This window comes from Podarcis pityusensis (genome assembly GCF_964106645.2).
Source record: "Podarcis pityusensis genome assembly, chromosome: 1".
NCBI classification, from domain to species: domain Eukaryota; kingdom Metazoa; phylum Chordata; class Lepidosauria; order Squamata; family Lacertidae; genus Podarcis; species Podarcis pityusensis.
Window position 1 is genome coordinate 75614796 of NC_138028.1, and position 135132 is coordinate 75749927.

General features: G+C 44.5%; 1 protein-coding gene across 6 annotated transcripts; it reads left to right on the forward strand.

Annotated features, from left to right (window-relative positions):
- Positions 1-18274: 18274 nt before the first annotated feature.
- Positions 18275-106417, forward strand: DUSP8 (dual specificity phosphatase 8). 6 transcript variants are annotated; one of them, XM_080998870.1, is made up of 7 exons: positions 18275-18613; positions 37851-38256; positions 52398-52536; positions 92526-92692; positions 94318-94477; positions 95478-95601; positions 96436-106417. In XM_080998870.1, exons 2-7 carry the CDS (start codon positions 38026-38028, stop codon positions 97547-97549), a joined length of 1935 nt encoding a protein of 644 aa, XP_080854996.1. In that variant the 5' UTR covers positions 18275-18613; positions 37851-38025; the 3' UTR covers positions 97550-106417. The 6 variants fall into 6 exon arrangements, with proteins under 6 accessions (XP_080854996.1, XP_080854999.1, XP_080854998.1 ...); XM_080998873.1 differs by lacking the exon at positions 18275-18613 and adding an exon at positions 19412-19428; XM_080998872.1 differs by lacking the exon at positions 18275-18613 and adding an exon at positions 34855-36133.
- Positions 106418-135132: the final 28715 nt, after the last annotated feature.

Sequence of the window (135132 nt, forward strand, 5' to 3'; positions counted from 1 at the left end):
GTAAGCCTACAAATAATTTGTATTGTTCACTTGATAAATACTTTCATTCCACAGGGGCCGGGGGCTGGAGTACTCTAATGGGCAACAGAATTCGCCTCTTTCCCCATAGTGGAATTGTGTCCTTCCACCAAACTAGCTTCAACAGGGCACTTAAAGAGAAATACAAAAATTGCAGCTGCTCCACTATTGTTAGTATAGCCCAAACTATTTGGCTGTACTTTGGAGAAGTCAGCGGTTCCGCATCCTGAGCCCAGCCTCGCCCTCTTCTTTATAACTATGGCTTTCCTAAGGTCCTTTTGCTTCAGTTTAAAAGTACCTTTGATTCATGGGTAGTTCATTTGTTTGCCTCTATGGAAGCTTTCACAGGCACTTAGCAACTGCCAGAAAATGGTCTATTCCAGCGGTGGTCTGGCAAGGGGGCACAGTCTAGGAGCTCAGCATGATGCAGGCTGCTGCTGTGCCCCCACACCATGCTGAGCTCCCTGCTGCCTTGCCCCCTGCCTATTCCAGTAACCAGCAGCAATGCCTGATGTTAGAAAGCCAGCTTGGCAACACAGACCCCCCCCCATACCACCAGCTGCTACTGTCTCTTTTCCAAGGGTCTGGAATTAGTCAGGGTCATGCTCTGCGGACATATGCATAGCCAGTTGTTGGCTCCTCCCCCTTCTGTTTGTTTTCACCATTTCATGGAGCAGCATGGCAGGCAGCCTTGGAGAAAGAACATAGCCATCTGCCTTACCATTGATCTGAGCATTGATCTATCTATTAGTGTTGTCTGCACACTGACTTGTGCTCTTTGAGAGAATTTTCCCATTAGGACTTAGGATCATTTGCATGGAAACTACCAGTGAGCACCATCCCTTTCCCAATGTATGTGCAATGTATAATTCAAGCCTAGGCAACAGCCGGCTATAGGTCAGAACACAGCCATTGACAAGTATGGGGCTTAAATAATGAACACACAGGTCCAGCTCTGAGGACTCTCTGGTGGTTCCCTCCCTGCGAGAAGTGAGGTTACAGGGAAGCAGGCAGAGGGCCTTCTCGGTAGTGGCTCCCTCCCTGTGGAACCCCCTCCCATCAGATGTCAAGGAAATAAACAACTATCTGACTCTTAGAAGACATCTGAAGGCAACCCTGTATTGGGAAATTTTTTATGTCTAATGTTTTACCATTTTTAATGTGCTGTGAGCCGCCCAGAGTGGCTGGGGAAACGCAGCCAGATGGGTGAGGTATAAATAATAAAATTAGTAGTGGTGGTAGAAGTGAGACCAGGTGCCACATCAGCAACACCAGAAGCCACTGAGGACTATTCAATTTGGTGTGAATCCCTCTTGCACAATCTGTCCCTATAGTGAAATTTCACCATTTACCACGACTTTATATAAAATGGGTGGCAGAAGGTATTATTCATGCTGGTGTTATCCCTTTGTATTTTTAACATACTTTCTCCCCCTTTTACGCACCTTAAGTAAGAGGCAGCCGTGCTTGTACAAATGGAAGGAAATCAAATATATAACAGACAGGCAGCAGCGCCACAGGCACAGGCGAGTCAGCAGAATGAAGAAATGGATACGCGACCAGCATACACAGTTGCATGATGAGAGGGGAAGGACAGGTTACAGATAATAGCTCTGCGAAGACAAGGATGTCCAAATTCCATGTTGGCAAAATGCAAGGACAGCATGAGAGGCTGTGTGTGTCCGCATGCAACTAGTCATAGTCACGTGCGCATTCATATTCAGGGAGCTGGAGAGCAGAGCAAGTGAGAGTATATTCCAATCTCATTAGGCAAATATGGCATATTCACAAAGACCCTGGTTAGCTTATACTAAAATATGAATAGCTGGAACAGAATACAGATTGGTTTGCACCAAAACAGTAATGCCTACTATCCAGTACTGTACAGTGGTACCTCGGGTTAAATACTTAATTTGTTCCGGAGGTCCGTTCTTAACCTGAAACGGTTCTTAACCTGAAGCACGACTTTAGCTAATAGGGCCTCCCGCGCCGCTGGAGCACGATTTCTGTTCTTATCCTGAAGCAAAGTTCTTAACCTGAAGCACTATTTCTGGGTTAGCAGAGTCTGTAACCTGAAGCGTATGTAACCCAAGGTACCACTGTATAGTCAATAGCAGTTGTAAGATCTTAATAACACACAGGCTTTTCGATACAGTACAACAGCTTCCCCATTCATTGCAATGGAAGGGGTGGGTCTGCACATTTCTTTCCATGCATAGAGCTTCCTATGCTGCTGGAGCTAGCTGCAGCATACAGAATCCACCTGCATCCCGCCATACACAGGTTTCTGAACCAGACAGAACTAGCTCATAAAACCTAACGCCTTTTGTATTAGGGTGTGCTACATGAGGCAAATAGGCTAAACAATTATACAAACTGGTCTCCCCCTGCCGGGTTGCAGACTTTCTCCAGGGAGAAATGTTCTAGCTTGATAGGTCTGAGAAATGATGTACTGTAGCTGCTGCAGTTGCTGTTGCTGTTGCATTTTTCTCATCCCATTGACGTGCATATTTTTGTTTTACTTATTGCTCCAGTGATCTGAGAGTCTTTCATGTCTGACTGCTTGCTCCATTTGTCAGAAGGTTAGCATTTCGGAACCCGAGAAGCAGCAAGATGCAGGCTTTGATTTGTGATTTCGTTGGAATATTGCTACACACTTCCCTCTCTAGTCCTTGCCTTTTGCTCTGCAGTGAGGAGTGTCTTTGCAGCAGAAGCTGATTGTTGCTTTCAGGTTATTGATTAGCAGGGGAAACGGGCCCACCTCTCCTCTGTTCCTGTTGCTGCTGTTGGCACTCCTGTGTAAACAGAAGGGGAACAAACCACTTTTTCCGGTATTGAAGGCAATTACAGAAATATATTAGAAGCAGGAAGCAGAGGGGCGCAACCAATGTCAATTTTTCATTTGCATGTAATAAATATTTGCACAGTGAAGGAAAATCCCAGTCCAAGGTCAGCAGAGACTGCTTTCGTTTCTCATTACAGTCTATATATTTTACAGCCTATATATAGGACTTTGATACAGTTTATCTACTATATATTATAGTACAGTAAGCCCGCAACTTACGCACGTTTAATTTGTGTGCATTCAGCTTTATATACTTGGCAAGATAGATAGATAGATAGATAGATAGATAGATAGATAGATAGATGATAGATAGGGGGCAGAAGGAAGTGAGCGTGTGGGGAAAAAAGACTTTGGCAATCCCACCCGCCATTGACCCTAATGTGTTTTGATCATACACAATTTTGGCTTTAGGTGCCATCTCTAAAATGTAACCCCTGCATAAGTTTTGTACTTTCTGATGCTGAATGATCTTTTCCCCAGCTGCTTCTTCTGTGGTTTATGTTGTTGCCAGGGCTCAGCATTAGTAAATTCAGGAATATGTGAAGACATAATGAAACAAACAGTCCCTAAGCATATGCAGAGTGCCTTTCCTTGATCACAAAGAAATTGCACCCTGCCGCCACACCTTTGGGTTTAAGGCAGAGGGTTTTCAAGGCTTCAAAGGAGGTCTTGCCCAAACATCTTTTCAGGGAGAAATTCAAGACTAAACTGCAAAACATGAAACTATCATAACAGAATTTGTTGTGATCATTTTTACTTCTGTTTCATACCTCACAAAAGCTACAGTGATGTTAGCAATGATAATGACATGGGCCAAATATAGTCATCCTATTTTAAATAAAGAATACTGCACATATGGCATGTACACCTATCCCATAAACTCTAGATAATTGTTTAGAATAATAAATATTCAGCAGGCACTCACAATCCAACACAGAGTTAGGCACATTTAAGTCTGGTGGATTAATATGTGAATAGCTCTGTGTTGGACTACATCCTATGTTGTTGTTTATTAGTTGCTAATTTGTTATTAAATTTGGGGTTATTTTATTACTCCCTAATCCAGATATATGTATTCCAAGGCCCTGTGCAAAATATAATAAAAGCAGCTTAAAAAGAACATGAAACAGTGCAGAAATTGGAAACATTGCATTTGACTTGGAAAACAATAGGAGGCACAAAATGGAACATTCTGATCGGAATTTGGCCTGTCACGGTTCCTGTGGTCCCTGCAAAACCTTGATGGTCAGTCCAGAGGAAGGAGGAAAGGTCAAGAACCAGTGGGACTGACTAGGCTAAATTTCACATTTCCACATTTATTTACTTTTTGGCTGCTGGCTCTTAGTAATAGACAAACCCTCTGCATCCCCTTCTTACAGAGCACTTGAGAGGAGTACCCATGTGTGTATCATGAGTAATGATGTTAATGCCAGCAACACACACACACACACACACACACACACACACACACACTTTCAGAAGTACACAGCAACAATGGAAGAGGGGCAGGATCAGGGCTGTAAGTAAACTTCCTTTGTAGGTTCTTTGAAAAAGAACAATAGCTAAGGATTAGCAAGACAAGCCATTCTTCTTTTGTTTCAAAGGATAACACCTGAATGATCATTCCAGCCAGAAAGTTTTTGATTATACAGTGCAGCACAGAAGTCATACAAGATTCTGCCTTCCTTTTTTAAACACTTTCTAGAAGGTGCTGTGATTTGTTTTTGCAATTTCTTGAAGAGATTCATGGGGTGAGTGTGGAATTGGTGAAGACTGGGAGACGGCTGGGGCACTTTGCAGGATTCCTTGCTCACAAGTAGACCTTTTGTTCCTTGACACCTTCCCAGGATCACCAAAAATGTCTGTGTATCACATCAGCTATGGATGTGATAGGCATCATCAGAGCGACAGGCATTCCTGAGGCATCATCACTTATGATCTAAACTTAGTAAAGGGATGCATGCAACAGTTCTTGTCCAAGAAATGGTGATTCTGGCTCTGAACAAACATGGTGCTCATCTACACTTACCTCTTGCCCTGCACTTGCTAGGCACAGGTCTGTGCTTTAAAGTGCTATGCCAGAGTTATTTCTTTTTGCCCAGGGCTTTCCCTGCAAAAACTCGCTCTTTAATGCTGAACTGGAATAAACAACAATTCAGGTTTCCCACATATTGTGGTTTGCTCCAATTCAGCGGTAAAGGACTGGGCCAAAAATAAAAAGCGCTCACTTTAAGACCTGTGCCTAGAAATACCCACAGCCAGGGCAGTACCAGGAAAAGAGTGCTGGAGTGGCATAGAATGGGAGAGAGAGAAACAGGCAAACTGAGGCACAGGATTGTGTGTAGGCAACAGCACAGAGAGGGTAGTGGTTGTGTATAGTGGGACAAAAGAGTATATATTAAGCAGAGATACCAATTCTGCCTCTCTCTCTGAGACCTGAGGAGAGTGCAAGGCTTTACCAGTGTCTCAACACTAGAAGAAAATCCACCATCTTTACATGTGCTGTGGGCAGAGCTGTACATTATAAGGCAGGTGTGTCCATTGTCCATTTTGGGGGCTGGTCGGTTTAATCCGGCCCCTGTGGCAGTTTATTTCCTGGGGTAAAAAAAACTTCAGCAACTTCAACCCTAAAAAAAGATCGGCCCTTTGGTCAGCCCTCATGGCCCTTCACTTCATCAAATCTGCCCCTCTTTGAAAAAAGTTTGGACACCACTGGGGAAACACAGAGTTGCCAACCCTGCATTTTCCTTGAACTGGGCATGGGGGACACTTGCAAAGGAGTATTGTCAAGTGGGAGGGTGCTGACCCCTTATGAAAAGGCACATGTCCCCGCCTACCTTGTGAGGTAGGACAGGTTGGGAAGCTCCTTGTGTGTGATTGACTGCCAGCACCTCCTAGGTTCCCCTGACTTTGAAGGCGGTGGGGTTTCAGAGCTAAGGGGTTTCCTGAGACGAGGGAAGTAAATGCTTATCAGGTCCACTGGTTGCCACCACCCCAGACCCCACCCTGCTACTCCTGTTTATCCCTCCATACAAATGAGTAGCATATAACCCACAATAGCTTGGCACTTGAGTAAGGCCAAACCTGTGAGGTAGCACAACACTGTACTTCTTCAATTCCTGGCCTATAATTCCAGTTGCTTATTAAATGATTCAAGATAAAAGAGGAAGAGGAAGAGGAGGCTGCAGAAAAAGAAAAGAAATGGCAATTTGTTTTCTAGCTAACTTTTACACAGTTTCTAAGTCAGTTTATCATTTACATAAAACTCTGCATCCTTTACAGCAGAGATGCACTGGACTCCTTTGGAGGCCCCGACAAGGAATAAGCCATATTCAGGGTGAACAGAGACAAAGACATACTCAAGCCACCTTACTTTTATGCTGTTTTCCAGAAGGGGGCTATGGGAGAGGGATGCAATCGGTAAGAGAGGATCTTTGCGTTCACCAGTTCCAGCATGTAGCAGAATAACAATACATAACACCTTGGTAGCTCAGGGAAATAGTTTTAGGAAACCGCAAACCCAAGGCAGTCTCTCCCAGCTAGACACTGTATGGATAGGGAATTTCTTAAAATGAGAAGACATTTCTTAAAGTGATAGGAAGGTGGCGCCATTGCTTTCATCACACAGTCTTCTCCCAGGTGCCAGCTCTTCCCCTAGATTCTCACAGGCTGTTTCTCATTAGCCACACACACTCCTGACTCAAAGTATGAAGTAACCCGTGTGTGTGTGTGTGTGTGTGTGTGTGTGTGTACAGTCATGGGAAGTGCATTTTCATAACAGCAGACCTAGGAGAAGTTAAGTTCCTCTACCTCCTGCCTGTTTTTGCAAGTGTCGTCTCAACCCCTGCATGTTCGCAACCCTGAGTCTGCCAGCATCAGGAAATTTGAGCAGTTACATCGTCTGCAATAATGCCTTCCCAGCACTCACAAGTTTGAAGCAGTACAACACAATGTGTGTGTGTGGGGATATCTTCCAAATGTCACCCTGCTCAACCACCTTCAGCACGAGTGCTTTGTTATTAATTATGGCTCTGGAAGAATTTCCTGTACATTCTGCCTGAGAAGACATAGTGAAACCACATCAGAAACTAACTGCTTTTACCTTCCAAGATATGCCATACATCCCTCCTAGAAGATGGACTTCTTCTTCTTCTTCTTGAAGTTATACAAATACAAAATTTAAACATGAACAGTGCAGCTTATCAAAATCCAAGGCAACAAAATGTTAACATTTCAAAAAGTATTAAAAACCAAATGTATTCATATTCCTGCCAAAAAAAAAAAAAAAAAAAAAGGCAAAAGGATGTCAGTGAGAGCAAAGGGAAAAAGCAATTTCTTCTAAGGATCCCCGGCAGGTAAAAAGCTTTACCCCTTGACTGTTCCAGCAGTCTCTCCCCTGTAGCAAGTATCAGTGAACACAGTCTGACCTAGCATAAGGCAGCTACCTCCCTGTTGACCCATCTATTCCAGTGTTGCCTGCCTGGCAGTGTTGCCTGCCTGGCAGACCCTCATCACCTGCTATCTGATTCTTCCATCCTGAGGAATCCAAGACCCTTGGCATGCAAATTGTGGCTGCTTTACTGCTGAGCTAGGCCTAGCAGGTGCCAACTCCATTCCTCATCTCTCCCACACTGGCCTATGCATTCTTAAGTGACTTTGCCCATGGTTGCTCTGTGAGGGACTCTGAAAGCCACAGCCACTCTTGGATAGAAGATGGCATGGAGGGACAAGCAAAGGAAATAACCCTATTTCCGGAATACCTGTGCATTTCACAGGGAAACCAAAATGCTTGCTTACAAAGCTATTGTACTACCAACCTTACTATATGCTTGTGAAACATGGACCACTTATAAACGCCATTTCCAACTCCTTGAAAGATTCCATCAACGGTGTCTTCAAAAATTTTTACACATCACTTGGGAAGACAGGCGAACTAATATCAGTGTACTGGAAGAAGCAAAGATAATCAGTGTTGAAGCAATGATTCTTCAACATCAACTTCGTTGGATTGATCATGTTGTGCGGATGCCTGATGATCGTCTTCCAAAGCAACTACTCTATTCCGAACTTAAAAATATAAAGCATAATGCTGGTGGTCAACAAAAGAGGTTTAAAGACTGTCTCAAGGCAAATCTTTAAAAAAGTAGTATAAACACCGACAACTGGGAAACACTGGCCTGCAAGCGCTCCAGTTGGAGAACAGCCTTTACCAAAGGTGTCATGGGCTTTGAAGACACTCAAACTGAGGACGCAAGGGAGAAACGTGCTAAGAGGAAGGCACACTTGGCAAATCCACACCGTGATCAACTACCGTACAGAAATCAATATCCCCACTGTGGAAGGATGTGTGGATCCAGAATTGGCCTCCACAGTCACTTATGGACTCATTGTTAAAACTGTTTATGGAAGACAATCTTACTTGGCTACGAGTGATCGCCAAAGAAGAAGAAGCATTCAGACAGTTGCCTTCCGAACCGAAAGAGCGATGGCAAGGCTGTCCATTTCTAGTGCCAAAGATAAAAAACAAAACAAAACAAACAAATGACATCCCTTGTGCTAAATGAAATAAACAGGAAGTCCGTAAGAACACATTGGTGACCTATATCAAAATCAATTTGTGTATAAATGTTTTTGCCCTCACTGAAGAACAAAAAACTCCCACTTGATTGTGGACCTGACTTTAAGGTCTGCCACCTCCTTCAGGGCTGCGCTTGTAGTCATATCCATTTGTGCTAACCGACACAACCATTGCCTTGCACAGTGTGGGGCTTCCATAGATCCTGCCTGAGGGAACAAAGCATTTATTGGAGAGCGTTATTGATGTGGCAGGCAGAGGGCCCCCTCAGACTGTGCAATCTTTATGTAGTCAGGGAAGAAGAACCTGAAGTGGATTTGTTTACTTTTTTTGCTCCCCAAACAGGGCTTTGGAACACAAGCCCTCTGAATGTGTCATTTCTCTTACATCATTTTTCATGGCCCTGGGACTAGGCTGACTCTTCATGTACTATTCACAGGAGATTTGTCTTCTTCCCTGTCATTTGTGGATGCCGCAGATGGAGAACTTGTTAGGTGAGCGAAGAGCTTGCGTAACTGGTAGTCACTAAAATCCTGTGTCTTTTTTTTTTTTTTTTTTTGGTAATGCTAATATAAATATGTTTTGCCACTTTCCAAAAGACATCAAACTCTTCGGCTCCTTCTGCGACCTTTGCACTGAATGACCTCTCGTTGTACATGCCTCAGTGCCTGCAGGTTTGACAACACACACACACACACACACACACACACACACACACCAAGATCTTCAATTACACAAACAATGTACTGTAGATGATTTTGTTGAAATATAACATCCTTTTATGAAATACTTTACTGATAACCCTGAAGAATGGCAACCACCGAAATCACAGACTGAACTTTGGCAAACTTAAATAGACTGATCAGTCCTGGAGTGGGGGGGGGGGGGGCGTAAATTGGGGTTTTGATTTTGCATTTTCTCTCTCTTTTAAATTTTATTTTATTTTATTTTATTGCTGCTATATATTGGAAATCAATAAAACCTTTTTTAAAAAGAACTTCAATGCACTGTTGGCAATGTGATTAGTATTGTCATGAAATTGAAGTTGAACTAAATGGGTTTTGGGGGTTCTCCCCTCCCACTGCTTGTGGAAAAAAGACTGCTAAAAGAGACACTAGGTGGACAAACTTAGCCTGGCAGATTTTCTTTTGCTGGGAGAAAGTGTCTTTGAATGACTCCACTGTTCTTATGCAAAGACCACCAAGCTTACCACTGGTTCTTTCTCTATCTCTTTCTCCAGGAGATCACAATGTGAGATTATGTCTTTCTGCTGGAAAAGCTGGCAACTGACACCTAAACAAATAAATCTGTTACTACCTCCAGTGGCAATGAAAGCCCTATCGGTTACTGGGTTCACCAATTCCCCCTCCACCGCCAATTCCCAGAAGGAATGGTAAAGAACCCCAAAAGTTATGAAGGACCATCTGTGCTTCAGGCTCCTGCTGGAAAAGTGAATAAGGAACCAAATGCTGAGTTGTCTTAGGCTTGGAACCTACATTTCAATGCCGTTCACATAAGGAACAACCACCAGTTCCCTCCTCCATCAGCAGCTCCTGCACAATCTATTCCAACCCCTCTCAAGCAGGGAGAGTTGCAAAAGGAAAGGAGGTGGGAAAGTCCAATTTCATGAATGTGAGCTCCGATCCATTCACAAAAAGTATAGTTCGGATCCGGTCCATAATCTTAAGTGTATTTGTAAATGCACCATCTGTTAAATGTGCGTTGTCATGGATACATTTGTGGGTGGCACTCCAGGGTGAATGATGGAAGCTATGTAATACCACCATTTGCTTGTGACTGTCACTGTGTGGAGAAAGTAGGGAAGGGCTGCAGGAGAAAGGAGGTCGGAACCCTTTTTCTGTGATCTGAAACCACTCACCCACCAGTGCTGCCATTAGCTCCACCACAGGAAAACACAGGCACATGCATCATACGTCTGCCTTTTTTTTTAACCCTTGCAGAGCAAACGGCAACCCTACAATGTAGATTAGTGAACTGATGGAGAACAGGGTTAAGACCTAGTATTCAAAGCACCTGTGAGGGGCTGCTGATCAGCATTGCAAATGCAAGTAACCCTGCTCCCCGCAGCACATTTAGTTTGACCTTCAATTGATTTTAGACATTTTCTCAGCCCAACAGTAAGGCCTATAGTTGTACTTAACAAATGTAGAATTCTTTAATGTTGTGGTGAGATAAATTCAGGGTGTTCTCCCCCAAATAGGAAGATGGATGCCTGGTCCAAGACTCTCCTGATCTTGATAAGGATCTTGTATAGAGCAAGTAGTCTCGTAGTAGTTACGATATCAAGGAAAGCTTCAAGAGAGCAGTTTAAACCGTCTAAGCTGACTTTATGCTTTCAGGTTACCCTGTCCCAGGCTCATCCCCTTCCTTAAAGAATGGAAGATCTTCAAGGGACTTGCCCACTCATGAGGCAAGGCAAGATGACTGCCTTGGGCAGCAGGATCCACAGAATCCAGCCTCCAAGGAATGCACCACCACCCCCTGCTGCTGCTGCTGTCACAGTGTCAGCAACAGCTGTTGCATGCTTCTTGGAGGGACGATCTTCTGCCTCCTCGGCAGTTGCCTCCACAACGGCCTCTCAGGGAATAGGAGGCACTGCTGGTCTCCTCTTCCACCTAGAGCTGCTCTTTGGGGTCTCCTGGGCTCTGCAGCTGCCCAGCATGATTCAGAACAGGCCCCCTTTCCCCCTGTAATGTCCTTTGATTCCCACTTCAGCCATTGGGGAAGGCTGATTTTATTCCCCACCCTTTGTTCCTGATGTAGATGTAGATTCCCCCTTTGCTCCTGGGTGTAGGTCTTCACAGCCCTTCTTTCATAGCTGGGAGGGAGGTGCCATATTGTGGTTTGCCTCAGGTGCCAAATTGTATTGGGCTGGCCCTGGCCAGCTTACAGTCTACTCCTCCTTCCCCTTTCTGACTCCAGTTGAGTCATCTCCATAAATGGGGCAGCATGGAGATGCAGGTGCCTGACATAGAGGGAGACAGTTCTGGTGTGGGGCAAGGCTTGAAGGGTATGGTGTGTGGCTCTGGTCTGGGCATGATGTTGCTTCCTGGGTAGCCTTCTAGCACCTCTGGCTCCCACACTACTGGCCTGAAGGGCCTGCTCTTCTGAGTCAGCAGCTGGAGTGAGGACTGCTCCTCAAGACTGGGGTTCTGACAAAAACTGCTATCTAATCTAGCACCGCAAAGCTGATCCACAAATAGGCTGAGGGAGGCTCAAAGCAGTTCAAGGTCAGTTTAAACCTGCATGGGTTTTCCACTCCCTGTCTCCATTGACATGCCTTTCCCTGTTGTTGTTGTTGTTTATGAATCTTGGCTACACCCACCATTTTTCCCCAGGGGAAAGGCTGATTCCTGATAAAAGCAAGACCCTTGCTGTTTTGCTTCAGCACAGCTTAAACGGTTAAGTTGTCTTGTGGATTCTATATGTATTCTCCTTGCTGAATGTACACACGCACACTGAGCATCAGAATTTGTAGAAGGGTGGTCTGATGAAAGCCAGCATATTGTCTCATTTCAGAACAATCCACAATATGCTTAAAAACATAGTGGAACCTTGGGTTGTGGACGTAATCCATGATGGAGGCACGTCTGCAACCCGCAGCATTTGTAACCTGCAGCGCCACATCTGCGCACGCGCGTGACGCGATTTGGCGCTTCTGCACATGCACAAGTGACGAAACCTGGAAGTAACCCTTTCCAGTACTTCCGGGTTTCCCACAGTCCACAACCCAAAAACACGTAACCCGAAGCGTTTGTAACCCAAGGTACCACTGTACAGTACACGACTTGCATTTCTGGATCAGAGCAAGGTCCATTTCCCAATAACTTTATATTAAATGGATTTCCACAGTAGTGACCAGCCAGATTGCACAGAGCACTCATGGCGGATCTGGGCATAAATGTGGCAGCATCCACAGTTGTTTGCCTAGTTATGGCTAATTAGAGGAATTCTGCATTTTCATTTAGGCCGTGGGTCTAAGAGCCCTGGTGGAACTATCCTATGTACCAGTTATCCCAGATGGGAGAAAGCAGTTCTTCTGTGATAGGGCATGTCATATGCATGCTCAGTTTGGGAGGTGAAGGAGTAAATCCACAGCCAGAGTTAAACACACCCTCTGGGTGGATCTACACACGGGGGGGGGGGGGGGGGGGGAAACGCTATGGAAAATCACAAAGACTTTTTTTTGCTCTCCAGCGCCATCTGGTGCTGCATGTTTATAACACATTCAAAACACAGTTTTTTGACTAATGTATCCGAGTCCTCTGTGTCCCTTGAAATACTACCAGGTCTCACTAGTCAGGGATTGTGCTAGCAACAACACTCCCATACTTCCCACACATGGAGGGAGCTAGTGAACCCATGACAATGAGGAGTCTCCCCATCACAAACCCCTATATCAAATCCATGCCCATCACATGCAAAGTAACACCACAAGAACCCTCCTTCCTGATCAGCTCCAATGGCACAACCTTGGTCCTTCCAAGTCCCCAGGCATCCTTCAGGCAAGGATCTCAAGTCTACTTACACTGCTCATGTGTTGTGTTTTAGAGCACGATACCCACACAATGGGGAGGAAGGACACAGAGCCTAGCACCCACACAGCTTCCTGGACAAGAGTTCTGGGCAAAAGTTAAAGACTCACCCAGAGAGAGAAAAAGAAAGCCAGGGGAGAGCCAAGACACTCAACAGGGGGAACCACAGGCACACCCTGATGACAGCAAACACAGCCACCCCTTCCAGTGACTCACTCAGCGTCACTCTGTAGGAAAGAGGAACGGGGAAGCAGGAGAGGCGTGTCTGAGCCCCACCAGGCAGAATCTGAAAGAAAAGGCGCTCCCACTCACCTTTTGAAAGGCCTGGCGCAGGGGAACCAGTCATGTCAAGGCAAATGGGAGCTTCTGGAACTGAAACCCCTTCTGCAAGCTCTGCAGAGAAGTTCCCTACCCTTTTACCCACAGTAACAGACAGGAATCAGACAAATAATGGGGAACTAGTCTCTCTCACATCCCATAGGTTGTGCACACACTCCTGTTTTCTCTGCATCCAGTGTACTCCCACTACTGGTTCTGTAAGGAGTGTTCACAAGATGTTAGCCACAATCCATATCTATCTGTTGTTTCTTAGAAAATGCAGTACTTATGAAATACGTTTCTTATGAAATGATGCATTTCCTCTCAGCTTGAATTGAAGTAAAGAATAACCTGGCCACAAGGGAAGCTGTTTCCTGGGCTGCCGTTCCTCCCACTTCTGAGGGCGGTGGAACTACCAAGAGGACCCCCTCTGCCAATATTAGAGGGTCTGAACAGAAGGAGGCAGTCCTTCATATATTGACAACAGTAGAGGAGAACAACCCATTATCTAGCTCAGTCTCTCAACACCTTGGATTTGCTAAACTTGAGTGAATCATTGTCTTCTTGCCACTCCCAAACTGTGTTTTTCTGATTTTGTTTTTTTTTAAAAAAAAATATTTATTCCAATTTTAAAATTACAGAGAAAGAAAGAAAGTAAAAAAAAAGAAAAAAGAAAAAAACAGATCACATACATCTTATAAAAGACAAACAGTAAAAAGAGAAATACAAAAGACAAAAAATCACAATAAAGAATAACAAAAATCAAATTAAACCATTACAACCGTCTTCCCATTTACTTGTTTCCATGACTTCCTCTCACCTCCCTGCTTTGTATTCTAATTTGAATCGTATCTCCAGCAAATCCTTCTAACCCTCTTTTCATTTACTTATTTTAACATTCGAAAGTAGTTAATTCTCCTCTATCTTTATTTTACACTTCATATTTACTTATTCCATTATACCCTGTCTGCCAATACGATCTAATATTCTTCTCCAACCTTTTCTAACATTCTTTTATATTACAGTGTTTCTGAAGATATATTTTAAATTTTTTCCAGTCTTCTTCCATCGACCCTTCTTCCTGATCTCGAATTCTGCCGGTCATCTCAGCCAGTTCCATATAGTCTATCACTTTCCTCTGCCATTCTTCTCGGGTAGGCAATTCTTGTGTCTTCCAGTATTTCCCAATAAGTATTCTTGCTGCTGCTGTCGCATACATAAAAAAATTCCTGTCTTCCCTTCGCACCAATTGGCTGACCATGCCCAAGAGGAAGGCCTCTGGTTTCTTCAAGAAAGTATATTTCAATACCTTTTTTAGTTCATTATAAATCATTTCCCAGAAGGCCTTGATCTTTGGGCACATCCACCAAAGGTGAAAAAAAGTACCTTCATTTTCTTTACATTTCCAGATTTTGATGCCTGATTAAGGAGAAGTGAGTGGTAAAGATCAAAGGCTTTCCCCCTACACCTCTGTCCAAACTCATATTGACAGCCTCTTGCATGCTTTGTGTGTTTTACTCACTCCAAGTTAGTCCAGTGGCCTGTTTTTCTGAACTTGTGGTATTAATTTCTTCTGGGCTTTTCTGAGTCTGGTATCTAGCTAGGTGTTTGAAGGCTAGGCATTTGACCCGATCCTGCGGAGCAGTTTATGTGTTTATATTGCACAAGCTTGAAAAATAATTTCGTTTGAAAAGATATGGCACAGATACAGAAATATTTATTATATATAGGGTGTGCCTGATTTGTTTTTCACGTTAATAAAGCAAATGTCCCTTACTCTTTTGGAACCTACCACACAAGGATTTTCCACTTTCAGGGCCACCATTTCAGATTTCAGCTGTGGTGAAGGCAAACAGATGTTAGTGGGAAAGGATTAAGGGTCTCTGTCTAGTTTAAATATATTTCAAGATTAAATTATGGCAAGAAGACTGTATTTTAAAGTGTAGCGACGTTTTTATACCTCATAGTAACTTTAACAGTGTCTTCAACATGAGTCAAAAGATTCATTCCTTTGACGTGTGAGTCAAGAAAATAGGCCCACTTATGGTTTATCACAGTAGTCAACCAGTATGTAGTGAGTAATCCAGAAAGATAGGTGTTCCTGAGAAATCATTGTTTTTGACCTTATTCTGAAACAGAGGTGGGTGGATGATGTTCCCTGACTTCCCTAAATGGAGTCCCTGCCCGTTATCCCGCTTCCTGAGATCAACCCACAGCATCCTCAGCTTTCAAGGGGAGAACAGCCTTTCATCTTTGAAAACACAATTATGCAGGGAAAACTGATGAGCTCAGAAAAGACTTTTGTCTTTGGCCAGATGGACAGAGATTGTTGATGCCACACTGGACTCTAGGGGCTATATATGAGAACCAAAGAGGATCTCATACATTACATGTTGTATTGCCCCATCTATTCGGCCTTCAGGGATGCGATGTTACAAACTATTCCCAAATCAATAGTCAACTCTGAGGACCAAGTAAAGTTTTTACTGGTGGACGCTGATCCACGGATTTCTCACGTGGTAGCGGTCTTTGTGGTGAAGGCTATGAAAACTAGGGTATGGTTCCTGGATGAAACGGTGAGGTCCCTCCCATTGCTCTCCTAACCTGTTGTTGTATCTTCTTCCCTGAATGGTGGGGTTTATTGGGTAGTTTCCTTGCTGGGACAGCATAGCATGAATTTTAGCTTACTTTTATAATCTTTTTGTTTATCTTTTAATAATGTTTTATGGTATTTTGTGTAAAGGCATGGACCTCACAAATTTAATAAATTTGTTGTTTGTTTGTATTGTTAAAGGGAGGAAACCTTAAGGGAATTGGAAGGGGTGGGGAAAGGGCACTTTGGGCCTGAGGGTTAGAAAACCCAGCTTCTGTTGAAGCTGTGAGCCACGGTCTATACTAGGCCTCTGCTTCAACAGGACCTGGCCAGCTGCATTCACTGGGAGAAATGAAGAAAAACCAAGGAACCAGGAAGCAAAGGGACGTCTGGAAGTGAGGTTGGGTTGTCCCTCATGTTCTTACAATAAAAGGATATTACTGAGATGGGTAACTCTGGGAGCCATATTTCGGTGTTGGGAGTCTATAACATCCCTCAACTTGCAGAAAATCCTCGATTAATCAAAGGTGTTGTGCCATTGCACATTTAGGAGGCACACCCTCAAACAAAGGCTCTTCCTGAAACATTTGTGAAGAATTTGGGTTGGGTTGTTTTTAATTTTCCCACGTAAAGTACCCAAGCTTAATAAAATTTAGATGATCTAGCTATTAAATGTACCCTTGCTTGGGGAAAAAAAATCCCTACTGGGATTTGTTAGAAACGTTGACAAATTAATTAAATGTTGCACATGTAGGCTACTGGGTATGCCCAAGCCATTCAGTTGACAATAAAACCCTGCACTGGCAGGGGAGAGGGAACTGGGAAAATTCAGCTGGACCTCTTCAGAGCAGCCACAAGGGAAATTAGGGAAATGTCAAAACACTCTCTCTCACTCTTTTTAAGCTCTTGGTTTGGAAGAATATCACAGTTCAAAAGCCTACCAATTTACAGAGAGAAAAGTCAGGCATGCATTAAAATTTTAGTCTGAACAAGGGAGGAATTAAGGAAGACACTCCCCCACACTTCCCTTTTCCTTATCTTGCATTCCTTATGGTTTTGGATTAATAGACTTAAAGGATTATGTGTGGAAATCTCAGGTAAAATGTTACTAACTGGAGTATCTGTGACAGAAGGGACTCTCCCTAAAGTATGTCACACCTCATCAAGGAAAAGCAGGAGGAGCAAAATTGTGACAAATGGGGGGGGGTTGGGTTTTGTTTAAAATTGGAGGAGGGAGTACAAGACTGGTGGTGACTAAAAAGGCCCTAAAAGGGTGACAGAATTTATGAAAGCTTGCTATTCAGAAGTCAGTCCTGGATATGTTTTGCCCATATGTTGAATTTGATTACAGCTTATGCAGAAATACATATATACCACATTGGACGGTTATGACTCTCCATCCTTGGAGGTTTTTAAGCAGTGGTTGGATGACCATATGCCATGGATGCTTTAGCTGAGATTCCTGCATTGCAGGGGGTTGGACTAGATGACCCTTGGGTCCCTTCCAACTCTAAAACTCTATGATTCTATGAGAATAACTGTGTTATTACTATTAACACTGTTTACTTTGTCACACAAAATGTAAAGGCATTTTCATATGTGTTGGCACGCATGAAAAATTCCAAAATCCACACTCGGGCAATATTTCTGTTATTATGCCAACCAAAATGTTACAGTAGCTTAGATACTATTTTGCGATATTTTGGTTGGCCTAATAAGGTTGTTGCCCTAATATGGATTTTGGAACTGTTTCATCTTCTAAATCTACCCTTCTCTGGGTCATCAGGACCAGCATTTGTGCTTCTTTGCCATATAGAAAAAGCACCACTAAGGTTTCGATACAAGAATGCATTTGTACTGGAGGTCATTTGGTACATCACTCCATCTGATGTGAAAATCTTAAGCCTGCTTCATTCAGCAGCCAACCAATTAAACTTTGTCTTGACTTTGGCACAAGGGAAAAAATATTTCCCAGTTCCTCCTTCTGAGCAGCAGGGATTATCTGTGCGCCGCTGAAATGAGCCAGCCCTCCCTTTCCCTCCTGCAACAATAAATGCCACATTGATTTAGAATGAGCGGCTTGTTTTACAGTGCTGCATCTCTGCACCAGCTTTCTCCACCGAGGCTGGGGCATTTCCCTTTTAAGAGCTTGCAAAACTGGAAGGGAACGAGGCAAAGAAGGAAAATCTAGGCCATTGCCCCTTTTAAGCTGCAATTCTGCCTGCCTGTCTCCCTTTAATCTGCACCCAAAGCCCCAGGATCAGAGGCTGACGTCATCCTGCCCCTGAGCCTCCCTCTCTGATTGGCTGAGGGTGACGTCAGGTGCTTTTTTTCAAGGCATGACCTCATCCTCAGTTCATTTTTAGTTCTAAAGTGCAACCTTCTGTCTTCCTGGATCCCTTCAGCCCTGTTAATGCTTATCTGTGCTACCTCCCCCCCTCACACTACCCTCGCCCCTTCTGCAGATACATGCCTGCCCCTTAGTTACAGGGCTGGCATTATGAGCGCATTTCAGTGTGGCTGCGCGCGTGTATTTGCAGAGGGTTAGATCTTGCATCATCAGCACTTGCCCCAGCGTTTCCAGAGCGTTTCCCACCCGACCTTCTCGTAATTGTGGTTAAATCATCCTGACGAATGTGCAGAAATCTGCAATCAGCTGGAGGGTTTAAAGGGCTTTGATCCTAGGCTGCAGAGGAAGTGCCAGGAAGGTAAGTGTTTTTAAATGTTATTAAGGATCCGCGCGAGAGTCGGGGGTGGCGGCGGGGACTGGACTTCCACATATCGCTTAATGACCCTGCAGAATACTGCAGTACGGGAGATCCCATGCGGGTTTGTATGGGGGGCGGGTGGGCAGCGGGGTGGGTACTACAACCTGCACAGGCTTTTAATACGCTTGTTGGACCTTCCGCATCAAGACGCGAATGCTGCATGTTGCTGCATTCAGCATGCGTTCCTATGGAATCCTATGTGTAATGCCGGCTTCTACTAGATCTGTGACTGTGCATAAATTTAGTGCATGCATCGTAATCTTATCTGGGAGGGGATGGGGGAGTGGGGTGGTGCTAATTTTGGAAGGTAGAGTAGGTGCCGAAGGTTTTTGCAAAAAAATAAATAAAGGCAATGCTGCATACAGAAAAATGCGCAGTAGAGTCAGCCGCGCTGCAGGGAAGGGAGAGCTGCGTTCAGCGAATCGCATATTTATGACGTGTGTTTAGGTAGCAGGAGGGTTTTAAGAATCGGATTATACTAGGCTGAAATAAAACCGCAGGCTCCTGCGAAGTGAAGGGAAAGTCTCTGTGTGCGCGCAGTTGTGACCGGGGCGGGGTGGGGGGACGTGTTTGTGTGCGTTTCTGCTAAGAGGTGGTTGTTATGCCTCGAGACTTTTCCAGGAAGGATCAGACGAGGAGAAATGTTCAAGGCTCGCTTTGGATGCGGAGCGTGGAGTGTCCTCATTCTTTTTAGGATTGCGGGGGGAGAGAGAGACAGAGACGGTCCATAAAGCTTTCCCCCTGTGGTTTGTGAGGTTGGTGTTAACAGCCCTGTGGTTTCCTAATGCCGAAAGAGTTTGGTTTGCCGCCCGGTTCCTTGGCGCTTCGGAAGCACCCGAGGAAACAAGAGTCTGCTGCGTTTCACCTTGGCTAGCGCCTTGACTAGGAGCAGCAGTGCGTGTGTGTGTGCTGTGATTCAGCATTTGACGGTTTGAAAACAACAACCACCTCATCCAATAGTATGGTCAGGAAGGTTTGCCCACATTTCATGTCTTCAGTTCAATCAGGAGCAGAGCAGGAAGGGCCTTTTCCCCCCTTGGTGGTGGAGATGGGGGACTTTTTTATTTTATTTTTTGCACGATACAGAATTAAGATTTGATACAGCTGTGGCCAAGAAATACTGCATGCAGACGTTCTTCTGGGGCCTTTCCGTAGGAGAGGGATTGCCGACTTGTCATAATGCATGGATTTTTTGGGTGGGTGGGTGTGAAATCACTATGCTGTCAGTTGCAAAGGTTCTAATCCAAGCTTCATCGCTTTAGGCATCACACACACACACACACACACACACACAAAATTAACAACCTGCATCTCAGTATGATTAAAAATATAAGACTTCTCTATACATCTCTCATAATGAATGTAAAGAGTTGTTTCAGCCTAGCTCCTGCAAGCATCAGCTTAATAGTATGGCCATCTATAGAAATGCTTGTACTCCCTTGTTTTGAAGCCTTGCAACAAATGACTCCCAAGATCTTGCTGCAGTTTGGCTTAATTCTGGCACAACACAGTTGAATTACGCTAGTCAAAATGCAAAAACTGCAGGGTGGAGGGACAGAATCCCCATGTAAATTAGCCGATGCAAGCCAGAACTTACCTTTTCGTACCTTTTTTTGGTAAGGCCAGTGCAACTTATATTTAAGGCTTGCATGACTACCTAGAAGCTTGGCATCACAACAACCCTGTGAGATAAATTAGGCTGAGAATACGTAAAGCTGAGCAGACATTGATTTGCTTTATCCAGACATTCTAGCCATTGCATCAGGCTTACCCTCTGGGTACTATTTTATAAAAGTATGGCTATTTTCACTGATGACACAAAGCAGTCAGTCTAGTCTTTCGTGCCGCTTGTATACAGGTGTGAACAATGGGAAAGTAAGGGAAACGAAGCTGTTTTTAAACCGAATGTGCATTCTACTTTGTGTGGGTTTTGCAATCGTATTTTGCATGCAGGGAATGCAAAAAAGAAAAAGGAAATACTTTCAGTGTCATGGATGAAAATGCCCTTTGTCTGTAATGAAGTCTAAGGAGGCTATGTGTGAATGGTCATTGCATCCAAGCCAGGGAAGTGTGCTGAGCAGACAGCATTACACATTTTGATAGGTCAGCTGATTTGTTTTGCATGTGAACAATAGCTGAGCTCAAGTCTGAATGAAACGGTGTGAGCAATAAAGAGAGAAGGGTTGCTAGCTTCACTGCACTGGGTGCTAGATGTCTTCTGTTCACCTCAAACCTTGCATGGGATGATCTCTCTCTTTCTCAGTCTCTCTCTCTCTCTCTCGCACACACACACACACACACACACAGTTTGATTCCCTCTCCAGTTCTTTTCTTGTCACAGAAAGGGCCCAGATACCTCATCATAGGGACGATGGACCAGGCATCCTCCAGTCCCCCAGACAAGGCTACCAGATTTCAACTTGGATATGTTTAACCATTCTAGAGCTGCAAAGGGATTCATCCACAGCATCCTGATCCTCTCTTTCTTCTTTGGCCCCTTTGTCCATCTTCTCTTTCCAACTGCTGAGTGGTTAAAAAAAAAAAAATCCCTGGTGGAAATGGTTGGTCAAGAAGCTGTGGATTCGGAAAATTCAAAACCGCCCCTTCCTTCATGGCTGTGTGGTTGTTCAGAAACAGCATGATCTCTGGGCAGCAATTTAGCAGCTTGACTAGCAGGCCGGTGTAGACTGCGGTGTGTCACATGAAGAGAGCCTGCGCTTCAAAGGGGAATCCCACAAAGAAAAATGAAAAGCATCCCCAAAGCCCAGGGTCATTGGCCAAATAAGATTGTGTACGAGGAAACACTCTCCCACTCTCAATTAGATGGAACGACCAGTCAGATTCAGAGTACGGCCATCTGCACCTGTGCACTGATTCAGTTCTTATGAGCTGTGCTGAGCGCCACTCATTAAAATGTCGAGCAGCAGTCAGTGCAGGTGAGAGCAGTGACTGGTGGGAGTTAGGAAGAGGATTGCAAAGCAAGCCTCCCGGTTGCTGGCCTGGCACTGCAGTGAAAAGCACTGTCCAGAAGCACCTTAAATAGCATATGTTTAACTCCAGTACTGAGCTGTAGGCTTTGCAGAAAACAGAAGGGTCACAGCACCTTCCCCGCCCTGAGCACATGTGTCTCTTGTGGCTTGACAGAAATGAAGGTGAGAAGCATAGCTTGGTACTGGAAGTATCAAATATGGACAGAAAATGAATGAACCTTACAACATTTCATTTCCTCATGCTGGAAAGGGGTTGTTTGTAGATGGGCTATTTCTCCACAGGGGCTTGGGGAAAACACTTCTTTGTTTGTTCACAGGTCCAGCTAGTGTGTTTCTGTAATGAGCAGGATTTTTAAAACCCACACAATTGGCTGTGCAGGATGAAAACGCCTACTCTAAAGATCAAGCTATCCAGGCAAGAATTCTCCAACTGTTTAACCCTGAATATTCTCCAGTATGGCACAGTGAAGTTGTTAAGTGTGTGGATATGTTTGTACCACAGATACAGGAGAAGGTGATCTTCAGGTAATGTGGTCACAAGTCATAAAGGTTTAAGACCAGCACATTAAATTGGACCTGGAAATAGACTAGCAGCCGGTGCAGCTGACAAACCACGGGCAGAATTCAGTCAGAACCATGGGCTAGGAGTATGTGTGTGTGTGCACACGTGCACATTCATATAATATTGTATGGTATATGAAGTTAAACATGGTAGTAAGATGGTCTTCAGTGAAACGTGGAAAAAGGCAACTACAGATTCACTCTTTATTCATTATTCCATAGGAATAGCTAAAGGGGGAAAGTGGGGTGATGGTTTGGAAAGTGCTCTAAATAGGTAATGGTATGCATTGACAAGAGCAGGGTGGAATGAACGGAATATGGCTTGTTGAAACTTTGTATATCCCTTCATCCTGGGCTTTTAATTTCACACGGTGAAATTTGCGCAGCCTTAGTGGATTCCACATCTGTGTTTGTGTGTTGTAGCAAAGAAGACAAGAGAGTCTGGCGACTTAAAGGCTGTTATTTCAGCATGAGATTTCACATCCTTGTTTAAAAAGATGGAGAAAGTATGCAGCATGTAAACAAGAGAAACACAGCCCTGAGTATTTATAAAGTATGGCCCTGTCACTGAATTATCTGCAAGAAAGCTGCAATTTTTATTTATTTTACTTTTGTACAGGGGTCATATGAAATCCTTGCAAACTGCAGCAGCCTTTCACTTTAGCAACAGGACAGAGCCATTTCAATACTTTCTATCCAAATGAATAATAAGTTAAAACTAGTCCTTCAAGCTCTGCATTTTTCCCACCCCATTTTGCAAAATTATTTCATCAAATATTCGTTTGGAGTAAGTTAGTCAGGGCAAGATAACATAGTGGAACAGAAGTGAACCTGTTATTGGGTTTTTCTAAGGCTTGTCCTTATGAATATGACTGCACTCTAGCAATGGGACCATAATGCCTACTTCATCATAAATTTGGGTTTAACTGCATTATATAGAAGGGCAAGCAGTTACTACATTTGTTTATTCATTTATTTAAAAATAGTGGGGTTTTTCCTGTTTGCAATTCATTGATTTATATGTTTCAGTGTAGACTATCAGTAGAATTAGTCAGAGTTATTTTATATGAAATCAATTATGGGATATATTAATATGGGCTTGATTTCTACTCATGGCTGACAGTTCAATCTTTGCTGCTGATTTAATAGAGACTTAGACCACATTGTGCAGTCAAATTTATACTGGCATGGTTTTTTTCTTTAAATGTGGAGAAGCTGGGTGGGCCGACATAGTTTATTTTGTAGTGAGCTAATTGAGTTTTTTTTTGTGTAGCATTTATGCTGGTTTAACTGCTGTAAGTTTATTTTCTGGCATATTAGTGAAAACTGAAAGCAAGTGCACTTGAAAAAATGCAAGTGCTTCTGAAAAGTAGGCGGCTTTTGGCAATTTTCCTGTAGACACAAAGTGGTTTCTTACGGTAGACTTAATGGACTGTTGATGGAATAAAGTACTAGAGTCTTACATCACTTGCAATCAAGCTGAAATGGGAAGCGGAGGAGAAAATACAGTGAATTCAACTCTGCAAAATTAAACACACACATGTTTCTGAGGCGTTAAAATAGCATAAATGGTAAAGATACCTAAAGAGTTAATCAACAGTGCAAATATTTCTTACACTGCTATCTAAGTCATGACTGCCAATAAATCATCTTTCCTACTTTTTATGCCAACATGGCAACAATGTTGTAAAACGCTATTGAAGAGCTTCTTAACTGTTTCAATTAATTAAAACTACAGAGAGCCAGTGTGGTGTAATGGATAGATGTGAGATTAGAATTGACGGTAGGGGTGCACTGCATGGGAATAGTAGAAATTGTGGAAGCAAGATAATTGACATTGGAAATTATTTTCTTGATGTCATTTTGATGCCTCGTGCTCATTATCTTTTTTGGTGGTGTTGTCTATTCCAGATACCTTTTCCAGTACCTGGGGTCCTGGTCACCCCATTTTTCTTCAGATATTTCTTGTTGTTCTTTAAGCCACAAGTGAGGTGGGTTTATACATTTCCTTACTGGTTCCAGATTATGTGAAAGACACAGAAGCAAGAAAGATAAAATATTTTAGTAGATCAACTTTGCAGGGGGAAAGGCTGACCTTTCAGTTGGACTGTTACAGTTTGTAAAACTTTCAGGACTCAGAGCCCATCTTTTGCAAAGTGCTACTCTTCCAGAAATAGTTAGCAAATGAAAAGTCACTCTACCATATGCTGGGCTGGTGTAGATCCGGAAGTTTTGTTTAATGTCTCTCCCATCACTTGGACCACAGTTGCTCTGTGTGTGTCAGAGACAGAGGCTGCTGCTATGAGCTTTAAACTATTGATCTGCATTATAGTAATTTTCCTTTCGGAGCATTGGCTTCTGTGAAGATACAGGACTTGGATCTTCATCTGTCTCACTGTCAGTCTGGCTTTGAATTGGGTTAGCTCCAAGGTGCACTAATTTGTTACATTATGCTGTTCAGTAGGTATGGTTCATAGACTGTGCCAATATGAGGAACTCCTGCCCAGCACCGAAAAATGAAAAAAGGCAATACAAGATGGATTTCTTTAGGTTCTCAGCTGATGGTCTGAAACATGCAGGCTCCCTTTGTACATAGGCAGGAAGTGCATAAATAATTTTATTTACCATTAATGTTAAAACTTCCATTAACATCAGTAAGGTCCAAATTCAGTAGTTTCACACATCCTGGCCAGTTTAAGTTGATGTGTATAGCAATATGTGCAGAATAAACAGGGGAGAAAACTACTCTGGAGTGAGTGTTTACACATTTATTTAGCTCTTTCTTCTTTTTTTATCAGTCATATACCAGTTCTAGTGAAATTCTAAAGCTAAACTGAGATCAGCAGCAAAATGGCGTGGGGGAAAGGATTAAGGCTGCGCATCACTGGATTGCCTCTGATTCAACCATGATTAAACTATGTCATGGAAAATAAGTAGGCATTGTATCTGTAGTTTTAATTCATTACTGAAACAGGGATGAATAAAACCCTTTATATGAGCATGTCTGTCCGCTTCAGAGCAACGCTTACAGGATGAATTCATGTAATGGTTAATGCATGACAAGTTTGCTGCGGGCCTCCTTTCCTTTCCATTGACAAATACTATGCTAAGAGACTTGGAGTGTGTTGATGGTGTGTATTTATTGATTACATTTGTATCTTGCTGTCCCTGCTATGAGCTCAGCACTGTGTGTGCTGCTCCCTCCTCCTCCTCCCAGTCTTCCTATGCTGTGTTGAAAGGTAGCCCAAAGTGCTTCCAAATGAATTGTGCATTTGAACATGGGCACCTTTGAACCTAGTACAACAAGAACTGGCAACACAGGCAGGCAACCAGTCAGGTCTCGAAAATCCCAAATGCACTCTCTGTGTGTGTGTGTGTGTGTGAGAGAGAGAGAGAGAGTTGGGCGGTGATGTTCCTCAAATTTCTGTTTCTTTTGTCAAGGAAATTTGCATGGCTGTGCGCAAGATAGTGCTTAAAAATCTGGTGACAAAGAAATGACTCGATGGATGCAAGAAGCAGTTTTGTTAAGCATGGCACATTCTTTGTCCAGGGAAATATATATACCTTTTTAAATATATACAGTATGCTTTCCTTTTTTATTGCTCCTAAAGGGAGGCACTGATAAGGAAAAGCTTGCCTTCTACAATGCATTTTGGAGCAAGTAAAAAAAAGGAACATTAGAATATATATTTCTGTGACAAAGAGCTAAACCGGAACTGGGAAACCTGTGAGCTTCCAGATGTCAAGGATGATGGAAGTTATATTCCAACAGCATATGGAGGGCCACAGGTTTCCACCCAAGAGCTAAACTGAAGAAGGGCTGTTTTTTAGAATAAAAAACTGCTTGCTTCAGCATTTGAATCATTCCCTTTGCCTCTGGATATCCAGTGCCAGTGGCCCCAGAATTTGAGGCTGGTGCCTTGACATTTTGAATTACTTGGCCTATAAGCAATCAAGTGATGGCTTCTGTTATCATGTGAGAATTATGGTCATTTGAGTTCTTTGAATGTCTTCCCCTTTTGTTTGCTAAAATCTGAGTTATCATTTTCACGAGGCCGTTCTTTTTTAAGCCTTCCTCCCGCCCCGCCCCCCACTTGTTCCTAGCTTTGACACCAGCATATGGTTTGATCAACTAGTAACTGGCCCCAAAGATGGAGATATGGTGCCAAATTGGAAAGGGATTCAAAAGGAAGAAAATTATCCACTTGGTTCTTTCCCATGACCAGTGGGCTTTGTTGCACCTAAAAGACCAGCTGCCCTAACTGCTTTTCATTTCCCCTTCTAAAGAACTGCTGAAACATGTGATCGGGTTGCCAGCATCCTGGCTTGACCTGCTCCTGTGTCGTTAACAGCAGGCTGGTCTAAAGAAATTGGTAGCTTTTCATTGCATGGGCATGGCACGGAGCATATTGCCATCTGCTAATGATCTGTATCAGCCTTCCCTAGTCCAGCTGTGCTGCCTGGAGATAATGGAGGGCACCAGGTGGAGAAGGATGATATAGACCAACCTTAAAGGCGAAGGTGCAATGGCTGATCAAATGTTTACATTCCTAACTGGTAGTAGACCAGGTTATTTACAATCCACATTATTCAGGACTGTGCACTTAAGCAGGAGCTGGAGCCAGTCTCACCTTGGAGTATACCTTCATGTTGGATGTTTCTGCAAATGTTTCTTGCATAAACACTTTACACTTGTAGGTGCATAATGCTAAAAACTTTATTGTGCCCCTTAAAACGTAATTGTGAAGTGGCCTCCTTGGATAGGGCATGCCATCAGACAAAGGACAGGCTTTTGATAACAAGAATGCCCTAAAAAGTATACAACTTTGGAATCCATTTTTGAGAACAAATACTGGAATGTTCTGCCTCCCTTTTCCAGCCAAAGTGGCTAATGAGCTGACCCATTTTGCCAGCTGTTACATCAATGATCCCACTGGAGATTATCTGTGCTGGAATGCTTTTTCCCTATTCTGTAAATTGGTGCAGTGAGGAATGAGAGATTTTGTGATGCAAGAAGAAAACCATTAAGTTCCAGCAGTGCGCATTTGCTACTCTGGGTAGCTGGGCTGGATGAGGGAGGAAGAAGAACATGCATTTGGTTGATCTCTTACCCTCCTCCCAAAACACTGCATCAGCAAGCACAGCAATCCTGTTTGTAAATCGCAATTTTCAACCTAAAATTCAGGAATCACATATCCCATAGTGTTGGCCCATCATCTGCATGCCAGATGTTCTTCCTCTTGGCATAAAGGTAGAGTATGTAAGTAGGACCTCTCCAAGCTCCCCGATAGTGCCAGCCTATGAATCTCTTTGAGAAACTATTGTGCTTACAAGTACTGGTGAATGCAGGAAGTTGGACAGGTCTTGAACTGGATTGAACAGCTAAGGAACGGTCACACCTAGGCCAGTGTTTTGCATTACTTTTTATTATACTGGAGGACTTCTCTTAAATCATTCCCAGAGATTTGCAGCATTGTTGGAAACGATAATATGTAAAAAGTTTCCACAGTGACATTTTTAAGCATAGGAGTGATTATAACTTGGACAGTAGCTCCTGCTAACTTGTGTTCAGTATGAAGTTAAATCACTCTGAGTGCTCTTCCATTACTCCAAAGGTGACTTCATAGAGTAGAAACTCAATGCCTGTGTGAGTGTTTACATGAGGGGTGGGATTCTGTGGCCTTCCAGATGTTGCTAGACTCTAAATCCCATCTTCCATGACAGTTCCCCACCCCACCCCACCCCGGTTTTCAAATTAATTTATCTTGAGACCATCATTGCAAGGTCACTGGACATCAGAGACGGGAGTATATTACATGCAAGGAAGGGATGTCCTTGATTAGTCTTCTTTTTCCTCCCTTCTGTTTCACTTCAGAATAATTGCACCCCCAACCCATCATGGGATGGGTTATTGAAGTATACTCAAGCATGTACGCCTGTCAGGAACTGTTAGGAAGCATGTTAGAAGGCTGTGGAAAACGGGACTCAGATGGTGGAGTTGTTGATATTCGCTAATTGTTCCACTGAACTCTTACTCCTAGATAAGTGTGCACAATTGTAGGTTCAATAACTGTATATTTGGGGCTTCTTGGTATTGCTGAAAACCCCTTTTCAGATTTCTCAATATAAATGGTTGTGTGGGAGCTTAGGAATGCAGAAGTCTTTCTGGAATTCCACTTTTACAGTCAGTCATTGGAGTTCATGGGAAGGGTACATTGTTGTCTTCTTATGTGAGTCACTCCTATGATTTGAACCATATCCTTGGGTAGGTTTATACATGTGCTTATTTGTTGAAATGTCATGGCTCTGCTGAGAATGCAGGAGTCCAGTGGACCATTTTGAGTTGGGAGACTATGGACAAGCTCCCACAAATATTAGACTTGCTTCTTCTCTCTGCCTCTTCAGAGTTCAGGTAAGGCTGGCCTAATTGAATATGCTCCAGAAATCTTTCCCAAATACAGAAAACTGGATGTTCAGGGGGAAAGGTTTTAGTCTAGTGTACTCCCAAGCGTGCTAGTTTGTATATACAGAAAAGTATTTTGATTCATGTTCTTATTAACAGATTTTGGCTTTTCACTTGTACTTGTCACAGTGCTAAAGAGTCTTACAAATGCCTATCAATTTCCATATGGGCAGCAAGAATGAGGGCTACAAGATCTTATGAAGGAAACGTATAATCTTTTCTGGGAAGATGCCCAGGACAGATGGTCTAGGAGTGGTTTGACCCATTCTTTTTTTGTTAATTTATTGGTATAGAATTGAGAAACTGCCTTCCAGGTCCACAATGTGTGTTATTTGCAGTTCCATGAGCATATTAGGAAATGCAACTTAAACTCCACTATAAGAAGACTGAAATGTCAACAATGAATCAACTTTGTTCAGTGATTAAACAGTCTTTAATTATTTTTGTGTGTCAAATAGAGGTCCAGAACTCAGGTTATATAGCATGCCCAGTGTCTGCTTCACATGCTTCTTGTAAACTATCCATGTTTCCACAGAACAGACTAAGAAAGCTGTTGTAAATACTGGAAACCAAGGCAATTCATGTGAAGTGTGTGGCGTTAATTTCCAAAATATTTTCGACCATTTCATTCTTGTAAGTTGCCTTGAGGTCTTTTTTTAGATAGGTGGGCTATCCTTTCTTTTTTCTTTTTTGAATAAATAAGTAATATAAAATAACACTTGATTGGCATGAGCAGTGAAAATCTGCACTCATGAAAGTAACTTCTGTGCTGAATGTCTTTTAATGAGCGATGTTACGAAAATGCTAATTACGCATATGTTGCCCTATTTTTCTAATTGCACCTGTTTTCAACATTGGTTTGCTCTTCAAAAGTTAGCCAGAGGGAGTGCAGAGATTAGTACAGAAAAGGGGGGGGGGCTGGGAGTGGAATCCCACCCGATTTGAGTGGATAATGGCCATCTCTTGAAAAAGACTTTCAAAGATGCTTTTGGGCCCAAAAGCAGACAAGGTATCTCCACCCACCCACAATGGGCAACACCTTAACAGGGCAGTCTGTGGAGATGTTGTCCCCCGTTCCAAACTGATGTTCTGGCTGTAGGAAATTGCCTGGGCAGCAGAGAGAACCAGGCTATGCCTGAAATAGTAAGAAACCTGGTCAGTGTCTGCCGGGGCTCTAAGGTATAGCTGTTGCCTGGCATCTGTGCGGTTGCTGTGGAAACACAAGGCACTAACTTGTTAATAGGACTCGTATCCTTGCTTGCCACTACGGCAAAAATATGAATAATGATTTGGTAATAGTCATGTGATGTAGGGATTCCTTGTGTGGCATGGGGGTGGGTGCTAGAGTGAGGCTTGCTAAGCACTTAAGCACTTGAAAGAAGAAGGGGTGGGTGGGAGGGAGGGAGAGATTTTAGCTACAGTGCCAGAATTTACATCTTAATAAGACTGTAGGTAGCTGCCCAGCTTAAGCCATCCTGCCAGCATTTCAGGTTCTAAGCTGACAGTTACTTGCCTTAGTAATCCTTCCGGCAGATAATAAACTGCCATGCCTGAAGACTGAACCAAGAATTACTTTCTGTCAACCCCTTGCCCTGCACATATTTTATTCTGAAGGCTTGCACACACTGTTACCCTTTACCCTTTAATTGCTGTACCAGGAAGCAAGTGCTACATGTAGCTCTCTACATAATGGCAGCCCTGTCTCCAAGCGGTGGCTACAGAAGATTCACTAAACAGCAGCTGGAAGCCCCAGGGCTATATCTGGCCTCTTACTTGCCAGACTAGAAGCAAATGGGGTATGGAGAAAATAGCTGGGGATTTACTCAGACCATCTCACTATGTGTTTAGTGGCTGTGTGGACAGGCTTTACATGCAAATAGATGTAGATCATGGGTAGGCAAACCAAGGCCCGGGGGCCGGATCCGGCCCAATCGCCTTCTCAGTCCGGCCCGTGGATGGTCCAGGAATCAGCATGTTTTTACATGAGTAGAATGTGTCCTTTTATTTAAAATGCATCTCTGGGTTATTTGTGGGGCATAGGAATTTGTTCATTCCCCCCCCCAAAAAAATATTGTCTGGCCCCCACAAGGTCTGAGGGACAGTGGACTGGCCCCCTGCTGAAAAAGTTTGCTGACCCCTGATGTAGATCCTGAATGGCCCACGATACCGCCCCCTCCACATGCTCCACCACGGAGGAGCACATATTCTACATTGCAATGTGCCTGCAATTGTGCTGCAGCATTCTGTGCTAACCAGTTTCAGCTACAAAAAGAGCCTCATGTCCAGTACTGTACATGCAGTAATTTATTTGTGTAGTTAGCAACACTTGAACGAAAAGCTAATCCTGGTCCAGCAATGGTCATAGCTCTTATATTGGCCAAAACTGGTGAAGGGGCTGCAGAGGCTATCTGGGCCTCCAGTAATGTAGCTGGTTGCAGGAGCACCTCCAGATTTTGTGTCTTCTCTTTCAGAGAGGCTGTAACTTCATTAAAGGCTGACAGTTGGCCAGCTTCTCAGACACAGAAACCACTCGCCCACAGAGCCTGTCTTGCCAAGATTCTAGCTCGTTTCCCCTCATTCATTCCACCACTCCATCCAGGTATGCATCCAGGACCTGCATGGCATCTTGCTTCAGAGAAATAGAGCTGAGGGTCACCAGCATACTTTTGGTAGCTTGTGTTAAGTCTCCTAATGGCCACAAATAGCACTGGGCATAAAGTAGGGCTCCATAGCTTAATTGCTTGGGGACCAGAAAGCGCTGTCCCAATGCTACTGACTGTGCTTGGCCCAGCGGATAGGACTGGAACCACTGTAACACGGTGCCCCTGATGCCCATCCCACAGAGCTAATACCGGAGGATACCATGGTCAATAGTATCAAAAGCCACCGAGTGATTGAGAAGAAGGAGCAAGTTCACACTCCCCTTGTCCCATTCTTGATAATGGTCATCCATCGGGGCAACCAAGAGCAATTGGGTCCCATGGCTAGGCCTGAAACCAGATTGGAATGGGTCTAGATCAGGGTTAGGGAACAGGATCTGGCCAGCTGGCAGGCTAGTCGCTCAGGTCCCTCAGCCCCTTGGTGCTGATTGCAAACTCTGCTTTGGAAGGCGTTGGCTGCATTTGGGCATGGCTTGCATCTGCTGTCCAATTTAAAAGGTGCTGAATGCAAGCCCTGCTTGTCAAGGAATTATTAGAAGTACACTTTAAGGTTTCTGATTTGTTCTTTCTCAGCCATGGTTTTACTAGCACCGCATCTGATGCCTTGTACGGTGTTGGGTGTGGACAGGTTCGCATGGCTTAGGGAAAAATAAGGGCACATAGGCTGGAAGTTTTGGCACATAGGCCGGAAGTTTGCCATGCCTGCTTTAGATTAGGCAGGCATGTCCAACGTCCTAATGTGGCCCATCGGTCGATTCAGTCCAGACCCTGTGGCAGTATATGTCCTGGGGTAAAATCCTAAAAAAAAGCCCAGCAACTTCAATCCTAAAAAAATATCAACCATAAACTTCAATCCTAAAAAAAGCTCAATGACTTTGGTCAGCCCTCACGCATGTTTACTTCATCAGATCTGACCCTCTTTGAAAAAAGTTTGGGCACCCCTGCTCTAAGGATTCCTGAAGTTTCATTCAAGGAGCTTAGTGCTCTCTTGGCATGACTCCACTGTATCTTCTCCTCCCTTCACTACAGGAACTGCATGTTGTCCTCAGGCAGCCTGTAGGTACCCTAATACCAATGTTAAGCTGCCTGTCTTGTCCCAAAGCTGCAGCTTGGCACTGCACCTCCTCCTTTAATATTTTCATTCAGGTTAACCCTGTGCCCATCTCCTCACTAAAGTCATTCAAGAGAGATGTGGGATTAAAGGATTATGATAATGGTCTTCAGGAGCACTCAAGAAGATTACAGTGGCTTTGATAAACTGATAAAAGAGGGGCATCATATTAACCTTCCCCCACCTTTAAGAATTAGTAGCCTGTGGTCATTGTATTGAGGTAATAAGGTATACCTAATTCCTTAATTTTACCTCATCTTCATAAAATGCCTAGATTTGCACCTTGCTCACATGAATCCCCTCTGAAGTTTGTAAGATTGTTGCTGGGTTAATGAGGAAGGTCTATTTGTGTTAACTGGTATCTTAAGAACATAAAAACCCTACTGGGTCAAGCCAAAGGCCCATCTTGTCCACTATCCTGTTCTCACAGTGGCCAAACCGATGCCCATGGGAAAGCAGCAAGCAGGACCTGAGTAAAACAGCACATTCCCCACTTGTGATTCCCACTAACTGGTGTTCAGAGACACATTGCCTCTGACAGTGGAGGCAGGACATTGCCAAGAAGATTGTTTTCTTGTTGGTAGCTTATGCATTTGGTTTAACAGTTTTTGTGATGTAAGGCCTTTGGTCCTTAACTTGAAGAGTTTTAGGTATTTGTGGCCTCCAGTGGGATAAGATGTTTTAGACCTGCCCCTTATATGAATGGATGTGATTTTAGTTTTCTCTTCTCTTTTGGGGGTTTTAAATATTTGGTTTTAATGTTTATACTATTCTGTAAGTCACTTTTAGCCACTTTTTGTGAGAATAAATACAATAAAAAAGAGTATTGTGGTTGTATCATTTAATATAAATAGTGCCTCCATGTGAGCCCATTAGCAGACTCTGCACACACTTGAACCAATGCCTATCTGAACTGGACCTCAGAAGACATCCTTTTTCCAAGGCCAGGTAGTGCTTCCTGGTAATATTCTTTTTAAAAAGCTGTGAGAGAGAGACAATGAATAACACAGAGCTTGAAAAATTGTAAATTCTGCTAGCTTATTAAATTGGGGGTGGGTTCAGACTAAATTATATTTTTAAATTCAGCTGTGCCAGAGTCAAGTCAAATATTTCCCCCCTCCCTGCTGGTTCCCAAGAAGATATTGTTTTCCTTTGCTTTGGCAGCCTGATAAAGAAATAGGCTAAACATTTTCAGATTCTTCCCTGGAAATTTTGTTATTTTAAAATTAATAATTAAGAGGGTTTTTTAATAACTTGGTTGCAGTCATGTTGCTGCCACTCTTCCCAGCAGCTGACCACCGCAAGTCAGATTCAGCCAACCAGTCGTATCCTGTGGCCTGCTTGTAGTTAACAAATCTCTCTCCTTTTCCTTTCCTTTCCTTTCCAAGAGGTGTATTGAACCTGTGGCAGGCCTTGACGCATGGCTAGTGGGCTGCATCCTGCTTGATGTGGGCCTGCTTTTGACTCACTTCTTCACTAGGATGGTTTTTGCTGGCAATTGCTCCTGGGATGAGGAGTTCCTCTGGGGGTGCAACCCAACCCCTCTCAAGTTAACACTTTCCCCCTTATTTGGGGATGTGTGCATTTCCTATGTCTTGTAACTCATGATTTCCACTTCCAGTTTGCTTTCACTGCTTTTGTGCTTTTTTGACATGTCCTTTTTCTTTCTTTCTTGGGGCTGGCTTTGTATAGTTTTTTGCAGGTAAATGACCACATTCCCCTGGGAGAAAATAGTGAGGTTGCGGGAGGGCACATACAGGGGGCTCAAACAGAAAGTAGATGGGAGCAAGAACCAAAAATGGGCAGGAGCGCCCATCTTTCTGTCACCTCTCTCCACCCTTGTCTTTCCCCTTCATTCATCCACACCTCCCCTTTCACTCAGTCTGTCCATCCCTTCACATCCCCCCCATTTACATTCCTCCACACACCCTTCCTGTTTACATGCATCCTTCCTCTAATTAGGGAGAGAGAATTATCCAGAAACCACAGCACGTCTGACAAGAAACGCCTGACTGCCTGCCCTTCTCTCCCTTTCTCTCCTTGCTGTGATCCAGTGGGGCAGGAGAGAGGAAGGGCAGGGGATTGCTGGAGGCAAGCAGGCACTTCTCTAAGTGTGACAGCTCTGAGATCCCCCCCCCCCGCCTCTATGCTGGCCATCCTAAGAGAAACCTTTTCCATGTTCCATGTTTGCCTGCTTGCATCTCTCTCTCTCCTTTTCTTCTTGCAGCTGCAGTTTGATCACGGCTGGGGAAATAAGGGAGAAGAGAGCGTGGCAGGAATCAGGCACGGCCATGGGGCTGGAGGCTTGACCACAGAGTGCAGTGACTAGAGTGCCCTGTGGAAAGTTGCTCCAGGCTGGCTGGGCCTCTGCCCTTACCCAGGAGGGGCCTGCCTGCCTACCTGCAGTTGTCTCCCTTTCTCTGTCTGTTCTTTAGTTCAGTTTGTACTTGTGCTGCTAGAGGACAGGAAGGGCAGAGGAGAGAGAAACAGGGTGGGGGTAGCGCAGGGCCAACCGGAAGCGGCTGGCAGGCCTTATGGAAAGGGCCTTTGGGGGCCAGGGCTATGTCACAGGCCACCACAAACCTTTTTCACCAATGACGGCAAGGTCAGAGCACAGGCTGGCTCAGTTGCTATTCAACCCTCACATGGATTTATTTCTTCACTACAGTTAAGCATACACAAGGCACCTGAAAACCGTGTTTCTTTGAGCAGCTGTGATAAAGTTTTGTGGGTTTTTGTTTTGTTTTTAAATCTCTAAGTCCTCTTTTGAGTTGTGATTTGAAAGTCCTGGGCATTTGTCCTTCTTCATAGCCTTGAGTATGGAAGGACTCCATTTCTGTTACCTTGTCCTCAATCTTTGGCCAGCCTTCTCTATTGGACCACTCCTCCGTTTCGTTCTGATCTCTCTCTCTCTCTCTCTCTCTCTCTCTCTCGTCCCTTTGTCTGTATTATCTCTGTCTCTTTAATGAGAGCCTCTTTGTCTATCTGCTTCAATTAATCTCCTGGCTGGAATTTGGAGAAATGGAGAGAAACGTGCAGCTAGCTTTCCCCCACCAGTGGAGAGAGATGGGTTAAAATCAGGAGAGGAATGTAGGGGGAGAAAGCCAATTAATTTGCATCCTTTCTGATTACCTTCAGTTCTGTAGCTCAGGTACAGCAGGGGACCCTCAGCAAGGCGGAAAGTGCATAATGAAGTGTGTCATAACAGTAGCAGGAGCCTCTGTCTTCCCCCTCAGACCCTTCTTAATTAGGGCTGTTTCAGTTTTAAAAGCCTGCCCTGAAGTGCAAAAGAAAATCTAATTGTGGAGCCTGAGAGAGAGAGAGAGAAAGAGAGAGAATATATATACATACATATTGAACTGAACCTGATGGTGCAGAGGGGTTGTATGCCAGCCAACTGCCAAAGCAACTGCAGTAATTGGTATCTTTGGCCAAACCTACGGATAAATAAATAAATAACAAATACTGAGGAGTTGGGGCATGGGAAAAGATTTAAGCAGAAAGAGTTTATTTTCTTGCCTTGGCTTCTAGTATAGTTTTCAATGCTTCTTCTACAAGGAAAAAATGAAGACAATACTATGCTCTCCATGATTTAAGGATTACTGGGCCATCGTCCCCTTGAATCAATGTACATAGACAGAGTTTTCAATTCAGCATCTTCAGGCAGAGCAGACTGTGAGTAAATCAGAACAAAATCCTATGCATGTCTGCACAGGAATAAGCTCTATTAAATTCAGTGGGACTTACTCTTAAGCCTTAAGTCTGAGGTAAATATGGAAGGAGGAAGGTTCAAATGGGATCTATGCTGATTGGATTACAAACTGGGCCTGCAGTTTTTGTATTTGTTTTTTAAAAAAACAAAGCATAGGGAGCGTGGCAATTGATCAGAAATGTAAAGAAAGCGGGAAATGTGTTTTCTTCTCTTTTAATTTGTTGTTTAAATGATGAGCTGGAAATGGTTTACTTTTTGTGATGGTTTTCTAAATAATTGGCAAATTAAGCCACGCCAGGTAAGATTTTCAAGTGGTTAGTTGCAACTTGCTAGATTTAAGTTATAAGGGTGAATACAGATATTGATTTCTTTACAGAGAAATTTCACTATGAAGTGAGAAATTTCTGTATATCGCCTCTGTTTTATTCTCCCTCACCCCAGTAAACCTTTATATGCAAAATAGTTGTACAAATTAGTATTTCTTCCAGTGTAAACTTAAACAGTACGTCCCCCACCCTGTGGTTTTCATGACCTATGTCAATGACTTTTAGAGTTTCTACTAGCAGGGACCCCTTCCCAACAGTGAGTTGTCTGCTGAGAAACCATAGCACATCGCTCTCTAGTCCAGAGCATATGGTGGCCATGCCTGCTGGGTCTTGTACCTTTTGCATGTGAATTAATAGAGTGATCTAGAGCATATTGACTTGCAGCTACGTCTTACAGGGTTTGATCCATAATGGTGAGCGTGCTTTCTTTGGTAGCTTCACCATTACAAACCTTCTTTTTGAATGGCTCATGATGGGTTTAGAGAAGGGGAGATAATCTGTGGTCTGCCAGATGGTGTTGAACTACAGCTCCCAACATCCCTGATAATTGACTCTGCTACCTGGCAGTCATGGGAATTGGAGTACAATAGCATCTGGAAGGCCACAGGTTCCCTTTGGTGTAGAGGAATCCCAGGCTCCCTGGAACATACTTTGAGAACCCTTCTCCTACACAGAACAGAGTGGGATTGAAGACCAGTGAAGCATCCAGAAAAGTTGAGGTCTTTTTTCTTTTTCTTTAGTTGTGCGTGATGTACAGATGATACACTGATGCTCAGCATCAAGGTTAAAAGCCCCAGGCTGTATCATTTCCAGGCTGCCATCTATAATTTCAGGGTTTTCTTTCTCTGGATGGCTGATCCATTAAGCCATTCAATGCACTGTGGTGCCTGCTTTAAAAGGGATGGGGAACATATGGCTCTTCAGATGTTTTTTTGACTCGCAGCTTCCATCATCCCCAGTCAACATGGCCAACGGTCAGGAATGATGGAAGCTGTAGTTCAGCAACATCTGGTGGAGCCACCTCTGTTATAGAACTCTATGTAGCTTTTGTCAAACCTAAGCTAGGTAATGGTAAAGGTACCCCTGACCGTAAGGGGTTGCGCGCTAATCTTGCTCTATAGGCCGAGGGAGCCGGCATTTCTACACAGTCAGCTTCCGGGTCATGTGGCCTTCCGATCGGCAAGCCCCAGGCTCTGTGGTTTAGACCACAGTGCCACCCGCGTCCCACCTAAATATGTCTAAGCTAGAGAAGAGCAAAATAGTTTGGTATATGATACTTACAGCATCTGACTACATTTTCCACCTTTCTCTTTTCTCTGTCTGTCTGTCTGTCTGTCTCTGTACTTCTCAACAGGTTTGGCACAATGACTTGCTATACAGGGCCTTAGCAACGTGGCAAAAATTGGCTGTTTTCAAGCTGCCTCCCCCCTTCCCCCTTCCCCCTTCGCTTCTGGGAGATCTGAGCTGGCTTCCCCTGCCCTGGGCATTCCTTCCCTTCTCCCACTTGCTGCGGAAGGGACAAGTCTACCATGGCTGGGGACAGACTTCCACGCAAAGTGATGGATCCCAAGAAGCTTGCCAGCCTCTTGAGGAGTGGGTCCGAAAGCATGCTGGTCATTGACAGCCGCTCCTTTGTGGAGTACAACTCGTGGCATGTCCTCAGCTCCGTCAACATCTGCTGCTCCAAGCTGGTCAAGAGAAGGCTTCAGCAAGACAAAGTATCCATCACAGAGCTCATCCAGCCAGCCTCCAATATCAAGGTACTTAAGCTTGGTGCCATTGGTCACCCTTCAATCCTGCTGTGACTCAGTGCTCCTGTCTAGCCTCAAAGGGCAGTTGACATATGAAGCAATGTAATAAATGATCTGCTAATGCTGTTGTACTAAGTTGGGACATAGGCTACCTAGTGGTCCTATTAGAGACCTTTTTATTTACAAATATGCAGCAGCCCAGGTTGCAGTTCAAAAGGAAGGCCAGTGCAGAACCAGCAAAGAGGAGCTTCTTAATCCTCTCCCCATGTGCTGTTTTTCTACTGAAAGTTGCCCCACACCAGATGCTTTTATCCTTATTGGAGAAATATGAGTATGAGTCAGAAAGGGTTAAGAAACTGCTCTCCTCCGTTGCCTGTCTTCTGCTTCCATCATGGCTGCATAATTCCCAATTCCATTGTGGTAAAAAAAACCTCACACAAAATTCATACACAAAGAGAATACTGAGATTACACAAAATGTGTAGTTCTGCCTTTAGACCAAAACTGTTTTGGGCATAGTGGGGACCAAATAGAGTTAACACAAGCATAGTAGTAACGAACATATAAGGCTGCACAAACACTGAGAATGCTGCTTGCAGATCTGATTGCTGCATATATTCACCCGCAATGCAAAAGTGTTTTAAGATTGGTTCTACACAAGCTCTTTTCTCTGAAATTACTTACTTTTTTTTTGCTTTGCTGTATAAAAATGAAACCAGAGCGGGGAATAAGAGAAAATATAATTAACCCCTCATCAAAACAGAAAATTACAATAAGGAACAATGAAGAGAGGCTGTTCAAGGGGTGATTAGAGGGCTGTTCATCATTAATCCCCAGGATACTCAATGGTCAGCAATAAAACAGGCTGAACCTGCAAACAGGAAGTTTTTAATTAACATTGAAAAGAGACCTTTGCTGAATAGGGCTTACTATTAAGTAAACATTGTGAAAGGCTCTTGGCCGTGAAATAGCACATTGCCTGATAATAAAGCACTATTTAAGTGCTATGAGGAAACGTTTTAAATTTTGTTTCCAGAGGATCACTAAAAAAACACACCAAACTCCACAGCATTAAAAATATTTGTGTGTGGAAGAAACCTTAGAGTGTCTGTAATACAGGCAGTGTTTCCTCTATTCATTCATTGAACTTAGTTCTGTGTCTCTCTGAACTCAGTTGCCTGATGCATAATCTATCCTCAAGAGCCGTGGGTTAGCAGGGATAATCCTTTGAAGTAGGATTTATGTCAATGAAAATAATTGCATGCAGAGCAAATTGTGTGCAGAAGGGAGGAAGGAGCAGCGTTGTGCTACTGACGAGCCATCATCCTTGATCCTTTTTCCTTACAAAGGGCAGCGAATGACACAGAGGTGGTATAACTCTGCATGCCCATTTGGCACGGTCTGTCTTCTGCTTGCACTATGAGATCTAAAAATAGGTGTAAGTGCAAGGCTTCGCCATGCTGCCCTATAGCAAAGGCAAGCTGGGATGCTTATTCATACAGCCGAGGAGAAGACAGGTGAAAGGGTAAAGGAAGGAAATTTTATAAAAATGTGTGGTTTTGCTCCATCCAGGGAATTTAGTCTCAATGGTGCTTACTCCCAAGGAAGTACAGTGGTACCTCAGGTTAAGTACTTAATTCATTCCAGAAGTCCGTTCTTAACCTGAAACTTTTCTTAAGCTGAAGCACCACTTTAACTAATGGGGCCTTCTGCTGCTGCTGCGCAGCCGGAGCATGATTTCTGTTCTCATCCTGAAGCAAAGTACTTAACCCGAGGTACTATTTCTGGGTTAGCGGAGTCTGTAACCTGAAGCGTATGTAACCTGAAGCGTATGTAACCCGAGGTACCACTTATGTGACAGCAAATCCCTCTGCATTCAGTAGGCTTTCCTCACAGGTAAGTGTGTATTGTATTGCAGGCTTCTGGTTGCCAGCATCTTTTATATCGGTCATGCTTATTTGCCATTGGCGTGTAGAAATTAAGCAGGTTAAGCTGCACGTCAGGCCGAAGAGCACAGCTAACAGCAACAACAAAGAGAGTCTGGCAACCCTTGTCAGGTATGCCTCGCTCTTTTTGACATGCTGGGTTTTAAATCCTTGCTACCAGCCTTACAAAACAGAAAAGCAAGGAGGCAAGCTTTTATCTCATGACGTATAGACCTTGTTGTCTCCCACACAGCCTGCTGCCCTTCTTCCGAAGAGCCCAGGTACAGTCTATTCAGTTCAGCAGCCATCCTTTCACAATAGACCCTCCCCTCCGGCTCTCTATTTGTGGGTAGCCCTCAGCAGCTGGATTGCTTTTTAGTGTTTGTTCTTGCTTTCCCTTCCCCCATTTTATTATTTTGTAGCAAAGAATGGTAATTCAAGCGATTAATCAAATGCTAGGCCCAGCTGGAGCCATCTGTGGAGTCCTCATAATCTCCCTCCTCCCCTTGCATGTGTGCACACGGCTCATTGCAATTGGCTAGCAGTGACATCACCCCTGCTTGGATGTGGGGGGCGTGGAGTGTGTGAGGGGGAAAAATACTTCTTGCCTCCAGTCTGCTTTTACTGACGCTTCAAGGGAAGGTTACAGAGAATGGTTCCTGAATGGCTTTTTAAAGCACTACGAAGAACACTGGATAATATACAGCATTATCTATTTTTGTTCTTAACTGCTTAGGAAGCTGTAGGGGGGGGGGTGTCTGTCACTGCTGCCATGCTTAAAAGCTAAACGCAATTCTGAGAGAGCTTCTTGACCTAGAATAACTTGCTAGCTATTCCCAAATACTGTACAGGGAAATTGACTTGCCATTTGGTAACTGTTGCAAGGAGAGCAAGAAATGAGTTAAGGAGCTGCTCTCAAATGAGACAGCTCAGAAGGCATCTGCAGACATACCTGTATTCCATGATTCTGTATTCCATGCAGGTGCCACATAAGCATGGGCAGTGTCCTGAGAACCTTAGCTCTGCGCTTAAAAAAACCCAAACCCCAAACAAACCTACAACGGGTTTTGAGCTCTTTTGATTACACACGATAGGCTTTCAATGTGCATGTGACCTGGTCAAAGGTATATGTTGACTTGGATTTTTAGTGATCATTGTAGAAAGGCAGAAAAAATGGTATGATAAGCCAAAGTTACACACATTTCTTCATTTAGGTCCTTCATGCATGTTGAAGAACTGGACTCTTTGGGAGCCAGATTTTGGGTTACATACGTGTAGAAGTTTGATCTTGCTTTTATTTTTTAGTGGAGGGTGGCCCAAACACCCAGACAATTAGTTGGTGATTGTGGAATGAATGCAAGCTTCTTCTCTCCCTGCTTTCCAAAGGTGAAGAGTTGGAGTTGGGGGCCTGATTTAAATCAGGACCACTGTGCAAAACAACACCTCTCCTATACCTCATGTCATGTGATCCAGATTGGGCCTCCCAAAGCTGCCACTTATTTTAAAAAATCCATTCACACAATTGCTAACTGTGTGATGGCTATCTCATCTATAGAGTTTGGCCCTAAATCTTCTCCCCAGAAATTATTTTTGCCAGTTAAATTTTTTAACTAGATGGTTTAAGAAAAAATAACTTGTTGAAAGGCATTTTTTTTAAAATTTAAAAATATTTCTGTTTTTGCTTTATGGTTTTAAACTGCTGCAGTTTACAGGTTTTGATTTCATATAACTACTAAAATAGCAAATATGAATATCTATAGGGGAAAGAACTGGAGTTAAAATGCAACAACAGTAAAGGAACTTGGAGGAATTTTCATGGTGACTTTCACAGGAACAAAACATTTATTGATTCAAATGATGTAATCAAAAACTTGCACAGGTCTTTTGTATTCATCATGCTAGATTTCTCAGTGTAAATAATAGTACTGCATCTGTTGTATTGTTGATCATTGTGTGTAGATATGGATATACAGTGCTTGATTCGTAGATAAATTCTGCAGCCTGGACAAACTATACCAATCTGAAAAATTTGCTTATTTTGCTTATTCTTGCATAATTTACTCTGCTTCAGAGACTCTTAGCCCTATCCTTTCTGAATCCTTTTTAAAGCTGTCTGGCAGTCATCATATCATGTGAGAGTGACTTCTACAAAGTAATTATACATCATATGAAAAAAAATTCAATGGAATACGCACCATTGCTTTCAATGGGAGTTAGTCAAGATACCTGAAACCTGTACCTAAATTCCATTGTTTTCAACAAAAGGGCATTAACAAGAAGGTACATTAAAGATGTAAATCATGTAACAGCAGCAAGTTCCTAGCTCTAGATGTTTGGTGATCTGTTGATAGTGGGGTGAGCAATTTTGCATGGTTGGTTTTTTGTTTTCACTAGATTTGGAGAAGAGGTGACAGCAAAGGAAGAATGCCTTGTGAGATTTTGGGTGCTAGTTAATTGTCTCTCTTGGGAAATGAGGCAATTCCAGGTGGAGATTTCTGCTATAGGATTTGTTTATTTTGTCACATTCCTGCGAATGGTGAATACATTGAGCTATCCATGTATGTTGTTCTTGCAATGAATCTCTGAGGTGGGTTAGGCTGAGAGTGGCAAGACTTACCAAGTGAACTTCATTCTTCAAGAGCTTGAGTAGGGATTTGAACCCAGGTCTCTCTAGTCCACATTAAGTACTATATACATTACATCTGATTTAGGCACTGTATCCTTCTGTCAAGGACATAGCAACTCTGTCTAAAGGGAAGCAATCCTGGCCCTCTAACAACATATTGTTTGCATATTTGCTCTGAAGTAAGCATCATTGTATTCAGTGGGGTCTACTGACTTGTATGTCTGCATAGAATTATACAATTAATAAAACATATTATGTAGTACTCGGTATATAAACACACCACATTATTCACAGTAGTATGACCAGTGAGCTCCTGTTGTTCGGTCCCTGCTCCTGCCAACCTAGCAGTTTGAAAGCACATCAAAGTGCAAGTGTATAAAGAGGGACTGCTCCGGCAGGAAGGTAAACGGCGTTTCCATGCGCTGCTCTGGTTCACCAGAAGCGGCTTAGTCATGCTGGCCACATGACCCAGAAGCTGTACGCCGGCTCCCTCAGCCTATAGAGCGAGATGAGCGCCGCAACCCCAGAGTCGGTCACGACTGGACCTAATGGTCAGGGGTCCCTTTACCTTTACCTTTTTATGGCCAGTTTACTGTCAACTTACAGCCAGTGTTGTGCAGTGGTTAAAATAGGACTTGGGAGACCAGGGTTCAAGTTGTCACCTGGCCATGAAGCTCACTGGGTGACCTTGGGTCAGTCACTGTCTTTCAGCCTAGCCTACCTCACAGGGTTGTTGTGAGGAGAAACTAGGGGAGAATACCATGTATGCCACCTTGAGCCCCTTGGAGTAAAGGTGGGATATAAATTTAAGTGACGTAAATAAATAAACTTCACATGCACAGAACAGGATTCTGTGCCAAAGTGACCCAAGTTCAGTTGTAAAAAAAAAAATTGAATTCTGCAGCAGCAATAAATTATGCATATCTAGCAAATTTGCATGCACTGCTTGTTTTCCATGTTCTGCTGCTTCTGGACATGAGCATAAACTAGGAGCTGTGCAGGATGGTGAAGCTTTGCTTCCTGGTGGCTAGAAATGCCATGCAGCAGCTCTCTGGCTCCTGCATCTCCTATGATGGCCTCCTGAACCTGGCCATACCCTCACCATCACCCACTGTCCACACATAGTGGCCAAAGATCAGAAGAGGGGAGTCTGCTCTATACACATAGGCACCCCCACTCCCATGATCTAGAACCCTGTGCTATCAGGGTTCTAGGGAGCCACCCTGCATAGAGTTCGCCCCTTTCCTGAGACCTTACCCTCAGTGCATGGACAGCAGTCGGGGCATTCAGCTGGGATAGGGCGCAGAGTCAGAAGCATGGCCTTGATCTCCTTATGCAGCTGTAATCACACAAGGTGTAAGTGCCCAAACAGGGCTTATATATTGTCAAGATCCTTGTAATAGAGGACATTCATAAATTATAGCTGTAAGCCTTTGGGGTTCTGGGACTAAGGGGCTTTAGTTGTTGTTAGAGGTAAGTTCAGCGGTAGCAGAGAGAGAGAGAGAGAGAGAGAGAGAGAGAGAGAGAGAGAGAAGCAAATCCCTTTCAGGATGCTGATTATTGCACCCTTATCTTCTCAGTTGCTCATGTAACAACTGCATGAAATGCAATTAGTTCTTCTTTAGCTTTTTTTTTTTTTAAAAAAGACAATATTAATTGAATATGTGTTTGCTGTCCTTGCGGTCAGAGAGGAGAAACTTTGGAGGACTGTCAGTCCATTCATGAAGTTAACTTGCAGTCACTGAGTCAGTCCCGTGTGTGGCTTCTGGTGGGTCGATGGGAGTCTCTTTAAGCTTAGTTCAGGTAGTATTGAGTGAAGCATTGAGTCAGAAGAATCTGAGAGCAGGGCAGATCCCTACTACATGCCTCGCTCGCCTGCAACCCAGGGTCACTATTTTTGGGACAGTAAAAACCCCCAAACCAATTATGTTTAAATAGTGAGTTTTGGCCTTCTTTTGTAACCGGTAATGCTTCTTCAAACTCTCCTGGGATGAGAATGGACACGTGGAGGGCAGCAGTGTTGTGAATTACCCTCATGTTATTATGTGGGGTCTTTTTGTTTCTAATGGGGGAGGGGGGGCAGGGGGTGAGTGGAGCTGCTGCTGAGTAGCAGATGGCAGGAAGGGTGACATCATAGGCACAATTGTCCTACCCCATTATTCTTCCTGACAAGCTCCTGCCCTCCTTTTTGGTTTCCTGCTGACAGAATTTGAAATTGTGTGTGTGTGTGTGTGTGTGTGTGTGTGTGTGTGCTGGGAGGCAGCCAGAGGTCCTCCCAAATTCCTCCCTTTTGGGTAAATTATGTTTATCTAGTACTAGTAGTATTTTATTATCGCTTCTAAAACAGTCAGGTACTGACCATAAAGACAGGCCCTCCTCCCAATTCGCAACTGTAGGGAATGGAAAGAGTAAGAGGAGATCAGTATGGCCTATATAATTTGGGTTGGTATGTGAGACAGGAAGGGTATGTTTTTACACATGCGCGCAGGCCAGACGTGGACATGCTTTCCCAGGATCAGGTTCCTGTGAGTTCATTGTGACTTACTTGAGATTTAGGATTGCAGCCTTGGACTTGTCAGCTCCAGGCTCTACAAGGTCTCCTGTTTCTTTATGGTTTAAGAGAAGGAAGATAATGTGCTGTGTGTTGTCCCACCTCCCGGGAATTGTCATTCCAGTAATGTGATGGGAAGAATGCTTTGGGGAAATATGCCCTTCCCTATAGCCAAGGCTGGCATCAAGACTCTGCAATCTGTTGCTCATGCCAAGGCCTCTGCATTGTGCCTAGCACTAACTTCTGGCCCTGGTATTGCCCCTCCTTGCTATGGCTAACCTTTCACCTTCCCTCTCTGAATGAGCAGGTTGGGACAGGATTAGGAGCATCCTCCTCTGCCTACCTCACCCTCTGGACCAATATGCAGGTTGAGCCCACAGAAGGAGGGCAAGTGAATGGGGCATTCACTTCTTCTTTGGCAATCACTCGTAGCCAAGTAAGATTGTCTTCCATAAACACGGTTTTAAGAGGAGGCAGTCCCATTCAAGGAGATGGCTTCTCAGGCCATTTTGCCCAAGGACCCCCTCCATACACACAGTAACGATACAGGAGATTTCTCTAGATTTCTCTCTTAGCTTGTGTCCCTTGCTACTGGGTTGGCGAATTTGCATGATCACATTTGTGGGCTGAGATCCGTTTCCTTCATTAGCAACACTAAAGGGGGGGGGGATAGGATCCTTTTATCGTGGCAAACCAGTTTATAGGTAGGGATTGATTTGTTACTCTGCAGCTTGAAACATGCTTAATGTGGAAGGTGATTTCCATGGCATTTATATTTTCATGCAAATGTGCTTAGGATCGCAACCTTTTGAATGAGGAAGAATCAAGGGGGCTCTTGAGTTAAGAAATGTTGCACATCACTGCAGTTAAGCTTGATTATTTGATTGCGGGTTTTGCTTTGATGCTATGGGCTCATTCAGCCGATGACGCAGCATTGTATAACCCAGGTAAGTTTGTTTAGAAGCGCATCCCTTTTTCATGCCTCTTCTCTCATTCTCACAAGTCGGGACGAGGTAGTAGGTGATGAAGCCTAAGCTGGAGACAAGGTAGAAGGCTTTGGTTATGACAAGTGGAAACTGCATAGGTCTGATCAGGGAAGCATTCTGGGGGCAAAGAAAGGAAGAAAGGGTTTGGGAACCCTGTGCAAGCAGGCACTAACAGTTGAGGCTTTTAAACATAGATCCATGTCAGCCGTCACTCAACACTTTTATAGTTGAAGGAAACACAATCCCGTTTAGCTAAAATGTATTTGAAACATCCACACCCCTTCCCGCTATTCCCCAGTTCTGAACTCAGTCCAGGCAATACCATGTTTACTCGATGTGGCTTGCTTCTGTGCTGCCAGTGCTTGTCTGGGATTTCTATTGCCTGAAACCTTATAACTTTAATAAGATATAAACCGTGTCACATCCATCTGCCGTTGCTCAGCAACCCGTCAGTAATGCCCAAAACAAAGCTCCCCATGTGGAAGGAACACTAAATCCTACTGTGGGATAATTCTGCTTCCAAAGCTGTTGTTTCCTTCGCTGCTAATAGCCCTGTCCTGGTAGCGAATCCTCCCACCTGTGGCAGCAGTGCACACTGCGCGTGAGTGACTCTCCTGTCACCTTTGCCCCTGTGGCCAGGGCTGGAGGGATTACTTTGCCTGCCATGCTGGATGTGCGTAGGTTATGTCACAAGAATAAATGTCTGCTGTTATCTTTAAAAAACGCAGGGCACTTGTATTCACATCCTGCATTAAATTTTCCAATACAAGCCAGGAAATACATTGTTGTTGTTGTTTGTTTGTTTTTTAAGGCAGAAAGGCCAATGAAGTGTATCCTCTGGTGCTTCTCAGCTAGATCAATAACTCAATTTCTCAGTATTCCTCTCAGGTGCAAAATGATCGTTGCAACATTGCATGTCACATGCATTTTCTTAGCAGGTTATTCATGCTGAAGCCTTGGAATTGGTGTTAATGTGCGTGTTGCAGGGGAAATTAAAATAGGAATGGGCCACTCAGTATCTTTTGGATTCTGATCACAGGGTTTCGGAATATGTACTAGGGAAAATGACAGGCAGTGAGTATAAAAGATGTGGCGTGAGTATATATGTGTGAAGGTGCAGGTGAAGGCAGGATCAGCCAAAGAACCAGGCTCCCTTCTTCTGAGAACCTCTCTATTAGAGCATAAAAATGGGAATTCTCTCCCTCTCCTTTTCCAGCCGTAATGTCCCACAGTCCTTCTGCTGCTTAACTCCCACCCCTCTTGAGTTTCAGATACTACAGACAAAACCAAATATCCATTTCCACTGGAAATATTTAGTGAGGCATGACATGCTTGGCATTTATTTATGCTACTCTCTTATAGTGGTTTGTTTTGACAGTCATAATTGAGGGCTAAATTAGCATCAATAGCATCCCTCAAGTTTCATGCTGGCAGCCAGACACGAGTCAATCAGCAAGGGATGTGTTGAAAGTTGCCAGGCAACTACACATGGTTAAACAGGTCCAGTGAACTCAAAACAACTTGGAATAGAATCTGTTTTCTCTGTGGATTTGCAAGTTGGTTTTGCACACTCTTCTATGTCCAGAGGAAGGTGCGTGGGATGTAGCTTTTTGTTCATCTTGTTTAGGCTTGCATGAGCTTCTCAACTGGCTAACATAGAATCATAGGCTTGGAAGGTTCCCCAAGGGCCATCTAGTTCAACCCCCTGCAATGCAGGAATCTCAACTAGATCGTATATGACAGATGGCCATCCAACCTCTGCTTCGAAACCTCCAAGGAAGGAGACTGCAATTAAACAAAAATCTGATGTGACCTCTAGGGATTCCTCCCCTAGCTTTTTGAGGACACAGTCTTTTGTTCCCCACCCCAGATTTGTTAGTATAAAGGGAGAAATGTGAGAGATTGGTGTGGCACAAAAAGGGTCAGCCATAAGGGCTCCATAGGCTGCATCCAACTGAGTTAAACCAGACCTTGTGATATGAATGGATCTAATATAGCCATGTCCATCCATTTAGTGGGCCTACTTGTAGGACTCTCACAAAAGTGGTCTCATATAGGGGCGGGTGGTACGGTTCCCATGGCAATTGCACACCTGATGTGTGCTTTCATGCATCTAATTAACTAGGCTAGTGCAAAGGAATTTGAAGGTAAAAAGGAACTGAAAGGAAATTTGGAGTTATTAGCATTACAGCAAGCCCTAAAAGCTGCAGTCAGAAGTCTCTCCCATCCTGACCCAGAGATGCCAGAAATAGAGCCTGGAAACTTCTGCAAATAAACTACATGCTCTACCACTGAGCCATGACACTTCCCCATATTGTGCCTGTATGTTTCCCCACCTTTTTTTGCTAATAGCAGTTCTGGAAGGGGTTAGGATAGAAGCTGTGAGGATGGGGGGGAGAAAGGGTTAGGGACCCCCCCCCCCCGCTTTGCACACAAGTTCTACGGTTTTATAAAAAGAAATTTACTGATGCAATCACCGATTGGCTTCATGTCTATTTGAGTGCATAGGCTTGTGCCAGAGATTTAGTAACTCCCTCTCCTCAGGGCCTGAGTTAGGAATCTGAAACAAGGAATTCTCAGAGTTCTCAGCAAACTACAATTCCCAGCATTCTTTAGGAGAAGGTATGTGCTTTTAGTTTTGTCACCAGGGCATGTATGCTATCCACAGCTCTTCCTTGGTCTGATACACTGAACAGCGGGATGGCTGCATATGAAAGCAGCCATGAATTTTAACAGGGAGAAATGTAAAGTATTGCACTTGGGCAAAAAAAATGAGAGGCACAAATACAAGATGGGTGACACCTGGCTTGAGAGCAGTACATGTGAAAAGGATCTAGGAGTCTTGGTTGACCACAAACTTGACATTAGCCAACAGTGTGACGCAGCAGCTAAAAAAGCCAATGCAATTCTGGGCTGCATCAATAGGAGTATAGCATCTAGATCAAGGGAAGTAATAGTGCCACTGTATTCTGCTCTGGTCAGACCTCGCCTGGAGTACTGTGTCCAGTTCTGGGCACCACAGTTCAAGAAGGACACTGACAAACTGGAACGTGTCCAGAGGAGGGCAACCAAAATGGTCAAAGGCCTGGAAAGAATGCCTTATGAGGAACGGCTAAGGGAGCTGGGCATGTTTAGCCTGGAGAAGAGGAGGTTAAGGGGTGATATGATAGCCATGTTCAAATATATAAAAGGATGTCACATAGAGGAGGGAGAAAGGTTGTTTTCTGCTGCTCCAGAGAAGCGGACACGGAGCAATGGATCCAAACTACAAGAAAGAAGATTCCACCTAAACATTAGGAAGAACTTCCTGACAGTAAGAGCTGTTCGACAGTGGAATTTGCTGCCAAGGAGTGTGGTGGAGTCTCCTTCTTTGGAGGTCTTTAAGCAGAGGCTTGACAACCATATGTCAGGAGTGCTCTGATGGTGTTTCCTGCTTGGCAGGGGGTTGGACTCGATGGCCCTTGTGGTCTCTTCCAACTCTATGATTCTATGAAAGCGAACTTGATTTTAAGTGTCTTTCAAAGCTGACCAAACACATACTCAAAGACTATCTGGAATGTAATGGAAAGAGCTGTTTAGTCCTTTCCCCCATTTGGCTAGTGCCCTCTTTCTTTCTATCCGTCTGTCTGTCTGTCTCTCTCCCTCTTTCTGGCTTTGCTTCACCACAGCTGCTGTTCTCTGACAGCAGAATGATAGATGTGCTTTGCGCCAGAGGGAGGAAGGCCGCCAGCTCAGAAGGCCGGCGTATGCCACCCATCAGCCTATTCAGTGGATGCACTGAGCCATGGCACTGTGAGGATTTTATCGGCCTTTAATGCATTAACCTTTCATTAGGCATGGCAGCCCCTGACTGTGCCTCGCACTCTCCGCCTCTGCTCCTGCCATGGCCTAGGTACGCCACGGAGGCTTGTCATCGGAGGGAAACCCCTTTTGTCCCTACTCAGGGATCAAATGATACATTCTCGCAAACCCAGTGAACCTCATGCCTTCTTTTCTGCACATGCCCAAAGTTCCAGACTTGGGTCTGCTTCCTTGTGCTGGTGTAGAGAAAATCGTTTCCCTTCCCACCTCAGCTCCCTCAGCCTGAAACAAGATGAGTGCCACACCCCATAGACGCCTTTGAATGGACTTAATCGTCCACCGGTCCTTCACCTTTTATTTTTTATTTTTACTTTATCTTAGAGAAAATTGTGCTAGAGAAATCGTCCCCCCAACCTTCTTCTCTGCTCTAATCTGCACGCACCCCCACCCCCACATGGCATTTTGTGCCATGGAGAAATCCTGTTAGAATCTGAGAGCATGCAACTGATTGCAGGCCAGATGGCAAAGAACAGCTTATTCTGATTCTGGGAATGGGAGTAGATGTGTTTCCTGCAGCCTTTGCTAACCTAGTGCCCTCCAAATGTTTTGCACTGTGACTCCCAGCCAGCACGGCCATTGGGAGTTGCAGTCAAAACACCTGGAGGGCGTCAGGTTGGCAAAGGCTGCCTTAGGAGGTGTGTGCTTACTGCCCTTGTTCTGAAAAGGCGCTTAGCTTAGCTGATGAAGGCTGAGGTCTAACCCTAGCCCCCTTTTAAGGGCACCCACAAACACTTGATTCTCCCTGCTTCCTGACAACTCCCACCCAATTCTTCAGAAACGATACCACTGCTATTGGGGTGGATGGTTGGGAAGTGGGTGGTAGGATTGGTAGGATAGAAGTATGAAAATGTGGGATGAAGAGTACGCATTTCCACCCTGGTTGTCCAGCTTTAATTTCTGTGGTTGGGTGGGTGGAGTTAGCATAGTGGCTTTGACCTGTCCCCCCCAACCCCAACCCCCCACTGTCGAGAGGAAGCCTCTTTTCATGCTTGGTCTGAAACATATGCAATGGGACTTTGCACGTCTGCTTTGCAGAGAGAGAAGTGTGAGCTCCACACAGATCTGTAATTACTGTATCTCCCCACAGATGCAGTGTGCAGATTCCCACTTCACACCTTCGTAGGAAGTGTGAAAGAAAGCGTGGGTCATTTGTACTTCATCTGCTCCTGCTTATTGCTAACATCTGTAGTAGTCCTCAGTCTTGTGGTAGCGGTTGTGTTCTTCATAGCGGATGGATCCCTGCCCATAATTAGTTCCCTGTCCTCGTCTATCAAATGGCTCCTATTCCTTTAACAAAACAACCTCTGCTTTTTCTTTCTTCCCTGAAATTTCCTCCAGAGCACGTATATGACACCACTTCTCCAGATCACTCTTCTTCTGTGAGGCTGCTGGCTTAGCCCAGCTTCCTCCAACCTTCAATGTACCCATTAGCCATTAGTCCTTGTCTCGTTTGGAAACTAAGCCTGGGTGCAATGTAACCGAAATGAATGCATATTCTTCTGCTGTGAGCTGCCTCCATTTTCTTACCCTCCTTTTTTGTCTCCTCTGTTGTCAGATTTTGGGTTATAAGCTTCTGAGCAGGGATCTGACTTTCATTTTGCAAAGCAGTGCACACATTTTAGTGTTGCTTTGTAAATAATCACAGAATGCATGGGATGCTAATAACACAGAGACAGGGGTGGTTGATGACAAATTGGCTGAGTTAGTACTGCTGCTATAAACATCCATTATCATTTGTGTCATTGAATATTATTTGTTCTGTGAGGGTGCTGAGAGACCTCTTCTCCCTCTCCTGGCCTCCACAAACTTCAGATAACTGAGCACTGCACTGTACTGTACAGTTCCTGAATACAATTTGTGCATTTTCGGAGCTTTGTTACCTGCTGTGTTCTGGCATGGCTTGACCACCCTTTGCTAGCATAGGTGGATAACAGAGTTTCTGTATTTTACATATGCCAGAATAATAAATTCTGTTAACACTTTCTGCAACCACTAACAACAGCTTTCTCACACGAGTCCTGCTCTCCTTCAAAGCATTTATAAATGAGGAGAGATCATATGAAGGAGTGGGGCAAACCATTGTCCCCCTGGGTGGGGACAGTAAAGAGACCCACTCAGTTTTCTTTGTTTTGAAAGCTGTAGCAATTTAACATTTATGGGTTATGGAATAACGTTTGTATTCTTGTGGCACTTCTCTTGCAGGTAGAAGCAGAAGACCACCAAGATGTGGTGGTCTATGACCAGAGCACACGGGATGCCAATGGACTGGCGTCTGACAGTTTCCTCTCCATCCTCCTAGGCAAGCTGGACAGCTGCTTCCACAATGTCTCCATCCTCACAGGTAGGAATTGGTGGCAGTCATAGTGAAAGGCCAAGATTTTGCCTGTTAAGTGTATGGGGAAGAAGCACTTCAGAGGACAAAAGGTGGCAGTAAAAAGCCTCAGACTACTCTGTCTTGCCATTTAGTGTTCTTTCCATGTGATTTATGTTGGACCCAAGTCCCAGATGTGATGTTTGTTGTAACTAATAGAGCTGCATTGGTGGACCAAGGGTGGAATAGCTGCCCCCTCCATCTCTTGTGTCACTCCTGAATTTAATTGCACAGCTACTAAGAAGGGAACTTTACCAAGGGGTTGGATGATGTGTTGTGGCATCAAGATGGATGCTAGAGTGTGAGAGAAGCCTTTATTGCAATACCTTTCTAGGTCTCGAGTACCTTGTGGCCTAAATAGCAACCTGTATTCCTGAAAGTGCTTTACTGCAGCCACGTCACAGGGGTGGGGGTTTTTTTTGGTAAACCTTCCTCTTTGTTTGAAGTGGGAATGGTAACATTATCTGAAGTGGAATGTGCATGCTGATATAAATTTTTAAAGAAAAATTATGGTTTTTTAGATGTTAGGCATAGTGAAAGTTGCAGGGGTGATATGCTACTACCTAGGTAGGGAGCTTGTGACCCTAAATGTTGCTAGACTATAAATCCCACCATTGGCCATGCTGGCTGAGGCCTTAAACGACTCAGGACCGCAATACCTCAAGGACCGCCTCTTTCCATATGAACCTACCCGGACCCTGAGATCATCTTTTGAGGCCCTCCTTTGTGTGCCTCTTCCTTGAGAGGTCCGGAGGGTGGCAACACGAGAACGGGCTTTCTCTGCAGTGGCTCCCCATCTGTGGACTGCTCTCCCCAGGGAGGTTCACCTGGCACCTTCATTATACACCTTTAGGCACCAGGCAAAACGATCCTTTTAAACCAAGCCTTTGTTGATTTGATTGACATCCTATATGCTTTTAAAATGGGGGGGTATTGGGTTGTTGTTTTTATTTTTATTAGGTATTTTGTGGTTTTATATCTTGATTTTATTCTGTGAATTGCCCTGAGACCCCAGGGTATAGGGTAGTATATAAATTCTAATAATAATAATAATAATAATAATAATAATAATAATAATAATAATATAATGGGAGTCAGTCCAACAATATCTACAGGACCGCAGTCTTCCCACTCCTATGCTATGCTACTAGATACCTTGACCGCCTTGAGCAGGGATTCAGCTAGGATTCAAGAACTTGCAGACCCATGGAAGGGGCTTTAAAGTGACCATCATGCCTGATGCGGGTGCCTGATGATGCCACTGAGCTTAAAATATCAGATAGAGAAAATAGACTGTGTTCCTACAAAACTCAAGCACTCATATGATTGCACCTTCTGGGGCTTCTTTGCCATATACCTTTATTCCCAAGTTCTAGTTGCCTTGCTTAACTCTTTTAAGCTATTGTGTGAGAGCAAGATTCATGGACTTCTCTTTTGCCCTCTTATATTGGACAGGAATTGATGTTAAATATGGATATGTGTTGTGGACTCAGTCAGGGACTCTAAGGATACGGTTTGTTCCATATATTAAGATTATCTTGTGATTTTTATTCGATTGCTAATAGTTATGACCCTTTGGGGTTTTGTAATCTGTTCCTCTACTTAGAGATGTAACATTTCAGGGAATATAAAAGCATAGGGAGAAAAATGTTTTTGGAGGTGAGGGGAATGGAAATCGAAGGAGGGGAAAAGAATAGAAATATTCAGAATTTTTATCCAACCAAGCTTAAGTTAGGAACGTGAAATCCATTATGTATAATTTAGGTAGTGGGGGAAAGTGTGGTGTTTGGCATTTTTATGAAATGTGAAAGTATAAGTTCTTAATTTAAATTCAAGCAATAGTTAAAAACATTCTGCTGCTGTGAGCTTTTGCACCCTAATGTGCCTGAGGAATTGTCTGCCACAAAATGTTGCAATGGCCACGATGCAAATAGCCTTACAGGGGTATAAATCAAAGGCACAGAGAGTGTAGGCCCATCAATGGCTAGTAGTCATGGTGGCTAGATAGAACATCGCATGTTCAGATGTAGTGCACCTTTGAATATAGGGGAACACCATTGGAAGAGAAGGCTGCCTGATTTCGGCCATGGACTGGTTGAATAATATGTTCTGAAGGAAGCAGGAGTAACTATAGACACCTATTCCACTGACCTGTTCCACTTACCATGGGAAAGTTCTGTATGCTGTGCTGAGGGTGGGCAGAAGAATTGCTGCATCAATGCTCTACAAATCCCGTTTTGCCCAGTAGAGGGGAGTGTTGCACATCTGCAGGAATCAGCCTGAGCCAGTCTGTGGCAACGAGCCCAGGTTTACTGAACACGAGCGCATTGTCGTGCCTCTGCAAAGCTTTCTTCTTTCTGTGCCTTTCCCGCTTACCTGTGCCATAATTGCTGGCATGTATCTTGCATCTTGACTCTTGTTTGGCGTCATTTCCATGAAACTAGTAACCAACAGTGTGGTTGGTTACTAGTTCAGTTCACTACTCCTTTCAGCTTTGTAGAACTGGACAATCAGAGTAGAAAAGTAGGTAGGATTTCAGGGAGTCAACAAATCTTCCCCGCTAACCTTGTTAGTATTTACAGAGTGAATGAATGAGCAGGGCTCTTTTCCAGAACACTTAAAAAAAATAATCAATGGATTCATTCGGAAAGAGGAAAAGGAGGGTGGCGGCGGGGGGTTCATTCCAATGAATCAGGGTCCCTGAGGGACTCTTATCCCAAACCACAGCCCATATGGTAAAGTGGCTAAGTAAGCATGATATTCTAATTATAGCTTTCTGCGGAGTGCGTACAGTTACAGTGCTAGCGAGCTCCAAAGGAAAGGCGTGTGAATGAATGAAATCTCCCAAGTGGACAAAGAAAGGAAAAGGCAGATGAAGATTAAACCCACTTATTCATTCCATAACTCTGGGAGCCAGATCTGCTGCTTATATTGTTTCCTAGCACTCTGGGCCAAGCGACACATGGCATTTACTCCATAGCTTGCTTTTGAGTGCAACCCTTATTTTTTCCAAAAACTGCCGTCCTGCCCCCTCCCCCCATCACAATATGGGTTCAGATCCTAGCATAGGAGTTAGGGAGCTTTAACACATGCACCCTCATGCAATGGTCCTAAACTGGATCAGGGACTCTCATGCCTGCAATTTGCATGGGCGGGGGGCAGCTTCCAATATCAAGAATAAAATTTTCATCCCCCCTGTGCAAATTGCAGAAGAAAAACTTGTGGTGCTCAGAATCCCTTTGAAAATAACAGGCAAAACATCTGTCCCCCCCCCCCAAAAAAAACACAGATAAGGAAATCAAGCACAATCAACACCCCCCAAAACAGGAATTACCCACAGCAACTATCCAAAGAGGCCCCCCAATCTCAGTTTTAAAATCATTAAATTTGGGAGGGGCAGGGAACCCTGGCAGATGCCAAAGGGTCTGTCTGAGAATGCCACATGCCTCGATACACAGGGTGCCACAATAGACACCCCAGTACTAAAGTCCTTTCTCCGTTCAGCTAACTTTTCCACATTTATGTCTGGCATTAAAGTCAAGCAAATTAGTTACAATATAGCCCGTGAAATGTTTCTGTTTTAGCCCTTGCATTATAATGTGTACTGCCACCGTAGATTGAATAGAGCTGCTGTTTATATAGCTTTGTTTACAACTCTGCCAAACTTGTCCAACCAGAAATGTCACTTGTAGTACCAGGTTTGTGCCATGATGCTTGTTTTTGTGAAATGTTGCATTTATCTGGATGCCTCGGCTGCGGCTCCAATCTGGTGGAACGCTCTGTCACAAGAGACTAGGGCCCTGCGGGACCTGACATCTTTCCGCAAGGCCTGCAAGACAGAGTTGTTCCACCAGGCCTTTGGTCAGGGCCCAGCCTGACTCCCTCCTCTGGCAACCTGCACAGAATTTTGCTTAAAGGTTGCCATTAATTTGATTTTAATTAATTTTTATAATGAAATGTTTTAGAATGTTGGATTATTTGATTGTTTGATTATTTGATTGTTGTTAGCCGCCCTGAGCCCTGCTTCGGCTGGGGAAGGCGGGATATAAATAAAATTTATTTTTATTATTATTATTATTATTATTATTACTGCTTTAAGTGGCGTACACATTTGATGATGGTGATGATGATGATGATGATGATGATGATAATGTCACAGCTGTGGAGAGGGGGTAGAATTTCTTTAGACATGGGATCACAGGAACAAGCATGTGATGCAAGGAGAATCTCTTGGAAGCAATGTGAATAAAAATCTCAGAAATACAGTCAGGGTGTCTTCACTGCAGAATTTTAGTCTACTCCCAAGAGTATATTTGTTTTGTTTTTTAAATGATATTTATTGGAAAAAAAAATTTTTTAAAGTTACAAAAGAAAAACAAAGTAGAAAAAGAGAAAAACAAGCCACTTCCAACCATACATATACAAATTCAAAATAAGAGAGAGAGAAAAAAAACAAAAATACACCACAAACATTTAAAAACATTTAAAAACAAATCCATTATTCTCAACTCCTCAACTATCATTACCCTCTTTCCTTGACCTCCTCCTCCTCCCCTTCCTTGTATCCTGGTTGTTGATTGTCACAGCAAATCCTTTCCATATTTCATAATATTCTGTCATTACATTACCTTAAACTATTTTAATCTTATCTTACTATAAAAAACCTTGAAACTTGAATATTATGGTTATGAGAAGTTGGTAAAAATAAGATTTAAGTTTTATCTTATTTTTACCAACTTCTCATAACCATAATATTCTTGCATAATTCTTTAAACATTTTTACTAAAGCCAAGTAATTTCATTCCAACATTTTTCTAACATTCATCAATTTTGTAAAACAGTCCTAGTAGTGAAAAAGAGAAATAAAAACAAATCCAATCTTCATCCAACGTCCCTTCCTCCTGGTCCCGGGTTTTGTCAGTCCTTGTTATCCCATCGATCTGGCACATTAACCTGGTATCCTAATATCCGAGGCCCTTAAGTCTCTTCCATGTCCCTTCCGCAGCTCTTCTTCATATTTGTAACTGTATTTTCCCTTGTCTCCTGCTCGTTTCACTCGTGGGAACTCCAGCTTAGCAATATTTTTGACCCTTCTCGACAGATCAGCCCCTTTTCCATAATCAACACTAAATTCCATGTGGTATTTAAAAACATGTTTCAAAATCCCTCCAAAATTGAGAGCCCCCACAATCCCAAACATCTCACGGCCCATTGCCAGACTTGAAAAGTCCAAACATCCCTGCATAGGAGGGTCTATCCAATCCCCCATTTCCAAACCAAACCAAACTTTTTCTTTCCAAATCTGGCTTTTTCCAAGTTCATTTGTCAAATCCGAAAGTTCATATTCCTGTTGGGCCTGTTCTGTCAGGGCACACTCCTGATTTAATTCCTGGGTGGGCTCCACATATTTTCCCACTGCCTGTTCAAAATTTCCCACTGCCTGTTCAAAATTTCTAATCGAATCAGCCATCAAATTCGTCTTCTCATGTAGCTGTTCCAGTAGGGCGTTTGTTTTATAGAAAGCACACAACAGAGCTTCTGAATACATTGTCCTGAAGGTCAGATGTCTATTCCCACGATTGTAATCTGTAACAGCTGCCAGCTCCCAGGAGTTGGTTACACAGTCTCCCTCTAGGGGGGAAACTTCTATTTAATCTTTCTTTTAAAGACAAGTCTAGCAACAGAGTTTCCTTTTTTCAGATATTTTGTCAATATTTGTTCCTTTAAGGTGTGAAAGGAAACAATGGAATCACTATGTTTCTCTTCTTTTAGCTATCTGTCAAAAGCGTTTGTCTCTGGTCAATGAGCTTCAAACGTCAGTCCTGACACCCCGCTCCAGGGTCAGGACGATGGAAAGTTACTTTACTTTAAACTCACTTCTGCAGGTTTAAACAGTCCAGAAAAGATCCCCCTTCTTCTCCTGCTGCCGAAGGGGGGGGGGGGTTCAACAATTTTAAATGATGAAAGCCAATCCTTTAAAAGCGATTTTCTGAGCTCTAGTTTACGTTGTCTTTGCTTTATTCTGTCTACAAGGAAACGGAAGGCTGACTTCCTGTTTAGACCTTCCCGTTTCAGTACCAAATTGAAATAAAATTTTTAAGTCCAATTCCTTTCTGGTCACAAGTCCTTATTTAAAGTCCAATTGTTCAAAGTTTAAGTACTCACGGGTGCTTATTTTAGAAGCCAAATTGTCCCAGGAAAAAGGCAGCGCTCTCCGGCAACAGCTGTGCGGCTTCGCTCCACGGAAATAGCAGTTGACTCACAGCACCGCGCCACTTCCCCCTCTTCGCTTTGGAGCCCGTTAGTGGGTTCCTTTGCGGGTTGGGGGGGCACTAAGGGTGCCCGCCGAGTCCCATGGTCACAGGCTTCATCCGCCTGTGATTTTTAAAAGGGTCCCCGCTTCGCCGTAGCGGAAAAGACCCGTTTCGCGCGGAGCTAGTCCCTCCAATTCAGAGGGAGTCCGCCATTGCCGATGGCGCCACCCCGGAAGTCCCCAAGAGTATATTTGATCTCTGGAGAATAGTTCTTACCATGAGCTTGCTGTATGCTATTGACAAGTTGAATAATCTTTTGTCCAACACCTATAAAATGGAGAATGCAAATGTCAGTGTCTTATCTGCTGGTGCCGGAGTCCTTCTGGGCAGAGACTGTTGCTCAGCAACAAACAGCATTTGGCATAGCAGAGCTCTGATGTTATATTGGCTAAAGATGCTTACTCTCGCTACGGTATATAGCCGTAAAATAATCACTAGCTTAGGAAGATAGTATCTGTAATGATGGCTTTAGAGTCTGCTGCCCATGCCCTGCACTGCTTTAGATTTGATTGTTACAGAACACAAGCAGTGGGGAGAGGAGGAAGGTGGTGATTCAGCCAAGTGTATTTGCTGTGCTCTGAACAATTTTCACATGACAGCAATTCCCCATGGAAGGAGAACGGATGTAGGCAAGGCGGGACTTGCGGGCGGCAGACTGTGTGCCACAGTTGCAAGGTCACTGTGGTATAAATCAAGGACAAGCAGCCCCTGCACAAATTACATAATTCTGGGTCTTCCGTGAGCTTGTTTAAGGTGTGGGGCTGTGCCAAGCACATCCAGAGTATTTGTAATTTACCCTGAACTCCCAGAAATCCCTTCTGTTTTCCGGGGGGTAGAGTCTGTAAAACAGCTCACTGGTCATACATTTCAGTAACTCCTAGGCACAACTGCAAATAAAGAGCAGCCTTTTTACCTTGGAGTCTTGCTGCCCAAGTTGTAGTTGTTTATTTCCAATCAGTATGTGAACTTCATCCTCTCTTGTGTCCCTGCAGTCCCTGACCATGTTTGCCTTTCCTCTCTGCCCATTCTCACTCCCAGTATGTATAGGAATACAGGAAGCTGCCTTATGTTGCGTCTGTCCAGTTCAGTTTTGTCTACACTGACTGGACTAACCGTGGCTTAGCACAAGCCCATGGGTTCCTGGACAGAAGACTGTAGCCAGAGCACTCTTCCCCCAGCCTCCCTGTACGGTTTGACTTAGTTTGTTGTCCAAGCCACAAGCAGTAACCCAGGTTTGTTCTTGGGTTTACATCTTGTTGTTTGTCTGGATGAGACAAACTGAGCCCAGATTTAGATGACACACTAGCCCAAATCGTGAGGGAGGAGTCCAGTGGTCAGGATCTCTCTGGGAGCTTGTGGGTTCATGATAAGCCATGGTTTGGCTTAGTTTAATGTGCAAACCAACTATCACATTCCCCCTGTAGGTGTGGACAGGCAGGAGGCCTGCAGGATCATTTAATTTTTACTCAACCCCTGAGGTCCTCCAACTAGAGCAAGCTGCAAAATAGTGGCTCAAGGGGACAGAGACAGATGCAAAATGATGGCTTGGGGACAAAGCCGGTTACTTGCATATAAAATTAGCTTACCTACATCTGAGTTATTACTGAGACAGGATTCTAACAACCCAGTTTAACAGCAGAAGAAATGCAGTTTTGCTATTAACACTGTTAAACATTTGAGAGTCAGAAACCTTTGACAATCTAACTGAAAATATGCCAGGAGATCCTGATCTACTTCCATCCACCTGACCCCAGTGTAAGGGATTGGATGTTGGGCTTGGATTTGGGATTAACAGGTTCAAATCTTCATTAAGCTCAATGCCTAATCAAGCACATGGCAGAATTATGAGGATAAAATGAGCTGCCTTGAGCTCCTTCGAGGATAAGCATGATAAAAAACCTCATTTTTTAACTAAAAATCAGTATAAGTGTCTTGTAAATGTTCTCTCAGTGTTCTCCAATATAATCCTTTATGTATTTAGCAGAACTTTTTGCCATTGAAGAAAATGTGGCTTATCAGACGCCGTATACGTTTCTGTTTTACATTCACAGATCCTAACTTGCACATATACTTGGTTTCTCAGGCGTGTGCATGCACACACACCCCATTACATTCAGGGAGGGGAGTGAGCCCGTTCCCAGAAGTTGCTGGTAATTTCCTTCCTGAGGTTTTGGCAAAGATTCTTATGTGTGTTTTTGCTGTGGCGTCATGAACTGCATGCCCTGGAGCCCGCCAATTCACTAATGTCAAACACAGACCACTAATGTGCTGGGTGGAGGAAAGGAACTGAAATGTAGAACACTGGGTCACGGCTGCTGAGTTTTATGTGGAAAGCATGACTCAAAATAAGAAAAAGGCTGCTGAAAACTTAAAAGAGGAAGGCAAAGCAGATTTCTAACACGCACACACACAAAATTTCCTCTTTGGTCTAATGTACAGGCTATTAATTTAGACTAAATGGTTCAATGCTTGGGTGGTCTGAAGCTTACTTTGGTGTCAATTTCCAAAGGTATACCTGCCCAAACATGCAAACATCTATTTTAAGATATAACATTGTAACATACATCCATGACTACCAGGAAAGGTTCATATTATTCACATTTGTTTCTTTACAGAAGTTTTCCTGTGCAAATGTATTGTTTTTCTGTGGTCCTGTTTTCTAACATTTTATGTTTCAAGAGTGTAAGCATGTCTTGCATTGAGAAGTGGCTATAAGGGAAATATTTCATGGATTCTGTTGAAACTGTAATGGATTCAGTTATTAAAATTTCAATTGAATAAACATTATATGCTACAATTGGCATACATAGGGGTAATCCATGGGTAGGCAAACTAAGGCCCGGGGGCCAGATGCGGCCCAATCACCTTCTAAATCTGGCCTGCGGACGGTCCGGGAATCAGTGTGTTTTTACATGAGTAGAATGTGTGCTTTTATTTAAAATGCATCTCTGGGTTATTTGGAATTCATTCTCCCCCCCCCCAAAAAAATATATAGTCCGGCCCCCCACAAGGTCTGAGGGACAGTGGACTGCCCCCTGCCGAAAAAGTTTGCTTGTCCCTGGGGTAATCCATCACCTCCTCCAGGTGTTTTCCCCTTATGTAATTGAGGTTCCAGATGACAAGGAGAGCCCACATGCATTTGGCAGGCTTGCTGGTTGCAGACATTTTCCTTGTGAATGGGTGTTGTCCCAATGCAAGGATGTGTGGTCTGCTGGTGTGGCCCTGTTCTCCCTCTCAAGTAATTTAATTACATGAGCAGGAACACAGGAAGGGGGCTTATTTCTCTAGTATGTGAAATGTGGGAGGATTGTTGAAACATTCACAATGAGGGAAGTAACATCCAGCAGCTGCACTTACACCCAAGTAATCATGCATAGGATTGTTCTGAAAGCACCCACAATTAAGGCCCACCAAATTCAGTGGGACTTACAGGAAACCTGTTTAGTATTAGACAGCTTATCTGCCAGGTAGTACCAATAATGTCAATATAGTGTAATCATGACTACATCAGTAATTGAACCAAGATCATCATCATCATCATCTCGGAACTGTAACTCCAGATTTTTTTGTACTCTGGTATGCGTGCCCCCATGATGAATGCATGTGGGGACAATCGGATATGAAGGCGGCATCCATTCATTTTTCAGGTGTGCTGTTTCCATACATGTCAGGAGAGACCCAGTTTGTGCCTGACCATTGCTCACCTATATTTTAAATTCAGGTAGGGAGCCATGTTGGTCTAAAGAGGGCCATAGCATGCATTGATGGGTACTTCCTTCATACTGGATGGGCTGTACCTGTGCTTGGTACTTTTATTGGGCAGTCATATCTCAGTAGAAAGAGGAGGAGGAGGCCTTCAAGAATCTTTGTGCTAGCATTTCTTCTAGGGCACAAAAAATGAAATAAAGCATCTGAGCCAAAATTGTGTTTTTAAAATCTTCTAGGTAACTTTTTTTATTTAAAAATCTCATTAATCAGATGAATATGTGCAAATGTGACTATGTTTTCATAGGCAAAAACATTATCCAAGGCCCAGATGGTTAAGCCCATAGATAAAGATCTGTTTCAGATAGACTAGTCTTCATACCTATATAGAAAACCAGCAGAAAGGCTGCTGGTAAGCAGCAGTATCCTCTTTTACCCTTGATATCTTGTGGTAAGGATACAAAGCACTCCCACTGGCCTCAGAAACCCCATTTGGAATTTCCCTGCTGCTGACAGCCATTAAAATCTATTGGCTTATGCAACCGGGTGAGCTTGCTGCAGTGAGAATTCCCCACTTGTAGCAAGAGTTCAATCACTGCTGCAGCTCCACAGTCAGCAGGGCTAGGACTCCAGGCTGTCTTACCCTTGATGGTGTTGCTTGCTTGCTTGCTGGGATGCCTTGGGCACACACACCTGCTGTATGGCTCTGCTTTGCTGTCTTTCATAATGCTTTTATCATACCTCATACCTCTGCATGTAGCGACTTGGTGCCAATGTTACCTGCAGGGAATATAGCAGCTCATAGTGCCAGAGGATTGACATGGGGTAGAAGGGATTCCTCCTGCAGCCCCAGCTCTCAGCAAGCAGGTATAGGTGGGAGGATGGGAGATGGGAAGGAGGAAGAGAGTTGTTCTTCTTCATTTCTCAGGCAGTAGGTAGGTTGCCAGTACTGCTTTGCAAGTACGTGTAAACAGCCCTGCCTGCTGCCCACCCTTTGCAGGAGGAGCAAGCCTGTTGATTTAGATGAATTTCCTGACGTCACAAGAAGCGGTGAAAAAGTGAATGGAGCCAACATTTTTTCTGCATTATGTACCCTCTCTCCCTCCCAGCACTGCTATTCCTGCAGGAGCCTGACTGTTCTTTAACCTCTGCTGATTCCAGAGCAACATCTGCAGCCCCTCCCTCAACACCTCTGCGCTTTTATTATAATTGGCTTATCAAGCATGTTGCCTGAAAGTCCTCTTAAGTTCATGCTGTCAGCAAGGATGGTGTTGGGCTGGAGGAGGCAAGGGAGCCCTCACCAGCCTCTTTCCCCTTTTATGTTTGCTTACAGGAGTGGTGAAGAGTTGGCATGTGCTGGACCCAAGTGCTGACACCGCAGCTGCCTTTGGTGCTTCTGTGCAGCTCGGCAGGGGCCACCTACTCTGCTCTGGAGAGAGGACTAGGCATGCATTGTTTGATTGCTAATAGGAATGGGAGAGACAGATTTCCTGGGGAGGGTGGGGCAGAGCTAGTTAAGAATAGGATCGTGCTTCAGCATCAATGGCACAAATCACAACTTACGTCACTGGTGCTTGAAACAGTTTATGGAATTGGTTATTTAAAGTCTGAGTCAAGTAGCTCTTTTGAGACAGTTGGCAGCAGTGTTTTCCCTTGCTTCCTCCTCTAACAAAAAATGTGTGCTGTGAGCTGGGGTGCACCATGATGAGGCCAGCACGATGGGCGTAGCCAGTGTCAGCATCGCCCTTGAGCCAGTGCCACCAACTGGACTCATCCACTTCAGCCCCGACTGGGCTAGGCGAGCTGGGTAGCACTTCCAGAGACCACCTTCTGCACAGGAACAGGTCAAAGTGCTGTGGACTCACAGCTTAGAGTTGTGAGCACCGGATTCACTCCAACAAGAAGACAGTCGTCGCACAGCAGAGTACAGCAGAGTCTAGCAGAGTATATAAACAACTCGGAGAGCAGCTCTGTAGAATATCTTCTTTATTCTATCTACAACTATTATACAACTATATACAGAGCTAAATAGGTCTAAGCATAAATGAATGCTGCACTGCACTGAGTGTCTGCAGCTGCTCTTAGCAGCAACCTTATCTCTACACACAATCTCTAACACTCAGTCTCTCTCGCTCTCTCCGACACTGACTGACTGACTTGGTGCTGGAGCAGAATAAGTAGAGAGCACAACACGCCTCCTCCTCTCTGGAGAATCAGCAGACTCCTCAGGAGATTCTTGGATATGGGAGGGGTGAAATCTCAGCCAGGATTTTTGTGGGGGGCAGAACCTCATATTTGTATTGATTTGAATTGATTTAGGGGGCAGCTGCCCCCTATCCCCCTCTTGGCTATGCCCATGACCAGTGCACTTACTAATAGTAGAACCATTAGCATTATCATGTCATTATCATATCATATCATGATAAATGAAACTAACAACACATGATGTATCTCTGTAGGACTTATACTTCCTCACAGTTGGTCAGTGTTAAGTCAGATGTAGTCACCTCAGGTGGTGGCCCAGGAGGCCTGTTATTTAAAAACAAACAAACAAACAAACAAACAAACAAACAAAACCCTAATTTCTAACTAGAGGCCTCTTTCTGTGTTATCCTGAAGCAAGCAAACCAGATCCTGAGCTTTGCCCTGAATATACAAGACAAGGTTGTGGGTGCTGAATCTGTCTGATGCTAGCAGAGGGGAAGTTACAGATCGGGCCCTGGCTTGGTGGAGACCAAAGGACTTGCTGAAAGTATGACTCTGCTCTCAGTTTCCCATAGCTCTGAAGTAGCTCTTGATTGAAAATTAGGGAGCATAATTTGGTGGTAGCCTACTTAGGACTAAAATGCACAAATCCTGCCTGGTTCTGCATCACAGGACTGATGGGGTGGTTCTGACGGTTGGCTTTTCAAGTGCAGCATCCTTTATGCTTTCATACATGCAGCCTGGGAGTGTGGAATAGCCACATCTTTCTCATGGGAGGGTACACTGCAGGCACATGAGGAGTAACCTAGGGCAATTCATGTGAGAAGCCTAAGGCCATTCACAAGAGAAGTGGATGTGTGCACAGCCTAGAAAAATAAAAACAGTTAACACTAAGAATTGTGTGGAATTAGACTTAGAAGTAAAATAAAATAGAGGCCTAAATTCAGCCTGCATTTGAGCGCAGGATGAATAGTTCACAACAGTTCAAGACATAGGTTATAAAGAATTCAGTATTCTGCAACTGAATGAGCTACTTCTGAAGCTCTGGCTGAGTCCCGTTCCCCCCCCCCCCCACTCTTGGTCACCAAGCTGTGCTAAAGCCTTTTGTACCTTTTCTCAAGCCAGTAGCTTTTCATCTGGCCGGGTATACATGTGAACTCATCAGCCATCTTCTTCACCACTCCAGAGCTTGTACCAGTTCTGTGAAGAATGTTTAGATTTTTCCATCCCTCTTTTTTTCTAAATTTAGAGCACCCATTTAACACTCATGATTTGGAAAGAATGTGGCATGGTAATAATTGATGAGTGATCTCTCCATCCCCCAGCTCTTCAGCAAACACATTGCCTTTGACAGGTCTGGCCATACTCCCAGACCACTTGCAAACCTGCAGTGCTATGGAGAGCCTGTGTCTTTCAGAGGCATATCATACATGCCCATTTCTCCTCCACTCCTATTTCCCTAAACTCAGTAGATCCGTTTATTTTCTTTACCTCCTGTGGGATATATATATCAGGAAGGGTTGAAAGCACATTAGCAGCTGTGAAGAAATACTTCTATATTCACCTGACAAGTCAGGAGCCAATATTTGTGTCGGCCCATTTAATCCCCCCCCCCATTTGTTTATGTGGGGTTGTTTAATGGTGCCTGGTAAATGAAGCAAAACAGGGCCCCAACATTTACAAGTATGTGCAAAGGAAATGGTCAAACCAGTAGCATAGAAGTTTATAGTTTATTTGAACTTCCTAAATGGGCCTATAGATGTCCTTCTCTGCAGTCTATTAAAAAAGGTAAGTATCACAGGGGTAAGATGTAAAGGTTTAGTAATGGGTTAGAAATTGGCTAAGCACTAAAAAGTAAAACAGAAGAGAAGGGTCAGATGCTTAGAGCAGAAAGTTATCAGTGGGAAGACCTGTAATTCTGATACAGTGGTACCTCGGGTTACAGACGCTTCAGGTTACAGACGCCTCAGGTTACAGACTCCGCTAACCCAGCAATAGTACCTCGGGTTAAGAACTTTGCTTCAGGATGAGAACAGAAATCGTGCGGCGGCAGCGGGAGGCCCCATTAGCTAAAGTGGTACCTCAGGTTAAGAACAGTTTCACGTTAAGAATGGACCTCTGGAACGAATTAAGTTCTTAACCCGAGGTACCACTGTACAGCTTTCAAAAGATGTACTAATTGTTGATCACATGGCAGCACATAAAGATAACAAAACAACTTTCCACTGCATCAAACTATACTGTTTGAGATGTTCTTTAAAAAAACAAAAACAAAAAAAGCTTTCTCAAAAACGTTCACTTTTCAGATACTTGGAAAGTTTTTATTTTAATTTTAAAGTTTAGCACTGTGAAACGGTCCATTGCTGCTGTATACATGATAACTGAACATCTAAGCTTTTATCTTACCTTGGGCCAGCAATAAGTAGAATGTGACAGTGAAAGAGGTATAGACAGGGTTTTGGGGTTTTTTAACTGCAACTTTTTAATTAAATCTTAGTACAGCTGCCAACACAAACTTGATAAACTGCTATTTCAACTGGCAGAGTCATTGTGTTGACGTGAGATGTTGGTGTTGCTTTTTCAGAGTACAGGGTCAGATTTAAGGTGCTGCTTTTGACCTTTAAAGCCCTTCACGGCCTAGGACCCTCGTACCTACGGGACCGCCTCTCCCGGTATGCCCCACGGAGAGCCTCAAGGTCCATAAATAACAACACCCTAGTGGTCCCAGGCCCTAAGGAAGTTAGACTGGCTTCAACCAGAGCCAGGGCCTTTTCAACTCTGGCTCCGGCCTGGTGGAACGCTCTGCCTCATGAGACCAGGGCCCTGCAGGATCTGATTTCTTTCCGCAGGGCCTGTAAGACAGAGTTGTTCCGCCTGGCCTTTGGCTTGGAGCCAATTTGATTCCCTCCCTCTCTTTCTTTTTTCCTTTCCTTCTCCTCCTGCGATGAGGCTACATTTTAATATTTTAATGTTTCAATATTTTAATGTTGTATTTTAATGTTGTTTTTAAGTTGTAATCATTCAGCTTGTTTTTATTATTGCTTTTAAGCCGCTCTGAGCCCGACCTTGGCAGGGGAGGGCAGGGTATAAATAAAAATTATTATTATTATTATTATTATTATTATTATTATTATTCACTGATTAATTGGCTAACTTGTATGTCCAGCTTTTGATCCTCCTTGCAGCCATCATGCTTTAGGGCAGTGATACATGTTGTGTATCAGTCTTAATGGATAAGATACTTTCAAGGCAAGTGCAGGCTGCGATTGAGGAGGTGGCACTCAGTACCCCATTAATGCTGGACAGCATTGTGTTGTGAGTCCAAATATGGTGGCTGACTGTGCAGAAAGGGAGAGTTTCGAAACTTGGCATCCTAATTTAATTCCATCTTGTTTTAATATGCTGCCAATCCATGTTCTCTGCACTGAATTCCCTTCTAAGCTAATGTTTGGTGGCAGATTATATCATGCCTTTAGATATGGTTTGTTAAGGGATTTGGCATTTCCAGTTCGCTACATTTTCCACAGGACCGGCCTGTAAGGAAACTACAGGAACGTGGACTAAGAGATTTTGAAAACATGTAAATACTGTACTTGGGAGCCACAAGGCATTATTGGAAATTTTACAGAAGAAAACTTCTAGGCTTGGTTTGGATTTGTCTAATAAATCAGTTTCCAGCAAAAACAGTGAAGCACGTTTTGCATAGTGAACGTTCCCTATGACATAAGCTTTCATGAGCAAGATCCCACTTTATTGAATGCATGATAATAGATAAAAGTTCAGGGGTTTGTCGGATATGACCATTAAGGTATCAGTTAAGTTTTCTAAAGGAATTATCCTTTGTGCATCCATGTTTCACACTTACGTTAACTCTCAGGACAGAAGTGGTTCATCATTGACATGACTACTTACTGTACTGAGATAGAAACAGTAGTTTGTGCATAAATGGTGGGGAAGAGAATGGGAATATGTTATTGGGTTGGCCCAGAAGCTGAGGTTGCAGCTGCTGTCTGCTTAGGCGGCAGCCTCCTTAAAAGCTTGTTAACAGCAGGTGTTAATGAAGTGCTAATGAAGCAGTTTGCCAGAAGCAAACCAAAGGCGCTCACTAGCCTCTTCATCTCAACAGGAACCTCAATGGTCCCCTAGTACAAACTGGTTTATTAGATGGAGTCAAATAACCTGTAACAGATGAAGCCTTTACTTCTGGAAAGTGGGTTAGCAACACATTGATCATTTGTAGTTGCCTAGCGACTGTTACACACACACACCATGGAATACTGTCCCAACGCAAGCAGTACTGATACTTGCGCAATTCTATTTTCCAGTGAAATTCCAAAAGAGATTCTTCCAAGAGATCTTGTTCAATATCACTGAGTATCCACAGAGAATCATAGTTGGTGGTGATGGCTTTTAGTTTAATACTGAAAGTTCAGGTGATTGCTTCCACATTTGGCATGTACTATGGTGTTGCCATACTTTGTTTACCCACTTTTTATGGGGCATCTACATGATCTCATGTACCCTCCCTCTTAGTCCTGTTCAACTTGGTTCCCCCCGACCAAGTTCAGAAAATGGTTGTTGTTTTTAGAGCAATGACATAGCAGCACAATTTCCCCTTATGTACACAGCATATCGTGCTCCTATGCTGTTCAGTTGTGGTGTATATTTCTGCTCGTGGGTGGGCGCCATTCAGCCAGTTATTTGGCATCTGTGATGGGGATTAATGTGGACCCAGTGGCATTAGTCACAGTGGCATGGAAGTATGGCCTTTGGTCCATTGAAGCAGAGACAGAAAGTCTTCCAGAGCATACCCATATCTGTTCACAGTCAAACAATCTTGAACAAGCATGTGTAAGTGAAATGTTTCATTGCTGCACACCACCCTGATATTGCAGTATATAAATGGTGGTATATAATTACTTTTAAATAAAACTAAAGGTGAAATGGGTAGTACTAATTTTCGAGCAAACTACAGCTGCCTGCCCAGCAACTTGGAAGAAGAACTACAGAGAATTATGATTTTAGTGTTTTCTCCTGCTGCTGCCCCCCCCCCCTTTAAAGTAAGCTCAGGAATATGCTGCAAGCTCAAGGCTTGGTAGTGTGGCCTTTTCAAGGCTCGACCCACAACGGTAGAACTCCCTTATGCCAAAAAAGGAAGAAGAAGGAAAAAAACCACCAGTCCCACTTGGCTGGCCTCCTTTTTTGGAGAGCTGTAAATACTTTTTTCTTTTCTTTTGGATGCTCTCTCCAGCCAGTCGGTGGTTGGGAGTTGTCATTGTGACTTCCAATTTTACGTGGAAATTGATTTGAACTTCTTATAGGTTTACATTCATAATTCCTTTATTCATTTGGATGAGAAATGCCATAATATTTTGTTATGCTTTGAGGATATAAATGCATACATGTCAGTAAAAGCCAGTGGCTTCACAGTGGAAGCCTTAACCAGTCAGGTATCAAAACAGCACACGAAAAGCCCCTGTCTTTGCCTGTCCTGTCTAGCCCCCTGAAACACAGCTTGTAAACTACAGGTCCTGCATGCAGAATCTTGAAGCTCTGACAAAGACAGTGTTAGCTCCCAATCTGCCAGTTCTGGTCTCTTTCCCCCACCCTCTTTCCTCTTATGCTTCCTGAAACAACTCAGAGAGGGGTGCCTGTGTGAGCACACGCTGATCAATCCCTCCAAGGAAAGGGGATGGATTAAGGTGAGATGCAACAAGAAGAGGGTTCCCTGGTTTTTTCTTTTCTCTCTTCTTCTAGAAACATCACACAAAACATATGAGAATGGTGGCTATGTTTGCTGTCAGGGGCTAGCCCAGGGGCCAGCAAACCTTTTCAGCAGGGGGCCAGTCCACTGTCCTTCAGACCTTGGTGGGGGGGCTAGACTATATTTTGAAAAAAAATATGAATGAACTCCTATGCCCCACAAATAGCCCAGAGATGCATTTTAAATAAAAGCACACATTCTACTCATGTAAAAACACCAGGCAGGCCCCACAAATAACCCAGAGTTGCATTTTAAATAAAAGCACACATTCTACTCATGTAAAAACATGCTGATTCCCAGACCATCCACTGGCCAGATTTAGAAGACGATTGGGCTGGATCTGGCCCCAGGGCCTTAGGTTGCCTACCCATGGGCTAGCCTGTCCTTCACTCTTGTACAAAGTGGCCCCAGTGGAAGTGTAATCACCAGCCAGAATCTTAGATGTTTCTGAGTGCTTCATTCAGACAGAGAGACTGAGCCAGGTCACATGGCTGAGTGAATTGTATTCCAAGCCTGTGTTCTATAACATTCTGTTTAGCAATGTCATCATCAGAAGACTTGTTTTCCTGATTCTATAATTATTCTTTGGAATGCACTCCCACCCACTGTCTTCCCTCCCCCCACACTGCCAAGACAGCTTTTGTAACAATTGGACCAAGAGCAAGAAACTCATTGTGTGGGGCTGCTGGGGGTGGGCGGGGACAGGAGAGGCATTCAGCAAATTTCTACATACAAAAATGGCAAAAGTACTGTGTCACGTCATAACTCAATGCTTGCAAATAGAAAGGAGGTGTGTGTATAACATAAGAGCCTGTTCCCAGTTAATATTTATTTCCTTTTAAGAAAACTGTTTTTATTTTATTTTTTTCTGACAGAGCTACCTAAAGAAGTCATGCAATGGAAAGGTGGGAAGTTTCCATTGTTGTAGATCGCAGGAATCCTGTGAACTGCAACTCCCATCACTCTGAACCAGCATGGCCAATAGTCTGGGGTGGTGGAAGTTGTAGTCCAACAACATCTGGAGTGCCAGAAGTTCCTCACCGCTGTTGTAGATGTTCCTTCTCACCAGCTGGAGCTTTTGATAAATCAAATGTTGAAGTACAAAGTGCTTTCAGTATTGCAGACACTTCTTGATTGCTTTCACAAATTGTGTTGTGCCAGTCAGTGTCGACGTTGCAGGGAGCAGCTGCTGTAATGTTTGCACGGGCCCTGGTTGTCCGCATGCTAGGAGGACTTGCACTGCAAATGTGCAACAAAAGATGCTTATTTTTCTTAAAGTACCTGCAGGATTCACCCAAGTGCTAAAGAGAGAGCATAGGAAGTCCTGACAAGAAGCAGCGTCTACTGTCCAAGGGGCTTGCTCTGCTGCGACAAGCCAAGGAGTGAATTAAATAACATTAAAAGATAAGAAACTGAGCTCGTACATCTCAGTGTAGTGACTTCTCCATTGATAAATGGTATATTTATGGTACCTCAGTTCTAAACCAGGCCTTTAAACACATTATCAACCTTTTGCTTGATTGCTGGGAGGTGGAGGTTTTTTTTAATTGGAGGAAGGTCCAATTAAAAATAGGAGAAAGGTCAATTTTGAGCAATTCAACTGGGCAGAGAATTGACCTGAAAATGATAGACTATAGTGTGTTATAAATGATGACCTGATTTTTCATTAAGAAACTCCAACCGTAATGCAGAGGGGACATGGCCGCATAGGGTACTTACTCCCCCTCCTAAAAATAGTTTCAGGAAGCAGTGTTCAGAAATAGAGAAAATAACAGGTTTGCTTGGCTAAACCTACTTTACCCAGTGAAAATGTTACCCAGTTTCAGGAAACAGTTCTAAATGCTAGGAAAGCAAATGCAATTGTCCTCTAAAGTTACGTTCTTCTACCCCAGTTTTGCTGCAGTACACTGGCATGATACATTGACCGGAGGTCAAGCGATATGTTCTGAGGGCTAACAGGAGCAGCATTCAGCGTACTGCCTCTGTTTAAACACTGCCCCTCTTCTCCAGTGTAGTTTCATTGTACTTCTCTAAACTCCAACCCACATATGATAATAATCAACCCCATATTTGTTACAATAACAAGTCTCATTAGAACACTGGTTCCAATCATGGAGCGGCGGGTGGGAGGGAGGGTTTATTTAATGCTGGTGACTTCATCTGGAGTGATGTCACTGTTAAGGAAAAACACTGAACTCCCATGAAACAGTTCAGCCTTGGATTCCTTGCCCTTGTAAATCGTTGGCTTTAAAGAGACAAAGCATCCCATCCACCACATCTAATCCTGGATGGTTTTCCATAGAACTAGGAATCATTCAGTCCATGAACAGACTTAGAAAGCATCAGGGCATAAAGGCAATTAAAGAATACTGAGTATATGCTTGTCCAGTGTCCTTGTCACAGCAGAACAAACATTAGGCCCCACTGCCTTGTCAAGCTCTCCTCTGTCAGCAGTGTGGAGTACCCTTACCACAGTCCACACAAGTTCAGGAACTAGGAGCCAGGCCTCAATATCAGCTTCTTCCACTTCTCCCTTTATGATTGTTGCACTGGTGTCAAAAAGCATGAAATGTAAAGGAGAGCAGAGCAGAGTGCAAAGGCCATGGAAGCTGGGTGCAGAAAGGGTGGCAATCTGTGGAGCAGGAGATTTGGATGACGGATATGTTCAGGCCAATGGGTTAGGAAACCAGGAAGGTGCCGCACACTGAGTCAGGCCCATTGGTCCATCTAGCTCAGTATTGTCTACACTGACTGGCAGTGGCTCTCTGGGGTTTCAAATGACATTCCCAGTGCTACATGGAGATGGCAAGGATTGAAACTGGGCTGTTGTGCATGCAGATGGGGACTGGAGGGCCAGCAGTGGCAAGTGGCAAAGAGCTTACATGTTGGAGAGTTGAGCATGCAATGGGTGCTCACACCACCAGGGCAACTGGGGGTGGCAGCAGTGCCATATTTTAAGAGGCAAAATGTGAGAAGGTGACACATTGGGATTTGATAGCAAGAGGGTTTTTTTTCTGAATTAACCGCTGGCCTTACAAAACCTTCCTCGCCCTCATAAAAATGGATAACTTTGTTGCGACAATTAATTTCATTTAAATTGTTCCCCGGCTGACCTGGAATGAATACAGTGGTACCTCAGGTTAAGAACTTAATTTGTTCCGGAGGTCCGTTCTTAGTCTGAAACTGTTCTTAACCTGAAGCACCACTTTAGCTAATGGGGCCTTCCGCTGCTGCCGTGCGATTTCTGTTCTCATCCTGAAGCAAAGTTCTTAACCCAAGGTACTATTTCTGCGTTAGTGGAGTCTGTAACCGGAAGCGTCTGTAACTTGAAGCGTCTGTAACCCGAGGTACCACTGTACTTGTGTGCATTCTGTTATATGCATTGTGTGGTTGGTGTTGGGATGAAAAGGTGTTGGGAGGCAAAGCTTAACGAATGGGCAAATGTCGTGGTGCAGATTTGCTGTTAATCCATCCATTTCATGATGGAGCAGGAGCTGGGCAATGGCCAGAAATAAGGACAGCTTGGGACTCCTGTCCAGAACAGTCTTTAATGAGATACATAGTTTTCTCCTGGGTATGGAGGGGGTGGAGAGGTGAAGTTCAAAGAGTTGCAGGAAGAGGATGTAATGTACTGCACTGCCACTCCTGATCACAAGGGAGATGCAATGGATTGTGCAGGAAACTGCCGGCTCAGACATTAGCTGTTCAGTCTTGTACTCTGCCCACTATACCACACTTCCTCCTGCTTTCTGTTGGTGCTTTGGGACCAAGCTTGTATCAAACGGATGAGCAGGGCTTCAGTTTGCTGTGCAGATATATTGACTTGCAAAAACAAAAGGCACCAGAGCTGTTTCCTTCACCCCTGCCGCCTGCCATTCACTAGGGTGGTTGGAGGAAGCGGGGAAAGGGATGTTGTCCCTTTAAGCAGCTGAGCGAACCATATGCCAGTAGCGTAGCCCTTGAGTTAAACTGCATGTCTGTGTGCTGAGTAAGGAATGCGGTTGCATGCCTGACCCGTTAGCTATGACTGCTCCTTAGTGGATCAGCACGGCTGTTGCTCATGTGCTGATCTCATTCAGCCTCATTGGAGCTGGCGCTGCACATACACAAGGAGTGGAGAGAGGGGGAGAATCGTTCTGCTGAGAAGGAGCAGGAATATTCCTGTCCTCCTCCCTCCCTCCCCTTTTTTATTTCTCCAAGAAGCTGGATCTAGGGGTGTTTCGGGCTCCCCTACTTTTTTGGGGAAATAGGAGGCTTCCACCCACCCACCTCTGGCAACTGTTGTTTTGCGAGGGCAGGAGGCAGCTCTTGGAGAGAGACGCTGCGCAGCTGCCTGGATGCCTTTGGATGTTATGATTGCTCCCTCTGAGGACCAGTTCTGGCCAGACATGCACAAAGAGCAGATGAAGCTGAAAATCAGGGTGAGACGGATGAAGGAGAGCAGGGAGATGCGAGGTTGGTTCCCTGGATTTCCCATCCCTTTTAGATGGGGGGTGTGCACGAGAAGTGAATGGGGATGGGACTGGAGTGTGCTTGGGGGGTGCGGGGGGGGGGATGGAGGAATCGATTCTGTTGCCTGAACCATGTCTCCTGCCTCCCGAGTGTGCCAAGTGGGGAGGGGGTTGGCAGCTGGCATCTTGCCATCACAGGACTGGGACAAGTTTAAAATTCTGGCGGCAGGAGGGGGAGAATGCCCATCATTTCTCCAGCCTTCGCAGATGCAGGACACAACAGGCAGCAATCCTGAGCACGCACATGAAAATCTCATTTGTGAGACTTACTTCTGAGTCAACATGTTCAGAATTGGGCTGTTGGAATGTGACAGAGTAACACTCCCTCTTCCCCAGAATAATCAGAAAATGTGCTGCTCTTTCAGTGTAGGTCTTCTCTCTGTCTGTCTGTCTGTCTGTCTGTCTGTCTGCTGCAAGAAGATGGGCATTGGGTGATGCTTGTCTTGAGTCCCTCTGTGTTCCTGCATGTGCACTGCTGCAGCACTCATCTGAAAAAAGAGTTGCTTCCCCTTTAACAGGGTCTGGATTTTTTAAAAAAGGATGGGGGGGTCTTAATTTCACAATGAACTGGGATCTTTAAAACTGGAATATAATGGGAAACTCAGAGGAGTGAGGCAGATTCTTTCTTTCTTATGTAACTCACCACATTCTCCAGGGCAGAAGGGTAGGGAGCTGTGGAAATTTCCTGGGGACATCTCCATGCATGAGAAAGCATCTTGCATTCACTGCTACCTTCTTTAGAGGTCACTTTCTATCAAGTGGATGTGCAGATGGAAGGAAAGGAAGGAAAGGGGGAATTACCTTCTAGAAAGGCAAAAGAAGAGAAGAGGCATAGAGGAAGGTGGGGGCACTATGCTGTCCCTAGCTTTAGATCTTGTGCATTTGCTTTGCTGCTCAATATGCCTGACTGCATTTCTCTACTGAGAATGACTCCTTTATTGAAAAGGCATCCATAGTGGTTTATTACTTGCAGGGCTAGCCCAAGAGGTGAGAAGAGAAATGAAAAGCAGCTTTAAAAAGTAGAATGACCTACTTTTACCAAACGATGGAACCATGAAACTTTCCCACAGCCCTTGCACTCTTTACAAAATCAGAATTCTCCTGCAGCGCTTGGAAGCCCTTTTGTGTCATGAGATGCATAGCCCAGCGATTGTGTCATTAGTAATAAGTCATTTATGGAAATGACACATTTTTCTTTACTTAGAACCAGTAGAGCTGGTCCTGGTAAGGCACATTTACCAGAGGAAAATCTGGACCGGCAACTTAGGAGGGCTGATTCTTTCAAGGGTGTTATTGCCCAATGCTTTTTTTAATAGAAAAATATTGGTGTTAATGGTTGCTTTCCTATTTACGTAAGGTCTTGCACCTTGGAGAAATATAACAGTTGGCAAAGATTCAAAAAATGAAGCATGACTGACTTGAGGACAGGGAATGTGGAGTTTCCCCCCACTCTCCCTTATGGATTCTTCTTTCTGTTGTACACGCAACCCAAAACTGCCTGCCCACCAGATGTTAGTTAGCTCAGTAAAAGCAAGAACCATACTTACTTCTATCCTCTGATACTAGTATAGACAATCAGCACTGGCTATATGCTGCATATAACATGCCTAAAACGGGGGTTTTTGTGGCGGGGGGAGCATAGAATAGGTAGAAGTGTGCATAGAGGTTTGGGTCTTTGTATGGTGGTGAACTAAGGTTCCTGTTCCTTCAGCTAGGAAGAATTTAGATGTGATAGTCTTTCATCTGACAAATATTTGAGCTTCCTCACACAATGGCGGTGTCAAAATTGTCTGAATTGGGGGGAACAGAAATCGATCACTCCAGGGTTAAAGATACTTGATGATGATGATGCCACCAGCAAAAGTGCCACCAGCCATGGTGACAAAGGCATGAAAACAGAGATTACTTGGTGTAGCACAGGAAGATGGTGAGAGTCAATATAGCAGAGGGCTGTGAGGGGAACAGCTGCAAAGACCAACCGAGCCCTTTCACTGCAGTAATAGAATTCAAATAGGAACTTGATGAGGTAAGATCCTAAAGCCATTTAAAATGAGGGATCAGGGGAGGCAGTCTCCAGAGACCTAAGAGAGAGTGTCAATTCTTTTTTTCCCCTTTTCAGAAAGCTGCTTTAACTGCCATTTTAGAAGCCGGTGTTTGGCTTGGGCGAAACAGCAAATGTTGCCCTTGCAAAAGGGGCCAGTGAGGCTGCATTGAAAAAATGTGCTGAACATTCCATCCGCTTTGATACATACGAAAAGGGGCTTTATGTGGAATTGGCCAATGTCCAGCAATGGGTGAGATAATCGAGCCGATATAAGGAGTAGAACACCATTTGTTACTTGAGGAAGGAAGTCAGAACTGACTTTTGCTAATCCTAGAAGGGGTGGGGGTGGGGAATGCAGCCAAGTGTCCTTTCCTCGTGAATTTCAGAGAATATTTTGCTGTTTCAGGTCTTGATATATCCCACCCACACTCTTCAGTTATGACAGCTCTCCCTTACTTACCCTAATAAGAACAGAGGCCAAATTCCCGTAGCAATATAGTGTGATCTGCCTCTGTCACTTGCTTGTTCTGCTGTTTCTCCATACTCAAAAACTCATACCTGTGCATGGGAGTGAAGGTGTGAAGTAGCCCTGGAAGTGGTGTCACCGCTCTCCTCCTACTTATTTAGCCATGTTGAGAGAGTAGCAATGCTCCAGTGTGACAGCTAAGCAGGGTTTTGTATGTGACCAAAACATATAGCTCATGCTGGAGAACTCTGCTTTGTGTGGGAACAAAAGAACCAAAATCAGGGCTGTTGTCTTGCACGTAAAGGCAAGACAGCAGAGCAGACAGCAGAGCAGACCATCTAGCTGCAAAAAGGAAGTAATGGTTGTGAAAGCCAAGGAATTTTCTGTGGCAGGACTGAGTAAGATTTTCAAGTGCTGTGATTTCATCATTGGCGAGGCTTGTAATGGAAGCCATCCTTAAGCAAAAGTACCGGACATTGAACCGTATATCTTGAATTCAGTAAGCCTTTTGACAAAGTCCCCCATGATATTATTGGGGAGAAGCTGGTAATATATGGACTGGACAAGGTCACTGTTAGGTGGATTTGTAGCTAACTGAACCCCAAGAGTGCTCACTAATGGTTCCTCATCATCTTGGGAAAAAGGGACAAGTGGGGTGCTGCAGGGTTCTGTCCTAGGCCCATTGTTGTTCAGCATCTTTATGAATTACTTGGATGAATGAACTGAGGGGATGCTCATGAAATTTGCAGACAATGCCAAGCTGGGAGGGGTAGCCAATGCGTTGGAAGACAGAATCAGGATTCAATATGACCTTAATAGATTGGGAGACTGGGCCAAAACTAACTAAATGAATTCCAATAGGGAGAAATATCAGGTTCTACACTTAGGCAGGAAGAACCAGCCGCACAAATATAAGATGCAGGGCACCTGGATTGCCAGTAGTACATGTAAAAAGGATCTAGGGGTCTTAGTAGATCACAATTTGAACATGAGTCAACAGTGTGATGCAGCAACAAAAAAGGCTAATGCTGTTCTATGCTGTGTCAACAGAAGTACAGTGGTACCACCAGTTGCGAATGGGATCCGTTCCGGAGCTCCGGTCACATCCCGAGGAATTCGCAACTGGAGGTGATGCTTCTCTGCATGCGCATGACACGGTTTAATGCTTCTGTGCATGTGCGCAGCACATAGAGCACTTCTGTGCATGCATGCAGGGCGAAACCCAGCAAAATACTTCCAGGTTTGCTGCATACGTGTCCCGAAGGATACATAACCAGAGGTGAACGCAAGCAGAGGTACCACTGTATAGTGTTCCAATCAAGGGAAGTTATAGTCCCACTCTATTCTGCCTTTGGCAGACCACACTTGCAGTACTGTTCTGGGCACCACAATTTAAGAAGGATATTGAGGAACACGTGCAGAGGAGGGTAAACAAGATGATAAATAACGTGGAAACCAAACTTTATGAGGAATGGTTGTGGGAATTGGGTATGTTTAGCCTGGAAAAGAGGAGACTAAGAGGAGATATAATGGTCATCTTCAAATATCTAAAGGGCTGTCACATAAAATATGGAACAAGCTTGTTTTCTCCTGCTCTGGAGTGTAGAACCTGAACCAATGGCTTCAAGTTAAAAGAAAGGAGATTCCAACTAAACCTCAGGAAGAACTTTCTGACAGTAAGAGCTGTTTGACAGTGGAATGGACTTCCTCAGGTGGTGGCGGACTCTCCATTTAATAGTTTCAAGCAGTGGTTGGATGGCCATTTGTCATGGATGCTTTAGCTGAGATTCCTGCATTGTAGGAAGTTGGACTCGGTGAATGTCAGGATCCCTTCCAACCCTACAATTCTATGATTCGCCAGTCTGAGCTGCCTTTAGTGCTCTTCAGTATTTTATATTTTTTTCTAAAGTTATATTCAAGGGCTTAATGTGTTGGAATAGTTAGAAAATTCATTTAAAAACCGATAGACTTCATTTTCTTCATTGTAGATGAGCAATTAAGGGACGGATATTCTAACACAGGCGTAGGCCCTCCAGATGTTTTGGGACTACAACTCCCATCATCCCTGACCACTGGTCCTGTTAGCTAGGGATGATGGGAGTTGTAGTCTGGAATGCCTGTTCTAACACCACATACATAGCATGATACATACCTTTGTACTTTGTATCAGTCAATATTAAAGAATTACCACCCTGATTTCATATATAGTATCACTAAAGTTAATTAGAATCCCCATCTCACCCACACTCATGCACTGAAAACCTGCAGGCTGGGGGAAGTGCACCTTTTCACAAATCTGACTCTGACAATGGTAGGGTGGTATAAGGATTTACAGTGTCACTAAACTGAGTTCAAGTGATTTTAAGTAGATGCATTTTGTCATTCTGCCCACCTATGACTTAAATGGGGGGGGGGGTCCTAGCTAGGCAGTGTAGACTTCTTTATTTCCTCTTCAGTAATACAGTAATGTTTAGTTTTGTCTTAGGGTAAAGAAAGGTTTTCAGCAGTACTCTTGGAAGAACTTTCATGAGTCCACCCAGCAGACTGCTAGTCCATTGTTGATGCTGCCAAGCACATCAGAAATTGACACCAGCACTAAAGTGCAACCCCGACTGAAAGTCTTAACAGTGTGCATTGTTTTCATGTTCATGCAAGGAACTGTGGCAATAGCAAATTGTGGGACAACTGCTGCAGGATGGGGAGAAATTGAAATTACACTGCAAGGTCATAGGGTGCCATTGAGATAATGTGAATGTGTGTGTGCGTGTGCACACACATACACAGTTCCATATATCCCTTGAGCATCTTTTCAAGAATAAAATTCTCTGCAGGAGCTGCAGAAAACGTTGCACATTGACAGCTCTGTGCTGGGGGATGGAAGTTGAGTCAAAATCAGGGGTCAGCAAACTTTTTCAGTTGTGGGCCAGTCTACCATCCCTCAGACCATGTGGTGGGCTGGACTATATTGTGAAGGGGGAAAAATGAACAAATTCCTATGCCCCACAAATAACCCAGAGGTGCATTTTAAATAAAAGGACACATTCTACTCATGTAAAAACACGCTGATTCCCGGACCATCCATGGGCCGGATTGAGAAGGTGATTGAGCCGCATCCGGCCCATGGGCCTTAGGTTGCCTACCCCTGGTCTAAATCTTACCCTAGAGTAGGTGCCCAAATCTCTAGTCACAGGTACCGTATTTTTCGCCCTATAGGACGCACTTTTCCCCCTCCAAAAATGAAGGGGAAATCTGGGTGCATCCTATGGGGCGAATGCAGGCTTTCGCTGAAGCTTGGAGAGCGAGAGGGGTCGGTGCGCACCGACCCCTCTCGCTCTCCAGGCTTCAGGAACACATCCGCAGCCTAAGCAGCCCTGCGGGAGTTCCCGCAGGGCTGTCTACGCTGCGGATAGCAGCCTGCTTCCTGGAGCGCCAGGCGCGCTGAAAGCAGAGCGCCCAGCGCTTCGGGAACACACCCGCAGCCTACGCAGCCCTGTGGGAGTTCCCGCAGGACTGTCTATGCTGCGGATAGCAGCCTGCTTCCCAGAGCATCAGGCGCCCTGAAAGCAGAGCGCCCGGCGCTTCGGGAACACATCCGCAGCCTAGGCAGCCCTGCGGGAGTTCCCTGCAGGGCTCCCCACGCTGCGGATAGCAGCCTGCCGCCCGCCGCGAGGGGCGCCCTGAAGCAGAGCGCCCCGCACGCCGGACAGACATCCGCAGCGTGGGGAGCCCTGTGGGAGTTCCCCGCAGGGCTCCCCACGGTGCAGATAGCAGCCTGCCGCCCGGCGTGAGGGGCGCCCTGAAGCAGAGCGCCCCGCCCGCCGGACATACATCGGCCAGCCCCACAAGCTCGGGGGACAGCAAGGAGGCACAGCGTCACCATCCCGCTGTTCCTCGACCTGGTTCGGTTTCCCTGACCTGGTTTTGGGGGGGAAATAAAGGAATTTTTTCCCCCTTTATTTCCCCCCCCCCCAAAAAAAAACTAGGTGCGTCCTATGGGACGAAAAATACGGTAGTTTTAAATGCTTTATCAACCAGACTTGCCTAGCAGATGGCTTCAAGCTCTATTGTCTGAGGGGATCACATATCCTTAAAGTACATAAAATGGGAGATGATATACAATATTTTTCGCTCTATAACACGCACCTGACCATAACACGCACATTGTTTTTAGAGGAGGAAAACAAGGGAAAAAACATTCTGAATGAAACAGTGGATGTATCATTTTTGTGCTTCATGCTGTGGCCACAGACATGTGATCTGATGGTGAATTTGGGGTGACCCAATGCAAAAATCCTGAGAATCCCTGTGGATCCATGCTTTGTAACCACGTTTTTGCACCATTGCAGCCCCAGGCAACAGTGGGTGCGTGATTTTTGGGGGGCAGGCTGTAGCCATGGACATGCTATGTGATCTGATGGTGAATTTGGGCTGACCCAATGCAAAAATCCTGAGAATCCCTGTGGATCCATGCTTTGTAACCACGTTTTTGCACCATTGCAGCCCCAGGCAACAGTGGGTGCGTGATTTTTGGGGGGCAGGCTGTAGCCATGGACATGCTATGTGATCTGATGGTGAATTTGGGCTGACCCAATGCAAAGATCCTGAGGATCCATGTGGATCCATGCTTTTTAACCATGTTTTTGCACCATTGCAGCCCCAGGCAACAGTGGGTGTGTGATTTTTGGGGGGCAGGCTGTAGCCATGGACATGCTATGTGCTCTGATGGTGAATTTGGGGTGACCCAATGCAAAGATCCTGAGGATCCATGTGGATCCATGCTTTGTAACCACATTTTAAGTGGGGAGGGAAGGAAAAACACAGAAGGGACAAGGAGCACGAGAGGGGTGTGCAGAGAAGCAGCTGGCTAAGAATGCAGGAGAGGGGTATAACGGGAGGGAGGAAAGGAAGGCAAAAGTTTCCACCCACCCACCCACCCAAGCCAGCCAGCTCGCGCTCTCTCTCTCCCACCTGCATGTTTTCCGGCTGCCTGATATATATTTTTTTTAATTGCCTTGACAGAAGAAAGCATTTTAACTGCATTAAGAACTATTTAGCAGCGAAACCTAAGCTTTGCCATCCCTTAAGAGGTACAGACACTGTAATCTTCCAGATCGCATGAATTTACAGGCAAAACACTGTTTAAGGATTTCAACCTTTTAAATGGAAGAAAGCATATTTGAATGCTGTGTGTCCTCAAAAACAAAAGCAAGAAGTCAAATCAGAATTTTAAGCTGAACCTGTAATCTCTCTTCCCTTCACAAACATTGTTCCCTCCAGAGCATGGAGAGGAATTAGAAGGAAGGACGCTCTGCTTTCCCCTCTGCTTGCCTGGAGGGGAGGGGCTTTCCCTGCTCTTTGTTCCGTTTGAGCAAACACAGCAACGAAACAGAGAGGGTGGGCAGTAAGACCCTGAGGTAGAATGCAGGAAAGCAGCCGCTTCCTCTTTTCAGGTTTCCCTTCTCCGAGACACGATTTGATTTTTGCCTGATTTTTGACTCCACTCGCGCCATTCGGCTCCAGGGACCACACATTCGCTCAATAACACGCACAAACATTTCCCCTTCCTTTTTAGGAGAAAAAATCTGCGTGTTATAGAGAGAAAAATACGGTACCACTATCTGCAGTTAAACAAATACAAGGCCCTGAATCATTTGACATCCTTTTACAGTTGCCTAGTCTTTGCTGTCCAAGAGAAGCCACAAGATACATTATTTCTGAGCTAGTTGCTAAAGCCAAAGCCAAACTTGTCTCAGGACCTGTTTGCTGGGGAGATCTTTCTCCACTCGTTGATAGGCAGCTGGCTGGTTGCAGTGGCTTTTTCACTTAAAGAACAGTGTGAAAATGCATGTGTACCACAAAGAACGCTAAGGCTGCATCTGCTCCCTCCACTGCCACTACACTGACATGACAAAAAACATGAGGGGTTTGGAGGTATATTGTTCTCTAGATAATGGACTGTGAAGTGCAGGCCTCATTCAAGAGTTCCATACAGATGCTGGCACAATGATTGCATCAATGGCTGAGCAAGCCTTTTGTCCAGATCCTGTGGCTTGGTTTTAAATTGGTGCAGGAGTGACGTACAATTGATCAATGCCACAATGCAGATTGCAAGGGCTGGTTGCACATCGGCGCATAATGATGTTAAACTAACCTGCTGCTTTGTTTCTGTGTAAAAACAGCTAGGGGAAAAAAAGATGAATTGTGAATAATCAGTGGAGTTATCTTGGATGCTGTGATTGCTGACCATTATTCCTGTATTTTTAAGGGATATTTCTAACGTGTAGGCTCAATGCTTGTTCCTGGTTTCATAGACCAGGGATCCAGATATGCTTTATGCAAATGAGCCCAATATATTTTAATTGTTATAGCAGCCAAATAATAATGTGTGCTTGTTCAAGAAATACATTAATTCAAAGTGAGTATCTTTATTGAAATCACTGATTTAAGACTGTCTTTTTATTGGTGATGTAATTCATGTTTTTAACAGCCTTAATTTAAATCAATCCATTTTACTGGGGGGGGGGGACATTTAAGCATGGAATCCACTTGTAAAAGAGTAAAGAACAGAGGGCAGGGGAAATAAATGTTTAAGATTAAGGAAGCAAATATTTAGAAAACTAAGAAAGATGTTCAGTCTCAAAAAAGGGAAGGAAGAGCAAGGCAAGAAAATATAACAAGAGGAGCATGAGTGAGATAAGTTGAAGGAACAAGAGAAAATTAAAGTAACACATTTGTCAAAGTTGGAGCAGTTAGCAGCTGTTGCATGGTAGATAGATTCCACCAAAATAGGAGACAACATCATTAGGAGAAAGGCAGATTGGCACGGCAGGGTTAGGAGATGAATAAAGAGAAATAATATTTGACAAAAGGTGGCAAGGATTAAGTGGTGAGCAAAAAATTGGGGGTGTGGGGGGAGAAGCAGAAAGAAAAATAAATATTTTGTGACCAAATATTCAAACATGACCACTGGAAACCAAGAGAAATCAAGAGCTGATGCCAAAGGAGATCAGTGGACAGGTTAGAAGAAAAGTGAAGGAAAAGAATGAGCTGTAAAAGAACTGACTGTTCTGCAAGGCAACACAGAAGAATAGGTGGGGAAAGAAATCAAGGGCAGAAGAATAGATTAGGAAGAAGAAGAAAAAGAATCCAAATCAATACAAAACTAAGCAGGGGAGTAGTTGAATTTAGAAGTAGAAATCACAGAGGTAATTAAATTGTAGTTAGGAAGAGGAAGACAAAATTGCAAATACAGCACTGCAAAGTAATAACTAAATCAAGAGCAATCTTGGGGAACTAGGGGATTTCCATGGAACTGTAGGGAAGCCAGTATGTGCCAATATTTACAAAAGCGGACGATCTTTGGTGTAGAGGAATAATAGATTGGCTTACACATGATCAAAAAGATGCTAAGTGCTTAAAACATAAATAGCCACCAGGCACCACATTATGGTGGAAACTAGTTCTTTTCCAGCAAATAGACTTTTTGATACTTTGATGATATTTCTTTCACATTTCTGGTTTTCATACTATGGTTATTACAGAAGAGAAGGCTTTCTTAGTGATCAGGCACTAACCTGGGGCTTGCAAGTCTAGCTTTGTTGACTTCAGTCTCATGGATGGAAAAGACAGCATCTGCCTGAACTCTGGGGACTTTCTTCAGAGTTTTCCCAGGCAGCTGCTACCAGCTGGGCTCACTAGGCTGAGAAAGTGATAAACCACGAATGAGTTAGTTGGGTGTTGTGTCTAGAGAAAACCTTTTCCGTGTGTTCTTTGGGAGTGCAGCCATTAGCTGCTGTGCCACAGATTTCCTGTGTGGCCTTGGAAAAACCTGCTCTGTGTAACATGCGAGATAAAAGTAACATTTCCACCTCACTCTAATACTGTGAACAGTGATATGCTCAAGACTGCAGGTGTTCTTTCCCTGCCCACCCCCCTAATATTCTTAAGAGGGTCTCTTCTCCAGTCTTCAGAGAGTAGCTGAAAGTGGCGAGGCAGAAAATGGTCCTTCTTTCCTTCTACACTGCAGTTTTAATCTGAAAACTTAGGCACAGTACTGCGCCCAGAGCTCAGAAACCTCTCACGCTAATGAAATTCCCTGTTGCAAAATGCACCTAGAACAATGGGAGTTTCTAACACTGCACTTGACCCTATCCAAATTGCCATAACAAAACTTCTTTATGTAGCTTGAGAGACAAAGTGCAAAATTTCCAACTGTACCTGTGGTCCAGCAAATTTCCAACAAATCATTTGCAATGAGCATGGCGTAGTGCAGACTGGGAGAAATGATGTTGGCTGCACAAAAAATGACTGGGTGAATCAAGCCTCTCTAATGGCCTAAACAAGACAAGGATTAAGAAAGCTGTCTTCTGTGTCATTTAAAAGCATGCTCTTATTTATCTTGGATGGTGTGAGGTGGGATTATTTAATGTCTCCAAGAAGCTTAAATAGAAAGGTTGATTCATGAGTAGCTTGATTGCTAAAACGGGGCCTGCATATGGAGTAGTCCTAACCCTTTTCTGCTGACACCCAGGTGGTGCCCCTGTGACGTCCTAATCACTTGTAACCTTTATATCATATGTTTTAAAAGAGTGTTCTCTCCATATTAGATCCCATAGCTACTCTCAGGTTATAGGGCACTTTACTATGCATTTGCATTTGATGAAGCAGCACTTTCCTTCTCACAGACACTGCAGGCTGAAGGCTTGTTCACTCACAAGTTGCTATCAGAGGTAAAATGAAGGGAAGACGAGCACTCTAGTGCTTGCAAATGAGACATTTCAGGTACCCACCTGGGCCATTCAGAAAGCTGTTTGTGCAGTATCTGCAGAACCGTGAACCCCATTCATCACAGAGAGCAACCGTGTTCTTGATTATATAACTCCTAGATGAAAGAGGAGCCAGTGAAGAAAATCCTCTTTGAGCTTTCCAGTGGCCATGGATTGCTTTTCATCTCATTTCATCCACTGATGTGTTTTGGGAACATGTAAACACATTCAAGGTTGATACATACCCAGTTATTGTTATTTTTTAATTATGCATTAAATTTGTATACCACCCTATACTTGCAGGTCTCAGTTCTGGTCACCGCAGTTTAAGCAGGATATTGAAAAGCTGGAAGGTGTGCAGAGGAGGGTGACCAAGATGATAAGGGGTCTGGAAAACAAGCCTTATGAGGAATGGTTGGGGGAGTTGGGTATGTTTAACCTGAAGAAGAGGAGGCTGAGAGGTGATATGAGGGCCATCTTCAAATATCTGAAGAAGGAGCAAACTTGCTTTCTGCTGCTCCAGAGGGGAGGACCCAAACCAACAGAGTTGAATGACTAGAAAGGAGATTCCAACTAAGCATTCGGACACGCTTTCTGACAGGAAGAGCTGTTCAAAAGTGGATTGAACCAGCTCAGAAGGTGGTGGACTCTTCTTCTTTAAACAGAGGTTGGATAGATATATGCCAGGGATTATTTAGTTGTAATTCCTGCATTTAGTAGTGTAACAAATCAGGGTGAGGTGTACGGGCTGCACCAGGTTTGTGGGGGGCTTAGGCCAGTACGGTGATCTGTAGGGCGGCACGAAGGCTGAAATCAGTGGATGCCCTAAAAAAAAAAAGCTCAACAACTTTGATTTACCCCCGAAAGCTCCAAGCCACTGCTTGCATTACCAGAGTTTGGACTAGATAGCCCTTGTGGTCCCTTCCATCTCTATAGTTATAAGTTATATCATTCTGTGCTTGGTAATCTTGTCTAAACCCTCCAGGAAATCTACAGCTCTGGCCAGCCTCAGGATTTTCAACAGGGCAAGGTATCCTCTCTTGAAGCCTCAACCAGATCTCCTATTGGAGACAGCACTTATAAGTAATCTGAGAACTCTTTCTGACCACGCTGTCCCACATACAGATGCACTCCCTCTCTTAATTCCACTCATGCCAAGATAATACCACTCCTAGGCCATATAGCTTGATAAATAAAAGAACCACAACTGTACAAGGCCAGGACTTTTGCTATTCCCTGACCCCCCCCCTTGCTTGATCTGATGCTAGAAGGGCAACTAGCATGTGTTAATAGCAAAGCCAACCCAATCATCAGTCATGTCTGGAATCCTGCTTGTGGCCTTTGCATTTTTTGCATTAAGCTATGTTGACTTTTTAAGATTAAAAGAGGTTTTAAGGCCACTATTGTGGCTGAGAGGTCTGTTCCCCCCCCTCTCATTCCTTTGAAGGATTGCTTAAACCCCCATTTAGATTAAGGAAATTAACTATTTAATTGGATATTTAACCCCCACCCCTGTTCCAGTGGGACTCAGGCAGACTTAATGTTTCTTTATTCTATCCAATAAATTAGCTTATACAGCCTTTGCAAGATCATGCTCATAATGAGGCCTGTATCTCTGAAACAAAAGCTTGTTGGGATAGGAGGACGTGTGCCAAGAGTAATATCAGTTGCTGGGCCCTCCTTCCCTCAACGAATCCCCACTGGCATTCTTAATAGACCCTGCATGCTTGCTTGCATTTTCCTGAACAAAACTAGCAGTGAATCTGCTGACAGTTAAATTCCCTCCGCCTGTATTTTCTAGTAAGGCTGTTACAGATAAGAGCAGCCTGGGTCTGAGCAGATTTCTCAGTGCCCCAATTCCTCCCAGTTGAAAATGGGCATCATAGGCAAGTAAATGAATGGCATGTTTCTCCATCTGCAAAGATTCTAAAACCTCAAGGGGGGCGTTTTTGCTGAAGTGAATGGGAGCTGTGCAAGAGCTTAGCAGTGCCCAGTGGACTGAGCCCTAAGACAGAGCTACTGCTCCAACATGGCAAGAGGGTATTACTTAAATTAGGAAGTGGTAGGGCACAACCCTGCACTACACGACCTCCTTCCTATGACACCCTGCAGCATAGTGACAACTGGCAACTGCATCACTCTGCAATACAGATTGCAACAGGGCAAGAAGGAACAGTGATGCATAGCACATGTATGACCAATTCACACCACAGTACAGATTATTTAGCGCATGCCCAGTGTAAAATCAACCCATAACTTTGTGCTCCAGGACATGCAACCTTGTATCTTTGTCTCTTGCATCTATTGGGAGACAAAAAAGCAAGCAAAAAACAACAACCCCCCCCCCCCCCCCTGCCTGACACGTTGAGTGCTGGCTATTCTTAGCTTTTCTTCTGAGTATTCAGAAAAACACATTAGGGAAGGAGGAAATTATAGCTCAGTAGCATGCATAAGGGTGCCAGGCTCAGTTTCTGACACCTTCAGTGAAAAGATCATGAGCAGAATAGATCTGATGGCAGCAGACCTGTATGCTTAAATGTGGCTCTACCCCCAACCATATGGAAGAAGGAAGGGGTGGTTTTTTAGGGACAAATACATGGCGACCCGGTGTTCACAGCTTACCTGTCCGCAGTTTCTGTGATGGTTCTCTCCTTCTTTCCTTCTCAGCTAAACTCCAGTAGCAGGAGTGTTCTCAGCTGAGGAAAGTGCTTGAAGAGTAAGGACCACAGGGACATAAGCTGCAAGCAAGGGGAGGATTCTGCATCCATTTTGCTGTTAGAAACAGACCATTTACTCCCTCTTTCTGCAGTTCTGTCTTGAGGGGGTTGAGTGGAGAGATCTATATCTAAATGCACAGAGCTGCCAGAGCTAGTTTGAACCTTAGCCTTAGAGAGCCTCTACCACTCAGAATACACAATTCTGTCCTCTAGATGGACCAGTTGACTCAACTTAGCATAACACTGCTTCATCCATTTGCAACAATACAACAAGTTGTGTAGAGGATGACTTCTTTTGTCTAGTCTTTCCAGATGCCCAGGTCTTGACTCCTGGATTATCCGCCGACACCCCTCAGACCAAGAAAAAATAGAGAATTACATATGCTTACATACACACTTCCCAACCCTCTAATTTATGCTTCATGGTGAAATTGATGCAATTGGGGGGGGGGGTGAGGGAGGCAGCTAGGAGTAACCAGAGCCCATGTGCACCTGTGCTAATCTTGTTTCGTTCATTCTGATTTAATATCCCAGTTGAGGGGTGATGTCATGCCACAAAGAGCCACAGAGGAAGTGGTGTTGCAAAGTGCATTTAACTCCTCATATCCCAAATGGACAAGACTTGGTGATTTTTTTTAAAAAAAAAAATTCTAATATTTATCTGGCAGCAGAAATAGTGTTGTTCACAAATATTATTAGTGTTTAGGGATTGGGGGTTTTTTTGTTTAGTCAGTTGCCAGATTCTGCAGGGAAAGCAAAAAATATACCTTGTGAAGCATTAGATCAGAAGGCTGTCTCAAGGAAGATGCTTGCGTGAACTGTATGGTCAGGCTTTACCTTCTGATAAGAGTAGCCAGGAACAGTATTTTACGTAAAAGGTGGCTTTTCAATTGTGCCTGGCACAGGGGTGGAAAGCAAAAGTCCTTTGTAAAACAATTTTTTGTCAAACTGTATTATAAATCAAACTATCTCAGCTGCCCACCCAGTATATGGGCTCGCTTTCCTAATTAGTATTGTACACGGGGCCGTTTTATCGGCCATCCACTCGGGCATGAAATAGAAAAGAGCTCTGTGTGCATGCGTGGGAGCCACAAAGAGAGAGGCAGACTACTGAAATGCAGCATGACTTTGACGTAGGTCTGTTTCAAGTACAAAGGCCTGCAGCTATGTTTGCTGTGATTCAGCTGGAGATTACGGATGATGGACCGGGGGGGGGGGGCAGGGATCTACCAGTAACAGACCAGCACAGTCAAAGGATCCTAGGAGAGATTTCCTAAGTCACTGATTTTCAGATTGTTCCAGAAGGAACACTAGGGTGAGGATCCTCAATGAGAAGATCACTCAGGGCTTTCCTGAAAGGCTGCTTTTACCCAATGTCACAATTCTTCCCTCTGAATATGTGGCTTCAGCAAAGTCTTGGATGTGTTTGAGGTCGGTAGTCTTCAATCTTAATAGATCCAGGTCCTATCTTTAAATGAAATGTACCTTGGGGGTATGTCCCGCTTCTTAATTATTATTTTTTAACATATATTTGTATGGTGGCAGTGCCGTTGGTGCAACCCAACTTAGTATCCTAGGTCACATTCTGATTTCACTCGGGGTAGCAGGGAGACCCAACACCTCCAGCCACTGAGGGTGTGCTCTAGAAAATGCCCTAAATTTGTCTACAGCACACTGGGTTATCCCGGCAGCCATAGCAAGGCTTCCTTGGCAGAGAGGTCAACACAGAAAATGTACCAAAAGGTAGGCAATTTGAAGAAACACTGCTCTGGGCAATGCTTTTCCCTCAGTCACTTCTAAACCTATAACAACACCACTGGCAACTGCCGTTTCTCAGATGACAAGCGTTGCTCACATGTGGCTGCTAAAGATCCCAGGGGGGCTATTTATAAAAGAGGAGTAAAATTAGCCCATAGCATCCTGGCCAAATTCCAGTGCAGGTAATTTATTTCCTGCCTTCCTAGAATTACATGCATACACATTCTCTCTCTCTCTTCACCCCCACCCCCTGCAGATTCAATTTATTTTATTTAGCATGGTGTGTTTATCTGCTGCTCTCTCGTCACTAAGATACTTGGTTGCTTTGTAATCATTTAAAAATCTGCAGGCTGGAATCAGCCTATTCTGCTTGCTCATGCAGCTGGGAGGCAACAGCCTCCTAAAACGTTAAAGGGTAATGTGAAAAATAGTTTATCCTGTTGGTGAGTTATTGGGGCTTGACAGTAGACAGCACATCTGAATCGGCTGGTGCCCCTCCCCCAAAAACCCCCAGTACTGAAAGATATGCACAGTAATCGGAAGAGAAATGGTGAATGGTAAATCCACCCTCTGTTTACTATTATAGTAAAGGCTGAAAGAATGAAGCGATTAATGGATATGATAAATGAGCTGATTCATTAAACTCAGATTTAAAATGTGGGGTTTTTATTGGAGCGTGCAGCACACTCGATTTGGTGCTCAGTGCTGATGACAGCACTGTTGAAAGCATTGCCTGTCTCAGGATTTCAGTAGGACGTTTATTTCCCGAAGGGAAAACTATGCGATGTTATTGGTTAGTCCGCAGAATTGTTCGCCTTCATTTCAATATCCACAAAACAGCACACTTCTTTGAGTATGTTAATATTTATTTCAGTCAGTTGATTAGCTAGCCTAGTAATAGGTGGAGAGCCCTAGCCCTATCCAGAGAGACCACACACAATGCTTCATGCACCAAGGGATGGGGGCAGATGGCAGGACTGCAACAAAGGAGTGAGCTAAGTGTGACAAGGGAGGCGGGTTTAAAAGCCTTTAAAAGCAGGGGTGGGAATGCTGATGATGGACTCCAGTATCATCAGCCCCAGCCAGTGTGACCAGTGGTCAGGAATAATGGGAGTTATAGTGCAACACCACTGGGAGGGGTCACAGGTTCTCTAGCCTTTCATTAGATACCAGGGAAACACCTGTCTTTGTAATAGGTAAGTGAGCAGGGAAGTTTATAGATCTAGGGACTAATCATAAAAAGATGAATTTTACACACCCAGACAATCTGTGTCAGCAGAGGTCCAGTGTTATCCCCAAGAGTGTTGCTTTATTTTTATTATTGCTAATGAATAGAATTGTTGCCTTTTCCGTCCTCTAGAGGACAGAAAGGGACATGGCATCAGAAGCCCATCATGTGTAACCAAGGCAAACGGCGAAGGAGCTTGCTTTTATATGCATCTAGTATCTAATGCTCTTGTGGGAGCTTAGGGTCTTAATATGTAACATTATGCATTTATATTATGTGAGAATAGAATATAAGGTTTCCCTTCAGTGTGAAAGAATGGGGTTTAATTGTCCTCTTTACCACAGGGTCATTATTTGACTTTGGGACTTTGCTTCCAGTTCTCTGATTCAGTTCACTATCTGCAGAACTTTCATAAAAATCATTTTGTGGGGAAATGGGGATAGTTGCTCAATAACCTTATTTCCTCCACTCTCTTTCTCCAGGGGGCTTTGCCACCTTCTCATCTTGCTTCCCAGGACTCTGCGAAGGAAAACCTACTGCTATCCTGCCAATGAGCATCTCCCAGCCATGCATGCCAGTGGCCAATGTTGGCCCAACTCGCATCTTGCCTCATCTCTACCTAGGCTCCCAGAAAGATGTCTTAAATAAGGTACATCATGTAAAGAAGAAGAAGAAGTGGGGAGGGGAGGGAGGGGTAGCTTGCCTTAAAGAAACCCTTCCCCTTAAGACTTGGGAGAGCAGGTGGGTTACCTGTGTGGGAAACTGTATCTCATGGGTAGGCAAACTAAGGCCTGGGGGCTGGATCTGGCCCAATCGCCTTCTCAATCCAGCCTGTGGATGGTCCGAGAATCAGTGTGTTTTTACATGAGTAGAATGTGTCCTTTCATTTAAAATGCATCTTTGGGTTATTTGTGGGGCCTGCCTGGTGTTTTTACATGAGTAGAATGTGTGCTTTTATTTAAATCGCATCTCTGGGTTATTTGTGGGGCATAGGAATTTGTTCATTTCCCCCCCAAAATATAGTTCGGCCCCCCACAAGGTCTGAGGGACAGTGGACCGGCCCCCCGCTGAAAAAGTTTGCTGACCCCTGCTGTATATTGTCTGATCAGGACAGGGGTGGGCCATTTTTGAATTGTGCAGCAAAACAGAGCTATAGACGTGAGCTCCCTTTTGAAGTGCTAAGGACATTAGCAGCAGGAGCATCAAAACTGCAACGTTGACCCTGAGAGATCTTTATGACAGGGGAGCCAGCTGTTTCTTGCCAGAGCCCAGTGCCAGCCAAGCTAAAGAATAACACTGACCTCAACTCTTCCATGTCCAGCCTCAGAGCCAGAGGATGAGGTATTAAGCTTGGCATTCAACAGTGACTGATGGTGAGGTGAGGGCAAGGGAGAGTGTAGGGAACGGCAGCCCACATCTGCAAGCAAAGAACCCTTTGAGCAGGCCCCAAAATGGACAAAGATCTGCTTTGGGAATTGGAGAGGGGAGGGAACAGGCAGCATCCTTTCAAAGGACACCAGAATGCTTGGGCTATGATATCACATCGGGGAAGAGAATTTCATTGAAAGAAAAAATAATACTAGTTAGAAGAAGAAAGAAGCCGCAGTTGTTGTGAACATACCAGTGGGCACAAATCCTGGGCAGGAGGGAGCCAGTTGGGCATTCCTGCCTTGGGGGGAGGGTTAGGTAGAAGCGCCTGAACTAGAAACACTGAGAGGGGAAGGGGGAACATTTTACACAGGGACTAGAAGGAAATGGGGGAGAAAAATGCCAGGAATGTGAGCTTGGGAGCTCGGCTGGCTCCTAGGGACCGAGGTGAGAGTTATTACACAGAGACTACTTGGAAAATGGAGCCACATAACTCGGGGGGGGGGGCATAGCATTGGGCATCAGTGGCTGAAAACAGGAGGAATGGAATATGAGCTGGAACCCCAAAGAACTTTGCTCTGGATATTTTCGGTAAAACTCTGCTTTTAGAAGTGAGTCTTGGCTTCCCTACAGAAGTCCTGCTTTTTTCATTGTGGCAGCAGCCAGTGGTTTTTACTGAATCTTCATTGGCCTCAGGCAACAGTGCCCAGCTGGCGGCCCAAACAGCCTCCCCCCCTCTGTGATAGCACAGCCATACATTGCAGGCTGGGCAGCCTAGTAGCCAATGGAGGAGAAAGAAGAGGAGGCAAAGACATCCTCAGGGCCTCTGGAAGAGTGGGTGAAAACATCCTGCACTGGACTGCCAAACATCCATTGATTCTCTCTTTCTTTCTCGCTCTCTCTCAGGACCTGATGACCCAGAATGGGATAAGCTATGTCCTCAACGCCAGCAACTCTTGTCCCAAGCCAGATTTCATATGTGACAGTCACTTCATGCGCATTCCAGTCAATGACAATTACTGTGAGAAGCTTCTGCCCTGGCTGGACAAGTCCATTGAATTCATTGGTAAGACTGTGGACCAGCCACATTTGAGGCAGTTCATTACTTCTTCTGGGCTGTGACCTTGGTTGCTGCAAAAGGCATCTGGGCAATAGTGGCTGCATGGTTCATTTTCCCCCATCCACATGCACAGACTTCTGGTTTTTGTTTTTTGTTTAACTCTGATGTGTTCAAAACACTCAGTCTGCCCTTGGGAGGCACACTTTCTCCCTTTGTACAAAACAACCATCCTGTCCCCAGACAGCAAAGCTACCAAGACCGTTGTAAACCCATAGCATCACCTGAGGTATAGCTAACACCACTTGGGAGAACAGTTGCTGCTACAGAAAGAAATGCCTCTTGCTCTATCAAGGTGCTTTTCTTTATCAACAACAACTATGCTCTTTCTGGTTCCAAAGATGATTGATTAAATGAGGCTGGGAGTTCAAATAGTAATTTCCTTCCTAGCAAATAGAGAGGGTGGGGAAAATACAAAAAAAAGTCTTTTTAAAGCATATACTAGTGAATGGTTTGTTTTTTTAAAGAATAATAATCCGGTGCTTTATTAGCAACCCATTGCAGGCCAGGAAGTCCCTCCACTATTTCTCATCAGATAAAACAGCAACATTATTGACAAGCCAAGAAGCCAAATAAACAAGTCATGGTTTCTAGCTTCCACTTCTTGGTTGCACATATTTGACTTACTTAAACCATTTAGATTTGTGTTTTTCCTCTTTATTTACTCTTCCAATTTTGTTAAAAAGCGTCTTCCTTCAGAGTCATTTCCAGAGAGGTAGCAGCTGTGTTAGCATGCAGCAGGAAAAACAACCAAGACACTTGTGGCGCCTTAAAAGACTGACAGATTGATTACGTTCACGCTTTCGTGAAGGGGCTTCTGGTCCACAAAAGCTTATGCTGCCATAAATCTTTGAGCCTTTGAGGCACTGCAAGTCTCTTTGTTGTTCAGAACAACGTAGATAGTAGAGTCCCAGAATATCGACCTGAAGGCTGTTTTCTTCTGCTGCAGACAAGGCCAAGGTGTCCAGCTGCCAGGTGATCGTTCACTGCTTGGCAGGGATCTCCCGATCGGCCACCATTGCCATTGCATACATCATGAAGACCATGGGGATGTCTTCAGATGATGCCTACAGGTAGGTTGCTTTCTGAAAGAGAGGGCACTAATGTTTTTCTTTGCATTTGACTTTGGGGTGTTTTTGTTTTTTGTTTAAAGTGGTGCCGTTTATCATGAAGCATACTTTCCATGTGTCTCGCTCAAGAGTACTGGCTAATAAGCATGAAAGAACATAGTGCCATAAACATTATAGGGTTGATTCCAATCATAGTCCTACCAGGTGTAAACCCATGGAAATCAATGGACGTGACTATCTCAGGTCCATTAACTTCAGTAGGTCTAGTCTGATAATACCTTAGTTAGATACCTCCCATAATCTACCTGTGCTGTGTTTTCAGTTACTCGTTTGCCAGTTTCTTCAGTGTAAGCTTACCAGGCTGGTTTGCATGACTCAGGCTTGTAGTTGCCACTTGAATCTCATCTGCAGGTTGGCTCCCAGCCTGTTGCCAGCTGGTCCCCATGCATGTGCCAGTAGGCTCGCAGCAGACGTAAATGTTTAGCTCTTAGTGGCAACATGCAAAAAAAGAAGAAAAAGAAAGAAAAGAAGCACCTTGGTGTGACATGTGGCAGTGGCAGTATGGGGACAAGGAGCCAACATCCACAGACAGATCCCATGGCTACTGCCGTGAGTCTGAAGGTTGTCCGAAATGACCATTGCATAAACAAGGAGCAATCTTTAAAGCATCACATTACACCCCTACTCCTTGATGTCCCAGGGTGTGTGGGGGAAACAGATCCAGCCGATTTCCAGTGCTGCATTGAATCATACAATTCTTGCAGCATCCCACGCCCAAATCCTTAGAAGTAAGAAAGGGCCCAATAACAACTGCAGCTGTCTCGTTTGCCCCAACAGGTTTGTAAAAGACCGGCGTCCCTCCATCTCGCCCAACTTCAACTTCCTGGGTCAGCTCCTAGAGTATGAGAGAAGCCTGAAGCGGCTCAAGGCTCTGAAGGCCCAAGGGGAGAAGAGCGAAGGGGAAACCCAGCAAGACCAGCCAGAAGCCCCTGAAGGCTGCAGGCACCAGATTCTGTCTACCTCAGAAAAGGCTGAGGAGCTATTCAGAAGCACAACCTCGGAGACCTCCTCGCTTGACTCCGAGAAGCCAGCGGGAGTCTCCAAGGTTGTCTCGCCTACAGCACTGCAACAAGGGCTCCGTGGCCTCCACTTGTCTTCGGAGCGCATCCAAGACACCAACCGGCTGAAGCGTTCCTTCTCCCTGGACATCAAGTCAGCCTACACCCCTAGCCGGAGGCAGCAGGACCCCCCAGGTCCAACAGAGGCAGGAGAAACCCCCAAGCTGTGCAAGCTGGACAGCCCATCAGGTCCCAACGGCACATGCCAGTTCTCCCCTGTCCCAGACAGCCCGGACTGGCCCAGCGGGCCCGACTTCCTCCTCGAGGCCAAAGTACGGCAGAGACGGAAGCACAGGCACCAAGCCGGCTCCCCTGCCCACGGGCTGAGCCTTAACTTCAGTGGGGTGTGCGCCATGCACAAGAGCGCCAGCGTGGAGGACAGCCTCAAGCAGACGCTTCGGGCGGGCCTCCCCGGTGTGGGGCAGCAGCCGACCGCCACCCCGGCCCCCACCGGCACTTGGGGGGTGCACTTGGAGTCCCCCGGCACCCCTTCCTCTGAGAACCCCTGGTACTTCAGCACAGACTCGGCAGCGGGCGGCAAAGGCAGCGGGAGCGGGGCTCTGTTTGCCGGCGCCGCCACCTACTCCTCGTTCAGCTGCAGCACAATCCAGGCAAGCTGCGAGATCAGGCTGAGGGACAAGCAGCGGGGCGAGCCGCGGGACGTGCGGCACAGCTGGCACGAGGACACCGCGGCCGAGAAGCAGTTCAAGCGCAGGAGCTGCCAGATGGAGTTCGAGGAGACCCTGTCGGAGAGCAGGTCTCGGGAAGACCTGGGAAAAATCAGCAAACAGTCTAGCTTTTCGGGCAGCATGGAAATCATTGAGGTGTCCTGACACTCACCTTGTGAGATCTGAGAGCAAGTTGCGTGTGCACCAGTGGGTGGGTGGGGAGGGGGAAGGCTGGCGAGATATTTAACTAGGGAGAGGGAAGGGGGAGGGGAGGGGATTATTTATATGCCTGTGTGCGTTTCCAAAGGGCACACATGCTGAAGCAAAGGCAAAGCTAAACGAATCCAAAGTCAAGAAACATAACGGTGCATGCTTGGTGCCCTCCCCTTTATTTTCCTACCTCCACCACCAAGGCAAAACCACACCGCATTCCCTTTTTTGGCTGGTGGAGGGTGTATTAACTCTTTAAAGCCTGGATTCCTTCCTTTCGCATGTAGTGCTCTCTCTGCCCGCCCGCCCCCACAAAAAAGGCAGGGGGAAGGGGAGAGCTGAGGTGTAACTTCAAAGGTGGGGTGAAAGAGAAACAGGGGAGATATTAACATTTTAAAGACTTCCACTGATGTAAAAGCTTTTTTTTTCCTTGAAAGAAGATTATTGTTGTTTGATCTGCAGGTTTGCAGTGGGGGAAGTCTAAAGGGAAGCAGGTTCTTTTCTTGCGAGAGTACATTAGCAACTGTTGATATTACCCACCCGCTCCCATTACAGGAGGAGAGCTTCCCTCCTGTTCCATCAGGGTTGGACATTATCTGTGGGTGGCTCCTTCCCAGATTGGGCTACAGAAACCTGGAGGGGCTAAATTTCAGTAGCTTCCCTAGGTGTGTGTCCCCCTTCCCATACTGAGCATGCTCCTCTTGTGTTTCTCTGGCTAGAATTCTTAAATGCTGCACTGCGGCAGCCCTATACATATATAAATATATATTATATATAATATAAGAGAGAGAGAGAGAAACACAAAGAAAAAAGTTTAAATGGTTTTACTACAGTTTTTATTGAGACAAATAATATTTCAACTTTTCTTTTTAATTTATTTGAAGCTGTTCATTCTGGCAATGATTTTCAGACAATGTAGGGGCGGTACTTGTCAGCTCTATTTTTACTGTGTATGGTATTTAAATCTGAAACACGAGTTTCAAAGCAATATCCTAGGCCTGCGGCTCCTTCTGTAACTCACGTCAGTGACGCAGACACCCCAAAAAGTGGGATGAGAAATCTTTGTGTGTGTGTGAGAGAGAGAGAGAGAGAGTGTGTGTGTGAGAGAGAGAGAGAGAGAATGCATGTGCGTGCACTTTTATTTAAAAAGAAAAGTGAGAAAATGTTCAACACAAACTGAGCCAGGAATCCTTCTTAATGCTTCTTTACTTCCTACCCCTGTCGCATCTGCAATCAAAGCCATAAAACCTTTCTCTTCCTGGGTCTGGGTGGAGTATCACGGGGTTCCTTTATAAGAGAAGGAGAGTCCTATTCTAAAGTCAGGAAGGGGCATCAAGAGAGCTTGATGAGTATTGGGTTTTCTTTTTAATTTTCTCTCTAGAGGAAATGTATTGGACCTGGGGGTTAAATTCCCAGAGGATGAGTCCCTTTCCAGCAGCCCAGGATATCTCCCAGATGAATGATGGTGACAATAGGCCATTCCCTGCCCCTCCAAAAGGGGGTGGATTATGGCGAATGGCCATTCAGATGCTGCTCTTTTCAAACAGTGTTCAACCCAGTCTCCATCAGGTTTTGTGGAAGGGGTTAGGGAGATGCTTGATGCCTAAAACCTTGGCAAAGGGTGGCTTTAGCCAGCTGAATGCATTCTGTTATTGTGGTACTAGAGGGGGGGAAATCATTGAAGGTTCTTAGGGATCCATCCCACTGTAAGGAAGTGTCCACTTACTGCTGCAAGCAGGAATTTCTTCCCAGCTTCAGTTCTCCATCATAAATTTGTGCCTACTCTGAAGTACGTGTTCACTTTCTATCAGGGAGCTGCTGCCATACAGAGACTTCATAACGATGCAATTCAGCCAATCAGAAAACAGTCCAAAGACAAATATATAAACAAGTAAAAGACCAAACTGAACAGCCTTTTGAGAAAGGAAGTTCTAGGAAAGATAGGAAGTATTTCAGCTGTAGTGCAAAGGACCCAAAGGATCCATTCCCAGCTCTCCCACCTTCAGCAGTCATCTTCCAACTGATGTGTTCACAAGGAGATTAGCTTGGCTATAGATCCTATTTGTCTTATCATTGAGAAATCGTGTTCATTGGCTGTGTTATTACCCACAAAAGAAACCTAGTCCTGAGATCCCCACCGGCATACTTCATGGGGGAATGGTTGGCTGTAAGAAATCCTCCTGCACAGGATTTCTTTTCCTTTTTTCGGAGATAGGGAAGAAAGATTCTCCCGACACTTTTCTAAAGATGTACACCAAAAGACAGAGAAGAGGACAGGGTTAACCCAGGGTATTTTGACCCTTGAAATGGATAATCCATATCTTCCCACCTCATCCCAGTGGTAAAAAGTATAAGAATAAAGTACACCACTTATGTCACTCTTTAATGGCAGAAATCTGCTGCCTGAAGTGGCTGCTTCGTTCCGTTTCATAGTGGGGCTGGCCCTGGATGAGGATGAGCTGCAGTCTGTTCCCCCTAGCTGAACTAAGGCAGCCATGCCCACTCTAGGTCTTGTTGGGATGATGAGAGATGTAATCCAACAACACCTGGGTCCAGGGGAAGGCTGAACCTAAGAGCAGGTTGAAACATGGTGGTCTTTTTTTGTGTAGTTGCTAGGAAGGTTGCTGTGCAGTGAAGGCTCTCTACAGAGGTGGTAACATTTGTAAATCACCAACTGTGCAGATGGGCCCAATCGCATGGAGAGCCGAACCCCAGCAAATCACGTTCATGGTTGCCATCTGTCCATGTGATTGGACTGATCTATGTAGTATGTAGCTGTGAAATATTACCATTCTGACACGACGCTGCTGCACAAAGTATTTTTTGGAGGCCACGTTGTTCACATTGGTCTCTTGTTCTGCTCCAAGTGATGGCCTCAGCAGTATGGTCGCTCCAACCCACAAGGCAAAGGTCCAGGTTCCAGCAGGTACTAACCTGGCAAGGCAAAGTCTAGGTTCTGGCAAGGCGAGAGCTCCTTGGACAGCAGGCTGGAGACTCAGAGCAGAGCTCAGATGTTGTCTCGGCACTATTCAGCCTCATGCTGAACCTTATGTAGGAGCTGCAGCTCTGTGTAACCAACTCTCCTTTGGGTGAGAGGATTCTCCTTTAAAGGGGCCCTTCCTGCTTTGACAGGCAATGGATCCAATGGAGTTAGGGAGACTCTAGTTGCATGAGGGCTTCTAGAGTCCTTGGAGTCAGAGGAGGGCACTGTGACCATCTTGGACCAAAAAGGTGCTGGAACAACGGGCTTCTGCTGTGCCATTGTTTCTGGTTAGTATGGACATTTGCAGCTGACCAAGGGTCGATCCCTCTCACATTCTGAATATTTGGCCTCATCCCCCAAAGTTTGGGAGTCTGACCCTGGGGGCTTGAGCAGGAGAATGAGTTAGCAAGTCAGTAGAGTGTTGATAATTCAGCTAATAGGAGAAAAGTTCCCAGTCACAAAACACAAAAGTGGGAGGGAAGAACATTTTCGCTCTTTGGCCACACTGGTCTTCTTCCCTTTTGAGGAGTAGCAACACATTCCCTCAACAGCTCCTGGCAGAGGCACTGCAATGCTGCTTCCTTCTTTTGGAATACAGGCCTAGAGCCATCTCTCTTAAAGCCGAAAGCACATTTTTCTCTTTGTGTAACTGATTTTGCATTTGCTCCTTTCTTATCACATGCTGGTCTTTTGAGCCAATACCTCAGGGTTGTTTGTGTAGCTTTTAAATGAGAAAAAAAAATTATTTGAGATAAAAGCAACTTCATTTCTTTTCCCATTTTCTTTCTTGTTGAAATGTGATTTTTTTACAAAAATAAAAAATCCTACACAAGACAAAAAATAAATAAAAATCTCAGGTTCAGAGCTTACCAACACAAACCACAGGGAGCAGCAATATGATGTTTTTGCATCAGATTGTCTGTTTCCTGACTGTAACAATTGCTGTCTGTACTCTACCAAGACATAAGGTAGAGACCTCATGATACTTATTTTACCAAAATATTTTCATATTAGATGCTGCAAGCTCAGAAGTGATCCCACTGACCTGCATAGTATTTTGAAAGTAGCATGACAGAGTAGTGGGGGCTGGGGGAAGTGGAATAGGATAAACATGGGTTACCTAGGTTGAGAGTTTCTTTTTGATCCCTCTTCACATCTTCAACCATAACTTAATGTATCTGGGTGCTTAATATATATTGATGCTTTCAGATGCTTCAGAATCCTCATTTCCTCCAGTAGATTGCATCCAAAGGGTGGATTAACCCTTTAGCAGCATGAAACTCCATGTTTTAAACCAGTGTTTCTCAAACTTTGGTCCCCAGCTGTTGTTGGACTACAACTCCCATCATCCCTGACCGCTGGTCCTGCTAGCTAGGGATGATGGGGACCCAAGTTTGAGAAACACTTAATCCTGTGCCTCTTTTCCTGTGGGACCAACAGGAGAATAGCATTCAGACATGCAGGTGATCAGAACACATATTGCAGTTCATAATGGAGCACTGCTTTCATAAATGGTATGCAGTAGACATGAAGGATGAAATTTATAAGGCTGTTAAGCAATCCAGTCTTCAGCAGTAACTCCCCAGCATCTCAGCTTTTCACAACTAAATTGCTGTCCTAGGTTGGTTGTTGTTGTTTTTGCAAAAAGTCCACAAGGAATTAAAAACAGTCACTTGGAAAGTTCACAGATCATTGGCACTGCAGTGTTCAGCATGTCCCTTGGGAATTTTTAGAGGGATGACCTGGAAAACCCTATCTCTTTTCAATGTCGGCTGCCATCTTTGCCGTGACAAAATGTGCTACTTGCACTCTGTGAATACCAAGGGCCCTTGAGATCTGTTCTGTGTTACAAGTGTAGCAGTGTTCGATGCAGAAAATACCACAAGGACAAATTCGTGACGGCTACTGAACACTTGAAATTTATACAAAAGTGCTGCAGTCCATTCTGTCAGATGAAAACTTTCTCAATTCACAATCTGATTTCAGCCAGTGCTGCAAAGTCAATTCTTACAGTATATTTTAGCAACTAATAGCATCAGTGGGGAAGGACAAAAATGAATGGTTGCTTGCTCTGAAGAGCTGCCACCTGCTGTCATTTCAGAGCAATCACTCCTCCAGAATGAAAAGGTGGGGAAGAATATGTGGGTATTCAGGCTAGCATTCCCAGCAAGCTGCAAAATTGCCAACAATTGCCTTCAGCAGGAAAAAAAAATGGGCCAATCTGAGTGGGCGGGGAGGAATTTCTAGGACAATTGTTGGAGACTGAGGTGAAAATCTAGGGATTTTCTCAAATGAAGAGAATATCAAGAAAAGAAGAGCAATTTAAAATAGTGAAAGACACAGTCTTAATCTTCACCCTTCTTATGAAAATCAAATTTGCATTTTCTATTTCCTTTCTAACCTTGTTAGAAGCCATATTTGGGCTATTTTCCATAGCCCTATGTGGAATGTATCTTGCAGGAAATAATCTACCATTGCCTTCTATTGAAAACATCAGAAAAATGCCATTATGCTTGTCTTATTTGAACTCAAAAGGCATCTTTGTCTTGTCTTTATTGGGATCAGGTTAAGCCCACAGGTGACCTAGAACAGCTTTTCCTAAAAATATTATTAGCTGTTTAACTAAGGGTTGCCATATTTCAAAAAATGAAAATCCAGCCACAGAAGTTGTTGAGCTTCTTTTGCTAAATTTCAAGCTTTTTTAAAGGAAATTCGCCAAAATCTACATGTCCAACATGGGCTGCCATACGGCCGGCCAAATCCCAGCTATGTCTGAAAAATTCTGGACATATGGCAACCCTAGTTGAACTGGCCAGTTCTTGTCAACCAGGAAATTGCTCCAGGGGACCTCCGACTCCAATTCTAATCTGATGTTCATGCTTCAACTACACAGTTATCTGCCACAGAATTATTGCCAACTCAGTAGCAGCATGCAGGAGAACCAAAGCCCCCATGTGAGAACTCAGAAGTAGGAATCTAGGGACTGCAAATAGGTTCTGCTCACGGACAATCAGAATTATATGAAAAGATTTGATTTGCTGTGAGACAAGTGTCTTCTGGGATGCAAATAAGGTCTTTAAGCTTTATTGAAAAGGTAAGGCAAAAAAAAACCCCCACTACAAAACAACCACCCTCAGACACAACAACCTGGCCTTGCGTACGATGCCAATGAAATATCCCAGGAACTTTTAAAAAAATTCCTCATAAATCCAAGCTCTAGTGCTTGTGGGACAATGCAGGCTCTTTGAGTACGTAATGCAAATCTTGAAGTCCAGGACCAACCTTACCTTGAGGCAGTTGGCTGGAGAAGATTCTGCTGGAGAAGTATCATTTTCCTGCCTCTTAACTCTCAAGCTTAAAAAACAAAAAGTGGTGGAGATGGGCTGTTTTGACCTCACTTGAGGTGCAAAACACTAAGGCTGGCACCACCCAGGTCTATGGTGAATTTCTGGCTTGCAGCACCTTCTCTTTGCAACAGCAACAAAAATAGGTTGAGTTTCCCTCCCGCTTTGTAAGTCTGTGCTATGTTTCTTTGACCCTCCACCTCTTTTCTCATCTGCGCTCTCTGGTTTTATTTATTTTTCCTTTTCCCTGTGTTTCTTCCTGTAACCATATGCTCTTGTTCTGTCTCCTCTCCTGGATGCCATCCCTTTAAAAGGAGGTATTTTCTGCCTTCCTCCTGATCCTAATGCTAATGATAATAAGCTATCAATGTTGTAATTGCAATGTATGAATTATAGATTTAAGTATTTATTATTATTATTATTATTATTATGTAATTTTACTTCTATGTACGTTGATCTTTGTTTCTCTGTTGTGAGTATATGCAGAACTTTTCCATCTCCAACTGCCCTTTTGCCTTCCCTGACTCCTTGTAGGTAGTGGCTGGTCAGTACTATGGCACGTCAGGTCGTTAGATGTCATGAGGAGGAACAGATCAGTTCTTGTGGAGTTTGGAAAGGTGTGGAGTAGCTATCTCTATTCCACGGAAGTTTCTAGGGAGCAACAGAAGAGTTCCAAAATGATTTCAAATTATTAAGTAGTACTTTAGAAGATACAGAATCAACATATTCCACATTTTCTTCATCCTAGAGCAGTGATGGCCAAACTTGGCCCTCCAGCTGCTTTGGGACTACAACTCCCATCATCCCTAGCTAACAGGACCAGTGGTCAGGGATGACGGGAATTGTAGTCCCAAAACAGCTGGCGGGCCAAGTTTGGCCATCACTGTCCTAGAGCTTGTCTGCACTGCAAAAAACGGTTCAGTGCAATGTCTTCCCAAACCCTAACTCCCCCTCCCCGCCCCACAAGTAGCCCTAAGAATTATAGGGCAATGACCACATTTCAGTAGTCCAGATTTCTCCCTAGAGATATAAAAAACAAACAAACCTGCATCTGTGCCCGATGATGAAGCGTTTAGTTTCCAAATCCTATCATAAAACGGCACTGTGCTCTAGAATTTTCAGCCACCTCAAGAATTGGGATTACGTTGGTCCAAACAGACCGGAAGAGATTTAAATGCTTATGATTTACTTAGAAGTAAGGACATTTCCACACAGGAATCTTAAAGGAGTTCTTGCTTCAGTTGCGTTGTTACGCTAATGCAAAATTCTCCCTCTTCCACATTAATAGTGATCAGAGATTCACATCACTAGTGAGAAAGTTCAAAGGTGAATTAAGATTAAATTATTACTGGAATTATTGTCCTAGTAAAACTAAAACCACAATATAATTTATACAAAGTTCCAGGTCATGAACAAATCTCCAAAACACCCCCTGATAAATGTGCTGAGGCCTGTTCCTGTATGAGAAAGAGCTGTCCATGTTCCGTCACAAATTTCTCAAGGAATTTAGGATGACAGAAACTATCAGGCACAACCCCTGTGTGTTTAGGTATCATCTGGTGACTCATGTCTCAACATTCCTATATTGCTAAACACATTTTCCTTCCCAGCATTGGAAAGAAATGTCAGTATTACTGAAAACTCCAGTGAACAAAAAGACTTATTTGTCTCCTGCAAAAACACCTCTGTGCCACAGTACTTTCCTAGCCAACCTTGGTAGGAATCAGTTTAAGGTGACATTATTAAGAATAGCCATCAAACAGACTATATTTGCAATGCAAAAGACACAAAAGGTGGAGGAAGAGAGGCACAGAATGAGGTCTTTCCATTGCAGTATCTTACATTTATTTATTGTTGCTCAGAATTCTTTTGGAAGGAGTAGAGAAACTGAGTTACCTATATTCTCAGGAGGCATACGTAGAATCCCTTTTTGGTCTCTTGTCTTCAGAGCCATGTTTTTATCCCAGGTCTCCTGTCTTGCAAACATTCACAGACAAAGATTGATTAGGGGCGAGTTGTTGGAACCCCCTAATCCAGGCGCAGAACGGAAGGTCTTAGTCTGTGGGGAAATCCTCATACACAAGAAGTGAATAGGTCTCAAACTGAGCAGTTCAGTATCAAAGGTTGCCCTTGGAAGGCTGGGGAATGAGTTTTGAAGTCCCTGTGCTTTCTAGGATTGAATTCCGAGTACTGTCCCGGGTGGGCTACAGGTTGGGTGGGATGGGGTGGGGAATAGACTTCTTGCATCTAGTCTGTGAGTTCGTTCCCTCTCTCATGAGTCATGATAACCAAAATGCATCCCCTTCTGCCTGCTAAAGGAATGCTGACATTGGATGTTGCCTGGCAGGACTAAGTGGTGCGCTCTGCCCCGGCTTTGACTTTATTTATTTATTACTGGAGGCTGTAAACAGCAGTGCTTTTTTACCCTCTCTTTCTTTTCCTTTCTTTTGTATTTGGGAACAATGTGTTGTAATAAATTCCTAATAGATGTTTTAACAGCCAGTGTCAGTTTTGTTCTTTAATGATGTGTGTGTGTGTGTGTGTGTGTGTGTGTGTGTGTGGAGTGACAAGGGAGGAAGAAAAGGGGGGGGGTAATGAGAGCATTCATAGAGGATCACAATAAAGCTGATGGGAGCAATGGTCAGGTCAGCTAAAACAACAGTATTTTACTGTTCCAACCAAGAAAGCCCACATTCTGCCATAGAACCAGTGCTGGGATGTGAATAGGGGCAGCCTTCCCCAACCTGATGTCGTCCAGATATTTTGGATAGCTCCATTGGTAGAGTATGAGACACTCAGTCTTGGGGTCTTCTGGACTGCAGGGGGGTTGGACTAGATGATCCTCGTGGTCTCTTCCAAGTCTACAATTCTGTTATTCTGCATCTCCCATCAGCCCCACCCGGTTGGTGAAGGCTGGAATAGGGATGCCAGAGAAATGAAATCTCTGAAGATTCCTATATGACACTGTTTTAGAAATTACCTATAATTCCCAGGCAACCCATTTAAGAGGTAGACATACAGGAAGACTCGGGAAATCACCTCAAGACACTTTATTTCTGATCTGAAAGGCTCCCAGCAGACACACAAATGAAGGCCAGGACACACTTACTGGTAATGGTCAGGCTGGAAGCCCCTAGCAAAGATTAAGCAATGGTCTTTATAGGGTAGGGTAGGATAAGTTATGTTTAGGCTACCACAGTTTGTCCAGACTGATCATGCCCATTCCAGAACCTTCTAACTAGCTCAAATACTGACCAATCATAAAACTTTGCCCCATATATCAGAACCAATTACAGAACATCAACCCACTTAACATAGCAGCACACCTAGAATGTTCCCCCCAACTCCACTTCCCATCCAAGTTCACACAAAGTTTACCTCAAAAGAGACTTGTCTTAACAGTAGAAAAAGCCATTTCCCCACCCCACCCCCATACACAAAACCAGATTGGCACCTCCCAGACTTCTCTGAATTTCGCGACAGTTTGCCACCATTTCAGTGGCAACAACCTGCTGCATAATGGTGGGATGGAAGTTGCCCCGCAGGCTGAAGGTTTTGTACCTGCGCAGCTGGGGATGGTTACAAACATGTAGGAAGAAAGCATGATGAATTCTATATTGGTATGGTACACTGAGCTATAGGCAGGTACAAGTTAGGGAACGCATTGAAGCTTAGAAGAGGCAATAGGTTCTTAGAACTACAAACAAAAACGGGTAAGATTGAAAACAAAAGAATACAAATGCACAATGGCTTAAATGCTAACTAGAGATAACTGGTGAATAAGGAGGCATGGACCAATTATTTATTTATTAGCTATAAATATTTATGCCCCACCTTTCCATGAATCATGCCCAAGGCAGCCAAAAGCAGCAGTAGATACAAAAAATCAATAAAACAATTATGGTTGTATCAGGACGGGATGATGGAGTTAACCAGAAGGCATTACCCACTTTTAAGTGTGTGAGAGATCCACATAAAAACACCCAGACAGAAGTTCCCTTATTTCGAATAAATTTAAAGAAGCTGACACAAAATTACAGTGAAAAAATAGTTTTGAGACCTGACATTCGCCATATGTTTGGTCCCAATATTCGGAAAGGTTTCCATATCCACCTAAAATAAGTTTGTTTTAGTGGCTCTAAAACAGAGGTGGCTGTCCTGTGGCTGTCAGGTGTTATTGGCTTCCATCAGCCTCAGTCATGTGTATTGAGAAAATTAAATTGATTTTATCTATATAAGCATAGAAAGAAAATAAAATTGGTTCCAGAGACTAATAGACACAGCAAAAATCACTCAGGAATTACTTTCCACAGAGCACGTTTTTTTGTTACCATAAGCCTAACTTTGCTTTACTGTAATTACCACAAGGTCTAAGCACTGAAGATTCAGACTGTCCTTTAACTCCCTCAAAATCTGAACTGGCACAAAATGCAGAATGTATACATTGGATAATAATCCCAAAGTGTCTCAAAAATATCCTATTGCAGTCCACAGTGGCACTGAGTTATCCCCCAGTCACCATGATAAGATGCCATTAATAAGCCTTCTTCCCTATTGCATTGTGGGCTAGTCTCAGGAGAGACAAAGGATAAGAGTTCCTGTAGACTAAAAAAATCAAGAAATGGACTCCGTTAGTCTACACACCTTCTGTTAAACCTCTGCAGTCAAACCAACTGCAGATGTCTTGGCAGCTGCCCTTCCTCTAGGTTCAACCTGGGTGGTCAAGAAGGGGAATCTTGTTCCATAGCCAGTTTGTGTCTGTCACATGGCCCAAGCTTTTTCATCACTTTGGACAAATGATTGCACTTGTGCTAGCTCCAGCCCAACACTACTATCATGATACCCATCTCCGGTATAACAGCAGGGGCCAAGGAATAGCACAGACTGAGAGGGGGAACTGAACTTGTTCTCTTTGCAAAAGGGCCTGAGGAGCTTTGCACTTCATCAGTGGACACCAGGAGCACACAAATGTCACAGAGCTAAGAAGGGAAATTGGCAGAAAGTTCATGAAAGAACAGCACATTGCTATGGGCAGGGTGTACGCCATTTCTGGTGTATTGCATTTTTGTGGCAAGAGGATTGCAAGACTCAGTAAGTGTTCCCCAGCTGCAATGGTAGAGCAAGAAGGAAGACATTTCTTCAAAGTCTGTGTAAATATCATCTATAGATGATATAAAATGAAAACTGCAGAATGGAATTACAATCTTATATAATCCAAAACCGAGATGGAGGGAAGTCAATTCGTGTGTTTCTTTTTTGGTCCGTTTAGGTTTTCTGTTGTTTGTTCTTGTTTTTGTTCTTGTTTTCTTTTTTTCTCTTTTTTATGTACGGTTGTTTTGTTTTTCTGTTTGCTTATGAAAATTAATAAAAAGAATTTTAAAAAAAAGTCTGTGTAAATAAATAAAACCAAAACACTTTGTGAAATGGCACAGGCATAGACAAAGTGTAGTCATTAGTCATGCTGTTGTGGGCAGTGTTCAATAGGTGTCCCTGACACTTGCAGAGCCATGAGCCATGTTCCACATTCCACACTGCACCCCACCCAGGGACAAAATCCTGCAGTTTGAGAACGCTTGGGAAATTTAACAAAATCAGAAACGGAACTGCTAGTTCTAGCAAGGACAATCAAAACTCGCTGCGGCAAATCGGCGGCTACTTTGTATTTATTCCCTTTTAAAAAAACAAATCCCAAAGACTGACCTGTGAACACATTCACATTGCTACTGTGTGTAACAAAAATCTACCCCACTGGAAAATGGATCATTGATCGTCTTCAGAAATCCCTAGACAGCTGTGCTTAAAGAATGCTGCAAGTGGATTTTCGCAGAGCAGTGACAAAGGCAGCCTCCTGTGTAGGAGATCTTCAAAAGGTTGGTAATCTTGGAATGGCTGGCTGCAATGCATCAAAGGCCTTTGATTAATGGCCTTAGATTCTGCATAAGGGGTGGGCAACTTGCCTGCCAACGTGCTGATCCCAACTCCACCTCTGGCAAGAATTGAGCTAGTGCCCTTATGCAGCTTTGAAGGGGAGCCTGGCTCAGGCAGAGATCTGGGTTGCTGCCCGAGTCTCCCCCCCCCCCCATTAAATTATTTCCAAGCATTGCTAGTACTGCTAGTTTGTTAACCAGCTACAGTACTTGGCAAAGGAGGCCTTGCAATGCTCTCCCCTGCCTATTTATGCAGACTTTGTGACAAATATATAGCAGTGCAGAATCCAATGGCTTAACGGAGATCAATGATAATGTGCCGCTTCTGTCTAGCAGCTACCAAAGGTTCTGCAGCATAATGAAGTGGCAAGAGGTGACCAATCTAGGTCACCTATTTTATTGTCATGAACCTTTGAGCTGCATGTATTTCTAAAAGATTTGTGGACCTCCCTTTTGGAATTCAGTCCATAGCAAGAGCCTCTGAAATGTATTCAGCCTGAGCATGCTTCCTCAGGCAGAAATACCACTGAATTCATTGGGGCTTACTCCCAAGCAAAAGCGCATAGGATCACAGTCTTCATATGTTTTCCTCTCTGTTCAAAAATCCTGTTTGGTCTCTTCCTAAACCCAACTTGTATACTATATATATATGTATAGCAATTTAAGCCTCATGGTTGATTCTATAATTTATAATTAAGTTTATCCTTCCTTGACTCTGCTGGGCAATACTTCATGGGGACAAAGCAGAGTGGTGCTCAGTCTGGGCACACAGAACAGCAAGAAATCAACATGGTAAAACCACACCAACATGGTATCCACAGGGGATATGATTTCTGAAGAAGAAGAAGAGGAGGGGGAGGAGGGGGAGGAGGAGTTTGGATTTGATATCCCGCTTTATCACTACCCTAAGGAGTCTCAAAGCGGCTAACAATCTCCTTTCCCTTCCTCCCCAACAACAAACACTCTGTGAGGTGAGTGGGGCTGAGAGACTTCAAAGAAGTGTGACTGGCCCAAGGTCACCCAGCAGCTGCATGTGGAGGAGCGGAGAAGCGAACCTGGTTCCCCAGATTACGAGACTACCGTTCTTAACCACTACACCACACTGGCTCTGAATGCTCCCCCATGCAAACAGAAAGCTAGCACATCCAGGACAAAGGTTCTTAGCCAGCTCCTTCCCTGCTTTTGTTACACTTGATTAGATCAGTGTCATAATTGAATTCAGTTTTCCACACTGCACCAAGAAGCAGGATCCACCAGAACCACAACATCAGTCTCTAGTCTCGTAATCTAATCAAGGAATACTCTGAAGCTCTAATATAGATCGTTTGACCTTTCTATAACATAATCAGCTTGCAAAGCAAACCCCATGATAGCTATTGTTTTCCCATTGCATAGAAAAGTAACAATTTTTAGTAACCCCTTTATATACATTTTCAATATACTGGGAAAAGCAGCCTATGGTGAGCCATCAGGACAAGGTAGGATACGACTTCATAAATGAATGTGGGGAAAGCCTCCTTCAGGTGGCAGTGGTAGCAGCATTTATTGCATGAGAAATACTGGAACATCCTTTTTCCAGTACTCAGGCTTTTATTGACTCGGAGCGGCTGCCAAACCTATAAATAAATGTTCTCATGCTAAATATAGAAGCTACTGAATCAGGCTGCAGTCTATTTATTTAGCTTGGTGCCTCCATGAGAGGCTGCCAATATCCAATCTATCACTGCTTTATCCCCATCGTGCTGTGACCACCCATGGAGGGCAGCAGGCCAAGGCGCCGCAGTGCATCAGCGGAAGGAGGTTGCATTGCTGAACCTCTGCACATAAACTGACCCCTCAAGGTGCAGTCTTCATGAGCCCTTGCCCCGCAACGAGAGGGGGGCTTTTCCATCTTGTTCAGGGCAGTAATAGGCAATCTGTGACACAAGTGCTTGCTTGTGGCATCTGCATTCCTCCAGCAGTCCTCTATAGGGCATTGAGAATTTATTTGTTTAGTTATTGGTTCAAAAAACCCCTGAGATCCTGCCCTTTGTCCTAAAACCCCAGGGTGGGTTACAGCTTCTTCTTACTGTCAACTTCTTACTAACTCTGATATAGGCAACCTAGCCTTAATTCTCCCAAATCCTGGCAGCTTCAGTTGCATATTATGGAAATTGCTCCCTAATTATGCAAATAGAGCCTATTAACTTGGAACATTTTCTATCAATTGCTTTGCGTTTGCTCCTGGCATATAAAACCACACACACGCGCGCACACACACACACACACACACACACACACAAATACACACAAATACACACAAATAAATATATATGAGGGGAGAGAGCCAAGGTAAGAATGTGTACCTGTTTTGCTCTGGTCATGAATGAGTGGCCTTTAAAGGAAAATTCTGCCTGCTCTTCACTCCGGTCTGATAGCACAACAAAGCATGTTGGGAGATGTATGGGCAGCAGTGGCTGGTGCCCATTGGAGCTGGTGGCACAGAAGGTAAGCAGGAAGGTGGGCAGGAAGTGGAGCTAGAGCCAGTGACAGGCAGAGCCAATGAATGCTGGTTTTGTCCCCATCCTCTTCCCTGCTCAGTTCTGCATGGGACTAAGGAGCAGGAAATTGACAGCTAGTGCTTCCCCTGTAGCATGAAAGAAGGCAGGGCAGATGAGGGCTGGCTGAGGTTGGTGGGGCAGCTCTCATGAGTCAGCTTCCATTGAGTCCTGTATGGGAGGCTGGTGGGCCCTTCTGACCTGTAATACGCGGCTCGGTATGAGAGGGAATGTCTTGTTTTTCTCCCAGATCTTGAACTCATGGCAGCTGAATACTAAAGGCAAAACCCCTCCGTTGATTCATAAAGCAATAAAATAACAATAAAATCCAAAACAGTATGGATCAAAAATCCAACAACTACACTCAAATCCACCTACATGTATGCGAGAGTTGGGACCATCTTACACAAGCTAAGAACGTAGCAACTAAGAGCAACACAGCCGCAAGACAAGCAGAGAAAATATCCAGTAATGCTAATTAGGAATGAGAGGATGCTAAAAGAATGTTGAAAGTCCTGGGAGAACAGAAAAGTCTTTGCTTGGCACTGAAAATACCAACGTTGGCACCAGGCAAGCAGGCGCTGTAGAAAGAACATCCCATAATGGGGCAGGGAGGGGCACTGATGAGGAAGCCATCTTCTTTGCCATAAAGGCCACCCAAAAGTCTCGGTTCTTATCTCCTTTTTGAGGTTGGGTGCCAATGTGAACCCACTTCCCTTCACTTAAAATGTGCTTCTCCTGACACATTGCTCCTTACAGAATTGTCACATTCTGTGCCAAAATGCCAACACTTCTTCCAGAATTAAGCATTCAAAGTGAAGAACACTGATGCAAAGCAGGCATTTTGTCATGGGTAGAACACAGATTTATGCAATCTATGTGCACAATTGGAAGTAAGTTCTCTGGTGCAATTTTCCTAGCTTTGTGGCACTTGGTGTTTTGAACATAATTATGTAACTGCTATTCCCCCATCCTCCATTCATAATACAGATTACCTACTGAGACACTCATGCTTCCAGGAGGTACCTTATGTCTCAATAGTGGCGTATGTATTGCTTCACATTCAGAAGGCCTCACATTTACCCTTCTTTTCTTCGGCTTAAAGGGTCTCAATATCAGAGTTGTTTCTTTTAGGAGTCACGGGCAGATGATGTGCAACTTGAATTCTCCTGTGCAGCTTCAAGGGTGCAATTTGGAAGAAAACCAGCATGAAAACCTCTTTCAATGTCAGAACACTAGCAGAACACCTGCTATCACCTGCAAGCATGCTCCATGCACCTGAAACTTAGAAAACCCACACTTGCCAGTTCTTCGGCATTGCCATTTTACAGAGTACTTTGACTTAGCTTGTAAGTCTCACTATAAAGTGATGAGGGCAAAGGCTTCAGGGATCACAGACTCGGGTGGGGGGTACAATTCTGTGGTGTCAATAGGATCATTCAGACCTCTGGTGGAATAGAGAGGAACAGGATGCACTCTGGATTTGCCCCAGATGGAGCACATGCTATTTACAAACTGGCTTCTGCCATCCCATCTGAAGAGCCCAGAATCCCTTGCATGAGCTGGTTGACAAGGCCTTGAACTTCTGGACTGCAACTGGAAGAACTGCAAACGGGGCAGCCTGTTCTTTCCGTAAGCATCCTGAGGAGGCAATCAATGTATATCATGGAAACAAGCAGACTTCCTATGGGGAGATCGAAGTGGCAGACGGAAGACCAGGAAAGGAAGAAGAGGTTAGATGGTCATAAAACAAAAGAAAGCATGGAGTTGTTTCAAAGCTGGAGACCAGCTTCCCACACCTCTGATCCTTCAACCTGTTTATTCCCTGTGAGGCATCTGTTGGGAACAGACTGCGATTGAGAATAGCCATGTTGAGGCTCCAGCATGGGTCTGCTTCCTCAGTGACTCAGAGCTGGCCGGCCATGGCATTACTCAAAAGTGCCCATTACTCATCAGTCTAGGCTGCCCTAGGATGGAGCCAAGGCTCTCTTTCCAAGATGCATGCTGTTCTTTTCTTTTTTCTTTTCTTTATTTTCATAATGCTTTCTGTTAGCAGCTTCAGTCCAATACTGTATAGGTTCCAAATATCTGCATGCAATCCTTTTTCTGTGTACCATGTTGAACGCTGCTGGGACAAAATTATGTGCAAAGTTATTTATTGGGCATAAGGATTAAAGGTATATACACATTTTAAATGGACGCATGCACCGACTCCACACAAAAATTTCCAATCCTCTCAGAACTGAATGTTTGTGTATGGAGCAGGGGCAGAGGCAGGGGGGAGAGATTAAATAATACATGACCATTTTTCCAAATCATCGTAACAAGCATGCCATGAGTGAATTTTAGCCATTCTATGGGACTCCCACAATCACTTTTTCAATATAATGTCTTCTGATATTGAAAAAGGCTTTGTGTCCACCTAAACACTGATGTATGGGCCAATTTTTTGTCTGACTTTATAACTCAGCAGTTCCTACATAATTACTTGGGTTCCAGATTTTCAGAACATGTCAGTCACATGTGTTAATGAAGGATTAAGTCTTCTAGAAAAAGGTGTGCATAACTACTGTATCAATTTTGACATCCAAAGGTCAGAACTCTCAGCTGATAACACCACTCTGCTTCATTTTGCAGCAGATGAAATCTGTGGTTTCAAAAGTATGCAGGATTTTTACACACATACACCCCCTAAGAAAACACCAAATCCTCCACACTGGAGGAATGGCAGATGAAACTTATGGACTATATGGAATTGGCGGAAATGACTGGCAGAATCCGGGACCAGGGAGAAGAGTCGATGGAGGAAGACTGGAAGAAATTCAAAGACTATCTTCAGAAATACTGCAAAATTAAGGAATGTTAGAGTGATGTTGGATTGAAAATAAGTGGTTTCCAGCTATACAGGTTAAAGTAAGGATAGATTAAGATTAAAGATCAAGATTAAAGATGTTTAAAGAAATGGAAATTTGATAATAAAAGGGAAAAATTTAAAGGTATATGACATTAAGAACAAGGATTATGTTTAAAAAAAAAAGTTGAAGTTATATATTTTAATATTTTATTAAATTAAAGATTGGGTTCAAAAAAGTGGAAAAGAAACTGCTGGACAAATAACGCAGATTGGAATACAAAAGAGGGAGGTATGAGGAAGTCCAGAAAATAAGTAATTTAAAATTGGGAATGGAAAAGAGAGTTTGTTTTTAATTGTTATGTTTTGTGTTTTTATTGTAAAATTTTGTATTGTTTTTTTTTGTGTGTGTTGTTTTTCTTTTTTCTTTGTTTAAAACCTTAATAAAAAATGATTTAAAAAAAAAAGAAAGAAAAGAAAACACCAAAGCCCCGGCTCTAGTTGTTTTATTTTTACTTATTTATTTATTTGGTTATTATTATTGCAGGTAGAAAAAAGCAAATGGGCCTGCCGGCAGACTCCTTTATCTTCCAAGGCTCCTCCATGATGTGTGGCTGAACGAGGCGCAAACGCTTTGGCTCCTGCCTGCACTGCACTGAAGTCATTGCCAGCCTCCTTCCAGCAAAGACAGATGACATCAGCGTAGTGGGTCTGTGCCATGTAAACAGAACTGTACAGCCAATGCAAATGAAGCCGAAGGAACTTTGGTCACACACACACACACAAATCTCCAATTCTAATCACCAGTATTACATTATTTACAGCCCTGCCACCCAGACCTCTTTATTCCTGACCTGGCAGATAGGGTTGGCTGCCAGGTACTGATTGGCTCTAGGGACTACCTTGTGAGCAGAACTTCTTTGTGTAATAAGAGGTAGCAGAGTTTTTTTCAGAGGCTGTGAAATATACTCAGAGTCGCAAAGTGATTTCATGCTCTTTATTCAGCTCATAGTGGTGAGGAGGAATGAATAAAAGTCCCCTCACAGTATCTGCTTTATATACATTATTTACACAATGGGCTGCACATGATTGGCTAATTCTGGAATTCTACTGTAAGCCAATCAGGTTGTGGATTCACTTCTATCTGGAGCAGGATTGGGTGGTTCCTGCCAACCAATCATACTGCTGCATTGTTCTAGGACCAATCAGACTGCTGCATTCTGAATCCTATTGTTCTAGGACCAATCAGACTGCTGCCTTTTGGATCCTATTGTTCTAGGACCAATCAGACTGCTACAGTTTGGATCCTATTCAACTCAGTACATAACACCCCTCCCCTCTAAGTTCCAGTCCTGCCCGGGAGGTCGCATTCATAGTCCTCAAGGTATGCCGGCGGCCTACGTGTGCGTTGTGGCCTGGGGTGTTCCCTGGTCCGGGCTCCGGGTTCTGGCTCGTGTTCCAAGGATGCTGGCTGTGATGCGGCTGTTTGGTCTGGTGCAACCGGCTCGCTCAGTCGTGGTTCTGGTTCCGGTGTCCTTTCGGCCTCACGGGTCCTCTCTGTATTTACTGATTCTGCCTCTCCTGCTGGCCCCTCCTGCTCTATGGGCCTCACTGCCCCGCTGTTCCCTTGGGACTCCTCTGACCTGTCCTCCTCCTGGTTTTCTCCCGGGAATCGTCGCCGTATCTGGTCGCAGTGGCGGCGCCAGCATTGCCCCCCATCCGTTAGCACCTCGTACGACACGGGGCCAGTGACCCTGGTGATTGTGGCGGGTACCCATGCTGGGCCTGCCCCAAAATTCTTTGCGTACACTGGGTCCTGGGCCTCGAAGGTCCGGGGGTTCCTGCCTTCCCCCACCACTACCTCATCCTGAGCTCTATCGGGGTGAAGGCGGTCCAATCTGATTGCAAGGCGCCGACCCATTAGTAGTTCAGCGGGGCTCCGGCCAGTCGTTGAGCTGGGGGTGCTGTGCTGTGCTAGAAGGAATGTGGCAAGGCGGTACTCCCAGTCCCCTTGCGTCATGCGGCGAAGGGTGTCCTTGGTGGTCCGCACCATGCGTTCTGCTTGGCCATTGGTGGCAGGGTGGAACGGCGCCGAACGGATGTGGCGGATGGCGTTCTGCGCTGTGAAGGTTTGGAATTCTCCTGACGTAAATGCAGTCCCGTTGTCTGAGACGAGAGTGTCAGGGAGCCCGTGGGTTGCAAACAGCCTGCGTAGTACCCGGATGGCTGCGGACGTGGAAGTGGACGGTACCAGTGCGACTTCCAGCCATTTGGTGTAGGAGTCCACCACTATGAAGAATGTTTTCCCCTGAAAGGGGCCAGCGAAATCCACATGCAGGCGTGACCATGGTGCTCGGGCGGACTCCCAGGACTGGACTGGGGCCCTTGGGGGATCTGGGCGGGATTCTTGGCAGGCCTGGCAGTGTTTGACCCAGGCCTCTATCTCTCCATCGATCCCCGGCCACCACACATAACTCCTGGCAAGGGCCTTCATTCTTACTACCCCTGGATGTGTCTCGTGTAGGGCTGTGAGGACCCTTTTGCAGAGGGGCTGGGGAACAACGACTCTGCTTCCCCATAACAGGCACCCCTTGTGGGCCGACAGTTCATGTTTGCGGGTTGTGTAGCCGGCGAATTCTGGCCCGGGGCTGCTGCTGGGCCATCCCCTCCACACCCAGTCCAGGACCCGGGAGATGACCCTATCTTTCTTGGAATGGTGTGCAACTTCTTGTGCCTGAATGGGGCGGTCGGGAAGCAGCTCCAGGCTCATAACCTCTTGTGCAGGTGCTGGGTCAGGGCCTGTTTCCGGTAGTGGTAGCCTGCTGAGGGCGTCCGCATGGCCCATCGCCTTCCCAGGTCGGTGAATCAGTGCATACTGGTAGCTGGCAAGGAAAATTGACCACCTGAGGACGCGAGGAGACAGCACTTGGGGGGTCTGCTTTTCGGGGGCAAACAAGCCAAGCAACGGCTTGTGGTCAGTCACCACGGTGAAGGGCCGCCCGTACAAGAAATCATGGAATTTTTTTACTCCCTTTACGATTGCCAGACCCTCCTTGTCGATTTGCGAGTAGTTCCGCTCGGTTGTGTTGAGTGTCTGGGAAAAGTACGCCACCGGTACCTCTCTTCCATCCGGGAGTTGGTGCCCCAGGACAGCTCCAATGCCATAGGGGGAGGCGTCGCATGCTAGCACCACCGGCAGCCTCTCGTCGAAGTGTGCCAAGACCGAGTTTGAGACAAGCAAGTCCTTGACTGCCTGGAATGCGGCCTCCTGGCGCTGGCCCCACACCCAAGGGGCCCGCTTGTCCAGGAGTCTGTGTAGGGGCTCCGCTACCGCCGCCTTGTGGGGAAGGAAGGAATGGTAAAAGTTCAATAGTCCCAAGAAGGCCTGAAGTTCAGTCTTGCTCTTGGGCGCTGGGGCATCACAAATGGCCCGTACCTTGTCCCCAGTCGGGTGGACCCCTTCTGCGTCCACCATAAATCCCAGAAAGTCCACCTGAGGCACTCCTAGTAGACATTTTTCCCGCTTCACCTTGAGACCCGCCGTCTGGAAACGGTGCAGAACGGTGCGGAGGCGGTCCTCAAACTCCTCTGGTGTGGGGCCGGCAATCAACACATCATCGAAGAAGGGGGTGACGCCAGGAATCCCTTTAAGGAGAGAGTCCATTATATTCTGGAATATGCCTGGTGCCACGCTGACACCGAATTGCAGCCGCTTTACCCTGAACGCTCCTCTGTGCGTCACAATCGTCTGTGCCTCTGCTGTGGCCTCATCTACTGGCAGCTGTTGATATGCTTGGGCCAAGTCCAGCTTGCCAAAAATTTTCGACCCAGCCAGGGTGGCAAGGACATGGCTGACCACTGGCACTGGGTATGCGTGGGCCGTGAGGGCCTTGTTTATGGTACATTTGTAGTCTGCGCAGATGCGGACCGAACCATTAGGCTTGACGGGTGTGACGATTGGGGTTTCCCAGGGAGCATTAGGCACCGGCTCCAGCACTCCTTGCTCTACGAGTCGGTCCAATTCCTCGTCTATACGGGGTTTCAAGGCGAACGGGACCCGGCGGGCCTTGAGCCTGACCGGTCGTACTGCGGGGTCAAGCTGTAGCGCAATGGGGGGGCCCGTATACTGTCCCAATTTCCCATCGAAAACCCCTGGAAATTCCTTGCATATGGCGTCCACGTCCACTTGTAAGCTAGTGTGGTTCACCCCGGTGACAGCTAGCCCCAGTGGTCCAAACCATGCCAATCCCAGTAAGCTAATGTAGGGGCCCTTGACCACAAGCAAGTCCAGTTGCCGCGTCCGCCCTCGGTATTGCACCCTGAAGGTCCCCACCCCCATTGTGGGGACCTTACGTTTCTGGAAGTCCCGGAGGGTGAATGGGGCCGGCCTGAGTTTGGGACCCCCAGTGGGACACAGTTTCCTTAAGGTCCTTGCCGAGATTATGGATAGAGTTGAACCCGTGTCAAGCTCCATGCGGCATGGGGCCCCCTCTATCTGTACCTCTACATAAATTTTCTCTACGTTGGGGTGGGGCAACTGGTATACCTGGAAGTCCGTGAGCTCCGTCGAGTTGCCTTGGTGCGTTGGGCCCCGGGACCTGGGGCTCTTGGATTGGTCATCTGATGCCTGGTGTCGGGTGGGCCGAGCCCGACACACCCGGGCGATGTGTCCCGATTTTCTGCACTGCCTGCACTCTGCGTTGCGGAAACGGCAGGTCCTCCTCTCGTGACTCTCCCCGCAGCTTGCGCAGTTCCCTCCTTCTCGTCGAGGCAGCTGTGGTCTGTGCGCTGCTTGAGTGCGCTGCTGTACTCGGTGCACCTCCTCCCTGTCGGATCCTGAGTCGTCGGTGAGGTCTTCATGGTGGACCCTCGGTTGGGATGGCAGGCTCGGCCGTGCCTCTTGGGTCGACCTCTCGGCCGCTTCTGTTGCCAGGGCCTCCTCCAGAGCGACCTGGAACGTTAGGTCCTTCTTAGCGTAGAGGCGTCGTTGCAGCTTCTCATCCTTCAGGCCACCGACGAGGCGGTCACGAAGCATGTTCTCCAGCTCTGAGAAGTTGCAGAACCGGGCGGCTTGGCGGAGAGAGGTCACAAACCCAGTTATGGTTTCCCCAGGGGCTTGCCGCTTTGCGTAGAAGGCATTTCGACGAGCCACCACTGAGGGCTGCGGCGAAAAGTGCCCCTTCAGCTGTTCCATTATTGTTTTGTATGGAACAGTAGCGACGTCTTCAGGCGCAAGGAGAGCCCGGGCGATTTCAAACGTCTCCTCTCCGCAGACGCTGAAGAATATCGCCCTCTTCTTGGCGTCTTCTTCGTCGGTGACCCCTTTGGCTTCTAGGAGGAAGGTGAAACGGGAGGCGTACGCTTCCCAGTCTCCAGATGCTGGGTTGAATGGCGAGAAGCTGCTGTTGGCTGCCATTCTGAGTTCCTTGTGCCCCGGAGCTGAAGCCTGGATACACGGTGCGAGGCAGCGGTGCGGCAGTTGGCGGTGCTGCGGTGCTGTGTGTGGCAGTCAGCTCAGCGGGATCCCACCTTCGTCGCCAGTGAAATATACTCAGAGTCGCAAAGTGATTTCATGCTCTTTATTCAGCTCATAGTGGTGAGGAGGAATGAATAAAAGTCCCCTCACAGTATCTGCTTTATATACATTATTTACACAATGGGCTGCACATGATTGGCTAATTCTGGAATTCTACTGTAAGCCAATCAGGTTGTGGATTCACTTCTATCTGGAGCAGGATTGGGTGGTTCCTGCCAACCAATCATACTGCTGCATTGTTCTAGGACCAATCAGACTGCTGCATTCTGAATCCTATTGTTCTAGGACCAATCAGACTGCTGCCTTTTGGATCCTATTGTTCTAGGACCAATCAGACTGCTACAGTTTGGATCCTATTCAACTCAGTACATAACAGGCTGTCAAAGTCTTTTTAAAGTCCTGAGTATTGATTTTGATAAATTATAATGTTATTACAGTTATCACACTTGAATTCTGACCCTCCACTCCCTTTTGTAATTTATAAAGATTAAAAGTGCACCTATAGGAGCCATATTCACTCCTAATCAACACCCATTGTTCACTTCCCATTGCCAGGGGGCTAACAGATTTTTAACCACACCTCCTGACCTCATTGGCTACTACAGTAGCTGGGATGAACTAGCCAGGCATAGAAATTTAGAGCCAGATAATGAGGGGAGCCCACTCACTGAACTACCGGGAGCCTCTGCTGGCAAAGCATCAAGGCAAGTTAAGCAGATGAGTGAGTTTGGCAGGAGGAGGAGGAGGCCAGGGCACCACACTCTGCCTTCCTTTCCTTGACCTAAAGAAAACCCAAACTCTCGATAAAGTAACTAAAACTTCAAAAACAATTATGCAAGGAGAATGCCAGCAGGAGTGTGGGGCAATGAGTCCAGTCTTGTAGGCTTGATTTGATCATGATTTGGTCACATATTGTGGAGGCTTTCCATAGCCTATTCAATTCCTAATGGCTTTCAGGATGTGCATTCATAATCTGCACTTGGACGTAGGAAGATGGAAAGCTGCCTCACACTGCGTCAGACCCTTGGTCTGTCCAGTTCAGTATTGTCCATACTGGTTGGCCATAGCTCTCCAAGGTTTCAGGCACAGCATATTCCCAGCACTTCTGCATCTACCATTGAGCTATGGTCCATTCCCTAACTTGGTTTCTAGAAGGAAAGGCATCTGCGTGCTATCATTTTAAGATCTGCAGGTTTTGTTTTATAATTTTAAACATTTATTTATTTAAATAATTCATAAACCTGTAACACTAGCAAACGGATAGATCTGCAGTAATCTAATTCCAGTTGTACTTTCACCAACACACACACACTTTAAAAATTTGTAATCACTGAAGTTAGTAGTACCTCATAACAAACATTACCACAATATCCCTGTGGATGGTAAACAGATTTTCTGTGCTAAGTCAATTCTCATTATTGACACAGGCCTGGAAATTGCTGGTCCATGGCTGTTTTGTTTTGTTTCTCCTGAGATGCATGCAGGAGTGGTAAAAGCCTCCAAACAGCTAACACAGACTTAAGAGGTCCTTCAGCACCCTTCCCCTATACTAAAAAGGTAAAGGACCCCTGGACGGTTAAGTCCAATCCCCTACACAGTGGTACCTCGGGTTACATACGCTTCAGGTTACATACGCTTCAGGTTACAGACTCCGCTAACCCAGAAATAGTACCTTGGGGTTAAGAACCCTTACCTTGGGTTAAGAACTTTGCTTCAGGATGAGAACAGAAATCATGCTCCGGTGGTGCGGCGGCAGCAGGTGGCCCCATTACCTAAAGTGATGCTTCAGGTTAAGAACAGTTTCAGGTTAAGAACGGACCTCCGGAACGAATTAAGTACTTAACCCGAGGTACCACTGTACTAGAAGTGGGAGGCCTCCAAGTGTTATTCCAGTACAAGTCTCATCAGTCCAGCTAGCATGGCCAGTGCTCAGGGATGATGGGAATTGTAGTCTAGCAACATCTGGTGGGTCACAAGTTCCTAACACCTACTTTGGCACATGTATCAGCAAAGTCCCATAAATCCCTAGCTGCACTTTAAGTGAGCCAACTGTAGTTCGGCAAAAGGAACACATTTTTGGGGGGAGGGGGGAATATGCACTACTAACTTGCATAATATATAGGGCAGGATCAGCCTTGCACAAGGACTTTGTGTGTGTGTGACTTCTTAGGGGGTGTTTGCCCCTCTCCTCCCCCTGTGTGCCCCCCACTTCCAAAATTGGCTCGGGGAGTTTGGGGGGAATCCCTGGACCAGCACAAAGGAGGAGAAGATGGGAATCATTCATCTAGCAAGCTGAAATGCTTCTGCAGTGAGAACAACCAGAAGAGTGTGACATTCTTCTTTATAGTAAACAAATGTACATGTATGGACACATAGTGGCCCCGGAATATCGATTGATGTTAACTCTGCTGTCAGTCTCCCAAAGGTGCAGTTATCAGCCTGTTGATGGTGTGATTGACAGCATCCTTGCTGGTCCAGACAACAGGGGAAATACTTTGCATCGGAGGAGGGTGAAAAGGTTCTGAGTATGCTCATGCACTCTCGGTCTCCCTCTTACAAAACGTGAAATCAGTGTGTTTATTTGGTGCCATTACATTGCTCTGGGTTGGAGATACTGGTTTGTGTCACGCAGAGCCCTGGCAACAGTTGTAAGCAAAACCACTTAAAGGGCCATAATAGCTAAAAGGAGAAATGTTTATAGGCTATGAGAAAGGCTTGAACAAGACATCTCTGGCAGACTGAGATGGCGACACAGTGCCAGGCACCAGGAGTTATCTGCACAGACTGGAATCCTTTACTCAGGGTGTGTAATGGTCTGGCATTACTTCATCGTGTCACTCCAGCTTGGAGGATTACTTCACTAAGAAAATACGCACAAACACATATGTATGTGTCTACTTAAGCCTCCCATCTTGACTGCAGTATGAGTGGCTTACGTGAATGCAGATGGATGTTATAGCCGTTCCCTTGATTGTCTTTTGAGGAATCCAAGACAAGGGAACAGACTCACATGATGCGCATAAGGAAGTAACAAAAATAAAATAAAATTCAACAATGGTATAGCTGCTACAGAAACATAGTGACTCACTATGGCAAGCATAATCACGAAGCTTCTCCACAGGCATAAAGTGACCATTATCTCTATGCTGACAAGCTGATTTGCATTGGCAAATCTGGCTGAACTTTTGTACTGGGGTCCTGTTTTTACACACACACACACACACACACACACACACACACTTGTGGAGAGACTTGGCTGTCACTACTGATTCCGTATATTATATTCCCTGAGGTTTGTTTCTAATGCTTCTTCTGAGTTCCAGTCCAAAATAATAAAAATGGAATCACAGCTCTGGACAGTCATTTTGGGCCTTCTTCCTCAGCATTCTGAGCCAATGTCAATTCTTGAAATCAACATAGCATAAGATTTGACTTTGTGTCTCTCCTCCAAATCACCTAAGATAATGGCCAACACCACATCTTATGACACCTATGCATTGCATTTTGAAGAAACTTTGTTTTGTCTGCTCACAACCTATTCCCAATCAGCTTCGTGAGGTGACTCCAAATTCTAGTATTATAAGGGGATGAGGGGTAAGAGAATCTCTGCCTACACCTTCTGCTTTGCTCAACATTTTATAAATGTTTATTTTGTCCCCTCTGTCATCTTTTTCTAGATGTAAAAACATCAGTCATAGAATCATAGAACTGCAGGGTTGGAAGAGTTCACGAGGGTCATCTAGTCCAGCCCCCTGAAATACAGGAATCTTTTGCCCAATGTGAGGCTCAAACCCATGACCGCGAGATTAAGGGAAGTTGTTGCTACCATCCTTTTCAGTTCCTCTTTCCAGCTTTCTGGCAGCAGCCCCTCTACACACTTACCTGGAAGGAAGTCCTGTTGAATTTAATGGAATTTACTTCACTTTTCAAGGTGGGGCTATAAGAACTGCACACAGTATTCCAATTATGGCTGCAGCCTAGATTAATAGAACAGCATTAGGATCATCTTTTATGTGTTATTCTCAGTTGCTTATTTTGTCTTTTCAGTAAGCAGTTATTCACCATAATCCCAATATTTCTTTTTTGGGGGGTGGACCCAATCAGCCTCTTGGATCTCAGTATAAATCTCAACATTAAATGCCATTTTATGACTATGGAGTTACCCTTTTTAGAACATCTTATGCAAATAGTTTTATTCTATTTTTTTGTTTGTTTTGTTTTTTAAATGCAGTCTGAAATTCCCAGTGGGAAAGAAAGGCAGGATATGCCTTTAAGGAATAGATATATACAAATGCTTGTTTCAACACCTTTGCAATGGCTCAAGAAGTACAAAAAAGGTCCACTAAAATCATCACAGCTTTGGCTTGTGTTCCTTTTGAAAGTTAAAACCATAGACAGAATAACAAGCGAGCAGAATCACTGATCTGACCCAGATGTTATTGTGTAACACCTGATTAGCCAAAACAGTTTGCACATACACAAACACTTAAAAAATGTCTAAATTGCATCCCTGAAAAGAAGGGCTTTGCTCTTTAAGCAAAGACATTCCTCATGTGGTTATGGCAATTTTAGAAAACGAGGCTGTACTGTACTTCATCAATTAACTGGCCAAAACTGTGTTGCAGCCCTAGTTGATACTGTAGAAGTTCACAAATTCTGCCAATGGTATCTGAACAGTGTGCCAGGACACTCCAGTTTACTGCAATAGGAGATGAAGTATGCTGTAAAAAATCAAGCTGCTATGATGAGTGCATTCAACACTCAGCAGGTATAGGAACACAAATGCCATGCAGCACTTTGGCCCCCTATTTACAGGCAGTATGGTAGACAGGTCAGCCTATTTCACATGCTTTCTATCATAAGTTCCCATTTTTTTCACATCCAAAGTTCCTTTTCCTTAAAGTATGCATTTTGTACACACTCATTGTACACACTCATCTCCTATCCATATTTTTAAAGAAAAATACACATTTTGTGCTATTTTTTCTGTAAATCGCAGATTTTTGTGCGCATAGTTTTGAACTGAAACTGCACTCAGATATAACTGTGTTCTTGTAGGCCAGCTTTGGCAGGTGGCCAAATCATCTTATTTCATAAAGACATCGGGGATTGACACCTGCCAAAGCACGGCATTTTCTTTAGTGTTTCCCAAATGGCCAATTAGCTTATTGTCAGGTGCTCTGGAAGTCGCAAATGGGTAGTTCGCAACAGGTTAGTTTCACTTACCGGATTTCCCCTGAATTAAAGGGGGTGGGAAAGGAACACAATCTAGCATTTTGATGCTCACAATGCCATGCGTCTGCTGAAAGTGGGGTGGGGAACTTGGACACCTGTGAAGCACTGGTCCCCAAATAGCCACCTGTTTGGAAGCACCCAAGGATTTCCCTTTAGATACTAGATAGGATTTTCCTTTCAGAAAATCCAGCTCTGATAAAGAGGCATGTTGGCATCATCTAGTGGCAATTCAAGGAAGTTCAGCTTTAACTTGGGAGACATGATTGGGCATGGGTAGGCAAACTAAGGCCTGGGGGCCAGATCACCTTCTAAATCCGGCCCGTGGATGGTCTGGGAATCAGCGTGTTTTTACATGAGTAGAATGTGTCCTTTTATTTAAAATGCATCTCTGGGTTATTTGCTGGGCATAGGAATTCGTTCATTATTATTTTTTTCAAAATATAGTCCGGCCCCCCCACAAGGTCTGAGGGACAGTGGACCAGCCCCCTGTTGAAAAAGTCTGCTGACCCCTGTGATTGGGTGTCCTGAATTCCTTCTAACATACATTTCTCTCTCTTTTTTCCTTCCTTCCTTCCTTCCTTCCTTCCTTCCTTCCTTCCTTCCTTTGATTCATTAATTTATATCCTGCCTTTCCTCCAAGGAGTTCAGGGTGGCACACCTTGCCCATACTTTGAGCGCTATATCAGAGCTCACAATTCGTAAAGAGTAGAGTGGTACCTTGGGTTAAGTACTTAATTCGTTCTGGAGGTCCATTCTTAACCTGAAACTGTTCTTAACCTGAAGCACCACTTTAGCTAATGGGGCCTCCCGCTGCCGCCGCGCTGCCGGAGCACGATTTCTGTTCTCAACCTGAAGCAAAGTTCTTAACCTGAAGCACTATTTCTGGGTTAGCAGAGTGTGTAACCTGAAGCATATGTAACCTGAAGCATATGTAACCCGAGGTACCACTGTAGATCTATCCTATGCTAACCTATGTTTGTCAGTAGATGTTGATCTAGGTGCAGCAGTGCTGTGTGGTGAACTATTGAACTGTAGATGGCAGCTTCTCAGTGACGATCTTTCTGGCAGGGAACTAACTCCACGCACCCAGGTTGGCCATTGGATCCTTCTGTTCTGGTAAGATGCTTGGGTAAGATCATCCAGTTAACTTCATGGACTGAGCTCAGGTCTGCTCTTGTCCCCTTGGTTCTGTTCTGGTCTTCAGGAGGCACCCACGGAGTTGCTCTGAATGAGCAACTTTCTTCCAAAAAGCAAAAGCTGGGCCTCTTCCTCTGGTCCACCTCTCCTATCATCTTCCCCCTCCATTGGAGCACTAGCGACTCTGCATGCTGGGTGGGTGCTTCTCTTCCTCACCATGTCCTCTTGGCTGGAGCTTCTGAAACAGCCCTCCAGGAAACCAGATCAGGCCTTGCAGATTGGAGCACCTAAGCAAAGCCTTTTTAGAAGCCTAGCAGTATGTCAACCATCTTGTCTGCTTCTGTAAGGTGACTGTCATCATTGCCCTTGCGCTCTCTCAAGACATATCGCATGGCCTCTGAGCGCAGCATTCTGTCTGCCTGCCTCCCAGAGAAGTGAACCACCATAGTTGCTGACTAACAGGGATGCACAGAAATGATACCCACGTTTCACCTCTGCTTGAGCCAGTAGGTGCCCTTGGGTCTGGCATCTATCGGAGTTGTTAGCAATGAGGTCATCCCTCCATTATAGCTGATCTGGAGTGTCTGGGAGGCTCTCGGAAGCTTAGCTATCGATCACCCTCCACTTAAACTTCCCCCGGAGGGCTTCTGTTTCAGGAAATCTCTACTTTTCCTTCTCCTACATATATTCTCTGTGGTGTTATTCTGTGAGGGAGGCTCTGGGAGTGGGGTTTAAAGAAGCAGTAGCTGAAAGTGCGGCTATCAAGTGAGCGTGTCAAGCATTTTGCTGAATATTAAATGTTTCTGACTTTTATTCTCCAAGGTCTGTTGGGGAAATGACCCCTGAGATCAGAAGTTTCCTCAAAATAAGTGGGGCTTAGTTTGGAGCCTGACAACATGAGCACATGGCCCTTGCGATGGCTAATTAGAAAATGCTTGTTTTCAGTTACATTTCAACCATTGAGCACAGATTGGTCTGGGGTACTTGGCTGCAATGAGGTCATGGTGCTACTGGGGTGGAACAGGGGAAGGAGCCACAGTTGGTGAAGCATTGTTGTTTTTAAAATCAGGCCTGAGGTAATTCAGATTCCACACTGATAACTCCCGGTTTGAAATCCCAGTTCTTAATCTCAACTACTAGGGGACTGTGGAATGGCTACTTGCCTTGCAAATATATGCAAGGGATTGTTTGTAAAGTGTGTCGCAATACTTTTTATAAAAAAAATCATTCTTAATCCAGTGCCCCCTTAGTTACTGCTTCTGTGACTTCAGTGCAACAGTCCTTCACAAAGTATATGGCACACATTTCTCGACTGGGCAGGAAGAGGGTGGTTTGAAAGTGGGGACAGAAAAGAGAAGTTTCCCATGTGAAGTTTCCTGAGTACTGATTTTTTTAAAAAATCTCTTTACACTCATCCTGTAAGTTCATATCCACCCACTTCAGTCCCTCCCATTATCAGCTGGGGGTGATGGTGGGGTAAATAGGCTTTGTTCCTTTTTTTATATATGACCATTAGGTGGTGAAATTGCATTTTATTCTCTTATCTTGGAAGAAACAATAATTAACTACTGCTTTGGCCAATGGGATGAGAAGAAACCCAGTCACCCTAGCTGTTGGAATATGTAGTACTAATCACCAATTTTTAGTGAACCAAGCTGGTGATGACTTTTTGGAAACAGTAAGGGGGAATTTCAGCTGCTTTCCTAATCCAAGGCCACTTTTTCATCCATTGTCCCAGGCTGGCCCAAACTTCTGTTATTCAGAAGATCACACCCAATCAAAGACCAACCTAAACAAGTGCTCAAGAAGTGACCACAGAAAGAATGAAGAAACCAGTTTAAGTTCAGGATGTGGTAGCAACATCTATTTAACAGTATTCCAAGCGTAGTGGAAAGTGCATTTTAGTGGCATCAGATTTACATTCCTGAGCCCTAAAATAAGTACTTTTTTCTCTTATAACTTTATATTCATACTTAGATGTATGAATGTAAGTTGCTTTGAAGTCCTAGGATCGCAGAACCACAGAGAGCCCAAGATTAATCTGTGCCTTTTTCTTACTTAACCTCTGCAGGTAGTTGCAAGAGACGTATGGACAAATCCTAAGGCAGCTGCGCCCTTTCTGAGATGCTGGGGGATTCCTTGTGTGCCCAAGTGGGAAAGTGGAGAGGAGGGCTGCTGTAGCTCTTCCAGTCAAGGCCTGGCCTGCTTCCCTTCTATTGAAATTACATTTCCCTGAGGTAATCTTCAGGGATATGTTCTGCTTTATTGTCTGAGCTAATTGCTCATATGAGATGTGTTTACAGAAGAGTCTCTGTTTGTGAGAGACCACTGGTGCAGACAAATAGGTTCTGGTTCCACCAGGCTTTTTCCATTAAAACGTGGAGGATGGGAGCACAGTCAGAAGCTGATTAAGCCCCGGCTAGCAAGGGCCCTAGGTTTCCTCAACACTCAGGACTACACATGCTTTTTACTCATTGTTCAGCAAATTGCTAATTTAAATCCTCCATCTGCTCCCCATCAGTTTGCACAGGAACATAGGAAACCACCTTATATCAAGTTAGACTACACGCTCATCTTGCTCATTCTTATCTACACTAACCAGCACTGGCTCTCCAGAGTTTCAGACATGTCCTTCCACACACCAGTCCTGCCTGGGATGAAACCTGTTACCTTGAGGATGCAAAGCAGGTGCTTCACTGTAGCAGACAAACTGTTCCCATCAGCAGAAGTTGCTAACATTACTGCAGTCAATAATAATAATAATAATAATAATAATAATAATAATAATAGTACAAATAACATGGGGGAAAAATTCTAGCATCTCCAGGTAAGGCTGGAAAATGCCTCATCTGAAACAATGAGGAGGCACTGCCAGTCCATATATATAGTACTGAGGCAGATGGACCAATGGTATAAAGAAAAGGAATGTGGCAAGGCAACAATTTATTTATTTCGAACTCTTGTTGGCCACCCAGTCAACAGAGTCCTCTGGATGATCCACAGAAAGACCATGCCTTCAAAGGCCTCTGCACACATGCCAAGGCCCCTTCTTGCCAGCCAACTGCAGAGAACCCAGTGCCTTTTCCCCACTGCAACTGCATTCAATCTGCCCAACCCCCACCTAAACAGGCAGGGTGTGCCCATCACCTAGCGCTCACCAACCATCACAGACAGACAGCATTCACTTAAGCAAAAGCCTTCTAGCCCTCCATGTGCCTTACGTGACGATTTTTGCTATTAAGTAAGCTAACCAAAAGTCTAGAGAAAAGTTCATCCTCCATGTCCAAAGTAGATACTTACAACAGTGTTATGTAATGCTTAGCGTTTTGTTAATGATTATCTACAGGATAAGGCAGCTTTCACATCCAAATGCACATGTTGTTATGGAGACTATTTACAGATTTAGGTAATCTTGGCCATAATATGTTTTCTGGGTTGTGTCTACAGCAGTGCTTTATGCGTTTTATAGTTTTGTTTTAATGTTTTACTATGGTTGTTACTGGCTTCTTGAACGAATTCAGTGTATCATGTATCAGAGATCTCCACCCTGCTGCCAAAAGAAGAAGCATGGAATCAGCCCATGCCCTCTCCTGACGAGTAGTTTCACCCAGAAACTGTAGTGATGACTTGGGGACTGAAAATCTGTTTTTAACTAGTTTTTATACCTATAGAGCACCTTCATTATAGGACTGCCACACATTTCCAGGCTGCTTTCCCCCCACCCCAGATCATGAGGCAGATGTTTGTTTCTTTAAATAAACCCTGGCACTCTTGTTTTATTACAAATGTTGCCAACCGTACCCATCTCTAAAACAGTCACATTCACCACACAGTATTTGGCAGCCCTGTTGGAAAGAGCCTGTCCATTTGCTGTCCCAGTTCCAAGCCTGAAGCTTAACAGGGTGCTGTTGTACAGCAGGCTTTCTTGCAAGCAGAATCACAGAGCGGCTTGACTGCCAATCAGATGACCTTAAATTTTGCATGAGACATATAAAGAGGCCACTGTTACGGATGGAGACGTGTAGTGGCCGGTTGATTTATGATGGGAGGGCAGAGAGCAAAATGCGAGGAGGAGGCAGCAAACACTTAGCGAAACTTCCCAGCTCCCTCAAGCAACCAAACGACCCGGAATTAAAATAAAACAAGTTTTCCTTCAGCTAAACTATTCAGTGCCTATGGTCCCTGCAATGATGAAGGAATGATTTGCTATGCTGGGAAGTTATTGCATGGGTGATGCAAACCGGGTTGTTGTTGTTTTAAATCATCTTCCTCTTATTATAAAACCAGAAGGGGGAAAGACAGAGATGCTGTCAGGGCAGAGGGTCAGGGCCTCACTCAGGAGAATGAGTAGGAGGGCCCCACAAAGCAGCAGGGCTGTTGGCTTGCCACATTTTGAAGTACACACATATTGCCATCTGAAGGGAAAGCCTGTATGACCAATAAGTCCAGAGTCCAAAATTACCTAACTGCTGACTGGCAGAATCCGAGACCAGGGAGAAGAGTCGGTGGAAGAAGATTGGAAGAAATTTAAAGACTATTTACAGAAATATTGCAAAATCTATGAATGTTAGAATGATGTTAGAATGAAGTTAAGTGGTTTAAGCAGTAATGTTATAAAGGTGTATGAAAAAATGAACTGTTAACAGGTGAGAATCCAAAGCTATAACATATTAAGTTAAAGGATTAAGAGATAATAAAGAGGGAAAGAAATTGCTGAATTAACTAACTGAATAGGAATACAAAAAAGGGAGGTATGAGGAGGTCAGGGAAGTAAGGAAATGAATGTAAGGCATGGAAAGATTGTTGTATTTTTTAAGTGTTTTTTATTCTTTTTTCTGTATTTTGTACTTTTCTTGTATTTTTACTTTTGTCTTTTTTTGTTTTTTTTCTTTTTCTTTATTTATGTAACTCCTTTTTTTGAAACCTTAAGAAATATCATTAAAAAAAAAAAATTACCTAACTGCACCACGGGGGAAAGGGAGAATTAATAGCAATCCCTGTACGCAGAGAGAATTTCCCTCTCCAGCCTTCAAACGGGCTGCTTTCCTTATTAAGCCTAGTTTTATTTCTTTGTTGACCAATGATTGACTTCTAAAATTAGATGTTAGGCATCAGGGCCTGGAACAGACCGTGTGTTGCTGGAAGATACCAGTATTGTTTCCCCCAAATTCCAGATTTGTAGCAGCATGTTGTTGCTTGAGGAGGAAGAGATGCACTTGTACTTATTATTGGTTCACATGTAGCAGGATTCAGCCACTGAAACAGGTTTGGTGGGGCTAAGTGCAAGGGAGTCTTGGCTTAAATAGAGTCCTATCTAAAACCACCTAGGTGGTTTTACTTACAGTGGCTTAGTCCAGTGTAGACTCAGGAGTGCAGTTCCCGTACTTTAAAAAAGGCCCTCTACCCAGTGTGCTTGAAGACTCTCATTCCTTACCCTGGCCAGCAAAATCTGAAATCCTATGTAGCTTAATAAAAAGAAGTTATGGTACCATACTTACTTGAACATTGCACAGTAGCTGTGAAGCAGGGTGATAAGGAAATCCCAGCAGTGAGAATGAGGAAATTCCAGTGCAGAGTGCCTGTTTTCAGGATTCCAGTCACTCTGTTCCATTCTCCCCAACAGGCAGTCAGCATCCTATGCTCATTGAGCACCATCCGTTTTCATTGAGCCTGTTTTTCCCTATTTCCATTTGGGTGTTTGGGAGAGTGGAAGCACTTCTGCCTAATAATACCAACTGCACTAAAATGACTGGTTTCTCCATTGATGTTTATGAGCAGCTGTCACTTACTTCCCTGGAGACATTTTAAAATTGCTGCTCAAAGTGAACTAAAATGGAAAAGGGGGGAAACCACCAAAGAGGAATTCAAAGAAATAGCCAGCACGTGTAGACACAAAGTCAGAAAAGCTAAAGCACAGAATGAACTCAGGCTTGCTAGAGAGGTTAAAAGCAACAAAAAAGGCTTTTATGGGTATGTTCGTAGCAAAAGGAAGAACAAAGAAACAGTGGGGTCACTCAGAGGAGAAGATGGTGAAATGCAAACAGGGGACACAGAAAGGGCTGAACTCCTCAATGCCTTCTTTGCCTCAGTCTTCTCCGATAAAGAAAACAATGCCCGACCTGAAGAATTTGGAGCAAATGATTCAGCAAAGGAAACACAGCCCAGAATAACTAAGGAGATAGTACAAGAATACTTGGCTAGTTTAGATGTATTCAAGTCTCCAGGGCCAGATGAACTGCATCCAAGAGTATTAAAAGAACTGGCAGATGTGATCTCAGAACCACTGGCAGTCATCTTTGAGAATTCCTGGAGAACAGGCGAAGTCCCGGCAGACTGGAGGAGGGCAAATGTTGTCCCTATTTTCAAAAAGGGGAAAAGAGAGGACCCAAATAATTACCGCCCAGTCAGTCTGACATCAATACCAGGGAAGATTCTGGAGCAGATCATTAAGCAAACAGTCTGTGAGTACCTAGAAAGGAATGCTGTGATCACCAATAGTCAGCATGGATTTCTGAAAAATAAGTCATGTCAGACTAACCTGATCTCGTTTTTTGACAGAATTACAAGCCTGGTAGATGAAGGGAATGCAGTGGATGTAGCCTACCTTGATTTCAGCAAGGCATTTGACAAGGTGCCCCATGATATTCTTGTAAAGAAGCTGGTAAAATGCGGTCTTGACTATGCTACCACTCAGAGAATTTGTAACTGGCTGACTGACCGAACCCAAAGGGTGCTCATCAATGGTTCCTCTTCATCCTGGAGAAGAGTGACTAGTGCGGTGCCACAGGGTTCTGTCTTGGGTCCGATCTTATTCAACATCTTTATCAACGACTTGGATGATGGACTCAAGGGCATCCTGATCAAATTTGCAGATGACACCAAACTGGGAGGGGTGGCTAACACCCCAGAGGACAGGATCACACTTCAAAACGACCTTGACAGATTAGAGAACTGGGCCAAAACAAACAAGATGAATTTTAACAGTGAGAAATGTAAAGTATTGCACTTGGGCAAAAAAAATGAGAGGCACAAATACAAGATGGGTGACACCTGGCTTGAGAGCAGTACATGTGAAAAGGATCTAGGAGTCTTGGTTGACCACAAACTTGACATGAGCCAACAGTGTGACGCGGCAGCTAAAAAAGCCAATGCAATTCTGGGCTGCATCAATAGGAGTATAGCATCTAGATCAAGGGAAGTAATAGTGCCACTGTATTCTGCTCTGGTCAGACCTCACCTGGAGTACTGTGTCCAGTTCTGGGCACCACAGTTCAAGAAGGACACTGACAAACTGGAACGTGTCCAGAGGAGGGCAACCAAAATGGTCAAAGGCCTGGAAATGATGCCTTATGAGGAACGGCTAAGGGAGCTGGGCATGTTTAGCCTGGAGAAGAGGAGGTTAAGGGGTGATATGATAGCCATGTTCAAATATATAAAAGGATGTCACATGGAGGAGGGAGAAAGGTTGTTTTCTGCTGCTCCAGAGAAGCGGACACGGAGCAATGGATCCAAACTACAAGAAAGAAGATTCCATCTATACATTAGGAAGAACTTCCTGACAGTAAGAGCTGTTCGACAGTGGAATTTGCTGCCAAGGAGTGTGGTGGAGTCTCCTTCTTTGGAGGTCTTTAAGCAGAGGCTTGACAACCATATGTCAGGAGTGCTGTGATGGAGTTTCCTGCTTGGCAGGGGGTTGGACTCGATGGCCCTTGTGGTCTCTTCCAACTCCATGATTCTATGATTCTATAAACTTACCCAGGCAATGAGATGGCTCTTTTTACCCTTTAAAAATATCTGTATGTCCTTCTCCCTTTCCCCCACTGACCTGGCTGTGAGTTTTTCTTTCAGCTGTTCAATATTCTGTGCCTCTGAGTTATTGTGGAGCGGTTCTGTTGGGTTTCATTCTCTGAGAGCCTTTCCTATACACTTTTGGGCATCAGCAAACCTTGGGGTTATCCCAAGTCTGCCAATACCTCTCTTACACACAA

Bases quoted from the DNA above. Each gene is read 5' to 3' on its own strand.
- DUSP8 (XM_080998870.1), top strand. From the start codon at position 38,026: ATGGCTGGGGACAGACTTCCACGCAAAGTGATGGATCCCAAGAAGCTT. The intron at 92,693-94,317 runs GTACATCATGTA...GCTCTCTCTCAG, and splicing joins AGAAAGATGTCTTAAATAAG to GACCTGATGACCCAGAATGG. The intron at 94,478-95,477 runs GTAAGACTGTGG...CTTCTGCTGCAG, and splicing joins CAAGTCCATTGAATTCATTG to ACAAGGCCAAGGTGTCCAGC.